At 41.6% G+C, this 144,179-nt stretch overlaps 1 protein-coding gene across 1 annotated transcript in view; it reads right to left on the bottom strand.

The window, feature by feature from the left end:
* Nucleotides 1-144,118: 144,118 nt before the first annotated feature.
* The window catches only part of eIF3f1 (eukaryotic translation initiation factor 3 subunit f1), a 42,759-nt gene continuing 42,698 nt past the window's right edge, over nucleotides 144,119-144,179 (bottom strand). The window contains exon 6 of the mRNA XM_067155825.2: nucleotides 144,119-144,179. This exon is cut by the window's right edge and continues 123 nt beyond it. The gene's annotated coding sequence lies outside the window, so the exon portion shown is untranslated.

Genomic DNA, 144,179 nt, shown 5'->3' with positions numbered 1-144,179 from the left:
ACACAATATGCCCTAGGAAAGACATAGAGGGCTTAGCAAAGGCAACCTTGGACAACTTAACAGTTAACCCAGCCTTACGAAGGCGATCGAGAACTTCTCGCAGATGATCTAGATGCTCTTCAAAAGTCTCTGAAAATACGACGACATCATCCAAGTAGTGATATAAGTACTCAAATTTGATGTCGGAGAAGACCCTATCTAATAGCCTAGTGAGTACAGCTGCTCCCGTGGGGAGCCCGAAAGGCACGCGGTTGTATTCATATAAATTCCAGTCCGTGGCAAACGCTGTAAGGTGTTTAGACTCTTCGGCAAGGGGAATTTGATTATAGGCCTGATTCAAGTCCAAGATGGTGAAGAACTTGGCCTTACGAAACCATGAAAAACAAGAATGAAGGTCAGGAAGGCGCACAGATTGCAACACCACCTTCCGATTGAGAGCCCTGTAATCAATGACAGGCCTGAAGCCTCCTTGGGGTTTCGGGACTAGAAAAATAGGCGATGAATACGCCGACTTAGAGGGCCTAATAATACCATCCTTCAACATCTGATCGATAATTTCTTTCAGAGCCTTCATTTTAGGAGGAGATAGCCTATAAGGTGGAAAACGGACAGGAATCGAATCCGTGACCTCAATTTTGTATTCAATAAGGTCAGTAACACCAAGAGTATCAGAGAATACCTCGGGAAACGACTGACACAGTTTGCGAATACTATCGGCCTGCTCCTCAGGTAGATGTCTAAGGTCTAACAACATCTCATCCTGGGTAGGCGAAATAGAAGAACATGACACAGAATTACACTTTAATAGTGGGATTTTACAACTAGAAGCAAATTTGAATGTGCACGACCTAGACTTGAGATCGAGCACAAGACCAGTGTGAGAAATAAAGTCAGCTCCCAATATAATGGGGCAAGACAATTGCTTGGCCACAAACAATTTAACTTTCCATGTAAACTTAAACACACGAATTTTGACCAGTAAGGAACCTAGAATTTCTAATGGAGATGAATTAGCCGAAACGTATTGAACAGGAGAAGAGACATAGTCAGGAAGTTTACAAACCGATTTCAATTTAGAATACCATTCAGCCGAAATAATCGAACAAACACTTCCTGAATCTAAGAGAGCTGTTATAGGCTCGTTATTTAACTCAATCTTAAGAAAAGGAACAGGTGCGGGGGTATCCGCCGCAATCCTAAGACATTCTTTAGGGCATTCAAAAGATGAATTTGAAGGCTGATCGTTCTCTGCATTTACAACCTGTTTACCAGGGGCTGAGTCTCGGGAAGATGGATTAGTCGACTCAGCCGAAGCCACTAGTCACTTTTTGTTATTGGCATAGGTGGAATTTGCGCCAGAAGTTGAGCAGGAGGGGGTGCTATTCGAGTTTGGGCAATTCTTGGCGATATGTGAGAAGGCCCCACACTTAAAACAGCCTTGTGATGACCCGGCTCCATTCCTCGTCCCACTTGACTTGATCAGTGGACACTTGTTGCGCAGATGATCAGGCGACCCGCAAGCATAACATTTACGGGGATTGACTGGTCGGCGAGGTGGAGGCCGAGTGTTACTAAAGGAAGGCGGGGGTTCTTTCGCGACACGCAAAGAATCGGCGTATCTAACTCCTTCCGCTGAAACGGCCAATGCTTCAAGTTCAGAGAAAGTTTGCGGGCACGCCGCGAAACACAAATATGACCTATAGGGAGGTGAAATTCCCTCTACAATAGCCTGTACAATTTGATCTTCAGGAAAATGAAGGGCAAACACCCTAGTATAAAACTTAATGTCCTGTATGAAATCAGCCAAGTTTTCATCCAACCTCTGTACTCGATAATAGTATTTCTGAATCAGAGATGACCTCGCGCGGGCAGGAATAAAATTTGCAAGTAGATGTGCATGAAAATCTTCGATGGATGACTGTTCAGCTATGGCTCTTACTATTTTGTCGGAGAGAATGCCAATTGCATAGGGATAGATGATTTGCAAAATTTGACATGGAGAAAGAGAAAACACGAGGGCATGATCCTGAAATTCCACTAGAAATCTTAAAAATAAAATTACGTCACTGGTGGTACTAACAGAAAACTTGGATATACCTCTGAGCAACATTGCCAATGGATGAGGCAAGCTGCTGAATCCGGGTGACATAGTGGGTAAAGGTTTAAGTGGCAAGGAAGTTAATTCAGAACGGATGTTACTCAATGATGCACGACGTTCAGATTCGTTGTCCAATGGGGCAGGGATAGTTTGAGCAGCAACGGTTATCCTATTAACTTCTCCCTTGGGAGGCGCTTCCTCACTACCTGCATTCACTATGGTGGGTTGATCAGATTTGGGAGGAACTTCCCCAGTTAACAATAGAGTGACCTTACTAGATAATTCGGAAATATTTTCCAGGAGCGTACTCGCTTCCTTCCTCTGAACGTCATTCAGTTTTAGAGACAACAGATCGTTAACCCTATTCGAAAAATGATATAGCCTGCCTTGCACGCGCTTAATTTGATTAGGAGACGGATCATTTTCATCAAAAAAACTAACTACAGAAGCTAGCCCAGTAATATTCTCGACGATCGTGGAAAGAGAGTCATCAATTTCTTTCTCTCCCAAATTGGGGATGGAAATGGGCAAATCAAGGGACTCTCTAAGCTTGTTAGTGTCTACTGCAACCGTGCCTCCAGATTGCACATTTCTGATAGTTAATTCGTAGATCAACTCCTCTTTGCGCAAATAATTAAGATGGAGAACATCGCGAGGGCCTGGCATGATAACAGAACAATTTTGAACAAGTCAAAAAAAATTCCAGCAACTGAGAAAATGGTTAGAGTTCGGATCAAAACAATGTGTAGCCGTCAAAAGGGGCTAAATTGAGACCCATTCAACCACGCTCTGCTACCACTTGTTACCGTGTTTTGGTGGTAGGTAGAGGTGTAAGAAGGTGCGGGCGTGAATGGGTCTCAAACTACGGAATCAAAGTTAATGTAAAATTTAACAAGGTTATATTTTCTTTTCAATATTAAGTAATAACAAAGAACAGGTACTTAGTAGCCGAAACACAATTTGAAATGTACAATTACAGGGGTTACAGAGTTTGGGCTTCGAGCCCTGAGTTCACAATTCTTGGGCAACTAGCCCAACTTTCCGATATACAAATTTTAACAAAGGGGCAGAAGACCCCAATCAAACCCTGGAGCACTTGCTCCAAATTACACAGTAAAGCCTCCTCGAGGCACACAACACTCCGTTTCCAAAAGAGCCACTCGCTCTTTAATTTAAGCCTCTCCCAGGCCACACCAAACTCCACCTTCAAGTTGTCCTCAACGGACATAAACACAGGGGTAAAATACCCAATCTACTGAGGTCTATTAAATGAAAAGCAGGTTAATTAAATGATCTCTAAAACAATTTGAGAGGAGGCGACCTTGCACTCCTAATACACTTTGATTTTAAGACCTACCTTGGCTCTTAGGCCACTGATGCAAGGGCTAATCCCATACTACAGAGGTGACTTAGAAAAGAACAATTTGTTTTACGTTATCGAAGAATAGGTTGAGAAAAATAAGTTCACCTCAAAACAATATGAGTGGGAGCTCGAGAGGGTTAGCACTCTCTATCCCAGTATGTAGCTTTACAAGAGAAAAGAAGAAAAGAGTAGTTACATTTTAGGAAAAGGTTACATGGTAGAACGCTTCGCACCCGCCCCGAGAGGTAAACTGCTGAGCAAGAAAAGAAAGAATTTATTAATCGGCCATTACCTTATTGTTGACCGCTGCCGAAGAAAGAGGAGCTTCCCGCCTCCTGCTATGTACTTAATACACTGAAAGATGGAACAGAAGTGGCCCGGAGACCCTAAAATCAGCAGTTTATATCCTCTCGCGGAAGGTTCTAGGCGTTAGGGGAATGAAAACACCGTCCCTCAACGTTTTTATTGGATAGGACCCCGCAACAGATTCAAGTTGGGGGAAGATACCCCTGATTGGTCAGAAATTAATTAAAGAAATTCGGGATTGGTTAAATACAAAACAAGGGGAAAAGAGAGGGGTATACAGCCAACTTAAACAATGACAGAAAGAAATTTAACAAAGAACAAACTCTTGAAATTAAATTTTCTCCAAAAAAATAGTTCTTTGACTCCTCACTAGGTTGCACTATTGTTGATCTTCAGTAGTGTCCTCTAGAAGAGAAAGTTCACACTTCTTACTTCAAGTGAAACAAAACCACATCAAAAATGACACAGTTCAAAAACTCAAAATTTTCCACGTGGTGACATCTTCTGAGAAAGTAGAGAATTAATAGCGTGGATAAAGTTCAGAGTTCCTCCAGCAGAGGAGTTTCAACTGGCGCACATTTTAAATTAGCGGAGTGGAGGTGTACCGCCCGGTACAATAATAATAATAATAATAATAATAATAATAATAATAATAATAATAATAATAATAATAACCTTTTTTATTCCCATTTTATATCATAATACTGAATTATTTAGTAGCTGTAAGATGTCTCATTTGTACTCTATTTCTTTTTAATTCAGTAATGCAAATACTGTATTTTCTGGTTAGATGGAAGACAGAATCTAATGGCCTTAATCTTGCAAGAATAATTAAGTCTATTCTACCCTTTTCTATTCTATTCGAACCCATAGAATGTATGTTTCTCTCACTACATTACAGAAGACACTTCCTACTACCCAAATTAGTTTGCATTCTAACCGATTACTGGCTAAACGTTAGGGTTCTAATCATGAAATTTCTATATTAATTATTTCAGATATTGAGATTTTCGCTTGAAATACTACAATTCACTGAATATTTACATTTTTTGCTGAAATGGTTTAAAGACTTACATCAGGAAATGAAAAATGAAAGTCTACAGCCTGTTTCCAGTCATTCGACCGGGTCAGGAATGGAACGAATGAATGAAGCCCCATCTTGCGGCGAGGATAGGAATTGTGCCGGCTGCCGAAGTCTGTAGCACTCCTCTGGGGCAATGATTAATGAATGACATATGAAATTAAATGATATTGGAGAGTGTTGCTGGAATGAAATATGACAGGAAAAACCGGAGTACCCGGAGAAAAACCTGTCCCACCTCCGCTTGTCCAGCACAAATCTCACATGGAGTGACTGGGATTTGAACCGCAGAATCCAGCGGTGAGAGTCCGGCGCGCTGTCGCCTGATGGTAGTGGTGGTGGTGATTATTGTTTTAAGAGGAAGTACAACTAGGCAACCATCCTCTATATAACACTAATCAGAGGGAAAAAATTGAAGGGATCCGACACTTCGAGAAATGAAGATATCGGCCAAAGGAAGACAAGGGCCACGAATGGCGTGAAAATGAAAGACTCCCTAGCCCTCGCAAACCTAATAGCGTCGGGGTCGGAAAAGAACAAGAGTTGACCAAGAGAGGTCGTATAGGATAGATAAAAGTGAGGAGCCTGGCACAAGTAAGTGGAAGCAATGCCAGGACTCAGCTAAGGACCCCGTGGACGCCAACGCACACTCCAAACTTCAGAGTCCCTGGGGCCCCTTTTAGTCGCCTCTTACGACAGGCAGGGAATACCGTGGGTGTTATTCTACCGCCCCCCACCCACAGGGGTGCTGTCGCCTGAGCCACGGAGCCTATACTTTCATCAGGAACATATTCTAAAATCTCTGAGATATTCCTTCGCAAAATATGAGGGTTGATTCAGAAGTCATGGCAACGGTTGGCCGTAACGGCCGGAATATGTGGTGGTATACAACTTATAATCACCGAGCGAGTTTGGGTGACGTAGCTGTGAGCTTGGTTCCTGGAATAGTGGGTTCGAACCCCACTGTCGGCATCCCTGAAGATGGATTTCCGTGGTTCTCCATTTTCACACTAGGCAAATGCTGGAAATTTACTTTGATAGGGCCACGGTAATATCTTCCTATACCCTAGTCTCTATAAGACCTGTCTCTGTCAGAGAAACCTAAAGCAAATAGCAAAACAAAATCGATAAAAGTCCAATAACTAAATTCCCAGCCAACAGCCTGGGTTCAGTTCCAGAACTCTCCGTAGTTTTCATATGAAGTGAGGGCATACGATGCTGTTGAAGATGTTTCATCCGTCGGATTAGCCTTGAGCAAATTCCTATGTGACGATACAATGTTTCAACCTTTCCCTACCTAATTATCGCCATCACATCCGCAGGTCACCCGTGTGCATCAACTAGAAAGATACGCACCAGGCCTCTTCGGAGACCACACGACATTACATCTTCATTTTTAGACCATTAACGAGTGAAATTCTTTACGTCGAACAATACAGACTAGAGCAAGTTGTCTGAGAAAACAAAATATAATACCGTGCAAAATTTAATGTGTATATCTCCAATGGTTGCTTTTTATTATTAAGGGAGTAAAATCGAGGTTAAGTACCCTGATAAACAATATCACTGATTATCATCTCACACTTCCTAAAGGGCTAGAGGGCTGAAATATGGCACAGGTGTGTCTTATAAGGTATTTAATAAATTTAAATATGCTACTAAACTTGACCATAATAGGTGCTATATTTATCCTGTATTCACCTGTCTAAACCTATTAAAAACTATTTGAAATAGTATGATGGTTGAATCCGCCTTGTCAATACACTTTTTTATTAATGAAACTACTTATTCATCGAAAAGTTTTCGAGAACAATTACATTCTCTTCAGCCATTATCAAAGTCGAACTTAATTATAACATCAAAAAATAAAAAACAATATCACGACCCGACACTTCTATCTCATTCAACAGAAACAACAGTGAAACAACTCGGTGTTCTCAGACAACAAGCAGCAAAGGTAGGGCTACACATTTCACTTGAGAAAACACAATACATCACAAACATCAGTGAATCTCCTTATACGCTACATCTGGAGCAAGGAACGATCAAGAAAACCAACAGGTTTAAGTAACTCGAAGAATGGCTGGAACCCAATCTGCGAAGTCAGTTCGAGTTAATAAGCTAGAACTGGCATACCAACTGACCAAGAACACCTACAATAAAAATTGTCTCCCCGGAAAAATGAAGGTAACGACCAAAGAAAGACAAGGGCCACGAAGGGTGTGAAAATGAAAAACTCCGTAGCCCTCGGAAACCTAATAGCGTCGGGGTCGGAAAAGAACAAGAGTTGACTAAGGAAGGTCGGATAGGATAGATGAAAGTGAGGAGCCTGGCACAAGTAAATGGAAGCAATTCGAGGACTCGGCTAAGGGCTCCGTGGTCGCCAGTCCACGCTCCCAAGTTGAGATCCCCTGGGGCTCCTTTTAGTCGCCTCTTACGACAGGCAGGGGATACCGTGTTAAACATAATTACCCAACAACAACAAACAACAGGTTTAAGTTTCTGGGAGAATAGCTGGAACCTATTCAAACTTGTAAATTCATGATATGCCAGACACTGACTCATTGAAAATCCAGTATGCAGACGACCTAGCGTTAGTATTCCAGAGTAAAGATCTTATGCACTGTGAGAATGTACTGACAAGTGACCTGACGAAATTGAGTGACTACTTCCATAAATGGAGGCTTCAACCTAACCCAAATAAAACTGAGATTACTGCATTCCATCTAAATAATAAGGAAGCCCATAGGAAGCTACATGTGACCTTCAACGAAGTACCGCATAACTACAATCCAAAATATCTAAGAATCACTCTGGATCGGTCCTTGACATTCAAACAACAGTGCATCACGTTACCTACGAAACTTGGCTCCAGAGTGAATCTACTCCGCAAGATTGCCGGAAGTAGCTGGGGTGCGGACGCCAATACCCTACGCTCTGCTGCACTTCAACTGGTCTTCCAACTAACAAAAGATACATCCAACAAGAAATCCCTTTTATGGGGGTCCAAAATTAAACATTATAAAATCGTGATTAAACCATAAGCACTATACGCAGCATTTTCGGCAGGCAGTACAGCAGCCCAGGTAATGGCCACCAGTTTTATATCTCTGTAGCTATCTCCGCAGTCTTACCCAAGGGGGAGGTTCTAATTTCTAACTCTGTAATCTTCCATTTCTAAATTTAAACTATTTCTTGCTAATGTAAAACTTCTTAAAATTCTTTACTGTAAATCGGGGATAGAGAGTGTGTTACCCTCTCGAGTTTCCCTTCAATTTATCTTGAGGTGACTGCGATTTTGTAACTGTTTCTCTTTCTGTAAGGCATTAATTAACCGTCTTTCTAGTCACCTCAGTAGCTTGGGATTATCCCCTTTATCACCGGGCCACGAGCCCAAGTAGGGTTTTAAAAACTTGGTTTTCAAGGAGCGCAAGTGTATGCCTCCATACATTTTGAGTGTGGGCTACTAACGTTAACCTGTTCTTCTTTTTCACGAAGGCCCAGTAGTATGGGTACTAAATACCCCTGTAGGGCACCGTGCAAGGGAGTGTTGTTATGAGATCTTCTTGAGCAAGTTTACCTTAGCTGCTTTTCTCCTTAGATCTTGCGGGGCAATATTAGCTAAGACAGGTAACCACTGAATGGGAGTAGATCTGACAGTACCAGTGATAACTCTCATGGCTTCATTAAGTTGGACATCAATCTTTGTTGTGTGAATGCTGTTTTGCCCTACAGGAGTACAGTATTCACCAGCAGAATACACAAGCCTATACTACGGAGGTGACTAGATGAAGAGAAAGTCCACAAAATTAAGAGATAAATTTAAAGGCTACAAAATCATAGTCACCTCAATATCAAGTTGAGAGTGAGTACAAGAGGGTTCCTCACTCTTTATTCCCTAAGTTCGAGGAAATTCTTTAGACTTATGTGAGAATTTATATTAAGATATGAAAGTTACAGGGCGAAAGAAAATTGAAACCTTCCCCTTGAGCTAGCTTTCAATTACTATCACATAGTTCTGCCATTACCTTGAGCTGGTGGACCTCCCGAAGATGGACAAGGGAGCCCTTTACCCCGGCCTCCGCTACGAACACACTCAAAACCTCTAGACTGGAGCGATCTCATGCCCTGAAATGCGCCAGCTTTTATAGCAGAGAGGAAGGTTCCAGATTTCTCTGAACCTAGGCCCTGACACACCCACAGTTCCTATTGGTTAATTTAATACATTTCGAAAATTTCTTATTGGTTACTTAAATAAATGTACAAAATTTCTAATCGGCCAACACATTAAGTTGGCGGGAAAAGATAGAAGGGTTGATAAGTTTTGAACACCAAAAACAAACTATAAATAATTCAGTTTAGGAAACCTTGATACACAAAATTACATCAAAATTTAATGGTTCATTATCGCACCAGAGGGCGCATCTAAGTCGACAGTAGAGACATGCGTCGCAAAATGTCCTAAGTTCTTGTATCCAAGAGTTTGACGACCAAGTTCTAAATGGCCTTGTCAAAGGCGCTTAATTTAAATGCACGGGGCAGGTGTAACTGCAGTACAATTAGAAATAAATACAAAATTATGTATATTATCATGGTCACCGTGTGTAAACGAGGTGACTTCCACAAAAAGGATATTGTCATTAGTTGATAAAAACGTTACCACATACCGTTCTCATTTCGTGGAAATCTAAATTCAGTGATAAAGTTACTTCTCCGTGTACTGAGTTCCAGTCACAAGAGTTTGGACCTGCGGGGAAGTCCTCTCCTACTAATTGAATTTTGTCGAGACTTTTACCATGTGGCGCGCCCCCAAGCCACCAGCGAAACAGCAGAATACACGATTATGAGGCCTATCTACAGCTGCTGCTTTCATTGTGCTGATTCTCTCTTGGACTGGGTTAACTGACGGCAGAACTTGGTGAAACATTGGATAAAGCACAAAGAAATTTTAAATTTACTTTCACCTCACGTCCTTTCCTTTCATTCTATAGAGATGGTAATCAACAAGAAAGTCCACCTCAAATATCTCACACAATCTCTTAAAGATTATTCTGTTTTCATATTCTTAACGAATAAGAATAGGGGGCTACTGACAAGAAGCAGCAATCCAGGAAAGAGTGAGACAAGGCTACAGTTTGTAACCTCACCTTTTCAATTCATAGAAGAGGCGATAAAGGAAACCAAAGAAGAGTTTGGAAAGGGAATCACAATCCAAGAAGAAAAAAATCAAAACTCTGAGATTTTCCGATTTTATTGCCGTTTTATCTGAATCTGCAGAAGATCTGGAGAGTTTGTCCAATGGTATAGACACAATCCTGGAGAAGGAGTAAAAGGAAGAAAGCAAAGTCATCTCCATGAAGGCCCTTGGAGGGGTGGAAGGTAAAGGCTTCGACTATTCGGAGGGTAGAGTAGTTAGCTCTACGCCCGGCCGCATTTGCCCCCAGGATTTAACCTGGTAGATCAGTTTTGGTTTAGGCTGAGTGAACCTCAGGACCATGGAGAAGGAGAATAAGATTAAAATAAATCCAAAACAAAAGTAATGGAGTGCAGTCGAAATGAAGTCAGGTGATATAGGAAATATTAGATTAGGGAATTAAGTTTTAAAGGGGGTAAATGATATTGTTTCTTGGACAGTAAAATAACGAATGATGGTAGAAGTAAGAAGGACAAGCAAGAAAAGTCATTCTTAAGAGAAATTTGCTCATTTAAAACACTGATATAGGAATTCTGGAGCATGGCATTGTACGGAGGTGAAACGTGCTCAATAACTGGTTCAGAAAGGATGAGAATAGACGCTGTTGAAATGTGGTGTTACAGAAGACTGCTGAAGGTGAGATGGGTAGAACAAATCACGAATGAAGGAATGCTGAATCAATTTAGTGAGGTGAGAATGATTTGGAAAATTTTAGCCAGAAGAAGATATAGAACGATAGGACGCATCCTAAGATACACAAGACTTGTTCAGTTTCTTTTTGAAGAAAATGTAGTAGGTAACGACCGGAAGGGTTACCAAAGCTTGAATATGACAAAGATACTAAAGTGGATGAAGGCTGCATCAAACTAGTCTATGGACTGCTGACCCAAACAAAAACAACAACAATAACAACTAGAGGATCGTATACCAACATGCTTCGCTTTTCCGTGTAATTATTAACATTTTAATTACTACGCACCAGGCGCGGCTCCATAATACGATCTGCAGAGCTGCAGAACCACCACAATGAAAGATATACAGCAATGTAATATATAGCGATTAGCGATCCCATCCTTCATATTGAGTGTGTATATCGAGCCAAAGATCGATACCCACACAGCTGCTGGTGGTCTGGCAACAATGTTTAGATCTGTGAACGACAGAATATTAGGAGAGCACACTTAACTACAGCTTTCTTCCGGTAGGTGGCTATGAGTCGCCCATAAGGTTCTGTATGAACTGCACTCCTTGCAGTACGTCTGGCCTATTCCCGTGACCATAGATTTAGTAAATAATACACTTGACAGCGCCACCATCCGTAAGAGAATCGCTGCAGCGAGTGAGCCTGTTGAAATCTCAGCTGTTTGGGAAAAGCTCCCTCCATTGTACTCACCAGTGTAAATAGAGAACTTTTGAACTTTTAAAACTGTGTGGATATTGATATGGTTTAAAATTCTTACATGTCAACATTCTCACATACTACAGTAGAGTTGTGATGCTTCTATTCAGTAGAAAGATAGCCCAAAAAGTTTCGTGATAAAAAAGGATGGTTGTGATTAAGTAATACAAAAATAATTTACTGTCCAGTGTTAAGTCTTCAAACAACGTACCTTATGATTGGGGTATGCATATTTTTCTATCTTTTGTGTATATGACCAGGACTTCAGCAAAATTCTATCCAACGACCGAAAACATTCGCTCTCGTACGAAGCGAATGAGCGAGTTCTTAGGCTTACAAGTAATCATGACTATGTTTCTCCGTAATGGTAGTGAATTCTTCCGTGTTAAGTAGTCATGAAAATGAAAACAGAAACGCTAGTACCATCAGATGATGTTCCCCCTCCATTAAGAAAGCCGGCGGCCGAAGATGTATGCAGGTGTTGGAACCTTTGTAAATATAAGTCAACTTTATTTTTCGATAAGCGGAAGGGGGGCTTTATTTTTTGTACATTTTAATTGTTGTTTTTTTGTACAAGTCAGTTATTTATATTTATATTTATATTTATATTTATATTTATATTTATATTTATATTCGGTACATTTTCGAGAACTTCACACTGATAGGACATGGAGAAAAGCGTTTCTGCGGGGTTGGAGGACGTATTCACACGAGCTCAGCTGACACTTCCTGTCTACAATACGAATTTAGATTTGTCTATTACACTTACTGCAATGGACTGGGAGTCACAGAGCAGAACCACCAACATTATTCAGCATGAGCCGCCACTGCTACGCACGTATCAGTAAGTCCACTACTGCATGTATCATGTGGCCTGTGAAGGCCCTGAGTTAGTATCCACGTGCATTTACGATTCCTTCCACAATAATTTATTTAAACATTGTTGTGAACATTACAGGTTTCCCCACTTATACTGTTCACTACCGTTTAAATATTATCAGCAAGTAATAGAGTAAATTAATGGTTTGAACTAATAATATAACTTAATTACAAAAGAAAGAGGTATAGGAAAAGGAAATAATATTAATATTGGATACATTCAGTTACATCAAGACGGCATTTATCTTACAAAGACTGTAGCACTATCACAGGACGTAGCAAACTGATTTTCCGACATGCTGAAGACGGTGTAGTAGATTATACTGATTCATTATTCTGTATAAAGGGGAGTTCTTGTGTGGGCCTGTGTTAGTTTACGGTATGAAGAATATATTCCGAAATCTATCGGGAGTTACATTTGGAAAATAAATGTCAGTTCTTTCTCTGATTTTACTATAATTGATTTTGTTATTTATTACTTTATGAAGGAAATACATACCCTCACAATTTATTCCGTGAGATGCTTGCCTAGAATCAACCGCTTTGAGAATTACAGCGTACGATTTCTAGTAGGGTTAATAACCAAACCTCTTGTAATAAACTTATCTGAAAAATGTTCTTTAGACTTTCTCAGATCGACATGTCCCATAATATAGGGTAGAGCCTCTCAAACGCCCTAAATCTCACACGTGCAAACAGTGGCGCAGAGGTCCTGAGCACAGTGCATCGGTCCCGTTCGGCTCGGCTCGGCTCGGACCAACGCTTCGTCTCTGGGCTACTCGGCTAAGCTCGGCTCAACTCTGGTCAATTAATCTCGGATTTGGAGCGCTACGGAGCAAGTGAGGAAGAGGGAGACAGGGGGAGGGAGCGAGACAGGCATAGGGAAAGACAGAGAAAGCGCTATTGCTCCAAATCGAGGAGTGGAGGTCTGCACTCTGGTCAGCCAAGCGAAGTCGTCTTTTGCACCGTGCACAGTGCATGCACCAGGCGCATGCACCCTGAGAGGCCCTGGTGTAGGGGTTCCAAATATTCGAGGCATATTCTAGTCTTGATCTTACAAGAGCATTATACAATATTATCAAGGTCATATAAGAAAAGCTTAAGGAATTCCTGATAACAAATCCCATACATTTGTGAGCTTAGGAGGCAATATTTTCGACATGTGCTTTAAAATTTAAGTCGCAGGTAAATGTAACACCTATATCACATACTTCATTAACTATGCATAGTGGTTTACCAGCGATTGCGTATTGATGTTTGATGCTAGATTTTCGCCGAGTGAAACTCATTGTTTTATATTTGTTAATAATCAAAGGTCCAGATTTTTAGATAAGCGTTTCATGTTGTAAAAATTATTTTTGATGACATACGTTCCTTCCATCTTGTGCAACATTTCTTTTACATCAGATTTTTCAAAACCATTTTCTTGAATTATTTCTCTCGGGTATTTGTATTTCTTTACTTTCTTTATTCGACCAATATGCGTTTTTTTCTGTTTGTAATAAATGTGGTAGTCCGCCTCTGTGGTTTCGTGGTTAGTGTGATTAACTGCCATTCCCGGAGGCACGGATTCAATTCCTGGCTCTGTTAAAAAATTTTAAAAGTGCTACGAGGTTTGGAAAACGGTCCATTCAACCTCATGAGGTCAACTGAGTATAGAGGGTTTCGATTCCCATCTCAGCCATCCTCGAAGTGGTTTTCCGAGGTTTACTAATTCTCCTCCAGCCAAACGCCAGGTGGTACCTAACTTAAGGCCAAGGCCTCTTCCTTTCCTCTTCCTTGCCTATCCCTTCCGACCTTCACATCCCCCCACAAGGACCCTGTTCAGCACAGCCGGTGAGGTTTCGATTCCCACCTCAGCCATCCTCGAAGTGGTTTTCCGAAGTTTCCCACTTCTCCTCCAGGCAAATGCCGGGATGGTACCTAACTTAAGGCCACGGCCACTTCCTTCCCTCTTCCTTGTCTATCCCTTCCAATCTTCCCATCCCCCCACTTGGCCCATGTTCAGCATAGCAGGTGAGGCCGCCTGGGCGAGTTACTGGTCATCCTCAACAGTTGTATCCCCCGACCCTGAGTCTGAAGCTCCAGGACACTGCCCTTGTGGCGGTAGAGGTGGGATCCCTCACTGAGTCCGAGGGAGAAACCGTCCCTGGAGGGTAAACAGGTAAAGAAGAAGAAGAAGGAATAAAAAGATGGTTCCTTTTTTCATTCTGGGGTTTATCCCTATCGATAAGCACGAAATTGATCAGCACATCTGGTGGCCATGGTCGTTAACGAACTAGTCTCTACCATCTGACGCCGTGGTACTATGGTTCGAGTCCCGTTCATTGAAAATATTTTTGCCATCAGAATGTTGTCCGGCAGGGTAGGGGAGGTTAGGTGGTGTTATAGAATTTATAATCACAGAATGCGTGTCAAAAGCCTGGGTTAAATTCTAAACCTCTAATCTCACTCTGTTGATGGTGATTCGTTTTGGACAGTTGTATGTAGCTTTCTCAAGAGTACGCAGATCCATAGGCGTCAAGACACAACTTCGAGCTACAACTGCACTAAAAATACTACAATACATGTTGTGATTCTATTCGAATGCCCTATTAAACCTTGAAAGTGTACATTTTATGCATAAGGTATACAGGGTGTCCCAAAAAAAACCAACAAGGCTTAGTGTGTTGTGTGGGATTGCGGACTGATCGGTTTTCAAGCAGGAACCCCTGTCCGGAAATGCACGGTTTGGGCGCTGGAAAGCGTCGATGTCTGAAAACGGTTGTGACAATACGATTTGGTGTCTTAATACGAAAGGTATGCAACCCTTTAGCCATCTGTGTACTGCGGATGGACGACTTCGGCCTAGTAACATTCCTGCGCATGCGCTACATTCCTCCACACAGTCCTTGATGCATATCCTACTGCGTTACTTGTGTGCTGTAGTCTGCCAGTGGAGTAACGTTGTTAACAGCAGTGCAGCATGTACCAGTATACAGCTGCGGAAATGACCGACATGGTGCTTGCATACGGCTAAGCGGACTGTAATGCTAGAGCTGCTGCAAGATTGTATGCGGAACGTTTTCCAAACAGACGCACCCCACATCATGCCACGTTCGAGAGACGACTAAGAGAAGCCGGTCTGTTCCACGTAGGTAGTATGAAAAGTATGGTGTATGACACTTTTCTAACGTCAGCGGAGGACCTTATTGCTCGAGTCCACGGAGCGATTGAAATTCTTCAAAGATAACCGCACGTATTGGGTCATGTGCGTGAGGCTCAGTACCACAGATGTAGGCTCTGCAGTGACATAGGAGGAACACAGTTCGAACCCTGTTTGTAATGAGCCCGATGGGCTACTAATATTGGGTTTATTGACGACATGCGGAACGCGCACCCAACTCACACTTCGATGCGCTGCAGCGTCCAAGCCGTGCGTTTCTTGATATAGGTTACTTCTTGAAAACGGATCTGTTTGCATTCCCGCACAACATACTGAGCGTTGTCGGTGTTTTTCAGGACACCCTGTATTAATAGTCCATTTATAATTTCCAATTACTTCATAGATAGTAATTTCAACTGTCGAAGACAAGCTTAGGTACAAGTCATAAATAAGTCTGTCCATCATGGCCATCCATCAACGGCTGCTAAATTCAGATAACCGCCAGTCATTAGGCATAGCCTGAACGGTTGTTAGGTAACACTGCATGGCCATCCATCTATACCTTATGTTACGGAGTTACCCGTCAAAGAACGTGCGGGCTGGAATGGGTCCAACTACAAAACCGAGAAATGAATTCAAATTTTATTAAAGGTTATATTTTCAAAACAGCCAAACTTAACAGATTTGGTATAGAATTTGAACATACAACAAATAACAACAAGTTAACAAATCAGGTACAAGACCAGGAAATCCAAGATATAGAGATATTTTAATGATCTGGGCTTCGAGCCCCACCTTTTACAATTCCTAAGTTCTCAGCTCACACCCACATATTACCAAAGGGCAGATATACCCTTATTGTATGGAGCACTTGCTCCCACCTTTTACTCTCAAGCCTCCCAGAGGCAGTTTTCAAACACAAGAAAGAGCTGAGCCGCTCTCAATTTTTCAAGCCTATTAAAGGCAATACTATGCTTTACAATCACTTGCCATCGAGGCACAACTTACAAGAATTAAACAGGGGTATAACGTTCCCAGCCTACAGGGCCTTAAAAGAAAAGTAATAGTTTAATTTAAATGGCCCTAAATGCCAAAAGGAAAGGAGGCGTGGATTAGCACTCCAAAATACACTTTTTAAAACCTAAGAGGCACTAGACCGATGACACACGGTCTATTCCCAAGCTAGGGAGATGACTCGTATAAGAAAATTTTAATACATTAAGAGTAGAAAATCGGTTATGAAAACGTAGTCACCTCAAATCAAAAATGAAGGGGAGCTCGAGAGGGTAAAGCACTCTCTATCCCCGATTTACAGTTAAAGTAATAAGAAAATTTTACATAAGCCGGCACTAAGTTACATTTTTAGACAGGTAGGTTACATCGAAAAGGTTTCGGACCTTCCCCGAGGGTTAAACTGCTGAGCTAGCAAGAAATAAAGTTGTTAAAAGGCCATTACCTTTGTTGAAAAGCTGCTGCCCGAAGGAAGAGGCGTTACCCGCCCCCTGCTATACTTCCATACACTAAGCTAGATGTTGTTGAAGTGGCGACGAGCCAGGAAAATCAGCAGTTTTTATAATCTCGGGGAAGATTGGAGACCTTAAGACACACCCATAGTCGTTTATTGGGTAGCTTACAGTTACACATCTAAATAGGAGAAGAAATTTTTGATTGGATAACTTCAAAACTGGCGGAAAGAAAAGATTTATATTGCCAACCCACAAATGAAAGAACGAAATTTAGTAAGGAACAAACTTATGAATACAAAATTTCTTCAAATAAAGTTCTACAAATTCGCACCAGGGTGCATGGTCATAGTTTTTGTAAAGACATCTATCAGAGAATGTCCACATTTCTTGATAATTAGTAAACAAAAGCAGTTCGAAATTAACACAGTGACATCTTCTGAGAAACTGTTGGGATAATTCAGTTTTTAAAAGTTCAGAGTTTCTGCTGTAGGGGAGTACTTTAAGGCGGAAAATTCAAAAGTGCGGCGTCTGTGGATCAGTGGTAGAGTGTCGACCTCCCTATCCCAAGGTAGCGAGTTCAAACCCGACAGAGGTAGACGGATTTTCGAAGCGGGGGAAAAAGTCCATTCGACACTCCATGGAGTTGAAGGGCTAAAGGACCCGGAAAGGTTTCAAAATTTTAGTCTTGGATAGCTCTATCAAACTTTAAAAAGACCAAATTTCGAAAATCTCTTCCGGCCTAAATGCAGTTCCTGAAATACAGCCTAAAATCGCTCGTTTCTTTACTCGTTTTCTGTATTACTCAAATCCTACCTAAATTAACTTATTTACATAATTCTTTCTGTAATGTGTTCCCTGGTTTGGTGGGACAGCACGCCCGGTCAGTAGTTATAGGTGTGGCGTTTCACATGTGGCTCGGTCTGCCGCCCATGTGAGTGCCCACATAATAGATTTAGATTTTTATTTTTATTTTATTATTTGATTTGTATGGGAACGTGTATTTGGGTGGAAGCCTGTAAAGATCAGTAAATAAATCATAGAGATTCGTTGTGATGTCTCCCCTGGTTCACTCTGCATTGACTCACATTAGCGCTCGTAGTGGTGTTTAAGTGAAACTCTGCATTGACTCACATTAGCGCTCGTAGTAGTGCTTAAGTGAAACTCTGCATTGACTCACATTAGCGCTCGTAGTGGTGCTTAAGTGAAACTCTGCATTGACTCACATTAGCTCTCGTAGTAGTGCTTAAGTGAAACTCTGCATTGACTCACATTAGCGCTCGTAGTAGTGCTTAAGTGAAACTCTGCATTGACTCACATTAGCGGTCGGAGTGGTGCTTAAGTGAAACTCTGCATTGACTCGCATTAGCGCTCGTAGTAGTGCTTAAGTGAAACTCTGCATTGACTCACATTAGCGCTCGTAGTAGTGCTTAAGTGAAACTCTGCATTGACTCGCATTAGCGCTCGTAGTGGTGCTTAAGTGAAACTCTGCATTGAATCACATTAGCGCTCGTCGTGGTGCTTAAGTGAAACTCTGCATTGACTCGCATTAGCGCTCGTAGTAGTGCTTAAGTGAAACTCTGCATTGACTCACATTAGCGCTCGTAGTAGTGCTTAAGTGAAACTCTGCATTGACTCACATTAGCGCTCGTAGTGGTTCTTAAGTGAAACAATGCATTGACTCACAATAGTGCTCGTAGTAGTGCTTAAGTGAAACAATGCATTGACTCACATTAGCGCTCGTAATAGTGCTAAAGTGAAACTCTGCATTGACTCGCATTAGCGCTCGTAGTAGTGCTTAAGTGAAACTCTGCATTGACTCACATTAGCGCTCGTAGTGGTTCTTAAGTGAAACAATGCATTGACTCACAATAGTGCTCGTAGTAGTGCTTAAATGAAACAATGCATTGACTCACATTAGCGCTCGTAGTAGTGCTAAAGTGAAACTCTGCATTGACTCGCATTAGCGCTCGTAGTAGTGCTTAAGTGAAACTCTGCATTGACTCGCATTAGCGCTCGTAGTAGTGCTAAAGTGAAACTCTGCATTGACTCGCATTAGCGCTCGTAGTAGTGCTTAAGTGAAACTCTGCATTGACTCACATTAGCGGTCGTAGTGGTGCTTAAGTGAAACTCTGCATTGACTCACATTAGCGCTCATAGTAGTGCTTAAGTGCAACTCTGTATTGACTCACATTAGCGCTCGTAGTGGTGCTTAAGTGAAACTCTGCATTGACTCGCATTAACGCTCGTAGTGGTAGAGAAAGGCTAACTACTAATCTAATCGATCGGATAACGATGATTAAGAAAAGGATTGTAATTTTTAGGAATAAAAAATATATTCTCATAATTTATTGTATTTTATTTACCTAAAATTCGTAGTTCACATCCCTATGATGTTTTCAACTTTGAGTTGCATGCATGAAGGGTTACAACAGTGTATTTTTCTTGTAAAACTTTCGATGTTGTAGGGATCGAAATGAGCTATACATTGATGGGAAAACCTCAAAAGTGCACTTTTTGAGTTGAAACTGTTTTGTTCTTAGCCATCGACATTTATGTCAAAAAGGAAACTGGTATAGGGCCTATTTCGTGCAGAAACATTGTTTCATCTTGAAGATATTCGCATATCTAGTTGAATAAGAATTATTATGAAGAGTACAGAGGAGCTTGCAATTTCAATACACGACACGAATATCATAAATGGAAGGGATATTCTGTCCCATCATTCGATATGTCAATAGTATCTATATATACGGAGATGGATTAAAAATTCAGCTCAGGTACCGCGAGTGTAACCCCCCTCACATGTGTGTCTCTGTGTTGGTGCCTTTGAACAGTTCCTCTGCCCTCCACTTTTCATCCTGGTCGAACGAGAGAGCGTACATACGTGCGTGCGTGTGGGTTTCAGGGGGCTGTGGTAATAACGATCTACCGGGACGTGGTGGGAATGTGTGTACAATCGATCTTTGTCCACTTGAAGAGGGCTCTGGGCTAGCTAAAGTAGCAGCGACAGCCGGAACGTTTACATCGCCCTTGCAAAATTGTCCAAAGAGTACCAATTTGGTATTTAACAATAACAGAGAGAATTCATTCAAAGAATGCTAATGACAGCCATTTAAAACCAGTTGGAAACGAGGTAATTAGTGTAACCGTTCAACAAATCCGGTTGAGACATGTTAGGAAGTGTCGCACTGGATTTTTGTGAGAGATCTAAGATAAAATCGCGTAGTGAAATTAGATCATTCCAAGCGGAAAGCTGATATGTCATCTTCAATGCCACTGGTGGTAATATTATTCATGTTTTCTTTCTTTCTTCTTTCATAATCTGTTTACCCTCCAGGGTTTGTTATCCCACCTCTACCGCCTCAAGGGCAGTGTCCTGGAGCGTGGGACTTTGGGTCGGGAGATACAACTGGGGAGAACGACCAGTACCTCGCCAGGTGGTCTAACATGTTATGCTGAACAGGGGGCCTTGTGGGGGGGGGGAATGAAATGGCGTATGGCTTTTAGTGCCGGGAGTGTCCGAGGACATGGACGGCTTACCAGGTGCAAGTCTTTCGACTTGACGTCCTTAGGTGACCTGCGCCTCGTGATGAGGATGAAATGATGTTGAAGACGGCACATACACCCAGCCCCGTGCCGGAGAAATCAACCAATGATGATTAAAATTCCCGACCGTGCCGGGAATCGAACCCCGGACCCCTGTGAGCAAAGGCCAGCGCGTTATCCATTTAGCTATCGAGCCGGACGGGGGATGGGAAGATTGGAAGGGATAGACTAGGAAGAGAGAAGAAAGCGGCGGTGGCCTTAAGTTAGGTACCATCCCGGCATTTACCTGGAGGAGAAGTGGGGAAACCACGGAAAACCACTTCCAGGATGGCTGAGGTGGGACTTGAACGCACCTCTACTCATTTGACCTCTAGAGGCTGAGTAGACCCCGTTCCAGCCATCGTACGACTTTTCAAATTTCGTGGCAGAGCCGGGAATCGAACCCGGGCCTCCGGGGGTGGCAGCTAATCACACTAACCAATACACCATAGAGGTGGATATCTTTAATACTACTGGTGGTAATTTTATTCGTGTTTTTTCGCCGCAATGAGTGGCTCAGACAGCAGAAGGCTAGTTTTCTCATCCCTAGTTGGCTGGTTTGATTCCAGCTCAAACCAGTAATAATTGAAGGTGCTCAAGAATGCCAGGCTCGTGTAGGTAGATTCACTGAAACGTAAAGGAGCAAAATTCCAGCATCTCAAAAACTCAAAAAAACTGTAGTTAATTGGACGTAAAATCAATGCCATTTTAGTAATAATAAGAAAACTAATATTTAGGAGATGGTAAGAGGGAACCCCAATGTCGGCAACCAACTTATTCGACGCGAAAGGTGTTGTTGATTTTGGCATAAATATGTCCTACGCCTGGGATCATCTGAAAATTAGTGTCACGAAGTTAGCGATACAAAACATGTGACACGATGTTGTCTAGCAACAGTGCAGGCTGTGATGTGAAGTATTGATGGATGCCATGACTGTGAAACATATGCCCAGTTGCATAAAAGTCAATCAAAGTTTGAACGGAGTTTGATTGGCAATCATCCTATGCGAGTTACAGAAACAGGAATCAGTGTTTGATAGACGATCAATCTCCCATCAGATTTGACCAGCAAATTCATGTTGATCAAGCACTGATTCTCCAAGCAGTACTTCCAGTCTTTAAACTCGAGGATGCTTTTCTTTCAAGTTAATGTAGAAAGTGCGATTTAAGTAACGTACTCTTTTGTTCCCCGTACCGTAGTCATTATTCTCGCATACAACCTCAATCTTGAACATGAAACAAGTTAATTTATAACACGATCAGTTGTTGTTCCCTGATTCACTGCCACTTCGATGTCTTTGCTAGACACCATCCACAACGAACCAGCATGGCAGTGGTCACTAATTGCGCTCTTGCCAGAATTATTTCCTTCATGGATCTGCAATCAGTAAATTGGAGGAAGTTGATCGGGGTTTAGGTTTTCTGCAACTCACTCTGAAATTAAAGTTGATTGGCAATCAGCTGATCTGCCATCAAGGACTGATTTGATGGACCTTTCTGTAACCGGGCATTATTATAAAAGAGGGGTGTTGGAATACACATGGTCGATGGGATCTTCCAGGCTGTGATGTGAAATACTGAGGGATGGCCATGACTGAGAGACATACGAGGCTCCATCTCATGGATTAGGTAGACGAAATGTATCCACGAAATGTCACTGTAATATTTGTCCAAAATGGAAGATAATAATTTATTTTACTCAAATAAAGTGTAAAATCTACCTTAAATTAAGAAATAGTACAAAATATTTTACTTACAGGGAATAATATGGATACATACTTTACTACCTTACAATTATTTTTCCTGCTACGTCGCAGCGCTTTCGTACGCGTTTTGTTTGTCTAACACTTTCGTGTGTGATGTCTTTGCTCACTGAAGTTGTTTGAGTTAATTAGGTGTCGTTTTCTTCATGTTGCTCATTCGTTTTTTGCCCTAACTCATTCATTAAATGATATATTTATCGGTCCAGGGATCATGCTATTTTGTTGTTTGAACTGCCCGCGCTAGTCATATGGACAAAGATAATGACAATTCACAGACATAGCACTTCCATTCGTCGGTGCCAGCCCGGGACCTCAAGAAAGAAACAAAAGACGGCACGAACAGCGGAATGCAGCATAAGGGAGTCCTGTCTACAGCTCGTAAGTACGTATACATATTTCTCTAGATATTTCTCTAGTAACGACGGTATTTCTTAATTTACCGCGGATTTTTCACTTTTTGGTATAAAAGCAATCATTATGTTCCATTTCGGAGAAATATTACAGTGACATTTCGTGGATACCTTTGGTCTCCATAACCCATCTCATGATACTCTATAGAACTCATTACTTCATTCGTCGTAGTTTCATAGACTCTGAGACAGTTTTCTCCTTTCGATGCTGAATCCTACACTTGTCCACTCCCTATTATATAGAGACGTGTCTTTTTTAATTATCTTTAAGAGGATATTTGTCTTCATACTTTGCGATTTTTAGGTCTTAAACAACCGAACCCTACATATAAAGGCGTGACTCCCAGGCTGCATTGAATACAATCAATGCCAAGCACAGTGTCAATCTAACAGCTGCTGCTACTATAAGATCTAGAGTACAGCAATACCCGCCCGGTCTGTCTTCCCTGGATCCGAGGACACACCAATTCTCCCGGAAATGAAAAGGCATACATCCTCACAAAAGCAGCCTCCTCATCCAGCATAGATATTATCTACAACAAATCACCCCCCAAGCTATACAAAATCTCACATCAAAAACATATCTAAAAAGACAGTGGAACAATCTCTGGATATAAAGTACAAAAGAATCAGTTACAAGAGAATTATTTTCTCCCGACATATATAACCGACTGAAGCTTCCGTGACTCAAGCGGCAGCGCTGGTTTCCGTGGTTCAAAACCCGGTCACTCCACGGGAGATTTGTGCTGGGCCAAGTGGAGGTGGGACAGGTTTTTCTCCAAGTACTCCGGTTTTCCCAGACATAATGCATTCCAGCTACACTCTCCAATATCGTTTCATCTGTCAATCATTAATCATTGTCCTAGAGAAGTGCGACAGGTTTCGGCAGCCGGCACAGTTCCTATTCTCGCCGCTAGATGGGGCTTCATTCATTCATTCCATTCCTGACCAGGTCGTATGATTGGAAACATCAGTGCCCGAATTTATTCTCACTCACTGTACTTTAAACGTTCAAAATTAACATTACAGGAAAGCACTTGTGCTTTTGTGGATCTTCGCAAACAGTGGGACCATTTACTGTACAACTGTGCCATGTTTGGAAGTACAAGATGCAAACTTAAGTGTCACCTAAACAACTTTACAGCGAGCTCGATAGCTGCAGTCGCTTAAGTGCGGCCAGTATCCAGTATTCGGGAGATAGTGGGTTCGAATCCCACTGTCGGCAGCTCTGAAGATGGTTTTCCGTGGTTTCTCATTTTCACACCAGGCTGTACGTTAATCAAGGCCACGACCGCTTCCTTCCCACTCCTAGCCCTTTCTTGTCCCATCGTCGCCGTAAGACCTATCTGTGTCGATGCGACGTAAAGCAACTAGCAAAAAACTTTACTATAGAACTTTCAAAGCCATTATACGATCTGTTTAGGAAGTCCTGCTGCTACAAATAGTTCCTTGAAGGCAGTGGGAAAGCCCTGTCTTAAAAGTGTTAATTTAAAAATTGCTCTAAATTAGAAACCAATCAAGGGAAATGCTTTTTTCTAGTTCAGTAGCTGCATTAAGGCATAAAACAACTCTCTGAAAAAATTATCTCCTTAGCTTGTATACTGTATGAGATAATGGGCCAGAAACTGAATTCAAAGTAACACACAATATTCACTCATACATTTACCCATGTCAGCACCTAAAAACAGCCTGATTCATAGTCAGGATTATCTGAGTGTTTGTTATGACAGTACCTGCAGCTTCTCATACATAACTCTGAAACATATTAGTGAAAATCGCAGCCTTCTAGATCAAACGGTCACATAAATAGATAACTTCAAAGAGAAGCTTGCCCGAATTTGTAAAATTTACGTCGCACCGACACAGATAGGTCTTATGGCGACGATGGGATAGGGAAGAGCAAGGACTGGGAAGGAAGCGGTCGTGGCCTTGATTAAGGTACAGCCTGGTGTGAAAATGGGAAACCACGGAAAACCATCTTCAGGGCTGCCGACAGTGGACCTCGAACCCACTATCTCCCGAATGCAAGCTGACAGCTGCGTGACCAAAAATATATTTTTTAAATGTTTACGGGTAGCGTATCATAATACATTATAAACCATTTCATTCGGCAGAGTTTTCCCACTCCCCTAATTTTGTGTCAAAGACCAACAATTAAAAACTGATCAAAACACTAACCCCAATATACTCATGTACAATAGGGCTCAGACTGTTAGGATATTCAATAAATAAATACATATAGTTCAAGGCTCATGCACTCAGCGCAGCGTGCCAACAGAATAATAAGTACTAAAGAATTTATTGAAATCTGTAGTTCTCACGTTTCTCAAATTCTGACACGACGTTAGTACGTGTGTTTCAAGTATGCAGTGATTTTTTTTCAAATCATTCAACATGTAAAGGCCTATTTTGTATCCAATGAGATATCAGTAGAATATTATTGCATGTACTTTTGTGAAGCAAGGTAAACAGCATTCAATCTCTGGTCTGGAATGGAAATATTGAACAGAGGGCTCTTTGATACAGGTACAAAACTGAAACTGGCTTTTCACTCGAACAATACAAAGAGCAGACAAACTTAAAAGATGTAACACATCGAGGGGAAACAACACGTTTGTGATGTAGAGATCGGCACGCGGTATGCCAGTGACACGTGTCACAGAAAGGGGAGTGTAATCGTAACAACCAAGAGTATGTTTGTATGTTATGGTTTTAAAAATTCAATCTTTACCTCTATTTGTTTATACTTTAATTAAAATTATTATGCAAATAAACGGCACGAACTGTCCGTTGTGATATAAAAAAGACACAAAAATCGGAGTGAGACTTTGAGTGTTCAACATCACCAGTCCTATTAGCAACTTCAATTATTATTATTATTATTACTATTATTATTATTATTATTATTATTAATTATTAACTATTAATCCGTTTACCCACCAGAGTTGGTTTTTCCCTCTACCGCTTCAAGGGCAGTGTCCTAGAGCGTGAGACTTTGGGTCGGGGATACAACTGGTCAGGAGAACCAATACCTCGACCAGCAACTTCAATTATTATTGTTACGGAGTTATCCGTGGTAGTTAGAGGTGAAAGAAGGTGCGGGCGGGAATAGGTCTCAACTTACAAAATTAAAGTTAATTTAAAACTTTAACAAAGGTCATATTTTTTTTTTTCAAAATCAACAGATAACAAGAACAGAGTAACAGGTACCAAGTAGCAGGAAAACAAGTTAAGAAATTACAATTGTTACAAGATTTGGGCTTCGAGCCCCAAGATTAATTTCTGAGCTCTCAGCTCACCACCACAATAGCTAAAGGGCAGAAAACCCCTAAGTACGAGGAGCACTTGCTCCTAATTACAATGTTAAGAGGAAAAGAGCAGACCCGCTCTCAATTTTACAAGCCTATCAAAGGCTACAACAAACTTCATTCCTAACTGCCCCTAAGGCACACATACAGTGAAACAGGGATATCTTGTACCCAACCTACAGGGCCTTCACATGAAGAAAACAAACTCTGGGTTAATTAAATGGCCCAAAAAACCAAATTGACTGGAGGCGTAGCTTGCACTCTTACATGAAACTTCTTAAAACCTAGGTGGCACTCGGCCAGTTATACAGGGGCTAATCCCATACTAGGGAGGTGACTCGTAGAAGAATAATTTATTACACTAAGAAGAGAAGGAAATCGGGTATGAAAAGGTAGTCACCTCAAAACAACATGAGTGGGAGCTCGGGAGGGTTAAGCACTCTCTATCCCAAATTGCGGTTAATTTACATGAATATAGTAAGGTTTACATTAAAAAGGATTCGAACCTTCCCCCGCGGGTCAAAACTGCTGAGCTAGCAAGAAATGAAGATGTTAACAGGCCATTACCTTGTTGATGAACTGCTGCCCGAAGAAAGAGGCGCTTCCCGCCCCCTGCTACATAATCACACACTAAGAGAGATGTTACTGAAGTGGCCCGGAGACAAGAAAATCAGCAGTTTTTATACCCTCGTGGAAAATTCGAGACCTTTCATGAATGATAACAACCCGCCCACAAACTTTTATTGGTCGGCTAAAGATTACAAGTCAAAACTGAAGAAGAAATCTAGGATTGGTGGAAAATTAATTTAGAAAATTTAGGATTGGCTAAATTTAAAACTGGCGGAAAGAGAAGGGTTATACTGCCAATCCAAAAAATGAATGAAAGAAATTTAACAAAGAACAAACTTATGAATACCAAATTTCTTCAAAAAAACAGTTCCTTCACTTCGCACTAGGGTGCATAATTATAGTTCTTAAGTAATGCCATCTAGAAGAGAATGTCCACACTTCTTGCTACAGAGCAAACAAATACAAATCTAAATAGACATAGTTCAGAACACTTCAAAATTTACCGTAGAGACATCTTCCGAGATACCATTGAGTTAATACAGTTTGTTAAAGTTCAGGCTTCCTCCTGTAGAGGGATTTCAACTGGCGCAATATTTCAATTCGCGGCGTGGAGGTGTACCGCCCGGTACAATTATTATTATTATTATTATTATTATTATTATTATTATTATTATTATTATTATTATTATTATTTATTAATCCGTTTACCCTCCAGGGTTGGTTTTTCCCTCGGACCCAGCGAGGGATCCCACCTCTACCGCTTCAAGGGCTGTGTCCTAGAGCATGAGACTTTGGGTCGGGGATACAACTGGTCAGGAGGACCAATATCTCGACCAGGTGGTCTCACCTGCTATGCTGAACAGGGAACTAGTGAGGGAATGGGAAAATTGAAAGGGATAGGCAAGGAAGAGGGAAGGAAGCGGCCGTGACCTTAAGTTAGGTACCATCCCGGCATTTGCCTGGAGGAGAAGTGGGAAACCAAGGAAAATCACGTCCAGGATGGCTGAAGAGGGAAACGAACCCTCCTCTTCTCAGCTGACCTCCCGAGGCTGAGTGGACCGTGTTTCGGCCTTCAACCACTTTTCAAATTTCGTGACAGAGCCGGGAATCGAACCCGAGCCTCCGGGGATGGAATCTAATCACACTAACCACTACATCACAGAGTCGGAATAATAATAATAATAATAATAATAATAATAATAATAATAATAATAATAATAATAATAATTGTACCGGGCGGTACACCTCTACTCTGTTTATTTAAAAGTTGCGCCAGTTGAAACTCCTCTTCTGGAGGAAGGTTGAACTTTATCTATTCTATTGATTCTCTACTTTCTCAGAAGATGTCACCACGTGGAAAATTTTGAGTTTTTGAACTGTGTCACTTTTGATGTGTTTTTGTTTCGCTTGAAGTAAGAAGTGTGAACTTTCTCTTCTAGAGGACACTACTGAAGATCAACAATAGTGCAACCTAGTGCGAAATCAAAGAACTATTTTGTTGGAGAAATTTTTATTTCAAGAGTTTGTTCTTTGTTAAATTTCCTTCTGTCATTGTTTAAGTTGGCTGTATACCCCTCTTTTTCCCCTTAGTTTGGATCTAGCCAATCCCGAATTTCTTTAATTAATTTTCCACCAATAATGTGTTTCTTTTTCCTCTATGTAGGGGTTTCTTTTCCCGAACCAATAAAGACTTTGTGGGAGGGTGTTTTATTTCCCCTAACGCCTAGAATCTTCCGCGAGGGGATATAAACTGCTGATTTTGGGGTCTCCGGGCCACTTCTGTTCCATCTTTCAGTGTATTAAGTACTTAGCAGGAGGCGGGAAGCGCCTCTTTCCTCGGCAGCGATCTACTACCAGGTAATGGCCTATTAATATCTTCTTTTCTTGCTAGGTCGGCAGTTTAACTCTCGCGGCGGGTTCGAAGCGTTTTCCATCATGTAACCTTTTCTAAAATGTAACTACTCTTTTCTTCTTTTTCTTGTAAAGTTACATATTGGGATAGAGAGTGCTAACCCTCTCGAGCTCCCACTCACATTTGTTTTGAGGTGAACTTATTTTCTCAAACTTTTCTTCGTTTATGTAATGTAAAGTGTTCTTCTCTAAGTCACCTCTGTAGTATGGGATTAGCCCTTGCGTTAGTGGCCCAGAGCCAGATTAGGTTTTAAAAGCAAAGTGTATTAGGAGTGCAAGTTCGCCTCCTCTCAAGTTGTATTTTAGAGGTCATGTATTAATCTTTTCTCACCTAATAGACCTCAGTAGGTTGGGTATTTTACCCCTGTGTATATGTCCTTTGAGGACAACTTGAAAGTTGAGTTTGGTGTGGCCTGGAAGAGGCTTAACTTTAAGAGCGAGTGGCTCTTTTCCAAAACTGAGAGTTGTATGCCTCGAGGAGGCTTTGCTGTGTAATTTGGAGCAAGGGCTCCAGGGTTTGAGTGGGGTCTTCCGCCCCTTTTGTTGAAATTGGTATATCGTAAAGTTGAGCTAGTTGCTCAAGAATTGTGTTTTCAGGGCTCGAAGCCCAAATTCTTTAATCCCTGTAATTGTACATTTCAAATTGTATTTCGGCTACTAAGTACCTGTTCTATTTGTTGTTACCTAATTTTGAAAAGAAAATATAACCTTGTTAAATTTTAAAATTTAATTTCTCTTTAGTAGCTTGAGACCTATTCACCACCCAGCACCTTCTTTCATGCTTAACTACCGCTAAAACACGGTAACAAGTGGTAGCAGAGCGTGGTTGAATGGGTCTCAATTTAGCCCCTTTTGACGGCTAAACATTGCTTTGATTCGAACTCTAACAATTTTCTCAGTTGCTGGAATTTTTTGTGTTTTTCAAAATTGTTCTGTCATCATGCCCGGCCCTCGCGATGTTCTCCTCCTTAACTACTTGCGCAAAGAGGAGTTGATATATGAGTTAACTATCAGAAACGTTCAATCTGGAGGCACGGTTGCAATAGACACTAACAAGCTTAGAGAGTCCCTTGATTTGCCCATTTCCATCCCCAATTTGGGAGAGAAAGAAATTGACGACTCTCTTTCCACGATTGTCGAGAATATTACTGGGCTAGCATCGGTAGTCAGCTTTTTTGATGAAAACGATCCATCTCCTAATCAAATTAAGCGTGTGCAAGGCAGGCTGTATCACTTTGCAAATAGAGTTAATGATCTATTGTCTCTAAAGGTGAATGACGTTCAGAGGAAGCAAGCTAATACGCTCCTTGAAACTATTTCTGAATTGTCTAATAAGGTCACTCAATTGCTAACCGGCGAAGCTCCTCCCAAAACTGATCAACCCGCCACGGTGAATGTAGGTAACGAGGAAGAGCCTCCTCAGGGAGAAGTCAATAGGATAACCGTTGCTGCTCAAACTATCTCTGCCCCATCGAACAACGAATCTGAACGCCGTGCGTCATTGAGTAACATCCGCTCTGAATTAACTTCCTTGCCCTTGAAACCTTTAACGACTATGTCACCTGGGTTCAGCAGCTTGCCTCATCCATTGGCAATGTTGCTTAGAGGTATCTCTAAGTTTTCCGTCAACACCACCAGTGACGTAATTTCATTTTTAAGATTTCTAGTGGAATTTCAGGATCATGCCCTTGTGTTTTCTCTTTCCCCATGTCAAATTTTGCAAATTATCTATCCTTATGCTATTGGTGTTCTATCTGACAAAATAGTTAGAGCCATTGCCGAGCAATCTTCTATTGAGGATTTCCACGCCCATTTGCTAGCTAACTTCATCCCGGCTAGGGCCAGGTCCTCCCTTATTCAGAAATACTATTATCGGGTACAGCGCTTGGATGAAAACCTGGCAGACTTCATCCAAGATATTAAGTTTTATACTAGGGTGTTTGCTCTCCACTTCCCCGAGGATCAGATCGTGCAAGCTATTGTTGAAGGGATTTCACCACCCTACAGGTCATATTTGTGTTTCGCGGCGTGCCCGCAAACCTTCTCTGAACTGGAAGCATTAGCCGTCTCTGCGGAAGGAGTTAGGTATGCCGATTCCTTGCGTGTGGCGAAAGAACCCCCGCCTTCCTTTAGTAACACTCGGCCTCCACCTCGCCGACCAGTCAATCCCCGTAAATGTTATGCTTGTGGGTCGCCTGACCATCTGCGGAATAAGTGTCCTCTGATCAAGTCAAGTGGGACAAGGAATGGAGTAGGGTCATCACAAGGCTGTTTTAAGTGTGGGGCCTTCTCACATATCGCCAAGAATTGCCCAAACTCAAATAGCACCCCCTCCTGCTCAACTTCTGGTGCAAATTCCAGCTATTCCAATAATAAAAAGTGACTAGTGGCGTCGGCTGAGCCGACTAATCCATCTTCCCGAGACTTAGCCCCTAGTAAACAGGTTGTAAATGCAGAGAACGACCAGCCTTCAAATTCATCTTTTGAATGCCCTAAAGAGTGTCTTAGGATTGCGGCGGATACCCCCGCACCTGTTCCTTTTCTTAAGATTGAGTTAAATAACGAGCCTATAACAGCTCTCTTAGATTCAGGCAGTGTTTGTTCCATTATTTCGGCTGAATGGTATTCTAAATTGAAATCTGTTTGTAAGCTCCCTGACTATGTCTCTTCTCCTGTTCAATATGTTTCGGCTAATTCATCTCCATTAGAAATTCTAGGTTCCATACATGTCAAAATTCGGGTTTTTAAGTTTACATGGAAGATCAAATTGTTTGTGGCCAAGCGTTTGTCTTGCCCCATCATATTGGGAGCGGACTTCATTTCTCACACTGGTCTTGTGCTCGATCTCCAGGGTAGGTCGTGCATATTCAAATTTGCGTCCAATTGTAGAATTCCCTTGTTAAAGTGTAATTCCGTATCATGTTCATCTATTTCGCCTACCCAGGATGAGATGTTGTTAGACCTTAGACATCTACCTGAGGAGCAGGCTGATAGTATTCGGAAACTGTGTCAGTCGTTTCCCGAGGTGTTCTCTGATACTCTTGGTGTTACTGACCTTATTGAATACAAAATTGAGGTTACGGATTCGATTCCTGTCCGTTTTCCACCGTATAGGCTATCTCCACCTAAAATGAAGGCTCTGAAAGAAATCATCGATCAGATGTTGAAGGATGGTATTATTAGGCCCTCTAAGTCGGCGTATTCATCGCCTATTTTTCTAGTCCCGAAACCCCAAGGAGGCTTCAGGCCTGTCATTGATTACAGGGCTCTCAATCGGAAGGTGGTGTTGCAATCTGTGCCCCTTCCCGACCTTCACTCTTGCTTTTCATGGTTTTGTAAGGCCAAGTTCTTCACTATCTTGGACTTGAATCAGGCCTATAATCAAATTCCCCTTGCCGAAGAGTCTAAACACCTTACAGCGTTTGCCACGGACTGGAATTTATATGAATACAACCGCGTGCCTTTCGGGCTCCCCACGGGAGCAGCTGTACTCACTAGGCTACTAGATAGGGTCTTCTCCGACATCAAATTTGAGTACTTATATCACTACTTGGATGATGTCGTCGTATTTTCAGAGACTTTGGAGAGCATCTAGATCATTTGCGAGAAGTTCTCAATCGCCTTCGTAAGGCTGGGTTAACTGTTAAGTTGTCCAAGGTTGCCTTTGCTAAGCCCTCTATGTCATTCCTAGGGCATATTGTGTCACCTGATGGTGTAGCAGTCGATCATTCTAGAACACAGGCCATCCGTGATTTTAAACCTCCTAAGGACATCAAAGGTATCGCTAGATTCATTGGTATGGTGAATTTCTTCAGGAAGTTTATTCCTAACTTCGCTAATAGAGCGGCGCCCTTAAACCTTCTTCGTAGGAAAGGCATCAAATTCGAGTGGGGACCTTCTCAACAAGCCGCTTTCGAAGATCTTAAATTAGCTCTCTGTAATGCCCCTGTACTTGCTATGCCTGATTTCTCGAAGAAATTCATCGTCCAAACGGACGCGTCGTCGTCAGCTGTAGCTGCAGTCCTTCTTCAAGAGACTGAACTAGGGAGGCGTCCCATCGCCTATGCATCTAGGACTCTATCGGTTCAAGAAGCCAAGTATTCCATCTATGAGCTCGAAGGGTTGGCAGTCTTATTCGCCTTAGAAAAGTTCCGTCTCTATCTGGAACATGTCAAATTCGACCTGGAGACAGATAATCAAGCCTTAAGCTGGGTCTTAGGTAGGCCGCGTCGTACTGGTCGTATAGCCCGTTGGGCCATCCGTATTTCTGCCTTCCAATTCGATGTCAGGCATATCAGAGGTACTGAAAATGTGGTTGCTGATGGACTCAGCCGTATGTTTTCAAACGACGTTGAGAACCATGAACCGGTCGACCGTTCATCACCTCCCGAGTCCACACTAGTTGATGTTAGTGCCATTTTAACTGATGCCCCCATGCTCTTTAGGGATATCGAGAAATACCAACGTGAAGATCCGACGCTGGCTCCGATAATGGAAACCCTTTCTTCTGGGGAACATGTCGTCCCTTATGTTCTGAGGAATGGTGTTTTATGTTGCCCTTCGAGGCATGACAAGATGATGAAAGTTGTCGTTCCAGCTGTTCTCGTGCCTATGATCTTCAAATACTATCATGAGACCCCATTGGGGGGGCATCTTGGAATCTTTAAAACTCGTGAAAAGATTCGTGAAATGTTCATATGGAAAGGTATGGACGGTGAAATTCGAGAACTTGTAAAAGCTTGTAAATCTTGTTTGATCAGTAAACCCACCATGTCCACTAAAGTAGGCCTTTTGTCTTCTCATCAAGCGTCGCGCCCCATGGAACGCCTGTATATCGATTATGTGGGACCCTTCCCCCAGTCAAAGGGTAATGCCAACAAGTTCATCTTTGTGTGTGTAGATGGTTTTACAAGATTTTCCTGGTTATTTCCGACTAAGCTGGCAACCGCTCAGTCCACCATTACTTGCCTAAATTCTATTTTTGCTTCTTTTGGTCCGTGCCAATACATTGTATCTGATAATGCTAAAGCTTTTACATCAAATCTGTTTCGTAAATTCTGTTTTGACTTGTCCATCTCTCATGTAACTACATCTGCTTATTACCCTCAACCATCTCTGGCTGAACGGGTTAACCGCAATCTCAGGTCCGCACTTATTGCCTATCATCATGAAGATCATTCTAGGTGGGACACGTCCCTGCATTGGTTAGCTTTTGCTTTGAATTCGGCGGTTCATGAATCTCACAAATTTACTCCAGCTTCTTTGATGTTTAAGTTCGTTCCCAACACGCCGCTCTCTAACCTCTGGTCTCTGAATGACATTCTGCCCGAGACAATAGATCCGGACAACATTAAAGATCTTTGGAAGAAGGCTAAAGCTAATCTTAAAGTGTCTCATGAAAAGGTTAGGGAAAGGTATGATCGTGGACGGAGACCCACCACTTTGAAGGTAGGTGACCAGGTTATGGTCAAAAATTTTGTTCCCGCGGGCAAGCTTGCCCCCAGATTTCATGGGCCTTGTATCATTCTCGATTTTCTTACGCCGGTTACCTTATTGCTAAGTAATCCAGCCACCGAGAGGATATTTAGAGTTCACCTGTCCCAGGTGAAACCGGTGTAATTTCTGTGTTAACTTGCTCCATATTATTTTGAAAGGATATGAAGGTTATATTTTTTTTTTTTTGAGTTTCACTTTTAAGGCATTCTGCCCCTTTTGTTTCTTATGTAAGCATGTTTGTGAAACCTGCCCCGACCCGTTAAACTCCCATCCTGTTCTTGCCACGGCCATTACCACGCTCCCGTCTCCTGCTCCTCTCTACACAGTGGCTTAATGAATACCATGAATATCTGCACGCCGCTGGCCCCTCACTCTCTCTACAAGCCTGTACCCTCAAAGAAAATAATTGTCCAACACAATTCTGCCGCCTAGCTTTAATGTTTCAGCGCCCCCGCAGCCGCGCAGCGCCGTGCAGCGACTGGGGAGGGGGATGGGCCCCCTCCTCTCCAGCGAGGACGACATGTGCACGGCGAGCCGGAGCTCACCTCCCGGCCAAGGCTGATGTGCGGCGCACGACCTGCTACATGCCCGCAGCCTGTATCTGTTCACCGCGGGCGCGGCGTACTTCAACACCTCTGCTCCCCTCATAGTGCGGGCGAGCGGTATCTCAGGGTACTTGAGGGGTCCGAGCGGCCTCCGTTGGACGCAAGCTGCAACGGCCGGTCTGGCCATCCGACTCAATCTACATCAACTACATGGACAGTCACCATAAGCAATAATTACATTTGGGAATTTAACAACAATATTTGGTGGACATTGCAAAACTTTTCTTCACTTTTAAGCATTAAAGGTTTATCTTCAGAAATTCAACTACTACAACAGAAAAACTTTACTGCACCGGCAACAACAAAATTTTGAAATTGCAACCAAATTACTAAAATCTTATAAATGCTTCCGCAATTAATCTTAATATCAACATCAAAACTTGGACCTTATTTTGGAAACAAAGTTTATGTTCTTCTGTGTTACCCCTTGGAGGAACTTTTGGGGGGGGGAGGTCTGTACCGGGCGGTACACCTCTACTCTGTTTATTTAAAAGTTGCGCCAGTTGAAACTCCTCTTCTGGAGGAAGGTTGAACTTTATCTATTCTATTGATTCTCTACTTTCTCAGAAGATGTCACCACGTGGAAAATTTTGAGTTTTTGAACTGTGTCACTTTTGATGTGTTTTTGTTTCGCTTGAAGTAAGAAGTGTGAACTTTCTCTTCTAGAGGACACTACTGAAGATCAACAATAGTGCAACCTAGTGCGAAATCAAAGAACTATTTTGTTGGAGAAATTTTTATTTCAAGAGTTTGTTCTTTGTTAAATTTCCTTCTGTCATTGTTTAAGTTGGCTGTATACCCCTCTTTTTCCCCTTAGTTTGGATCTAGCCAATCCCGAATTTCTTTAATTAATTTTCCACCAATAATGTGTTTCTTTTTCCTCTATGTAGGGGTTTCTTTTCCCGAACCAATAAAGACTTTGTGGGAGGGTGTTTTATTTCCCCTAACGCCTAGAATCTTCCGCGAGGGGATATAAACTGCTGATTTTGGGGTCTCCGGGCCACTTCTGTTCCATCTTTCAGTGTATTAAGTACTTAGCAGGAGGCGGGAAGCGCCTCTTTCCTCGGCAGCGATCTACTACCAGGTAATGGCCTATTAATATCTTCTTTTCTTGCTAGGTCGGCAGTTTAACTCTCGCGGCGGGTTCGAAGCGTTTTCCATCATGTAACCTTTTCTAAAATGTAACTACTCTTTTCTTCTTTTTCTTGTAAAGTTACATATTGGGATAGAGAGTGCTAACCCTCTCGAGCTCCCACTCACATTTGTTTTGAGGTGAACTTATTTTCTCAAACTTTTCTTCGTTTATGTAATGTAAAGTGTTCTTCTCTAAGTCACCTCTGTAGTATGGGATTAGCCCTTGCGTTAGTGGCCCAGAGCCAGATTAGGTTTTAAAAGCAAAGTGTATTAGGAGTGCAAGTTCGCCTCCTCTCAAGTTGTATTTTAGAGGTCATGTATTAATCTTTTCTCACCTAATAGACCTCAGTAGGTTGGGTATTTTACCCCTGTGTATATGTCCTTTGAGGACAACTTGAAAGTTGAGTTTGGTGTGGCCTGGAAGAGGCTTAACTTTAAGAGCGAGTGGCTCTTTTCCAAAACTGAGAGTTGTATGCCTCGAGGAGGCTTTGCTGTGTAATTTGGAGCAAGGGCTCCAGGGTTTGAGTGGGGTCTTCTGCCCCTTTTGTTGAAATTGGTATATCGTAAAGTTGAGCTAGTTGCTCAAGAATTGTGTTTTCAGGGCTCGAAGCCCAAATTCTTTAATCCCTGTAATTGTACATTTCAAATTGTATTTCGGCTACTAAGTACCTGTTCTATTTGTTGTTACCTAATTTTGAAAAGAAAATATAACCTTGTTAAATTTTAAAATTTAATTTCTCTTTAGTAGCTTGAGACCTATTCACCACCCAGCACCTTCTTTCATGCTTAACTACCGCTAAAACACGGTAACAATAATAATAATAATAATAATAATAATAATAATAATAATAATAATAATAATAATAATTGAACGACAGGTACTGAGGAAGATATTCGGGCCCAAGTTTCAAGACGGTAAATGGATGCGAAAAAGTTCGGAAGAACTCTACGCATTAACTGAGCGATTCACTTCAGTTGCACGCAAACGGCGTATGAAATTTTATGGACATTTAGCACGAATGGATGACTCACGACTGACTAAGAAAATATTTCTTATTATCAATGGAAACCGACAATCCAAAGCTCGCTGGCTAGTGGATGCACAAAAGGACCTCGCAGAAGTCGACGTTGATCCAATGGCAACCACAAGGAATACATACAGACAAAAGATCAACAGCCATAAATTTGCACCCAAGAATCCATCTGAGAAAAGCTTGAAACTCAAAAACTCATGGACACAAGAAAGACGGCAGGCCCATAGTGAAAGGATGAGGAAGTTTTGGAAAGATAAGAAGAACAAGAAGATGAAGAATACCAGTGCTATTTAATGGTTCCACGTGCTCCCTAAGGGGCTAAACGAATGTGTATATATATATATATAATAATGTTTGCTCTCGAACAGAGGAGAATCAAACTAGACAAGGCATACCAGGCCTGCAGAAAACTGTATGACTCAAAACACTCATCGATGAATGTCAAACTAAGACACCATAATGCAATAGTCACACCGTCAGTCCTCTACGCAGCAAAGTGCCTATCTCTCACTAAGAAGACCAGAATATGAGCCATTGCTGTACAAGAAAGGAAGTTCCTGAGAAGGATGGTCGGAACAAGGGTCTTATCAGATGGAATCCAATGGTACAAACCAAACCGTGAACTCTACGAACACCAAGAAATCCTCACAGATGCTATCAGAAGACAACGGCTGGCTTTCTACGGACACCTGTATAGAATGGATTCCTACAGGTTGTCCTATAAGATCTTCAAAGTAGCCAGCAAGAGTAAAGCCACTGGATCGCTGTGGATCTAGCAGGTAGAAAAGGATCCCGCAGAAGTTAATATTAATAATTTCATCATGATTAACAGGAGAAACTACCGTTCAACTATCAAAACCAGACCATTCCTAACATCTCTTAGAAAAGCTAACCACAATGAGACCAGGAAAAGGTCCGACGAACGCAAAATAGAGTTCAGAAAAAAATGAAGGATTACTGGGTCAACAGAAAAGGTCAAGGTACTAAGAAGAAAGAAGCAGCCAAACGTACCTTTAAGAACAACAGAAGCGGCAACAATCGAAAAAACAACAACAACACAGCACCGTGGTCGTCAGTCAGCCCAAACGAACTCAAAAAAAATCCTTCAACACCAAGTTCAGCCACTACCGCACAGTTATTCGTCCGGAGGTCCTTTATGAAACGGAGTGGCCTGCAGTGAAGAAAAAAAGGCCTTATTGAGAAACTTCAGATCAAAAAAAGAGAGAAAGATGTTGAGCAAAATCATGGCCTCCATCAAAAATAGAAGACGTCACAACCACGAGCTCTATTTCGACGTAGAAAAGGATTGCTTTCTGTGATCACTTGTCAAGAATGAGTCCTGCAAGATCAACCAAGCGGATCTTCTGCTACCTCCAACGGAAGAAGACAAAAGGAGCCTGGTTCAGTGAGGTAGGAAAAGATCTAAAAGAAGTGGGTATCACATATGATCATCTCCTGGAGCGCAACCCACTTAAGAAAAAACTTCAAGATCACAACCGTTTCCAAGAAAATACAAAGCTGAAAACAGAAAAGCATGGACCGAACAAAGAAAGAAAGAAAGAAAGAAAGGAACAACACCAACAACGAATGACGGAGTACTGGGCAGATATTAAAGCCCGAGGAAGGAGACAGTTGAAATGACGTGGTCCTTAGTTGGCCGAAACGACATGAATAATAATAACTGATTTTCACTTGCAGGTTTTCTGTTTTTTTTTTTTTTTTGGTTGGGTTTTTTAAGTTTGTTTTACGTCGCACAGACAAGTCTTACGGCGACGATGGGATAATGAGCCTTGCGGGGGGAATGGAAGGGAAGAAAGAGGGAAGCAAGCGGCCGTGGCCTTAAGTTAGGAACCATCCCGGCATTTGCCTGGAGAAGTGGAAAACCACGGAAAACCACTTCGAGAATGGCTGCTCCTACCACCTTTCAAATTTCGTGGCAGAGCCGAGAATCGAACCCGGTCCTCCGATGGTGGCAGCTAATGACACTAACCACTGCGCCATTATTATTATTGTACCGGGTGGTACACCTCCACGCCGCTAATTTAAAATGTGCGCCAGTTGAAACTCCTCTGCTGGAGGAACTCTGAACTTTATCTACGCTATTAATTCTCTACTTTCTCAGAAGATGTCACCACGTGGAAAATTTTGAGTTTTTGAACTGTGTCATTTTTGATGTGGTTTTGTTTCACTTGAAGTAAGAAGTGTGAACTTTCTCTTCTAGAGGACACTACTGAAGATCAACAATAGTGCAACCTAGTGAGGAGTCAAAGAACTATTTTTTTGGAGAAAATTTAATTTCAAGTGTTTGTTCTTTGTTAAATTTCTTTCTGTCATTGTTTAAGTTGGCAATATTTACCCCTTTCTTCCCCTTGTTATGAATGTAACCAATCCCGAATTTCTTTAATTAATTTCTGACCAATCTGGTGTATCTTCCCCCAACTTGAATCTGTTGCGGGGTCCTATCCAATAAAATAATTGTGGGCGGGTGTTTTCATTCCCCTAACGCCTAGAACCTTCCACGAGAGGATATAAACTGCTGATTTTTGGGTCTCTGCGCCACTTCTGTTCGATCTTTCAGTGTATTAAGTACATAGCAGGAGGCGGGAAGCGCCTCTTTCTTCGGCAGCGGTCAACAATAAGGTAATGGCCGATTAATAAATTCATTCTTTTCTTGCTCAGCAGTTTAACTTTCGGGGCGGGTGCGAAGCGTTCTACCATGTAACCTTTTCCTAAAATGTAACTACTCTTTTCCTCTATTCTCTTGTAAAGCTACATACTGGGATAGAGAGTGCTAACCCTCTCGAGCTCCCACTCATATTGTTTTGAGGTGAACTTATTTTTCTCAACCTATTCTTCGATAACGTAAAACAAATTGTTCTTTTCTAAGTCACCTCTGTAGTATGGGATTAGCCCTTGCATCAGTGGCCTAAGAGCCAAAGTAGGTCTTAAAATCAAAGTGTATTAGGAGTGCAAGTTCGCCTCCTCTCAAATTGTTTTAGAGGTCATTTAATTAAACCGCTTTTCATTTAATAGACCTCAGTAGATTGGGTACTTTACCCCTGTGTTTATGTCCGTTGAGGACAACTTGAAGGTGGAGTTTGGTGTGGCCTGGGAGAGGCTTAAATTAAAGAGCGAGTGGCTCTTTTGGAAACGGAGTGTTGTGTGCCTCGAGGAGGCTTTACTGTGTAATTTGGAGCAAGTGCTCCAGGGTTTGATTGGGGTCTTCTGCCCCTTTGTTAAAATTTGTATATCGGAAAGTTGGGCTAGTTGCTCAAGAATTGTCAACTCAGGGCTCGAAGCCCAAACTCTGTAACCCCTGTAATTGTACATTTCAAATTGTGTTTCGGCTACTAAGTACCTGTTCTTTGTTATTACTTAATCTTGAAAAGAAAATATAACCTTGTTAAGTTTTACATTAACTTTGATTCCGTAGTTTGAGACCCATTCACGCCCGCACCTTCTTACACCTCTACCTACCTCCAAAACACGGTAACAAGTGGTAGCAGAGGGTGGTTGAATGGGTCTCAATTTAGCCCCTTTTGACGGCTACACATTGTTTTGATCCGAACTCTAACCATTTTCTCAGTTGCTGGAATTTTTTTTGACTTGTTCAAAATTGTTCTGTTATCATGCCAGGCCCTCGCGATGTTCTCCATCTTAATTATTTGCGCAAAGAGGAGTTGATCTATGAATTAACTATCAGAAATGTGCAATCTGGAGGCACGGTTGCAGTAGACACTAACAAGCTTAGAGAGTCCCTTGATTTGCCCATTTCCATCCCCAATTTGGGAGAGAAAGAAATTGATGACTCTCTTTCCACGATCGTCGAGAATATTACTGGGCTAGCTTCTGTAGTTAGTTTTTTTGATGAAAATGATCCGTCTCCTAATCAAATTAAGCGTGTGCAAGGCAGGCTATATCATTTTTCGAATAGGGTTAACGATCTGTTGTCTCTAAAACTGAATGACGTTCAGAGGAAGGAAGCAGGTACGCTCCTGGAAAATATTTCCGAATTATCTAACAAGGTCACTCAATTGTTAACGGGGGAGGTTCCTCCCAAAACTGATCAACCCGTCACGGTGAATGTAGGTAGCGAGGAAGAACCTGCTAAGGGAGAAGTAAATAGGAAAACCATCGCTGCTCAAACTATCTCTGCCCCATTGGACAACGAGTCTGAACGCCGTGCATCGTTGAGTAACATCCGTTCTGAGTTAACTTCCTTGCCATTGAAACCTTTACCTACTATGTCACCCGGATTCAGCAGCTTGCCTCATCCATTGGCAATGTTGCTCAGAGGTATATCCAAGTTTTCTGTTAATACCACCAGTGACGTAATTTCATTTTTAAGATTTCTAGTGGAATTTCAGGATCATGCCCTCGTGTTTTCTCTTTCTCCATGTCAAATTTTGCAAATCATCCATCCCTATGCAATTGGCATTCTCTCCGACAAAATAGTAAGAGCCATAGCTGAACAGTCATCCATCGAAGATTTTCATGCACATCTACTTGCAAATTTTATTCCTGCCCGCGCTAGGTCATCCCTGATTCAGAAATACTATTATCGAGTACAGAGGTTGGATGAAAACTTGGCTGATTTCATACAGGACATTAAGTTTTACACTAGGGTGTTTGCCCTTCATTTTCCTGAAGATCAAATTGTACAGGCTATTGTAGAGGGAATTTCACCTCCCTATAGGTCATATTTGTGTTTCGCGGCGTGCCCGCAAACTTTCTCTGAACTTGAAGCATTGGCCGTTTCAGCGGAAGGAGTTAGATACGCCGATTCTTTGCGTGTCGCGAAAGAACCCCCGCCTTCCTTTAGTAACACTCGGCCTCCACCTCGCCGACCAGTCAATCCCCGTAAATGTTATGCTTGCGGGTCGCCTGATCATCTGCGCAACAAGTGTCCACTGATCAAGTCAAGTGGGACGAGGAATGGAGCCGGGTCATCACCAGGCTGTTTTAAGTGTGGGGCCTTCTCGCATATCGCCAAGAATTGCCCAAACTCGAATAGCACCCCCTCCTGCTCAACTTCTGGTGCAAATTCCACCTACGCCAATAACAAAAAGTGACTAGTGGCTTCGGCTGAGTCGACTAATCCATCTTCCCGAGACTCAGCCCCTGGTAAACAGGTTGTAAATTCAGAGGACGATCAGCCTTCAAATTCATCTTTTGAATGCCCTAAAGAATGTCTTAGGATTGCGGCGGATACCCCCGCACCTGTTCCTTTTCTTAAGATTGAGTTAAATAACGAGCCTATAACAGCTCTCTTAGATTCAGGCAGTGTTTGTTCGATTATTTCGGCTGAATGGTATTCTAAATTGAAAACGGTTTGTAAACTTCCTGACTATGTCTCTTCTCCTGTTCAATACGTTTCGGCTAATTCATCTCCATTAGAAATTCTAGGTTCCGTACAGGTCAAAATTCGTATTTTTAAATTTACATGGAAAATCAAACTGGTTGTGGCTAAGCACTTGTCTTGCCCCATCATACTGGGAGCGGACTTCATTTCTCACACTGGTCTGGTGCTCGATCTCCAGTCTAGGTCGTGCACATTCAAATTTGCTTCTACTTGTAAAATCCCACTATTAAAGTGTAATTCTGTGTCATGTTCTTCTATTTCGCCTACCCAGGATGAGATGTTGTTAGACCTTAGACATCTACCTGAGGAGCAGGCTGATAGTATTCGCAAACTGTGTCAGTCGTTTCCCGAGGTGTTCTCTGATACTCTTGGTGTTACTGACCTTATTGAATACAAAATTGAGGTCACGGATTCGATTCCTGTCCGTTTTCCACCTTATAGGCTATCTCCTCCTAAAATGAAGGCTCTGAAAGAAATTATCGATCAGATGTTGAAGGATGGTATTATTAGGCCCTCTAAGTCGGCGTATTCATCGCCTATTTTTCTAGTCCCGAAACCCCAAGGAGGCTTCAGGCCTGTCATTGATTACAGGGCTCTCAATCGGAAGGTGGTGTTGCAATCTGTGCCCCTTCCTGACCTTCATTCTTGTTTTTCATGGTTTCGTAAGGCCAAGTTCTTCACCATCTTGGACTTGAATCAGGCCTATAATCAAATTCCCCTTGCCGAAGAGTCTAAACATCTTACAGCGTTTGCTACGGACTGGAATTTATACGAATACAATCGCGTGCCTTTCGGGCTCCCCACCGGAGCAGCTGTACTCACTAGGCTACTAGATAGGGTCTTCTCCGACATCAAATTTGAGTACTTATATCACTACTTGGATGATGTCGTCGTATTTTCAGAGACTTTTGAAGAACATCTAGATCATCTGCGAGAAGTTCTCGATCGCCTTCGTAAGGCTGGGTTAACGGTTAAGTTGTCCAAGGTTGCCTTTGCTAAGCCCTCTATGTCTTTCCTAGGGCATATTGTGTCACCTGATGGTGTAGCAGTCGATCATTCTAGAACTCAGGCCATCCGTGATTTTAAACCTCCCAAGGACATTAAAGGTATCGCCAGGTTCATTGGTATGGTGAATTTCTTCAGGAAGTTTATTCCTAACTTTGCTAATAGAGCGGCGCCCTTAAACCTCCTTCGTAGGAAAGGCATCAAATTCGAGTGGGGACCTTCTCAACAAGCCGCTTTTGAAGATCTTAAATTAGCGCTTTGTAATGCCCCTGTCCTTGCTATGCCTGATTTCTCGAAGAAATTCATTGTCCAAACCGACGCGTCGTCGTCGGCGGTAGCTGCAGTCCTTCTCCAAGAGACTGAACTAGGGAGGCGCCCCATCGCCTATGCATCTAGGACTCTTTCGGCTCAAGAAGCAAAGTACTCCATATATGAGCTTGAAGGTTTGGCAGTCTTATTCGCCTTAGAAAAGTTCCGTCTCTATCTGGAACACGTCAAATTCGACCTGGAGACAGATAATCAAGCCTTAAGCTGGGTCTTAGGTAGACCGCGTCGTACTGGTCGTATAGCCCGTTGGGCCATCCGTATTTCTGCCTTCCAATTCGATGTCAGGCATATCAGAGGTACCGAAAATGTATTGGCTGATGGACTCAGCCGTATGTTTTCTAACGACGTCGAGACCCAGGAACCGGCCGACAGTTCATCACATCCCGAGTCCATACTACCTGGTGTTAATGCCATCTTAACAGATGCTCCCATGCTTTTTAGAGATATTGAGAAATACCAACGTGAAGATCCGACGCTGGCTCCGATAATGGAAACCCTTTCTTCTGGGGAACATGTTGTCCCTTATGTTCTGAGGAATGGTGTTTTATGTTGCCCTTCGAGGCATGACAAGATGATGAAAGTTGTCGTTCCAGCTGTTCTGGTGCCTATGATCTTCAAATACTATCATGAGACCCCATTAGGGGGGCATCTTGGAATCTTTAAAACCCGTGAAAAGATTCGTGAAAGGTTCATCTGGAAAGGTATGGACGGTGAAATTCGGGAACTTGTAAAAGCTTGTAAATCGTGTTTGCTCAGTAAACCCACCATGTCCACTAAAGTAGGCCTTTTGTCTTCTCATCAAGCGTCGCGCCCCATGGAACGCCTGTATATTGATTATGTAGGACCCTTCCCCCAGTCGAAGGGAAATGCCAACAAATTCATCCTTGTATGTGTAGATGGTTTTACCAGATTTTCTTGGTTATTTCCGACTAAGCTGGCTACCGCTCAGTCCACCATTACCTGTCTAAATTCTATTTTTGCTTCTTTTGGTCCGTGCCAATATATTGTATCTGATAATGCTAAGGCGTTCACATCAAATCTTTTTCGTAAATTCTGTTTTGACTTGTCGATCTCTCATGTAACCACTTCTGCTTATTACCCTCAACCATCTCTGGCTGAACGGGTTAATCGTAATCTCAGGTCCGCACTTATCGCCTATCATCATGAAGATCCTTCCAGGTGGGACACGTCCCTGCATTGGTTAGCTTTTGCTTTGAATTCGGCGGTTCATGAATCTCATAAGTTCACTCCAGCTTCCTTGATGTTCAAATTTGTTCCCAACTCGCCGCTCTCTAACCTCTGGTCTCTGAGTGACATTCTACCCGAGACAATAGATCCGGATAATATTAAAGATCTTTGGAAGAAGGCTAAAGCCAATCTTAACCCTACACTGCGCAGTGGGTCTCACGAGACCCATACTACTTTTTGCATCCCTGAGTAACTGAATAACCGATCTTCCACCTGAGGATGGTGTTCCTTGTGAGGCCTGGACTATTCAGACATTTTAGTTCATAAATCATCCACCATAGACCAACAAAGGGATCACCTACAAAGAAATTTTATAGTGTTTCCATGACAACAGCCATTACTCCAAATACCTGTGTTTCTCTTGTTGATAGGAAGTGCATACATTGACAAATTTCAGTTGTTAAAATATTTTCTGTGTTATTGAGGGCTTTTAGGATAATATACACATGGTTTTTGTGGAATTATGTTTCTTTACAGCAGAAAATTTAGTGAAACCTGTTTGTTCCTTGTGGGACCCACTGCGCAGTCATGAATATTTTTATGGAGACCATGTTAGAGGTTATATTATTTCGTTATTATTGACTTGGTTTTGTTCAGGGACCGAAATGGAGTGTTTTTAAATTGCTTAACAGTGTTTCAAAGTGTGTTTATGCCTTAATAATATTTGTATTGTATTAAAAATATCATATAATGAAAAACTAACTGATAAACAATTATTTGCTGCACTGGAAGAAATTCTTGCAGTAGCTGAAAATAGTGAAGATGGACTGGATGATTCAGATAGTGATGAAGAGTTCAGAATGGGTAATATACCCTTTTCTGAGGACATAACCCCTAAGGCTTTCTCCAGACAACCACCAATTGGCCCTGAGCCTAACCAATCAACATTTGGTACCGAACAACAACCACCTACTGAGCCTTATTCCAATCAGCCACAAACATCTGTCAGTGTAGAGTCTGTCCCAGATGGTGCAAAACAGAGAGGTCCTAAGTGTATTTCTACCTTAGCAAATCAAACAACAGATAAAGTGAAATATAGAAATGTTATATGGAAAAGAGGATGTATGCAATGGGCTTGCGAAGATCTCAAATTTTCTGGCAAAACGGTGCTACCAGATGAAATATGTGAGCTGGATCTGTTAGTCATAAATGCTTGGCTTTTGTCTAAGAGATGCCTTACTGAAAAAGGGATACAACCTACTATGACACTTGCTGAATTCCGTGCTGATCTTGGTGTAATACTCTGCAAGTTTGGAAAACCCATTACTCCCTCACGGGGAAGGCCTAAATTTGAAGTTGAAGAGCAGCTACAGCTAAAGAAGAGGAAAAGCCCTACTACACCAGCACCACCACAAGATGTTCGGAGTGATTATCTTTCTCATTTGCCAGTATTTACCGAGAATCAACAGTGCATTAAATTGCCTGGTTGTAGTGCTAAAACATATTCTAAGTGCGTAAAAAGTGCAGTATATTTGTGCCTACACAATAAGAAAAACTGTTTTTACAGTTATCACACTAATTGAAATTGAGTAGACACGATATTTCCCATTGAAAGGAAAATATAAAATTTATTTTCAAACTGATCCTTGCTGCAGATTTTTTAAATTCTTTTAAAATGCTATTTGTTCGGGGCGTCAGTCCATGTGGATCTTTTGCCCCTACTGGCACCATATTGTCTGAACCTGCATGTAATTGAAATGGCGGTAATGTGGAATGTTGTGTGTGAGTAAAAGAAAATTAAGGACGTCACAAATACCCAGTCCCCAGGCCAGGGATATTAATCATTACAATTAAAAGCCCCTGACCCGGTCGGGAATCGAACCCGCGGCCGCCGGGTGATAGGCGGACGCATTGCCCCCTACACCGCGGGGCCGGACATGTAATAGCCTACTATCTGTGCGATAATTAGACTTATAAAAGGAAATCAAGCATATGTGCTAAATTTACCTGATTGTGCAATGCATTATTCATAATCAGCGTGAATGTTCATTTTTCGTATTAGTTTTTTATTTTTCAAACAATGTGTTTTGTACATGCTGTATATATGTGCCCTTTAGTTTCTTGTGCTTTTTGCTTTGGAAGGTTAATTTTTTAATTACATCTTTAAAAACACCCCTGCAATAAAGTATTTATGTGTTCTAAGAGTTCTCAAACATTATTTTACTCTCAGTGCGCAGTGTTCCTCCTGAGACCCAAACCGCTTTTTAAGCCATAATCTTCACATTTTGTAAATATATTTTTTTTTTTACTATTTTTCCACAAATTAGTACATTATAAGTAATAAAATATATTTTTTCATCAAAATTTGAAAAATTGCGCAGTGAAGGGTTAAAGTGTCTCATGAAAAGGTTAGGGAAAAGTATGATCGTGGACGGAGACCCTCCCCTTTGAAGGTAGGTGACCAGGTGATGGTCAAGAATTTTGTTCCCGCGGGCAAGCTTGCCCCCAGATTTCATGGGCCTTGTATCATTCTCGATTTTCTTACGCCAGTTACGTTGTTAGTAAGCAATCCAGCCACCGAGAGGATATTTAGGGTTCACCTGTCACAGGTGAAACCAGTGTAAATTTTGTGTCAACTTGCTTCATATAATTTGAAAGGAATATGAGGGTTATATTTTTTTTTGAGTTCCACTCTTAAGGCATTCTGCTCCTTCTATTTTATTTTATATGTAAGCATTTCTTGTAAACCTCCCCCGATTGTTAAACTGCCATCCTGTCCTTGTCACGGCCATTACCACGCTCCCGTCTCCTGCTCCACTACACACAGTGGCTGGCTTAGATGAAACGCCATGGATATCTCCACGCCGCTGGCCCCTCAATCTCTCTACATGCCTGTGCCCTCAAAAGATACATGATGGTCCAACACAATTCTGCCGCCTAGTTTTAATGTTTCAGTGCCCCCGCAGCCGCGCGGCGCCGTGCGGCAACTGGGCCCGAGGACGGGCCCCCTCGGCCCCAGCGAGGACGACATGTGCACGGCGAGCCGGAGCTCTCCTCCCGGCCAAGGCTGATGTGCGGCGCACGACCTGCTACTTGCCCGCAGCCTGTATATGTTCACCGCGGGCGCGGCGTGTTTCTACACCTCTGCTCCCCTCATAGTGCGGGCGAGCGGTATCTCAGGGTACTTGAGGGGTCCGAGCGGCTTCCTTTGGACGCAAGCTGTAACGGCCGGTCTGGCCATCCAACTTAGCCTACATCAACTACATAGACATTCCTGTTCAACCTTAATACCGTTTCATGGGAATTCAACAGCAATATTTGGTGGACATTGCAAAATTTTTCATCACTTTTAAGTATTAAAAGTTTATCCTCTGAATTCTACTTCTACAAACTTAAAAACTATTCTTCATCTGCAACAACAAAATTTTGAAGCTAGAACAAACCAAATTAAGTAAATATCATAAATGCTTCTGCAATCTATCTTCATATTCACATCATAACTTGGAACTTGTTTCAAACTGACTTCATGTGTCATCCCTGGTGGAACTTTTGGAGGGGGAGGTCTGTACCGGGTGGTACACCTCCACGCCGCTAATTTAAAATGTGCGCCAGTTGAAACTCCTCTGCTGGAGGAACTCTGAACTTTATCTACGCTATTAATTCTCTACTTTCTCAGAAGATGTCACCACGTGGAAAATTTTGAGTTTTTGAACTGTGTCATTTTTGATGTGGTTTTGTTTCACTTGAAGTAAGAAGTGTGAACTTTCTCTTCTAGAGGACACTACTGAAGATCAACAATAGTGCAACCTAGTGAGGAGTCAAAGAACTATTTTTTTGGAGAAAATTTAATTTCAAGTGTTTGTTCTTTGTTAAATTTCTTTCTGTCATTGTTTAAGTTGGCAATATTTACCCCTTTCTTCCCCTTGTTATGAATGTAACCAATCCCGAATTTCTTTAATTAATTTCTGACCAATCTGGTGTATCTTCCCCCAACTTGAATCTGTTGCGGGGTCCTATCCAATAAAATAATTGTGGGCGGGTGTTTTCATTCCCCTAACGCCTAGAACCTTCCACGAGAGGATATAAACTGCTGATTTTTGGGTCTCTGCGCCACTTCTGTTCGATCTTTCAGTGTATTAAGTACATAGCAGGAGGCGGGAAGCGCCTCTTTCTTCGGCAGCGGTCAACAATAAGGTAATGGCCGATTAATAAATTCATTCTTTTCTTGCTCAGCAGTTTAACTTTCGGGGCGGGTGCGAAGCGTTCTACCATGTAACCTTTTCCTAAAATGTAACTACTCTTTTCCTCTATTCTCTTGTAAAGCTACATACTGGGATAGAGAGTGCTAACCCTCTCGAGCTCCCACTCATATTGTTTTGAGGTGAACTTATTTTTCTCAACCTATTCTTCGATAACGTAAAACAAATTGTTCTTTTCTAAGTCACCTCTGTAGTATGGGATTAGCCCTTGCATCAGTGGCCTAAGAGCCAAAGTAGGTCTTAAAATCAAAGTGTATTAGGAGTGCAAGTTCGCCTCCTCTCAAATTGTTTTAGAGGTCATTTAATTAAACCGCTTTTCATTTAATAGACCTCAGTAGATTGGGTATTTTACCCCTGTGTTTATGTCCGTTGAGGACAACTTGAAGGTGGAGTTTGGTGTGGCCTGGGAGAGGCTTAAATTAAAGAGCGAGTGGCTCTTTTGGAAACGGAGTGTTGTGTGCCTCGAGGAGGCTTTACTGTGTAATTTGGAGCAAGTGCTCCAGGGTTTGATTGGGGTCTTCTGCCCCTTTGTTAAAATTTGTATATCGGAAAGTTGGGCTAGTTGCTCAAGAATTGTCAACTCAGGGCTCGAAGCCCAAACTCTGTAACCCCTGTAATTGTACATTTCAAATTGTGTTTCGGCTACTAAGTACCTGTTCTTTGTTATTACTTAATCTTGAAAAGAAAATATAACCTTGTTAAGTTTTACATTAACTTTGATTCCGTAGTTTGAGACCCATTCACGCCCGCACCTTCTTACACCTCTACCTACCACCAAAACACGGTAACAATTATTATTATTATTATTATTATTATTATTATTATTATTATTATTATTATTATTATTATTATTATTATTATTATTATTATTATTATTATTATTATTATTATTATTATTATTATTATTGTTAGGAAAAGGTTACATGGCTGAACGCTTAGAACCCGCCCCGAAAGTTAAACTGCTGAGCTAGCAAAGAAAGAAGTTATTAATCGGCCATTACCTTGTGTTGAACGGCTGGAGAAGAAAGAGGCGCTTCCCGCCCCCTGCTATGCACTTAACACACTGAAAGATGGAACAGAAGTGGCCCGGAGACCCAAAAATCAGCAGTTTAAATACTCTCGCAGAAAGTTCTAGGCGTTAGGGGAAAGAAAACACCCTCCCACAAAGATTTTATTGGGTAGGACCCCGCAACAGATTCAAGTTGGGGGAAGATACATCTGATTGGATAGAAATTAATTTAAGAAATTCGGGATTGGCTACATGCAAAACAAGGGGAAAGAGAGGGGTATACAGCCAACTTAAACAATAACAGAAAGAAATTTAGCAAAGAACAAACATTTGAAATAAAAATTTCTTCAACAAAATAGTTCTTTGACTCCGCACTAGGTTGCACTATTGTTGATCTTCAGTAGTGTCCTCTAGAAGAGAAAGTTCACACTTCTTACTTCAAGCTAAACAAAAACACATCAAAAATGACACAGTTCAAAAACTCAAAGTTTTCCACGTGGTGACATCTTCTGAGACGGTAGAAAATTAATACTGTCAATAAAGTTCAGACTTCCTCCAGCAGAGGAGTTTCAACAGGCGCACATTTTAAATTAGCGGAGTGGAGGTGTACCGCCCGGTACAGACCTCCCCCCCCAAAAGTTCCTCCAGGGATGACACATGAAATCAGTTTGAAACAAGGTCCAAGTTATGCTGTGGGTATGAAGATTGATTGCCAAAAAAATTTATAAGATTTTCTTAATTTGGGTTGATTTGGTTTCAAAATTTGTTGTTGCAGATGAAGTAAAGTCTTTAAGTTGTAGAAGTTGAATTCTGAAGATAACTTTTAATACTTAAAAGTGATGAAGAATTTTGCAATGTCCACCAAATATTGCTTGTTGGTTTCCAAAGTGTAGTCATTACTTATAGTAACTGTTCATGTAGTTGAGGTTAATGAAGTTGGATGGCCAGACCGGCCGTTGCAGCCTGCGTCCAAATGAGGCCGCTCGGACCCCTCAAGTACCCTGAGATACCGCTCGCCCGCACTATGAGGGGAGCAGAGGTGTTGAAGCACGCCGCGCCCGCGGTGAACATATACAGGCTGCGGGCAAGTAGCAGGTTGTGCGCCGCACATCAGCCTTGGCCGGGAGGAGAGCTCCGGCTCGCCGTGCACATGTCGTCCTCGCTGGGGCCGAGGGGGCCCGTCCTCGGACCCAGCCGCGGCACAGCGCCACGCGGCTGCGGGGGCACTGAAACATAAAGCTAGGCGGCAGAATTGTGTTGGACCATCGACTTTTTTGAGGGTACAGGCTTGTGGAGAGGTTGAGGGGCCAGCGGCGTGCAAATATCCATGGCATAAGTTAAGCCACTGTATAAGGTGAAGCAGGAGACGGGAGCGTGGTAATGGCCGTGGCAAGGACAGGATGGCAGTTTAACAATAGGGGGAGGTTTACAAGAAAAGCTTACATATAAAACAAAATATTATAGAAGGAGCAGAATGCCTTAAGCGTGGAACTCAAAAAAAAATATAACCATCATATTCCTATCAAATTATATGAAGAATTTTGCAATGTCCACCAAATATTGCTTGTTGGTTTCCAAAGTGTAGTCATTACTTATAGTAACTGTTCATGTAGTTGAGGTTAATGAAGTTGGATGGCCAGACCGGCCGTTGCAGCCTGCGTCCAAATGAGGCCGCTCGGACCCCTCAAGTACCCTGAGATACCGCTCGCCCGCACTATGAGGGGAGCAGAGGTGTTGAAGCACGCCGCGCCCGCGGTGAACATATACAGGCTGCGGGCAAGTAGCAGGTTGTGCGCCGCACATCAGCCTTGGCCGGGAGGAGAGCTCCGGCTCGCCGTGCACATGTCGTCCTCGCTGGGGCCGAGGGGGCCCGTCCTCGGACCCAGCCGCGGCACAGCGCCACGCGGCTGCGGGGGCACTGAAACATAAAGCTAGGCGGCAGAATTGTGTTGGACCATCGACTTTTTTGAGGGTACAGGCTTGTGGAGAGGTTGAGGGGCCAGCGGCGTGCAAATATCCATGGCATAAGTTAAGCCACTGTATAAGGTGAAGCAGGAGACGGGAGCGTGGTAATGGCCGTGGCAAGGACAGGATGGCAGTTTAACAATAGGGGGAGGTTTACAAGAAAAGCTTACATATAAAACAAAATATTATAGAAGGAGCAGAATGCCTTAAGCGTGGAACTCAAAAAAAAATATAACCATCATATTCCTATCAAATTATATGAAGCAAGTTGACACAAGATTTACACCGGTTTCACCTGGGACAGGTGAACTCTAAATATTCTCTCGGTGGCTGGATTACTTACTAACAATGTAACCGGTGTGAGAAAATCGAGAATGATGCATGGCCCATGGAATCTGGGGGCAAGCTTGCCTGCGGGAACAAAATTTTTGACCATAACCTGGTCACCTACCTTCAAAGGGGTGGATCTCCGTCCACGATCATACCTTTCCCTAACCTTTTCATGAGACACTTTAAGATTGGCTTTAGCCTTCTTCCAAAGATCTTTAATGTTATCCGGATCTATTGTCTCGGGTAGAATGTCATTCAGAGACCAGAGGTTAGAGAGCGGCGAGTTGGGAACAAACTTGAACATCAAAGAAGCTGGAGTAAACTTGTGAGATTCATGAACCGCCGAATTCAAAGCAAAAGCTATCCAATGCAGGGACGTGTCCCACCTGGAATGATCTTCATGATGATAGGCAATAAGTGCAGACCTGAGATTACGGTTAACCCGTTCAGCCAGAGATGGTTGAGGGTAATAAGCAGAAGTAGTTACATGAGAGATTGATAAGTCAAAACAGAATTTACGAAATAAATTAGATGTAAAAGCCTTAGCATTATCAGATACAATATATTGACACGGACCAAAAGAAGCAAAAATAGAATTTAAGCAGGTAATGGTAGACTGAGCGGTAGCCAGCTTAGTCGGAAATAACCAAGAAAATCTGGTAAAACCATCTACGCACACAAAGATGAACTTGTTAGCATTACCCTTTGACTGGGGGAAGGGTCCTACATAATCGATATACAGACGTTCCATGGGGCGCGACGCTTGATGCGAAGACAAAAGGCCTACCTTGGTGGACATGGTGGGTTTACTGAGCAAACAAGATTTACAAGCTTTTACAAGTTCCCGGATTTCACCGTCCATACCTTTCCAGATGAACATTTCACGAATCTTTTCACGGGTTTTAAAGATTCCAAGATGCCCTCCTAATGGGGTCTCATGATAATACTTGAAGATCATAGGTACCAGAACGGCTGGAACGACAACTTTCATCATCTTGTCATGCCTCGAAGGGCAACATAAAACACCATTCCTCAGAACATAAGGGACAACATGTTCCCCAGAAGAAAGGGTTTCCATTATCGGAGCCAGCGTCGGATCTTCACGTTGGTATTTCTCAATATCTCTAAAAAGCATGGGAGCATCTGTTAAGATGGCATTAACACCAGGTAGTATGGACTCGGGATGTGATGAACTGTCGGCCGGTTCCTGGGTCTCGACGTCGTTAGAAAACATACGGCTGAGTCCATCAGCCAATACATTTTCGGTACCTCTGATATGCCTGACATCGAATTGGAAGGCAGAAATACGGATGGCCCAACGGGCTATACGACCAGTACGACGCGGTCTACCTAAGACCCAGCTTAAGGCTTGATTATCTGTCTCCAGGTCGAATTTGACGTGTTCCAGATAGAGACGGAACTTTTCTAAGGCGAATAAAACTGCCAAACCTTCAAGCTCATATATGGAGTACTTTGCTTCTTGAGCCGAAAGAGTCCTAGATGCATAGGCGATGGGGCGTCTCCCTAGTTCAGTCTCTTGGAGAAGGACTGCAGCTACCGCCGACGACGACGCGTCGGTTTGGACAATGAATTTCTTCGAGAAATCAGGCATAGCAAGGACAGGGGCATTACAAAGCGCTAATTTAAGATCTTCAAAAGCGGCTTGTTGAGAAGGTCCCCACTCAAATTTGATGCCTTTCCTACGAAGGAGGTTTAAGGGCGCCGCTCTATTAGCAAAGTTAGGAATAAACTTCCTGAAGAAATTCACCATACCAATGAACCTGGCGATACCTTTAATGTCCTTGGGAGGTTTAAAATCACGGATGGCCTGAGTTCTAGAATGGTCGACTGCTACCCCATCGGGTGACACAATATGCCCTAGGAATGACATAGAGGGCTTAGCAAAGGCAACCTTGGACAACTTTACAGTTAACCCAGCCTTACGAAGGCGATCGAGAACTTCTCGCAGATGATCTAGATGTTCTTCAAAAGTCTCTGAAAATACGACGACATCATCTAAATAGTGATATAAGTACTCGAATTTGATGTCGGAGAAGACCCTATCTAGTAGCCTAGTGAGCACAGCTGCCCCCGTGGGGAGCCCGAAAGACACGCGGTTGTATTCATATAAATTCCAGTCCGTGGCAAACGCTGTGAGGTGTTTAGACTCTTCAGCAAGGGGAATTTGATTATAGGCCTGATTCAAGTCCAAGATAGTAAAGAACTTGGCCTTACGAAACCATGAAAAGCAAGAATGAAGGTCGGGAAGGGGCACAGATTGTAACACCACCTTCCGATTGAGAGCCCTGTAATCAATTACAGGCCTGAAGCCTCCTTGGGGTTTCGGGACTAGAAAAATAGGCGATGAATACGCCGACTTAGAGGGCCTAATAATACCATCCTTCAACATCTGATCGATAATTTCTTTCAGAGCCTTCATTTTAGGTGGAGATAGCCTATAAGGTGGAAAACGGACAGGAATCGAATCCGTGACCTCAATTTTGTATTCAATAAGGTCAGTAACACCAAGAGTATCAGAGAACACCTCTGGAAATGACTGACATAATTTACGAATACTATCAGCCTGCTCCTCAGGTAGATGTCTAAGGTCTAACAACATCTCATCCTGGGTAGGCGAAATAGATGGACATGACACAGAATTACACTTTAACAAGGGAATTTTACAATTGGACGCAAATTTGAATGTGCACGACTTACTCTGAAGATCGAGCACAAGACCAGTGTGAGAAATGAAGTCCGCTCCCAGTATGATGGGGCAAGACAAGTGCTTAGCCACAAACAGTTTGGTTTTCCATGTAAAATTAAAAATACGAATTTTGACCAGTACGGAACCTAGAATTTCTAATGGAGATGAATTAGCCGAAACGTATTGAACAGAAGAAGAGACATAGTCGGGAAGTTTACAAACCGATTTCAATTTAGAATACCATTCAGCCGAAATAATCGAACAAACACTGCCTGAATCTAAGAGACCTGTTATAGGCTCGTTATTTAACTCAATCTTAAGGAAAGGAACAGGTGCGGGGGTATCCGCCGCAATCCTAAGACATTCTTTAGGGCATTCAAAAGATGAATGTGAAGGCTGATCGTTCTCTGCATTTACAACCTGTTTACTAGGGGCTGAGTCTCGGGAAGATGGATTAGTCGACTCAGCCGAAGCCACTAGTCAATTTTTATTATTGGCATAGGTGGAATTTGCACCAGAAGTTGAGCAGGAGGGGGTGCTATTTGAGTTTGGGCAATTCTTGGCGATATGTGAGAAGACCCCACACTTAAAACAGCCTTGTGATGACCCGGCTCCATTCCTTGTCCCACTTGACTTGATCAGTGGACACTTGTCGCGCAGATGGTCAGGCGACCCGCAAGCATAACATTTACGGGGATTGACTGGTCGGCGAGGTGGAGGCCGAGTGTTACTAAAGGAAGGCGGGGATTCTTTCGCGACACGCAAAGAATCGGCGTATCTAACTCCTTCCGCTGAGACGGCCAATGCTTCAAGTTCCGAGAAAGTTTGCGGACACGCCGCGAAACACAAATATGACCTATAGGATGGTGAAATACCTTCCACAATAGCTTGTACAATTTGATCCTCAGGGAAGTGAAGAGCAAACACCCTAGTATAAAACTTAATGTCCTGTATGAAATCAGCCAAGTTTTCATCCAAGCGCTGTACACGATAATAGTACTTCTGAATAAGGGAGGACCTGGCCCTAGCCGGGATGAAGTTAGCTAGCAAATGGGCATGGAAATCCTCAATAGATGATTGCTCGGCAATGGCTCTTACGATTTTATCAGAGAGAATACCAATAGCATACGGATAGATAATTTGCAAGATCTGACAAGGGGAAAGAGAAAACACAAGGGCATGATCCTGAAATTCCACTGGGAATCTTAAAAATGAAATTACATCACTGGTGGTATTAACGGAAAACTTAGAGATACCTCTGAGCAACATTGCCAATGGATGAGGCAAGCTGCTAAACCCGGGTGACATAGTAGGTAAAGGTTTCAGTGGTAAGGAAGTTAATTCAGAACGGATGTTACTCAATGATGCCCGACGTTCAGATTCGTTGTCCAATGGGGCAGGGATAGTTTGAGCAGCAACGGTTATCCTATTGACTTCTCCCTTGGGAGGCGCTTCCTCACTACCTGCATTCACAATGGTGGGTTGATCAGATTTGGGAGGAACTTCCCCAGTTAACAATTGAGTGACCTTACTAGATAATTCGGAAATATTTTCCAGGAGCGTACTAGCTTCCTTCCTCTGAACGTCATTCAGTTTTAGAGACAACAGATCGTTAACCCTATTCGAAAAATGATATAGCCTGCCTTGCACACGCTTAATTTGATTAGGAGACGGATCATTTTCATCAAAAAAACTAACTACAGAAGCTAGCCCAGTAATATTCTCCGTGATCGTGGAAAGAGAATCGTCAATTTCTTTCTCTCCCAAATTGGGGATGGAAATGGGCAAATCAAGGGACTCTCTAAGCTTGTTAGTATCTATTGCAACCGTGCCTCCAGATTGCACATTTCTGATAGTTAATTCATAGATCAACTCCTCCTTGCGCAAATAGTTAAGAAGGAGAACATCGCGAGGGCCGGGCATGATGACAGACCAATTTTGAAAAACTCAAAAAATTCCAGCAACTGGGAAAATAGTTAGAGTTCGGAACAAACAATATTTAGCCGTCAAAAGGGGCTAAATTGAGACCCATTCAACCACGCTCTGCTACCACTTGTTACCGAGTTTTGGTGGTAGGTAGAGGTGAAAGAAGGTGCGGGCGTGAACGGGTCTCAAACTACGGAATCAAAGTTAATGTAAAATTTAACAAGGTTATATTTTCTTTTCGAAAACAAAGAAATAACAAGCATGGCAGGTACAAAGTAGCAATTCAAAAGGGGTTAGTTACAATATTTACAGAATTTGGGCTTCGCGCCCTGACTTCACAATGCTTGGGCAATCAGCTCAGTTTTACCTCAAACACAAGTTTTAACAGAGGGGGAGAAAACCCCATTCATACCTAGGAGCCCTTGCTCCAAATTACACTGAAAAACCTCCATGAGGCATACAACCCAGAATTTTCAAAAGAGCTACTCGCTCTCAAAATTTAAGCCTCTCCCAGGCCACACCAAACTCCACCTTCAAGTTGTCCTCAACTGACATAAACACAGGGGTAAAATACCCAATCTACTGAGGTCTATTAAAAGAAAAGCAGGTTAATTAAATGACCTCTAAAATAACAATTTGAGAGGAGGCGAACTTGCACTCCTAATACACTTCGATTAAGACCTACTTGGCACTAGGCCGTTAATACAAGGGCTAATCCCATGCTAAAGAGGTGACTTAAGAAAAGAACAATTTGTTTTACATTAACGAAAAATAGGTTGAGAAAATAAGTTCACCTCAAGACAATGTGAGTGGGAGCTCGAGAGGGTTAGCACTCTCTATCCCAATATGTCGTTTTAAAAGCGAATATATGAAAGGAGTAGTTACATTTTAGGAAAAGGTTACATGGCTGAACGCTTAGAACCCGCCCCGAAAGTTAAACTGCTGAGCTAGCAAAGAAAGAAGTTATTAATCGGCCATTACCTTGTGTTGAACGGCTGGAGAAGAAAGAGGCGCTTCCCGCCCCCTGCTATGTACTTAACACACTGAAAGATGGAACAGAAGTGGCCCGGAGACCCAAAAATCAGCAGTTTAAATACTCTCGCAGAAAGTTCTAGGCGTTAGGGGAAAGAAAACACCCTCCCACAAAGATTTTATTGGGTAGGACCCCGCAACAGATTCAAGTTGGGGGAAGATACATCTGATTGGATAGAAATTAATTTAAGAAATTCGGGATTGGCTACATGCAAAACAAGGGGAAAGAGAGGGGTATACAGCCAACTTAAACAATAACAGAAAGAAATTTAGCAAAGAACAAACATTTGAAATAAAAATTTCTTCAACAAAATAGTTCTTTGACTCCGCACTAGGTTGCACTATTGTTGATCTTCAGTAGTGTCCTCTAGAAGAGAAAGTTCACACTTCTTACTTCAAGCTAAACAAAAACACATCAAAAATGACACAGTTCAAAAACTCAAAGTTTTCCACGTGGTGACATCTTCTGAGACGGTAGAAAATTAATACTGTCAATAAAGTTCAGACTTCCTCCAGCAGAGGAGTTTCAACAGGCGCACATTTTAAATTAGCGGAGTGGAGGTGTACCGCCCGGTACAATTATTATTATGATTATTATTATTATTATTATTATTATTATTATTATTATTATTATTATTATTATTATTATTATTGTACCGGGCGGTACACCTCCACGCCGCTTATTTAAAATTTGCGCCAATTGAAACTCCTCTGCTGGAGGAAGTTTGAACTTTACCTACGGTATTAATTTTCAAGTTCCTCAGAAGATGTCACTACTTGGAAATTTTGGAGTTTTTGAACTGGGTCATTTTTTATGTATTTTTGTTTTACCTGTAGTAAGAAGTGTGAACTTTCTCTTCTAGAGGACACTACTGAAAAACTACAATGGTGCACCCTAGTGCGAAGTGAAAGAACTGTGTTTTTGGAGAAATTTTTATTTCAAAAGTTTGTTTCTTGTTAAATTTCTTTCTGTTATTGTTTAAGTTGGCTGTATACCCCTTTCTTTCCAATTGTTTTGAATTTAGCCAATCCTGAATTTCTCGAATTAATTTTCCACCAATAATATGTTTCTTCTTCGTATTGTGTAGGGGTTTTCTTGGTGAACCAATAAAATCCTTGTGGGAGGGTGTTCTCATTCCAAAAACGCCTCGAACTTTCCGCGAGAGTATATAAACTGCTGATTTTCGGGTCTCGGTGCCACTTCAGTACCATCTTTCAGTGTGTAAAGTACATAGCAGGGGGCGGGAAGCGCCTCTTTCTTCGGGCAGCAGTTCAACAACCAGGTAATGGCCATTTAATAACTTCTTTTCTTGCTAGCTCAGCAGTTTAACTCTCGGGGCGGGTCCGAAGCGTTTCCACCATGTAACTTTCCCTAAAATGTAAAGACACTGTATTTATTCTATCTTTTAAGCTACATATTGGGATAGAGAGTGCTTAACCCTCTCGAACTCCCACTCATATTGTTTTGAGGTGAACTTATTTCTCACAACCGATTCTTCCTTAATGTAATGTAAATTGTTCTTTTCTAAAGTCACCTCTGTAGTATGGGATTAGCCCTTGCATTAGTGGCCTAGAGCCAGATTAGGTTTTAAAACAAAATGTATTAGGAGTGCAGATCGCCTCCTCTCAAATTGTTATTTTAGAGGTCATGTAATTAACCTTTTTCTCACTTAATAGGCCTCAGTAGGTTGGGTATTTTACCCCTGTGTCTATGTCCTTAGAGGACAACTTGAAGGTGGAGTTTGGTGTGGCCTTTTGATAGGCTTAAAATTTTGAGAGCGGATCGCTCTTTTGGAATTTGTTTCAGCGTGCCTCTAGGAGGTCTTACTGTGTAATTTGGAGCAAGTGCTCCTGGGCGTGATTGGGGTTTCTGCCCCTTTGTTAAACCTTATGTACATGTAAGCTTGGGCTATCTGCTCAAGAATTGTGAGTCCGGGGCTCGAAGCCCAAAGCCTGTAAATACTGTTGTTGCTCTTTTGTTGCCTTGCTACTCTGTACCTTCCATGCTTGTTATTTCTTGATTTTGAAAAGAGAATATAACCTTGTTAAATTTTACATTAACTTTAATTTCGTAGGTTGAGACCCGTTCACCCCCGCACCTTCTTTCACCTCTACCTACCACAAAAATACGGTAACAATTATTATTTATTTATTTATTTTTTTATTTATTTATTTATTTATTTATTTATTTATTTATTTATTTATTTATTTATTTATTTATTTATTTATTTATTTATTTATTTATTCAATCTGTTTACCCTCCAGGGTTGGTTTCTGCCCCGGACTTTGCGAGGGATCATATTTCTACCGCCTCAAGGCAGTGTCGTGGAGCGTGACACATTTGGTCGGGATAACAACTGCGAAGGAGTACTAGTACCTCGTCCAGGCGACTTCACCTGCTATGCTGAACGGGGATCTTGTTGGGGGTGGGAAGACCGGAAAGGATAGGAGAGGAAGCGTCCATGGCCTTAAGTTAGGTACCATCCCGACATTAGCCTGAATGAGAGGTGGGAAAACCACGGAAGGCCACTTCAGGGATGACTGAGTGAAACCCGTTCCAGCCCTCGTACCACTTTTCACACCACAGACGCGGATTAGCAACAGTCGAACGAAATTAAATTAAATCGAAAATAATAACAGAGTGTTTCCGTGGGCAAAGTCAATTAATATTCACTTTATCAGGAGTTTGAAACTCTTTTTTTTATCGGAGCGTGAAAGTGAAGAACGCTGAATAAAATTCTTTGATCTAATTCAAAGTTACTCTGTTATTTCAAAACGAGTCCCCTTATGGCTACCCCAGGCCTCTACTAGATAGCGAAACCTGTCCACTTTTAATTAAGAATGTCCACAGAGAATTTCCTGTAAATATCAAATGTGTTCTCACAGCGCACACAGATTACTAACATCATATCAGTAAACAAAGTACATGCCGTACAAACAAAAATGTTCTAGATGATGCTTATCACATGAACTCTTAACCTACTGACCCAGTGTTGTGTGCGACTTTTATACATTTTTTTAGCAAAAATTAGAACTCACTTTATAAAATCAATTGGGGCTGTGTCGAGATTACGAAGAACACCTAGATATATACTAAAATATCGATATTTTATTCGATAACGAAACTTAATGAGATTATCGATATGCCAGCATTATCAAAACAAAATACCGGCATTTCATTCGATAACGAAACTTAATGAAAGTATCGATATCCCGATATTATCAAAACAAAATATATTTAATGAGAGTATCGATAACTTGAAATTATGAAACCAAATATCGATATTTAATTCTATATCGATGCTTAGTGAAAGTGTCCATGTGCCGACATTAACAAAACATATTGTAACGTGTAACTTACAATTTGTGGTTGCGTCGAGATTACGAAGAACACCTAGATATATACTAATATATCGATATTTTATTCGATAACGAAACTTAATGACAGTATCGATATGCCAGCATAAACTGCCCTGAGAGGCAATTTGGATGTAACCCAGGAACTAATTCGTAAAGAGAAAAATACTGCTCTGGGAGGCAATTTGGGTGTAACCCAGGAACTAATTCGTAAAGAGAAAAATACTGCTCTGGGAGGCAATTTGGATGTAACCCAGGAACTAATTCGTAAAGAGAAAAATACTGCTCTGGGAGGCAATTCGGAAACACCGCTTAAGATCAAGTTAGTATTTCCAGCAAATATTCTTCAGATCAAAACCTTTCCTGTAAAATTCAGCCCCCCTTGTAACTTCTCCTTAAGATTTTGAGCCATTTTGTACTGTCTACTAAAAGTTTGTAGCAATAACATCTGTGACAATCTAAAAGGTATGGAAGGGTACTATACCTGCCCTCGTCGTAAACCGCACAAACACAGAAGGTGTAGTAAATGAGATGTTTTACTAAAGATTTATAATCCAACGTTATAAACTTGATATTTATGAGAAAAGTTAGACGCTCTCTTCTTTGTCACGACTCTTCTTCTTGTTTTATGTGTCGTCTGCTCTTCTTCTTATTTTGTTGTGTCTCTTATGTTACTAACAGGTGTTTTACTATTTTTACGACACATCTTCCCTGGGAGACAGTTGAAAAAGAACAGCGAGAAGTGGCATTGGTGAAGTATAAAAAGTATCTCAAGTACTGTGCTCTTCGTGCTTTATTGAAACGTATATCATTCGTCTTCTCTGTTTCAGATTTTGGTTTCGAATCCAAGTACAGTTTATTGCTCTTTGAAAGGGTTTTAATGTAAGAGAATACTTGCAGCATGAGGTTTACCAACGTTAAAGAGTCCATAATTGGAGGCAAGATTCCGGAATCTCCTAAGACCAACAGAAGATGAAGTGACGTTAGCTACATTCCACAGAATGACCCAAAAGTCCGTTTCTCGAGGCAATACTTCACAGAATATTGGAAGTAGAGGCGTAATAGCTGACACACATGATTGGCATGGCATGCATTTTAAAGGACACCAAAATAAAGTACACAAAATGAACAACAGATGACGCTTCATACGAGTACAAGCAATAATTAGCACAACAATCGAGGTTTAGCAAAGACGACGTTCTTTATAACACATGCTCACATGTCAGCGGTCATGCGGGGTAATCACATAAATGGGATTGTACATAAAGGGTGCATATCTCTGCCCATGGTTATGAGGGTATTTAGGGAATGTAGTAAGGATGTAAAGGAACGGACATGTAAGTCTCTGGTAAGACCCCAACTAGAGTATGGTTCCGACAAAAGAGTAGCGTTACGAAAATGTTGCAAAGTTTGTGCTAGGAAGACTTGGGAGAAAGGAGACGAGCTGCTCAAATAAGTGGTATATTCCGAGCTGTCAGTGGAGAGGGGGCGTTGAATGACATTAGTAGACGAAAAAGTTTGAGTGGTGTCAATAAAAGTAGGAAAGATCACAATATGAAGATAAAGTTGGAAAACAAGAATACAAGTTGAGCCAAATATTCGTTTATAGATAGAGGAGATAGGGATTGGAATAACGTACCCAAGGTGATGTTCAATAAATTTCCAATTTCTTTGCAATCATTTAAGAAAAGGCTAGGAAAACAAAAGATAGGAATCTGCCACCTGGGCGACTGCCCTAAATGCATGTCAGGATTGATTGATTGATTGATTGATTGATTGATTGATTGATTGATTGATTGATTGATTGATTGATTGATTGATTGATTGATTGATTGATTGATTGATTGATTGATTGATTGATTGATTGATTGATTGATTGATTGATTGATTGATTGATTGATTGATTGATTGATTGATTGATTGATTGATTGATTGATTGATTGATTGATTGATTGATTGATTGATTGATTGATTGATTGATTGATTGATTGATTGATTGATTGATTGATTGATTGATTGATTGATTGATTGATTGATTGATTGATTGATTGATTGAGCCATCCATCAACAATACCTGTAGTCTTTTTTTGCTAGTGGCTTCACGGCGCACCAACACAGATATGTATTATGACGTCGATGGTATAGGAAAGGCCTAGGAGTTGGAAGGAAGCGGCCATGGCCTTAATTATGGTACAGCCCCAGCATTTGCATGGTGTGAAAATGGGAAACCACGGAAAACGATCTTCAGGGCTGCCGACAGTGGGATTCGAACCCACCACCTCCTGGATGCAAGCTCACAGCCGCGCTCACTTTAACCACACGGCCAACTCGCCCAGTATACCTGTTGTCGAGGGACAATGTTGTGAACAGCACTGTACAGCATAACCGTAGGTATGGTGAGAAATTGCCGTCGGATGTTGTCTTTTAGCATCCCTAATGAGGCTGGATGATCGCCGTAGACTTGCAACTTCAGGTAACCCCACAACCAATAATCACACGGATTGACGTCAGGGGACTGGGAAGGCCAAATATGACATGCCGCGATTGCAGGCGCCTCTGACGCCCTCTCTCACGACAGCTCCTTTTTTACCGTACACGGGTCTCATGCGGAATCACTGACGTATTGTCCGGCTCCATGGCTAAATGGTTAGCGTGCTGGCCTTTGGTCACAGGGGTCCCGGATTCGATTACCGGCAGTATCCGGAATTTTAAACATAACTGGTTAATTCCGCTGGCACGGGGACTGGGTGTATGTTTCGTCTGCATCGTCATTTCATCCTCATCACGAGGCGCATTTCGCCTACGGGCCTCAATTCAAAGGACCTGCACCTGGCAAACTGAAATTGTCCTCGGACACTCCCGGCACTAAAAGTCATACGCCATTTCATTTTACTGACGTGTTGCTGTCCAGCGCCATCTTTTGACCTGTTGGTGTCAGTAAAACCGCATATTATATCAAACATGGTGGCCATTTGGTTCTAACGTTTTGCTGTCCAGCGCCATCTGTTGGTCGTATTGTGTACTTTATTTTGGTGTCAATAAAACCCCACGTCATGCAAAACATGTTAGTCAATCTATCTGCCTCCAATATCCCATGAACTATTGCCTAGTCAAATGTTAACAAATTTTTGGGTCATCGTGTATTTTAAACTTGTCTATCCCAAGCACGATTTACCTCGGACTTCAAACGCCACAATCTCTCCCAGTTACCAGTTAAATCTGAAGCAGCAGTTCCGTTGTTCAGCACGATATCCCTCAAGTGTTCCGCCCTCCTCTTGAGTTCAGCATAGCTTCCACACTTAACGTCTCCCACTATCTGCTTAATATACTGCATACGGAGTCTTCTTCGGTACCTCCTCTTTTCAATCACTCCTTCTAATATCAGTTTATGCAGCAGAAACCGGAAAACTGATAAAAATTTGCATTTTTCAAAATATGCCTAAATATATAGAATCTTTCTTCTCCATTAATTTTAATTTTATGTCCATTAATGCCCATAAATTCTTAAGATATATGTGGTTATTCAATATCATCAATCACCACTGATCTGCATTTAGGGCAGTCGCTCAGGTGGCAGATTCCCTATCTGTTTTTTACCTAGTCTTTTCTTAAATAATTGCGGCAAATTTGGAAATATATTGAACATCTCCCTTGGTAAATTATTTCAATCCCTAACTCCCCTACGCCCCGGTTTGTCCTCTTGAATTCCAACTTTATCTTCATATTGCGATCTTTTCTACTTTCAAAAACACCATTCAAACTTATTCGTCGACTAATATCATTCCGCGCCATCTCTCCACTAACAGCAAGGATACCACTTAGTCGAACAGCTCAAACTTTGCAACATTTTCGTAACGCTACTCTTTTGCCGGAAATCGCCGAGAACAAATCGAGCTGCTTTTCTTTGGATTTTTACCAGTTCTCGAATCAATTAATCCTCCTGAGGCTCCCATACACTGGAACCATACTCTAGTTGGGGTCTTACCAGAGACTTATATGCCCTCTCCTTTACATCCTTACTACAACCCCTAACTACCCTCATAACCATGTGCAGAGATCTGTAATCTTTATTTACAGTACCGTTTATGTGATTAGCCCAATGAAGATCCTGGGTACTTACAGTGATCCACATAATGAACTTTCACCCCATCAACACAGTAATTAAACCTTAGAAGACTTTTCCTATTTGTGAAACTCACAACCTGACTTTTAACCCCGTTTATCATCACACCATTGCCTCCTGTCCATCTCACAACATTGTCGAAGTCTTGCTCACAGTCATGTAACTTGTGTATTACTCTATACAATATAACATAATCCGCACATTTCAGTTCTTTACACATATTTATATATAAGGAAATATAAAGGTCCAATAATACTGCCTTGAGGAACACCCCTCTTATGGTTACAGAGTCAGATAAAGCTTCACCTACTCTTATTTTCTAAATTTTCCTACCTAGAAATAAAGCCACCCATGCGGTCACTCTTTTGTCTAGTCCGCCTGCACACATTTTTGCCAGCAGTCTCCCATGATCTACCCTATCAAATGCCTTGGATAGGTTAATCGCGACACAGTCCATTTGACCTCCCGGATACAGGAAATCTGCTATGTCTAGTTGGGATCCTACAAGTTGAGCTTCAGTGGAATAACCTTTACGATCATGGCATCAATGACCACGCCCACTTCTAGCTGCCATCTATGAAATTGCACTTCATAGAAAGTGTCCAACGGGGGAAGGAATTTGGTGTGTATACCAAGTTCCTAGGCAAAAAGTGAAGAGTATTATCACATAGGACTAGGCATGAAATTTGAGCTTGTTAAGCAATTAAATCTATTTATGAAAGACTGGCTGACCTCAAGAAATTGGAAAAACGTTTACATGGTGAAACACAAAACGTGAATGAGGCGTGTACCTGCTGGTACACCTATACGCCGCACATTTGAATTTTCCGCCTCAAAGTACTCCTCTACCAGAGAAACTCTGAACTTTAACAACTGTATCAACTTATAAGTTTTCTCAGAAGAGGGCACTACCATAAATTTTGTGATTACAAAGTTGTCAATACTGTGTGGATTTCAACGTGTTTTGTTTTCTATTGATCAAGAAGTGTTGAAATTCTCTCATAGATGTCTCTATTGTAAAACAGGGATCATGCGCCCTGGTGCGAAGTGAATGAACTTTCTTGAAGAAATTTTGTATTCAGAAGTTTTTGTCTTTACTAAATTTTGTTCTTTCATTTGTGGGTTGGCAATATTAATCTTTCTTTCCGCCAGTTTTGAACTTAGCCAATCAGTAATTTCTGCAATTAATTTCCAACCAATCCTAGGTTTCTTCTTCCATTTGGATGTGTAACTTTTAGCCAGCCAATAAAGTTGAGTGGGCGTGTCTTAATTATTCATGGAAGGTCTCGAATCTTTACTGAGTGTATAAAAACTGCTGATTTTCACGGCTCCTGGCCACTCGAACAACATCTAGCCTAGTTTATGGAAGTGTAGCAGGAGGCGGGAAGCGCCTTTTTCATCCAGCAGCAGCTCTTCTACAAGGTAATGGCCACTTAACATCTTTATTTCTCGCTAGCTCAGCAGTCTAAACAGCGGGGAAGGTCCGAAACCTATAATATGTAACCTATCTCTTGAAACATGTAAACCTTTTTCAGTCTTTGTAAAACTTCATTTATCTTTAATTGTAATTCGGGGATAGAGAGTGCTTTAGCCTCTCGAACTCCCCTTCATTTGATCGGAGGTGACTACGTTTTCGTAACCGATTTTCTACTCTTCCTTAATGTGTTAAAATTTTTCTTATACGAGTCACCTCCCTAGTTTGGGAATAGCCCCTATGTCATCGGCCTAGTGCCTCTTAGGTTTTAAAATGTGTATTTGAGAGTGCTGATACACGCCTCCATTCTTTTTGCGTTTAGCGCCATTTAAGTTAAACTGTTAATTTTCTATTTAGGCCCAGTAGGCTGGGTAATAGATACCCCTGTTTCATTATAAGTTGTGCCTTGATGGCAATCATGTGTAAAAGTCTGGTATTGCCTTTAACCCTCAAGCACACGCGCCAAATTTTAGGACGCAGACACAGGCGTGGGGGTGCTTTCCACCCCACATATAATTGTATTGTAAAATATGAATTACTGTATTATTTGGAGATTTTAAGATAGATTATATAAGAATGACTCTGCGGGGATCCAGCCAGAAAAATATAAGAGCGAGGAGAGCACAGGAGAGTTATTTGTACATTTCACTAGGAAATAAAATGACCTGGGGTGGATTCCACCCCATACGCGTGTGCTTGAAGGTTAATAGGCTTGAAAAATTGAGAGCGGGTCAGCTCTTTCTTGTGTTTGAAAAGTGCCTCTGGGAGGCTTGAGGTTCAAAGTTGGGAGCAAGTGCTCCTTGAATGGAGGGGTTTTCTGCCCTTTGAAAAAATGAGTGTACCTTGGTAAAGTTGGGCTAGTAGCTCAAGGATTGTGTAATTGGGGCTCGAAGCCAGAACTTGTAAAGACCCCGAAACTTGTGCTTTCGTTTGTAAAGTTATCATTGTACCTGTGTTTTTATTGTTTTTTTTTTCACCTAGTGAAAAATTTGTTAAATCTTGTTGTCTATTGAAAATATAACCTTTTTTGAAATTTTAATTCATCCTTTGGCCTTGTAGTTAGACCCATTCCAGCCTGCACCTTCTTTCACCTCTGCCTTCCACGGTTAACTCCGTAACAATGCGTTCAATAGAACCATATCAAATAGGTGTCCCAAGAACGTCTATATAGGACACAGAACAGTGAACGTATGTGTGAATGATGCCGTGTGCCATTTTAATAAGGGACGTGAGGTTAAAATTATGAAGATGATAGCTATCAATCCTGGAACAAATACCATTTCGGGAATCATCGAGACAACAGAAAACAGGGTCATAATTGGCAATAAACATTCTACACCTCAAGTATAGACAAGGAGGAAGTATCTAATGGAAAAAAAAGAAGCTGAAACTTGACAAACCAGAAGACGTGGAAGGGCTGACTTACTCTCTCGGGAGCGGGGTTTCTAAGGAAGTCAACTTTCTACTTCCATTTCCCGTAAGTTGCAATTTTCAAAATGACCTGTACTTCCAAACATCATTTCTGCACCAATGAATATGATATCATAGTCATCTTGGTGTCATTTTGAAGCTTAAATTGTCTCCTAGTGTCTGACAAAAAGAAAAGGTAAATTTGCATTGAGAAAAATAAGTTACATTACGAAGCAATTTAAAACCTTCCTCTCGAGATAGCTTTCAAAGACTATTACATGATTAAACATGATTACCTTGAGCAGGTGGACTTCCCGGCGATGGCATTCCCCTGCCTCCACTACGAACACACTCTAAACCTCTTGACTGGAGCGATCACAAGGACAATATGGCACGAACGGTCCCAACTTTTATAGTGGAGAGGAAGGTTCCAGATTTCTCAGGGCCGAAACCCTAACACACGCCCAATTTTCATTGGACAATCAAATTAATATCAAAAATTCTGATTAGTTACTTAAACAAATGTACAAAATTTCTTATTGGCTGAAATATTAAGTTGGCGGGAAGAGATAGAAGTGTTGATAACTTTAGAACACCAAAAACAAACTAAAAGCAATTCAGTTTAGGAAACCTTAACACACAAAATTGCTTTGAAAATTAATTGTTCATCCTCACCCCCAAAGGGCGCGCATAAGTTGATAGTAGCGACATCTGTCGATAAATGTTCAAACTATTTCCGAAATGAGCTTCAGAGTTTCTGTTATAGATGGCCTTCTACAAGGAGGTTATTTTAAATGCGCGGGCCGGGTGTACCTCCGGTACAGTCATTACACTGAAATTTTACTAACATAACCGCTGTTTGCACGTCCTTTACTCGACTATGGCGCGTATTCACCAACGTCAGTTACTTTCACCGTTATCTTAGATTTCCTAAACTCGGATCATTTGAAGAAAAAAGAAAACGAATAAAGAAACAAGCTATTTTAGCAGGCCTTTTTTCCGGAACTTCTTTTAGGCCGCAGATGATTTTCGAAATTTGCTTTTTAGTTTGAAATATTTCCTGGCCCTTCAACTTTCGGCACAAGTGAGGAAATTACTTAATTTTACGTTTTTCGTTGTATGGGGATCACTACTTTGTCTGTTAATAAATGTTTTGAGCATTAAAAAATTAAAGTAAATATTAAATAAGAGGAGCCTCCGTGGCTCAGACGGCAGCGCGTCGGCCTCTCACCGCTGAATACCGTGGTTCAAATCCCGGTCCCTCCATATGAGATTAGTGCTGGACAAAGCGGAGGCGGGACAGGATTTTCTCCGGGTATTCCGGTTTTCCCTGTCATCATTCATTCCAGCAACACTCTCCATTCTCATTTCATAACATTTACCAGTCATTAATAATCACCTTGGGAGTGGCGACTCCATTGTAACAACAGCCTATATAAGGTTCATTCATTACATCCTTGACCCGGTCAAAGACTGAACAACCAGGTTGTAGGTTTTCATTTTCATTAAATAAGAGAAAATTATGGAAAAGAAGAAGAAAGGAAGGAAAATAGAGAAATTGTTTTCAACGGTTTGGGTATGAAAAATAATTTTCGGTACTAGAAAACAATTTAGTTCTGACTATGAAGTGTATGCATGTATGTTGGGTATTCAGCCCGAAGGCTGGTCTGATCCTCCACAGCTTCACCAAAGGCTATCGTAGACAGCCTAGGCGTCACTGAAGAGGCATACTAGGGAAATGAGGAGTGAAGTAGTTTCCCGTTGCTTTCCTCGCTGAGCCAGAAGTTGCTATTGCATATCAGTCTGCCAAGCCCACTGAAATGCATGCACCAACCGACCCTATGGGCGATATTTTCACACCAGTCATAACAGGGACTGGCTGCATAAGGAATGGTATTACTACCATCGCTCATACGTCAGTCACTTTCATATTGTCAAAGCCAAGGATGAGACTGAGACAGGTCAATGAATGTAACAAATTGCTCTAGCCCATACCAGAAGACATGGTGCACTGCAAACACTACATCTTGCCAGCAAGGGCTTGACTATGAAGTAAATATGATATTTATGAATGGAGTGTAGACGGACACATTCCTAAGTCAGTGTAGGTTTCACTCAATATCCTAGGTTTGCTTTCGCTCTCGGCGCGCGCGCGTGTGTATGTGTGTTTTTTTCACCCGGAAACAGATAATAACGATGAGATCCTTTGTTGGAAGCTCTTCCCTTATTGGCTGTTAAGGAAATTGAGCCGATCCGGCGACACATTATGACATGGTGGTGGTTCTGGAGGAAATGATGATGCGGCCATTCCCAGCGGCAATGCTGAACCGTGCTAGCTCCACACACACACCGACTAGCTCGAACAGAAGACAGATGAAGGCCGTGAAGGGAGATCCTTTATTCTCCACGAGTGGTGCGTCCAAGTTTAAGGAGAACCAGCGTAAATCATTGGATGCCTTTAAAGTAAATGAGTCTCTTCGGTATGGAGTGATATGAGGACGTGAAATCAGTTCCCTCACTTTGGGTAGAAGTTCGTTCTATTGCTTGCTATGTTATGAAAAAAAAGGAAGGAGCTTAATAGGTTAGAAAGCAAACGTGTTTAACCAAGGCGCAAGAGTATTCCACCCGCACAACGGTTCTGCAGTGATAGTTGCATAAATATCAGCGAACTGAACTAGCAGAAACCCTAAAATGTACGCAACTCACCTACATACAGTGGCTAGTGATACTTGCGCCTTGTTCAAGTCGTTTGCATTCTAACATCATGTTGTTGTTGTTGTTGTTGTATGAGTCATCAGTCCATAGATTGGTTTGATGCACCTGTATATGGCACCCTACCCTGTGTCAACCTTTTCATTTCTACATAACTGCTGCATCCTACATCTGCTCTAATCTGCTTGCCATACCAGGTGTATGCATAAGTCTTTTCCACTTCCACTAAGAGATGGCGCCACCGAACAGTACGAAGAGTATGAATTTGACACGTAGGTCAGTTTGTTCATCTGACATTAGCCTACCAACACACACAAGTTGAGTCCGCCAAACACTAGCGTCTGCGTTGTATCGTTCAGTGATCATGTCAACGTTTATGCCTGAAAAAGAACATTCGCGGCACGCATTGATTTTCTTATTTAATCAAAAGGAAAAGGAAAAGGCTATAGAAAGTCATCGTTTGCTGGCAGAAACATATGGTGAACACCCAGTGCGAAGACTCTTGAAGCCCGGCGAAACTGTTAATGTACAACGCTATCGCCAACAAATCATTAATTTAAATCACGCATTGATCGAAAGACGACCGGAATGGGGCAGAAGACATAGAAAAGTGATTTTGTTAAACGACAATGCGCCGTCTCACACAGCATAACTAGTGAAAGACACGTTGAAATCGCTTGGATGGGACATCATTCCGCACCCGCCGTACTCTCCCGACCTGGCGCCATCTCACTATCACCTCTTTGCATCAATGGCCCTCGCAGAGCAGCACTTCACCAATTTCGAGGAAGTTGGAAAATGGCTCGACGAATGGTTTTCCGCAAAAGACAAAGTTTTTCTGGTATGGTATTCATAACTTACCTGAAAGTTGGGCGAAGTGTGTAGAAGCCGATGGCCAATATTTTGAATAAACAAAAAATGAATTTTCCTTGAAAATTACGTGTTTTCTTTACCACAAAAACCGGCAAAAATGTATGCATACAACTGGTATTCATGCCTTGGTCTGCCCTTACCGTTCTTAACACCTACACTTCCCTCAAAAACCAACTGAACAAGTCCTGGGTGTCTTAAAATGTGACCTGTAATTCCATCCCGTCTACTCCTCTCATCAATTCGATTCAATATCTCATCATTCGTGATTCGATCTGCCCATTCTTCTGTAAAAGAGCGAGTTGGCCGAGCGGTTAGGGGCGCGCAGCTGTGAGCTTGCATTCGAGAGGTAGTGCGTTCGAACCCCACTGCCGGCAGACTTGAAGATGCTTTTCCGTGGTTTCCCATTTTCATATCAGTCAAATGCTGGGGCTGTACTTTAATTAAGTCCACGGTTGCTTCTTTCCCACTCCTATCCCATCGTCGTCTTAAGCCCCATGTCGGTGTGACGAAAAGTCAACAGTAGAGCCAACTGCATTCTTCTGTATCACCACATTTCAAAAGCCTCTGTGTTATTCCTGAGCTAGTTATCGTTCGTGTTTCACTTCCATACAATGCCACGCTTCAGACGAAAGTCTTCAAAAACAAATTTCTAGGCGGAATGGATATGACACAAACACGTTAGAGTAGATTAAGGATGTAGTACTTATGTAAAAATGAAAAAGTTAGCACAGGATAGGGTGGCATGGAGGGGTGCATCAAACCAGTCTATGGACTGATGACACAAACAATATTATTATTATTATTATTATGATTATTATTATTATTATTATTATTATTATTATTATTATTATTATTATTATTGTCCACCTCCGTGGCGTAGTGGTTAGCTGTCACCCCCAGAGGCCCGGGTTCGATTCCCACCTCAGCCATCCTCGAAGTGGTTTTCCGTGGTTTCTCACTTCTCCTCCAGGCAAATGCCAGGATGGTACCTAACTTAAGGCCACGGCCGCTTCCTTCCCTCTTCTTTGCCTATCCCTTCCAGTCATCCTATCCCTCCACAACGCCCCTGTTCAGCATAGCAGGTGAGGTCGCCTGGGCGAGGTACTGGTCATTCTCCCCAGTTGTATCCCCAGACCCATGATCTCACGCTCTAGGACACTGTTCTTGAGGCGGTAGAGGTGGGATCCCTCGCTAAGTCCGAGGGAGAAACCAACCCTGAAGGGTAAACAGATTGAGAAAGAAGAAAAATGAAAGATTATTATTATTATTATTATTATTATTATTATTATTATTATTATTATTATTATTATTATTATTATTATTATTATTGTACCGGGCGGTACACCTCCACTCCGCTAATTTAAAATGTGCGCCAGTTGAAACTCCTCTGCTGGAGGAAGTCTGAACTTTATCTACGCTATTAATTCTCTACTTTCTCAGAAGATGTCACCACGTGGAAAATTTTGAGTTTTTGAACTGTGTCATTTTTGATGTGTTTTTGTTTCGCTTGAAGTAAGAAGTGTGAACTTTCTCTTCTAGAGGACACTACTGAAGATCAACAATAGTGCACCCTAGTGCGAAGTCAAAGAACTATTTTGTTGGAGAAATTTTTATTTCAAATGTTTGTCTTTGCTAAAAAAAAATTCAGTTATTGTTTAAGTTGGCTGTATACCCCTCTTTTCCCCCTTGTTTTAGATTTATCCAATCCCGAATTTCTTTTAGTAATTTCCGACCAATCCGATGTATCTTCCCCCATCTTGGATATGTTTCTGTACCCTAGCCAATAAAGTAATTGTGGGCGGGTGTTTTCATTCCCCTAACGCCTAGAAACTTCCGCGAGAGGATTTAAACTGCTGATTTTAGGGTCTCCGGGCCACTTCTGTTCCATCTTTCAGTGTATAAAGTACATAGCAGGAGGCGGGAAGCGCCTCTTTCCTCGCCAGCGGTCATCAATAAGGTAATGGCCGATTAATAAATTCTTTCTTTGCTAGCTCAGCAGTTTAACTCTCGGGGCGGGTGCGAAGCGTTTCTCCATGTAACCTTTTCCTAAAATGTAACGATCTTTTCTTCTATTCTCTTTTAAGCTGCATATTGGGATAGAGAGTGCTAACCCTCTCGAGCTCCCACTCACATTGTCTTGAGGTGAACTTATTTTCTCAACCTATTCTTCGTTAATGTAAAACAAATTGCTCTTTTCTAAAGTCACCTCGGTAGTATGGGATTAGCCCTTGCATTAGTGGCCTAGAGCCAGATTAGGTTTTTAAAAAACAAGTGTATTAGGAGTGCAAGATCGCCTCCTCTCAAATTGTTATTTTAGAGGTCATGTAATTGCCCCTTTTCATTTAATAGACCTCAGTAGGTTGGGTATTGTACCCCTGTGTCTATGTCCAGTGAGGACAACTTGAAGGTGGAGTTTGGTGTGGCCTGGGAGAGGCTTAAATTTTGAGAGCGAGTGGCTCTTTTGAAAATTAAGTGTCGTATGCCTCGTGGAGGCTTTTCTGTGTAATTTGGAGCTAGGGCTCCTAGGTATGAATGGGGTTTTCTGCCCCTCTGTTAAAACTCGTGTTTGGGGTAAAACTGAGCTGATTGCCCAAGCTGTGTAAAATCAGGGCGCGAAGCCCAATTCCTGTAAATATTGTAACTACCCTTTTTTGACTTGCTACTTTGTACCTGCCATGCTTGTTATTTCTTGTTTTTGAAAAGAAAATATAACCTTGTTAAATTTTAAATTAATTTTGCTTTCGTAGCTGGAGACCTATTCACACCCGCACCTTCTTTCACCTCTACCTACCACGGAAAAACTCCGTAACAATTATTATTATTATTATTATTATTATTATTATTATTGTCCACCTCCGTGGTGTAGTGGTTAGCGTGATTAGCTGTCACCCCCAGAGGCCCGGGTTCGATTCCCACCTCAGCCATCCTCGAAGTGGTTTTCCGTGGTTTCTCATTTCTCCTCCAGGCAAATGCCAGTATGGTACCTAACTTAAGGCCACGGCCGCTTCCTTCCCTCTTCCTTGCCTATCCCTTCCAGTCATCCTATCCCTCCACAAAGCCCCTGTTCAGCATAGCAGGTGAGGCCGCCTGGGCGAGGTACTGGTCATTCTCCCCAGTTGTATCCCCAGACCCATGATCTCACGCTCTAGGACACTGTTCTTGAGGCGGAAGAGGTGAGATCTCTCGCTAAGTCCGAGGGAGAAACCAACCCTGGAGGGTAAACAGATTGAGAAAGAAGAAAAAAGAAAGATTATTATTATTATTTTAATCTACCCAGGCAAACAATGTTGGAAAAGCGCCCAATGAAATGTGTAGGCTTGTTACAGCTTGCCTCGGGCCTACACTTCTTGCAAAACTCTACCAGCTTGCAAGGATAGCGCCATCAGATATTCTTCGTGAGGTAACTGCCAATGCAGAGAGAACTAAACAGGTCCATCAGCAATGCCACCTGTTATATGATTATGTATCAGCTACCGCTAGATTGAGATCCAGGAGAAGCTTCCTGAAAACCACTGCAGTCTTACAAACTACATCAGCTACAGCAAGGAAACAAATGTGGTTTTCTCGACTCGAGAACAACTCTGCCTGGCCTCGTCCTAAGCAAAGCCTTCAAACCGGGAATGAAGAAACTTGGGTTGTATGGAGATCACTCAATCGTCTTGGAAGATCCAAAAACAATCCCCAGAAATGGCACTTGCCTGTCGACAATGTTAACTGCGACAAACCATGGAACATCTACTGGATTGCACGCTGTGCCCTGCATCTTGTACAGCAGATCTTCTCCTTGCCACAGTCCGGCTCCGTGGCTAAATGGTTAGCGGTGCCGGCCTTTGGTTACAGGAGTTCCGGGTTCAATTCCATCACTGGCTCACTGGGGCTGAGTGTATGTGTCGTCTTCATCATCATTTCATCCTCATCACGACGCGCAGGTCGCCTACGGGAGTCAAATCAAAAGACTTGGACCTGGCGAGCCGAACATGTTCTCGGACACTCCCGGCATTTTATTTTCCTTGCCACACCAAACACTACTGAGGTTGCACGTCACTGGTCTACCGTGGTGTGAATTTAAGATTGCCAAGCTTAAGTGCGGCCAGTATCCAGTATTCGGGAGATAGTAGGTTCGAACCCCACTGTCGGCAGCCCTGAAATGGTTTTCCGTGGTTTCCCATTTTCGCACCAGGCAAATGCTGGGGCTGTACCTTAATTAAGGCCACGGCCGCTTCCTTCCCACTCCTAGCCCTTTCCTGTCCCATCGTCGCCATAAGACCTATCTGTGTCGGTGCGACGTAAAGCAACTAGCAAAAAAAAAAAAGATATCCATTTGTGCGTGTATACTCCCTGCTAACGTAAGCCTGTACACCAAGGGTACAACCTTACTCTTTATTCCCTGTTAATACTGAAGGTAGTGACTTTTAGTTATTTTCTAACTGTTAGGTTCGAGACAGTGTTGCTAACCATACAGTTTAGGGACCCTACTTCCCGATACGACGTCTTACAGTTACTCTTAATCCGGCACGTTGGCACTACACAGTCAGGGTTTATTTCGTGATTTGCGAGAATTACGAATTGCCACTGCCGTATTTTTTAAAACCACTAGTGCGTGATTCATTAAAGAATATTTTATTTTCCTGTGGAATTGTAAATCTGTTTGCATAATACCAGATAAGTAGTATTGTGGCAAGTTCGAATAATGCATTTAATAATGGAGTTGCTATGAAATGACGAACGCAACATTTTATGAATTACGGTATTATTTCGTCCAGTACTTACGTATAGAATTCGATTAGAATGTCTAAAAAGCAAGAAAAAATCTGCAAGAACTCCTCCGAAAAAGAAATCAACATTACCTCCTTTATAAAGATCAGTTCAGTTGAAATGGAAGGAAATTTCGTTACAAACCTAACCTAACTAACCTTGTCGTGTCACGACTTTGTTACGGTTTGCAGACTTAGCCTTTGTGTATTCTTATTAACTTACGGAATATGAACATGGAATATATTTGCTTTTGTGTATTATTACAGCGTTTCTTTTCTTCAGTCCGACAAACAACAGGAAATTTCAATAAGGGAACTGAATTATTTACACAAGGTTATATTAATGCATATATGAAAATAAAGGTATAATCGTATATAACATTAAATAGAGTGAGGGTGAGAGTTTGTATTTCCTTAATTCCTCATCGAACTTTAAGGGAGGAGGCACACCTTTACTGGTCAAAAAAATATCATTTTTCAATTTATTGTTTTCTTCATAGAATAAACTTTTCTCGTTAATATGTTGAAAGAATTTTGTAAATATCTCTAACGGTATTCAAGATATGTCCCATAATCTGTATACATGTTACGCAGCCTTTTCCTCCCATTAGTAAGTTTAAATATCATTCTCCGAAACTTTAATTTTTACCTTTGTTTTCCTTCGTAACTCAAACATTTTTTGAGTTATTTTGATGAAATTTTTAATGCATATGTAGTTTTTGCTTCTTAACAACGTGAACTAGAACCATTGCTGTAACTTTTGCTTTTGGTAATTTTTGGGGAGAAAATACTTCAAGAAAATGCTGAAAATTTAACTACTCCTATAAAAAGGGGGGGGGAAATATTGTTTCAAAGGATTGCCAAAAGATCTTAGTTCACATTGTTAACACAAGCATTGTAAACATTCTAAAAATTCCAGGAATATGAAAATTTGTAGAAATTATCAAGAAAAAGCATAATAAATGTATAAATTAGTCCAAAATTTTGAAAATTAATTTTTATTAACATGGGGCAGTTAATTACAAATGTTCAAAAGGAATACTAAAGGAGAAGAACAGTAGTCTACTATGAGTGTGTGAAATTTCATTTCAACAGAACATAGTGTTACTGAGAAATAAAAGGTTAAATAGTGTAGATTTTTATACTTGTAAAGGTGTACCTTCCCCCTTACCCGACTTACTTATGAATATCTTGATTGATCATTTGTCATTATTTACTTGGGTAAGGGAACCTCCATTATTGATACTTACATTGAGGTTAGTTTATTGATGGTTATGTCTCGTGATTTCAATATGTAACTAGTTAAGAACGGAGCTCGATAGCTGCAGTCGCTTAAATGCGGCCAGTATCCAGTATTCGGGAGATAGTAGGTTCGAACCCCACTGTCGGCAGCCCTGAAAATGGTTTTCCGTGGTTTCCCATTTTCACACCAGGCAAATGCTGGGGCTGTGCCTTAATTAAGGCCACGGCCGCTTCCTTCCAACTCCTAGCCCTTTCCTGTCCCATCGTCGCCATAAGACCTATCTGTATCGGTGCGACGTAAAGCAACTAGCAAAAAAAACTAGTTAAGTTGGCAGCAGTGATGAGCCATTAAAAGAAAGAGTCTAGGGCGGGGGCGACATTTCCTTTTTAGTGCATAACCTTACGTACCGAGAACAACACACAGCCATAATGAATATAACAGTACTATATTTGGATAAAAACAACAATTTGCATAATTATGCATAGCCTTACGTCAGCGGTACCATACATATTTTGTTTATTTCTGACTCAAAAAAATAAAATTATTTTAAATTTTGTTCAGTCAATTTTCCTCTAAAACAGCTGCCCCTGTGGATCAGTGGTAGAGTGTCGGCCTCCGGATCCCGAGATAGCGTGTTCAAACCCGGCAGAGGCAGTCGGAATTTTGAAGGGCGGAAAAATGTCGATTCGACACTCCATGTTGTACGATGTTGGCATTTAAAAGATATCTGGTGGCACATTTGGTGTTTACCCGAAAAAATTCATTAAATCTCAGCCACAGACGCGGAAGAGAGTGTCGATTTACTCGGTCTGCCATCTAGTAGGCCTAGAGTAAAACAGAACGTTGAAATTGACGAGCAGACAGCCAGATGGCGTCAAATTGAAATATCTGCACACGGTAGCTGGGGACATACGATTATTATTGTTACCGTGTTTTTGTGGTAGTTATGCATGAAAGAAGGTGCGGGGTGGTGAATAGGTCTCAAGCTACTAAAGTGAAATTAATTTTAAAATTTAACAAGGTTATATTTTCTTTTCAAAATTAGGTAACAACAAATAGAACAGGTACTTAGTAGCCGAAACACGATTGAAAAATACATTTACATAGGTATCCCATTTGGGGCTTCAAAAGTCAGAAACATAATTCTTGAGCAATGAGCCCAACCTTACAATGAACACCATACAACAAAGGGGCCGAAAACCCCCAAACAAGCCAGAAACATTTGCTTCCAATTACACCCAAAAGCCTCCTTGAGGCAGAAACACAATTTTCAAGAAAGGGCAACTTCCCCCTAAAATACAAGCCTATCATAGGCCACTCCGAACTCCACCTTTAAGCTGTCCTCAAAGGACATATACACAGGGGTAAAATACCCAACCTACTGAGGTCTGTTAAATGACAAGAAGGTTAATACATGACCTCTAAAATACAATTTGAGAGGAGGCGAACTTGCACTCCCAATACACTTTGCTTAAGACCTACTTGGCACTAGGCCGTTAATACAAGGGCTAATCCCATACTACAGAGGTGACTTAATAGCAATTTACATTACATTACGGAAGAATTGGTTGGGAAAAATAAGTTCACCTCAAGACGATGTGAGTGGGAGCTCGAGAGGGTTAAGCACTCTCTATCCCGATATGTCGTTTTAAAAGAGAATATATGAAAAGAGTAGTTACATTTTAGGAAAAGGTTACATGGTTGAACGCTTAGAACCCGCCCCGAAAGTTAAACTGCTGAGCTAGCAAAGAAAGAAGTTATTAATCGGCCATTACCTTGTTGTTGACCGCTGCCGAAGAAAGAGGCGCTTCCCGCCCCCTGCTATGTACTTAACACACTGAAAGATGGAACAGAAGTGGCGCAGAGACCCAAAAATCAGCAGTTTATATCCTCTCGTGGAAGGTTCTAGGCGTTAGGGGAATGAAAACACCCGCCCACAATTATTTTATTGGCTAGGTTACAGAAACATATCCAAGTTGGGGGGAAATACATCGGATTGGTCGGAAATTACTAAAAGAAATTCGGGATTGGATAAATCTAAAACAAGGGGAAAAAGAGGGGTATACAGCCAACTTAAACAATAACAGAAAGAAATTTAACAAGAAACAAACATTTGAAATAAAAATTTCTCCAACAAAATAGTTCTTTGACTCCGCACTAGGGTGCACTATTGTTGATCTTCAGTAGTGTCCTCTAGGAGAGAAAGTTTACACTTCTTACTTCAGGCGAAACAAAAACACATCAAAAATGACACAGTTCAAAAACTCAAAATTTTCCACGTGGTGACATCTTCTGAGAAGGTAAAGAATTAACAGCGTAGATAAAGTTCAGCCCTCCTCCAGCAGAGGAGTTTCAACAGGCGCACATTTTAAATTAGCGGCGTGGAGGTGTACCGCCCGGTACAGACCTCCCCCCCCCCCCAAAAGTTCCTCCAGGGGTGACACATGAAATTGTTTGAAACAAGGTCCAAGTTATGCTGTGGATATGAAGATTGATTGCAGAAGCATTTATAAGATTTCTTAATTTGGTTTGATTCAGTTTCAACATTTGTTGTTGCAGGTGAAGTACAGTCTTTATGTTTGTAGAAGTTGAGTTCTGAAGATAAACTTTTAATACTTAAAAGTGATGAAAAATTTTGCATAGTCCACCAAATATTGCAGTTAAATTCCCAAGTGTAGTCATTACTTATAGTAACCGTTCATGTAGTTGATGGTGATGAAGTGGGATGGCCAGACCGGCCGTTGCGGCTTGCGTCCAAAGGAGGCCGCTCGGACCCCTCAAGTACCCTGAGATACCGCTCGCCCGCACTATGAGGGGAGCAGAGGTGTTGAAGCACGCCGCGCCCGCGGTGAACATATACAGGCTGCGGGCAAGTAGCAGGTCGTGCGCCGCACATCAGCCTTGGCCGGGAGGAGAGCTCCGGCTCGCCGTGCACACGTCGTCCTCGCTGGGGCCGAGGGGGCCCGTCCTCGGACCCAGTAGCTGCACGGCGCCGCGCGGCTGCGGGGGCACTGAAACATTAAAGCTAGGCGGCAGAATATTGTTGGACCATCATCATTTTTTTGAGGGCACAGGCTTGGTGAGGAGGTTGAGGGGTCAGCGGCGTGCAGATATCCATGGCATTTACTCAAATCAAGCCACAGTGTGTATTGAAGCAGGAGACGGGAGCGTGGTAATGGCCGAGACAAGGACAGAATGGCAGTTTAACGGATCGGGGAAGGTTTTACACGAGGCTTACATATAAGACCAAAATATTATAGAAGGGGCAGAAAGCCTTAAAAGTTGAACTCAAAAAAAAAATATAACCTTCATATTCCTTTCAAATTATATGAAGCAAGTTGACACAAAATTTACACTGGTTTCACCTGTGACAGGTGAACCCTAAATATCCTCTCGGTGGCTGGATTGCTTACTAACAACGTAACTGGCGTAAGAAAATCGAGAATGATACAAGGCCCATGAAATCTGGGGGCAAGCTTGCCCGCGGGAACAAAATTCTTGACCATCACCTGGTCACCTACCTTCAAAGTGGTGGGTCTCCGTCCACGATCATACTTTTCTCTAACCTTTTCATGAGATACCTTAAGATTGGCTTTAGCCTTCTTCCAAAGATCTTTAATGTTGTCCGGATCTATTGCCTCGGGTAGAATGTCACTCAGAGACCAGAGGTTAGAGAGCGGCGTGTTGGGAACAAACTTGAACATCAAAGAAGCTGGAGTGAACTTATGAGATTCATGAACCGCCGAATTCAAGGCAAAAGCTAACCAATGCAGGGACGTGTCCCACCTGGAATGATCTTCATGATGATAGGCAATAAGTGCGGACCTGAGATTACGATTAACCCGTTCAGCCAGAGATGGTTGAGGGTAATAAGCAGAAGTAGTTACATGAGAGATGGATAAGTCAAAACAGAATTTACGAAATAAGTTAGATGTAAAAGCCTTAGCATTATCAGATACAATATATTGGCACGGACCAAAAGAAGCAAAAATAGAATTTAAGCAAGTAATGGTAGACTGAGCGGTAGCCAGCTTAGTCGGAAATAACCAAGAAAATCTGGTAAAACCATCTACACACACAAGGATGAACTTGTTGGCATTACCCTTTGACTGGGGGAATGGTCCTACGTAATCAATATACAGGCGTTCCATGGGGCGCGACGCTTGCTGAGAAGACAAGAGGCCTACCTTGGTGGACATGGTTGGTTTACTAATCAAACAGGACTTACAAGCCTTTACTAGTTCACGGATTTCACCGTCCATACCTTTCCAGATGAACATTTCACGAATCTTTTCACGAGTTTTAAAGATTCCCAGATGCCCCCCTAATGGGGTCTCATGATAGTACTTGAAGATCATAGGCACAAGAACAGCTGGAACGACAACCTTCATCATCTTGTCATGCCTCGAAGGGCAACATAAAACACCATTCCTCAGAACATAAGGGACAACATGTTCCCCAGAAGAAAGGGTTTCCATTATCGGAGCCAGCGTCGGATCTTCATGTTGGTATTTCTCGATATCCCTAAAGAGCATGGGGGCATCAGTTAAAATGGCATTAACATCAAATAGTGTGGACTCGGGAGGTGATGAACGGTCGACCGGTTCACGGTTCTCAACGTCGTTTGAAAACATACGGCTGAGTCCATCAGCAACAACATTTTCAGTACCTCTGATATGCCTGACATCGAATTGGAAGGCAGAAATACGGATGGCCCAACGGGCTATACGACCAGTACGACGCGGCCTACCTAAGACCCAGCTTAAGGCTTGATTATCTGTCTCCAGGTCGAATTTAACATGTTCCAGATAGAGACGGAACTTCTCTAAGGCGAATAAGACTGCCAAACCTTCGAGCTCATAGATGGAATACTTGGCTTCTTGAGCCGACAAAGTCCTAGATGCATAGGCGATGGGTCGCCTCCCTAGTTCAGTCTCTTGAAGAAGGACTGCAGCTACTGCTGACGACGATGCGTCGGTTTGGACAATGAATTTCTTCGAGAAATCAGGCATAGCAAGTACAGGGGCATTACAGAGAGCTAATTTAAGGTCTTCTAAAGCGGCTTGTTGAGAAGGTCCCCACTCGAATTTGATGCCTTTCCTACGAAGAAGGTTTAAGGGCGCCGCTCTATTAGCGAAGTTAGGAATAAACTTCCTGAAGAAATTCACCATACCAATGAACCTGGCGATACCTTTAATGTCCTTGGGAGGTTTAAAATCACGGATGGCCTGTGTTCTAGAATGATCGACAGCTACACCATCAGGTGACACAATATGCCCTAGGAATGACATAGAGGGCTTAGCAAAGGCAACCTTGGACAACTTAACCGTTAACCCAGCCTTACGAAGGCGATCGAGAACTTCTCGCAGATGATCTAGATGTTCCTCAAAGGTCTCTGAAAATACGACGACATCATCCAAGTAGTGATATAAGTACTCAAATTTGTTGTCGGAGAAGACCCTATCTAGTAGCCAAGTGAGTACAGCTGCTCCCGTGGGGAGCCCGAAAGGTACGCGGTTGTATTCATATAAATTCCAGTCCGTGGCAAACGCTGTAAGGTGTTTAGACTCTTCGGCAAGGGGAATTTGATTATAGTCCTGATTCAAGTCTAAGATGGTGAAGAACTTGGCCTTACGAAACCATGAAAAACAAGAATGAAGGTCAGGAAGGGGCACAGATTGCAACACCACCTTCCGATTGAGAGCCCTGTAATCAATGACAGGCCTGAAGCCTCCTTGGGGTTTCGGGACCAAAAAAAATAGGCGAAGAATACGCTGACTTAGAGGGCCTAATAATACCGTCCTTCAACATCTGATCGATGATTTCTTTCAGAGCCTTCATTTTAGGTGGAGATAGCCTATAAGGTGGAAAACGGACAGGAATCGAATCCGTGACCTCAATTTTGTATTCAATAAGGTCAGTAACACCAAGAGTATCAGAGAACACCTCGGGAAAAGACTGACACAGTTTGCGAATACTATCAGCCTGCTCCTCAGTTAGATGTCTAAGGTCTAACAACATCTCATCCTGGGTAGGCGAAATAGACGAACATGACACAGAATTACACTTTAATAGTGGGATTTTACAATTCGAAGCAAATTTGAATGTGCACGACCTAGACTGGAGATCGAGCACAAGACCAGTGTGAGAAATAAAGTCAGCTCCCAATATAATGGGGCAAGACAATTGCTTGGCCACAAACAATTTAACTTTCCATGTAAACTTAAAAATACGAATTTTGACATATAAGGAACCTAGAATTTCTAACGGGGATGAATTAGCCGATACGTATTGAACAGGAGAAGAGACATAGTCAGGAAATTTACAAACCGTTTTCAATTTAGAATACCATTCAGCCGAAATAATCGAACAAACACTTCCTGAATCTAAGAGAGCTGTTATAGGCTCGTTATTTAACTCAATCTTAAGAAAAGGAACAGGTGCGGGGGTATCCGCCGCAATCCTAAGACATTCTTTAGGGCATTCAAAAGATGAATTTGAAGGCTGATCGTCCTCTGAATTTACAACCTGTTTACCAGGGGCTAAGTCTCGGGAAGATGGATTAGTCGACTCAGCCGAAGCCACTAGTCACTTTTTATTATTGGCATAGGTAGAATTTGCACCAGAAGTTGAGCAGGAGGGGGTGCTATTCGAGTTTGGGCAATTTTTGGCGATATGTGACAAGGCCCCACATTTAAAACAGCCTTGTGCTGAACCAGCTCCATTATTTGCCCTACTACTTTTGACCAATGGACATTTATTGCGAAGATGATCAGGCGACCCGCAAGCATAACATTTACGGGGTGTGACTGGTCGGCGAGGTGGAGGCCGAGTATTACTAAACGAAGGAGGGGGTTCTTTTGCCACACGCAAGGAATCGGCGTACCTAACTCCTACCGCTGAGACGGCCAACGCTTCAAGTTCAGAGAAAGTTTGCGGGCACGCCGCGAAACACAAGTATGACCTATAAGATGGTGAAATGCCTTCTACAATAGCCTGTACAATCTGATCTTCAGGAAAATGAAGGGCAAACACCCTAGTGTAAAACTTAATGTCCTGTATGAAATCAGCCAAGTTTTCATCCAAGCGCTGTACACGATAATAGTACTTCTGAATAAGGGAGGACCTGGCCCTAGCCGGGATGAAATTAGCTAGCAAATAGGCATGGAAATCCTCAATAGATGATTGCTCGGCAATGGCTCTTACGATTTTATCTGAGAGAATACCAATAGCATACGGATAAATAATTTGCAAAATTTGACATGGAGAAAGAGAAAACACAAGGGCATGATCCTGAAATTCAACTAGAAATCTTAAAAATGAAATTACATCACTGGTGGTATTAACAGAAAACTTAGAAATACCTCTGAGCAACATTGCCAATGGATGAGGCAAGCTGCTAAACCCAGGTGACATAGTAGGTAAAGGTTTCAATGGCAAGGAAGTTAATTCAGAACGGACGTTACTCAATGATGCACGACGTTCAGATTCGTTGTCCAATGGGGCAGGGATAGTTTGAGCAGCAACGGTTATCCTACTAACTTCTCCCTTGGGAGGCGCTTCCTCACTACCTGCATTCACTATGGTGGGTTGATCAGATTTGGGAGGAACTTCCCCAGTCAACAATAGAGTGACCTTACTAGATAATTCGGAAATATTTTCCAGGAGCGTACTAGCTTCCTTCCTCTGAACGTCATTCAGTTTTAGAGACAACAGATCGTTAACCCTATTCGAAAAATGATATAGCCTGCCTTGCACATGCTTAATTTGATTAGGAGACGGATCATTTTCATCAAAAAAACTAACTACAGAAGCTAGCCCAGTAATATTCTCGACGATCGTGGAAAGAGAGTCATCAATTTCTTTCTCTCCCAAATTGGGGATGGAAATGGGCAAATCTAGGGACTCTCTAAGCTTGTTAGTGTCTACTGCAACCGTGCCTCCAGATTGCACATTTCTGATAGTTAATTCATAGATCAACTCCTCTTTGCGCAAATAATTAAGATGGAGAACATCGCGAGGGCCGGGCATGGTGACAGAACAATTTTGAAAAACTCAAAAAATTCCAGCAACTGGGAAAATAGTTAGAGTTCGGAACAAACAATATTTAGCCGTCAAAAGGGGCTAAATTGAGACCCATTCAACCACGCTCTGCTACCACTTGTTACCGTGTTTTTGTGGTAGTTATGCATGAAAGAAGGTGCTGGGTGGTGAATAGGTCTCAAGCTACTAAAGTGAAATTAATTTTAAAATTTAACAAGGTTATATTTTCTTTTCAAAATTAGGTAACAACAAATAGAACAGGTACTTAGTAGCCGAAACACGATTGAAAAATACATTTACATAGGTATCCCATTTGGGGCTTCAAAAGTCAGAAACATAATTCTTGAGCAATGAGCCCAACCTTACAATGAACACCATACAACAAAGGGGCCGAAAACCCCCAAACATGCCAGAAACATTTGCTTCCAATTACACCCAAAAGCCTCCTTGAGGCAGAAACACAATTTTCAAGAAAGGGCAACTTCCCCCTAAAATACAAGCCTATCATAGGCCACTCCGAACTCCACCTTTAAGCTGTCCTCAAAGGACATATACACAGGGGTAAAATACCCAACCTACTGAGGTCTGTTAAATGACAAGAAGGTTAATACATGACCTCTAAAATACAATTTGAGAGGAGGCGAACTTGCACTCCTAATACACTTTGCTTAAGACCTACTTGGCACTAGGCCGTTAATACAAGGGCTAATCCCATACTACAGAGGTGACTTAATAGCAATTTACATTACATTACGGAAGAATTGGTTGGGAAAAATAAGTTCACCTCAAGACGATGTGAGTGGGAGCTCGAGAGGGTTAAGCACTCTCTATCCCGATATGTCGTTTTAAAAGAGAATATATGAAAAGAGTAGTTACATTTTAGGAAAAGGTTACATGGTTGAACGCTTAGAACCCGCCCCGAAAGTTAAACTGCTGAGCTAGCAAAGAAAGAAGTTATTAATCGGCCATTACCTTGTTGTTGACCGCTGCCGAAGAAAGAGGCGCTTCCCGCCCCCTGCTATGTACTTAACACACTGAAAGATGGAACAGAAGTGGCGCAGAGACCCAAAAATCAGCAGTTTATATCCTCTCGTGGAAGGTTCTAGGCGTTAGGGGAATGAAAACACCCGCCCACAATTATTTTATTGGCTAGGTTACAGAAACATATCCAAGTTGGGGGGAAATACATCGGATTGGTCGGAAATTACTAAAAGAAATTCGGGATTGGATAAATCTAAAACAAGGGGAAAAAGAGGGGTATACAGCCAACTTAAACAATAACAGAAAGAAATTTAACAAGAAACAAACATTTGAAAAAATTTCTCCAACAAAATAGTTCTTTGACTCCGCGCTAGGGTGCACTATTGTTGATCTTCAGTAGTGTCCTCTAGGAGAGAAAGTTTACACTTCTTACTTCAGGCGAAACAAAAACACATCAAAAATGACACAGTTCAAAAACTCAAAATTTTCCACGTGGTGACATCTTCTGAGAAGGTAAAGAATTAACAGCGTAGATAAAGTTCAGCCCTCCTCCAGCAGAGGAGTTTCAACAGGCGCACATTTTAAATTAGCGGCGTGGAGGTGTACCGCCCGGTACAATTATTATTATTATTATTATTATTATTATTATTATTATTATTATTATTATTATTATTATTATTATTATTCCTCTAAAGCATTTTATGTGTTTTTTAAAGAATCATGAATGTTACCCTATAGTACTAGTGGAGAGAGTGGGTGGGTGATGGTGGGGGAGGGGTAAAATGAGTGGACTGTCAGTCAGGAGCGCATCAAATGACAGTCGAAATATTGATGCCTATGAAAATAAACATTTCCCATCAGTTGTATAACGACTAATTGAATAGCCTGTTAGCCGGCCTAATGTATTGGATAATTGATACTTATTATTGGATATTATTCGTGGAGAACAAATATGAATATATATATGATGAACTGTGTTATTGATACGAATCCATAGAAGAGAAAGAGCCTATTACATGCCCAGACTACTAATTCAAGCCGAACCAATTAACGCTTTCAACTACTGTGTTTTTGAACTCTGCTTTGTTGTTGTCAACGTTCTCTGAATATCGCGTTGAACACTCTGGATGGTTATTACGTTATAATGCATGAAAATGATACATCAGCCAATGTTCATACAACACTTTGTTATTCTCGTAGCGAATTCTTAGGACAGCATTTATGTAGGTCAGTAATAATAATACTAATATCTAGACAAAGTTATTAGAGAATGGAAAAAGGGCGTCAAAGGTGTGAGCATCCGAAACTTGGTAAACAAAGTCAAGGTGAAAAGTTTATCCTTTATTGATGACCTAACAATCATTACTAAGACCTGAGATGAAACCAAATACACCTTACAGAGATTACATAACAGAGCATCAAAGGCAGGCCTCCACATATCGTACGAGAAAACCCAGTTCATGGAAAAATCGACATCAACATAGCAAAAGAACTCCGCTAGAGATGGAAAACGGCACAATTTAAAAGGTCCGCTTCTTCAGATACCTTGTAGAAATCATACTACGATGGGGAGGTTTAAGCACGATAGTACCCAAGCACAAATACGTGGAGAAGTCTGAAAAGAAAACTGGTAGGAAGTGGTCCACGGAACCCAAGATGCAACACATTGCATTCATCAAGAGATTTTGGGAAGATAAGAAGACGAAAACCATCAAGCCAATGAACAAGTACAAATGCGCTCTTTGAACTGACATAACGAAGAAAGAAGTAAAAGAAGAAGAATCCTGTACAACAAAGACAAGCATTATATAGCGATTAGACATTCTTCTTCATTTTCTACCGCATCTCCCACTATATCAAGAAAGGCAAAATTGCAATATTATAATAGTAATTAAAATAGAAGGACTTTATGCATATGAAATTACTATAATTGGTGGCAAATCTCGAATGGAGATGATCGAAAAACAAGAAAGGAAAATCTTAGGACCAAAATGAGAAAATAGAATTTGTGTGAAAAAGAAATCACATGAAATCTATCAAGTTACAGAAAAAAATCACAGATACGATCAGGAAAAGGCAACTAGAATTGTATGGTCACGTATACAGAATGGAGAATAATAGGCTCACAAAGAAAATTTTAACTTAGCTTTGTCAATTAAAAATCACAGTAATTGGTTAAAAGAAATCAGTGAAGACCTGAATGAAATTTGAATTCATGACGAAACCATTCAAGATAGAATAAAATTCGGAACCTCAATTCACAAACACGAATTTTCTGTAAAGCCCACCCAACTAAATACAGAATGGACTGAACAACGTAAAAAGGTACACAGCGAGAGGATGAAGAGGTATAGCATAGAAGAAAAAAATTCTAATAGGTTCAAACGTGCTCCTTAGTTCGGCATAACGAATTAATTTTTTTTTCTACATACACACGACTTGTCCTTTCTTACCTGTTCAGGTCCAGGGCTGCCGCGGTACATGCAGTTATGAGTAGGTTTATAAGCATCCTAAGGGACGCCTTTCCGGTCTGCATGGGACAGGCTAAATAGCAACACGGTTAAATGACACAGAGGTGATCAAGTGTCTTATGTGTATCTCAATGCCAGTACTATTTGTCTTCTCGTATGTCGTATTGCGGAGCCAAAGGATGTAGCAGAGAAATGGTTGGAAAAGTAAAGACAAGCACTGAAAATTCGAGGAACAAGGATAAGCAAACCCAAGTCCTAGATCATAGGAAGAAGGAATCAGGTGTGAAAATGAATGGAATTGAGTTCACAACAATAAATTCAGGTTCCTCGGTTCATTTTAAAAACGAGATGGTGGGCGGGAGGAAGAAATTAAAAGCAGGATACAGGATGGAACTAGAGGAAGATATCCAGCGTGTTAAGTGACCGAAAGGTGTCAGGAAAATTGAAATGGAAGGTCCACAAGACAGCAGTCAGGACAGATATGAGTATGAATTACAGAGCAGAAAACCGAGCAAGTTTGCTGTACGGTTAGGGGCGCGCAGCTGTGACCTTGCATTCGGGAGATAGTGAGTTCGAACCCCACTGTTGGATGCCCTGAAGGATGGTTTTCCGCAGTTTCCCACTTTTACATCAGACAAATGCTGGGGACTGTACCGCAGCCGCTTCTTTCCCACTCCTAGTCGTTTCTTATCCCATCGTCGCCATAAGACCTATCTGTGTCGGTGCGACGTAAAGCTAATTGTAATAAAAGAAAGGAGCAGAAACCTAGCCAGAGACAAGAAAATTGGCTGATAAACTGGATATAGCGGAGATAAGATTACTGAAGTTTTCTGCTGGATATATAAAACTAGATAAAGTAAGGAACGACGCACCGAGAGAATGGATGAAAAAATGAAAATGTCTGGAAAAGTCAGGAAAACTGGCCTCAGATTGTACGAGCACGTCATAAGAAAATACCAGGACTACGCAGAAGAAGGATGCTTAAAATGCTGCCAACAGGAAAAGGACGCCGAAGAACGGGTAGCATTAAGACAGTTTGAACTTGCGCAGACATGTGGAGGGGATGGTACATGACAGAAAAGAATTAAATCTACATCAGTGAACTCACCGAGTGGGACTAATTATGATGAAAAGGAAAGGGAAGATGAATGTGTTCCTGGGACACGACAGTGTGCCACACGCTCCGCACTAGGTTACATAATAAGGCTGTTCGTGAGCCAGCAAGAGAAAATAACACCCTTCTCGCTAGTAGAGCAACAGAAGATGCGATCAAGATTAGCAGGCGCGAAGACCGCAGCCCGCTTAACGAAAGTGGAAGGCGGGCATCGTGATAGAGGAATGCACGGCGTTGTGAAGGAGTACAGAAAAACACTTGAACTGGACTGATAAAGTAAGCTTGTCGTTTTTACGGGACTGTAGATATTGTAATCGTTGCTGCGGAAACTCAAGTTGTTACGTAAACGCCCAAACCACAGAGTCGTGATTTTCCATTTTCAAGATTACCACACGCATTCGCCGGGACACGAACCATGGTGAGAAGGCGGCAACGATGCAATTCGTTTACCGTGTTGGAGTTATATGGGTTATTAGTAATATCCATGGCTAAATGGTTAGCGTGCTGGCCTTTGGCCACAGGGATCCCGGGTTCGATTCCCGGCAGGGTCGGGAATTTTAACCATCATTGGCTAATTTCCCTGGCACGGGGTCTGGGTGTATGTGTTGTCTTCATCATCATTTCATCCTCATCACGACGCGCAGATCGCCTACGGGCGTCAAATCAAAAGACCTGCACATGGCGAGCCGAACCCGTCCCGGGATCTCCCGGCACTAAAAGCCATACGCCATTTCATTTCATAGTAGTAGTAGTAGTAGTAGTAGTAGTAGTAGTAGTAGACATGATAATAATAATAATCATCATCATAATCCAAAGCACACTCACTGATACGTCTTCCAAAGTGAAATTCAAATCTGAGCTCATCCCAGCTATTTCTGGGTTCGCTGGAGCCAAGAACGTTCATTTTGGTTTTGGCCGCGGTTTTAAAGCCCGATGCCCTTCCTGACACCACGTGATTCTTCAGACGAAAATCTCAACAGTGAATCGACCAAGCTTCGAACCTCAGCCTTCAGGGTGGGAAGGCAACAGCTAAGGCACTGAGCTAAACACGCTCGCAATAATAATAATAATAATAATAATAATAATAATAATAATAATAATAATAATAACTATTTTTCAACTGTGCCCTCAAGAGGATCATCCGGGAATGGAGACATGTTCTCCATTCTAAAGGAATTCTTAATGGACTTCAAATAGGACGAACTCGTAGTGGTATCAATATTGATTGCCTTGCTTTTGCAGATGACCTCGTTTTCCTTACTTCCTCTCCTGAACTAGACTCTCTACAAATCAATTACCTTCATGAATGCGCAGTTGAGATTGGACTCAAAATCTCCTATACCAAAACCTACTTCATTTCTAACATCATACACGCTCCACGACATCTTCTGACTTGAAAGTGGAAAGATTCAAATACCTTGGTGAATGGGTTCAATCCAACAATTCTGAGAAGTTCGCCGCCTTAACACGTGTCAACAAGTTTGAAACAGTCTTCCGACTCACTCAAAACATACAAAACAACAAGTCTGTCTCTCGAAATGCAAAAAGTAGACATTATCAAACTGTAATTAGACCTGAATCATTATATGCAGCAGAAAGTTTAGCACTTCAAACACACAGCCTGCTTGAAAATTGGCAATTAAGGAAAGGAGGATTATCCGAAAACTTCTTGGTCCCAACCTCAAAGATGGTGTCTACAGACTTCGGAGCAACTTAGAAATACTGTATACACCCACATCGAAAATATATCAAGCGTAATTCGGAGAAGAATAACTTTTACGCTCACCTCTTAAGATTACCAGCTGAAAGAAAATGTAAACGTGTGCTATCCTACTTCAGAAGTCTCAAAACGATTCCTCCTTGGTCGGTGAAGATCGATAAGGATCATTTAAAAGTATGGAATCACAGACACAGTCATTCGACTCCGAGCACCACTCAAAGACAAACTCCGACAGGTTCATCAAGAAGAAGTCTCAACTCGACCAAAACACGTCCATTCTGATGCATGGAAGAAAGCACACTCCGAAAAGATAAAAACATGGTGGACCCGCAAGAAAACAAACAGTAGAGATTTCGCGGTCTTTATTGGCCATAAGGATGAATAATAATAATAATAATTGTACCGGCTGGTACACCTATACGCCGCACATTTGAATTTTCCGCCGTTAAGTACTCCTCTACTGGAAAACCTCTGAACTTTAACAACTGTATCAACTTATAAGTTTTCTCAGAAGAGGGCACTACCATAAATTTTGTGATTACAAAGTTGTCAGTACTGTGTGGAGTTCAACTTGTTTTGTTTTCCATTAATCAAGAAGTGTGGACGTTCTCTTATAGATGTCTCTACAAAAAAACTATGATCATGCACCCTGGTGCGAAGTGAAGGAACTTTTCTTGAAGATATTTTGTACTCATAAGTTTTCTTATAACTAAATTTCGTTCTTTCATTTGTGGGTTGGCAATATAAATCTTTTCTTTCCGCCAGTTAGCCAATCAAAATTTTCTGTAATTAATTTTTGACCAATCGTGTCCTTCTTCAATTTTGATGTGTAACTTTTAGCCAGTCAATGAAGTTGGGTGGGTGTGTCTTAATTATTCATGAAAGGTCTCGAATCTTCCCTGAGTGTATAAAAACTGCTGATTTTCACGGCTCCTGGCCACTCGAACAACATCTAGCCTAGTGTATGGAAGTGTAGCAGGAGGCGGGAAGCGCCTCTTTCATCCGGCAGCAGCTCTTCTACAAGGTAATGGCTACTTAACATCTTAATTTTTCGCTAGCTCAGCAGTCTAAACCGCGGGGAAGGTCCGAAACCTTTTCAATGTAACCTATCTGTCTAAAAATGTAACTTAGTGGCGGCTTATGTAAAATTTTCTTATTACTTTAACTGTAAATCGGGGATAGAGAGCGCTTTACCCTCTCGAGCTCCCCTTCATTTTTGATTTGAGATTACTACGTTTTCATAACCGATTTTCTACTTTTAATGTATTAAAATTTTCTTATACGAGTCACCTCCCTAGTGTGGGAATAGCCCCTGTTTAATCGGGCTAGTGCCCCTTAGGTTTTAACAAGTATTCTTGTAGGAGTGCAAGTACACGCCTCCATTCTGCTTTGCATTTTGGGCCATTTACTTAACCTATTCTTTTTCAACGAAGGCCCAGTAGGTTGTGTACAAGATACCCCTGTTTCTTTGTAGATTTGCCTTGAGGGCAGTTGATTGTAATGTTGGTTGTTGGCGTTGATAGGCTCAGAAAATTGAGAGCAGGTTAGCTCTTTTATTTGTGGTAAAAGTGCCTTAGAGGCTTGAGATGTGAAGGTGGGAGCAAGTGCTCCATGTTATTAGGGGTTTTCTGCCCTTTGGTAAATATGTGTTTGGGAGCTGAGAGCTCAGAAAATGTAAAGTGAAGGCTTGAAGCCTAAGTTCTGTTATACCACCAAATCTTGTCGTTCCTAGATTTAAATTTTGTTACTGGTACCTTTTTACTTGTTGTTATTGGTTAAAGTTAGAAATTCTATATCAAATCTGTTAAGTTTGGCTGTTTTGAAAATATAACCTTTAATAAAATCTTAATTCATTTCTCGGCTTTGTAGTTAGACCCATTCCAGCCCGCACCTCATTTCACCTCTGCCTTCCACGGGTAACCCCGTAACAATAATAATAATAATAATAATAATAATAATAATAATAATAATAATAATAATAATAATAATAATAATTGTTACCGTGTTTTAGCGGTAGGTAGAGGTGTAAGAAGGTGCGGGCGTGAATGGGTTTCAAACTACGGAATCAAAGTTAATGTAAAATTTAACGAGGTTATATTTTCTTTTCAATATTAAGTAATAACAAAGAACAGGTACTTAGTAGCCAAAACACAATTTGAAATGTACAATTACAGGGGTTACAGAGTTTGGGCTTCAAGCCCTGAGTTCACAATTCTTGAGCAACTAGCCCAACTTTCCGATATACAAATTTTAACAAAGGGGCAGAAGACCCCAATCAAACCCTGGAGCACTTGCTCCAAATTACACAGTAAAGCCTCCTCGAGGCATACAAAAATTGAATTCCAAAAGCGCAATCTGCTCTCAAAGTGTAAGCCAATCACAGGCCACACCAAACTTCACCTTCAAGCTGTCCTCTAAGGACATATACACAGGGGTAAAATACCCAACCTACTGAGGTCTATTAAATGAAAAAGAAGGTTAATTAAATGACCTCTAAAATAACAATTTGGGAGGAGGCAAACTTGCACTCCTAGTACCCTTTGATTAAGACCTACTTGGCACTAGGCCGTTAAAACAAGGGCTAATCCCATACTAAAGAGGTGACTTAAGAAGAGAACACTTTGTTTTACATTAACGAAGAATAGGTTGAGAAAATAAGTTCACCTCAAGACAATGTGAGTGGGAGCTCGAGAGGGTTAGCACTCTCTATCCCAATATGTCGTTTTACAAGAGAATAGATGAAAAAAGAAGTTACATTTTAGGAAAAGGTTACATGGTTGAACGCTTAGAACCCGCCCCGAAAGTTAAACTGCTGAGCTAGCAAAGAAAGAAGTTATTAATCGGCCATTACCTTGTGTTGAACGGCTGGAGAAGAAAGAGGCGCTTCCCGCCCCCTGCTATGTACTTAACACACTGAAAGATGGAACAGAAGTGGCCCGGAGACCCAAAAATCAGCAGTTTAAATACTCTCGCGGAAGTTTCTAGGCGTTAGGGGAAAGAAAACACCCGCCCACAATTATTTATTGGCTAGGACCCCGCAATCGATTCAAGTTGGGGGAAGGTACATCTGATTGGATAGAAATTAATTTAAGAAATTCGGGATTGGCTACATGCAAAACAAGGGGAAAGAGAGGGGTATACAGCCAACTTAAACAATAACAGAAAGAAATTTAGCAAAGAACAAACATTTGAAATAAAAATTTCTTCAACAAAATAGTTCTTTGACTCCGCACTAGGTTGCACTATTGTTGATCTTCAGTAGTGTCCTCTAGAAGAGAAAGTTCACACTTCTTACTTCAAGCTAAACAAAAACACATCAAAAGTGACACAGTTCGAAAACTCAAAATTTTCCACGTGGTGACATCTTCTGAGAAAGTAGAGAATTAATAGAGTAGATAAAGTTCAACCTTCCTCCAGAAGAGGAGTTTCAACTGGCGCAACTTTTAAATAAACGGTGTAGAGGTGTACCGCCCGGTACAGACCTCCCCCCCCCCAAAAGTTCCTCCAGGGGTGACGCATGAGATCAGTTTGAAACAAAGTCCAAGTAATGATGTTGATATGAAGATAGATAGCAGGAGCATTTACAAGATTTCTTAATTCAGTTTCAAAATGTTGTTGTTGCAGGTGAATGAAAGTCTTTATGTTTGTAGAATTTGAATTTCTGAAGATAAACTTTTACTACTTAAAAGTGAAGAAAATTTTGCAATGTCCCCCAAATATTGTTGTTGAATTCCCAAGTGTAGTTATCTCTTATAGTAACTGTCCATGTAGTTGATGTTGATGAAGTTGGATGGCCGGACCGGCCGTTGCAGCTTGCGTCCAAAAGGAGGCCGCTCGGACCCCTTAAGTACCCTGAGATACCGCTCGCCCGCACTATGAGGGGAGCAGAGGTGTTGAAACACGCCGCGCCCGCGGTGAACATAAACAGGCTGCGGGCAAGTAGCAGGTCGTGCGCCGCACATCAGCCTTGGCCGGGAGGAGAGCTCCGGCTCGCCGTGCACATGTCGTCCTCGCTGGAGAGGAGGGGGCCCATCCCCCTCCCCAGTTACTGCACGGCGCCGCGCGGCTGCGGGGGCACTGAAACATTAAAGCTAGGCGGCAGAATTGTGTTGGACCATCATGTTTCTTTTAAGGGCACAGGCATGTAAAGAGATTGAGGGGCCAGCGGCGTGCAGATATCCATGGCATTTCATCTAAGCCAGCCACTGAGTGTAGTGGAGCAGGAGACGGGAGCGTGGTAATGGCCGTGGAAAGGACAGAATGGCAGTTTAACGGGTCGGGACAGGTTTTACAAAAATGCTTACATCTGAAACAAAATATTATAGGTAGTGCAGAATGCCTCAAAAATGAAACTCAAAAAAAAAAATATAACCTTCATATCCTTTCAAAATAATATAAAGCAAGTTAACACAGAAATTACACCGGCTTCACCTGGGACAGGTGAACTCTAAATATCCTCTCGGTGGCTGGATTACTTAACAATAAGGTAACCGGCGTAAGAAAATCGAGAATGATACAAGGCCCCTGAAATCTGGGGGCAAGCTTGCCCGCGGGAACAAAATTTTTGACCATTACTTGGTCACCTACCTTTAAAGGGGTGGGTCTCCGTCCACGATCATACCTTTCCCTAACCTTTTCATGAGATACCTTAAGATTGGCTTTAGCCTTCTTCCAAAGATCTTTAATATTATCCGGATCTATTGTCTCGGGCAGAATGTCACTCAGAGACCAGAGGTTAGAGAGTGGCGTGTTGGGAACAAACTTAAACATCAAGGAAGCTGGAGTAAACTTGTGTGATTCATGAACCGCCGAATTCAAAGCAAAAGCTAACCAATGCAAGGACGTGTCCCACCTAGAATGATCTTCATGATGATAGGCAATAAGTGCGGACCTGAGATTACGGTTAACCCGTTCAGCCAGAGATGGTTGAGGGTAATAAGCAGAAGTGGTTACATGAGAGATGGACAAGTCAAAACAGAATTTACGAAAAAGATTTGATGTGAATGCCTTAGCATTATCAGATACAATATATTGGCACGGACCAAAAGAAGCAAAAATAGAATTTAGACAGGTAATGGTGGACTGAGCGGTAGCCAGCTTAGTCGGAAATAACCAAGAAAATCTGGTAAAACCATCTACACATACAAAGATGAATTTGTTGGCATTTCCCTTTGACTGGGGGAAGGGTCCTACATAATCAATATACAGGCGTTCCATGGGGCGCGACGCTTGATGCGAAGACAAAAGGCCTACCTTGGTGGACATGGTGGGTTTACTCAGCAAACATGATTTACAAGCTTTTACAAGTTCACGGATTTCACCGTCCATACCTTTCCAGATGAACATTTCACGAATCTTTTCACGGGTTTTAAAGATTCCAAGATGCCCTCCTAATGGGGTCTCATGATAATACTTGAAGATCATAGGTACCAGAACGGCTGGAACGACCACTTTCATCATCTTATCATGCCTCGATGGGCAACATAGAACACCATTCCTCAGAACATAAGGGACAACCTGTTCCCCAGAAGAAAGGGTTTCCATTATCGGAGCCAGCGTCGGATCTTCACGTTGGTATTTCTCAATATCTCTAAAAAGCATGGGAGCATCTGTTAGGATGGCATTAACCTCGGATAGTATGGACTCGGAAGGTGATGAACTGTCGACCGGTTCGTGGGTCTCGACCTCGTTTGAAAACATACGGCTGAGTCCATCAGCAACAACATTTTCAGTACCTCTGATATGCCTGACATCGAATTGGAAGGCAGAAATCCGAATGGCCCAACGGGCTATACGACCAGTACGACGCGGCCTACCTAAGACCCAGCTTAAGGCTTGATTATCTGTTTCCAGGTCGAATTTGACATGTTCCAGATAGAGACGGAACTTCTCTAAGGCGAATAAGACTGCCAAACCTTCGAGCTCATAGATGGAATACTTGGCTTCTTGAGCCGACAAAGTCCTAGATGCATAGGCGATGGGTCGCCTCCCTAGTTCAGTCTCTTGAAGAAGGACTGCAGCTACAGCTGACGACGATGCGTCGGTTTGGACAATGAATTTCTTCGAGAAATCAGGCATAGCAAGGACAGGGGCATTACAGAGAGCTAATTTCAGATCTTCAAAAGCGGCTTGTTGAGAAGGTCCCCACTCGAATTTGATGCCTTTCCTACGAAGAAGGTTTAAGGGCGCCGCTCTATTAGCAAAGTTAGGAATGAACTTTCTGAAGAAATTCACCATACCAATGAACCTGGCGATACCTTTAATGTCCTTGGGAGGTTTAAAATCACGGATGGCCTGTGTTCTAGAATGATCGACTGCTACACCATCGGGTGACACAATATGCCCTAGGAATGACATAGAGGGCTTAGCAAAGGCAACCTTGGACAACTTAACAGTTAACCCAGCCTTACGAAGGCGATCAAGAACTTCTCGCAGATGATCTAGATGTTCTTCAAAAGTCTCTGAAAATACTACGACATCATCTAAGTAGTGATATAAGTACTCGAATTTGATGTCGGAGAAGACCCTATCTAGCAGCCTAGTGAGCACAGCTGCTCCCGTGGGGAGCCCGAAAGGCACGCGGTTGTATTCATATAAATTCCAGTCCGTGGCGAACGCTGTAAGGTGTTTAGACTCTTCGGCAAGGGGAATTTGATTATAGGCCTGATTTAAGTCCAAGATGGTGAAGAACTTGGCTTTACGAAACCATGAAAAACAAGAATGAAGGTCGGGAAGGGGCACAGATTGTAACACCACCTTCCGATTGAGAGCCCTGTAATCAATGACAGGCCTGAAGCCTCCTTGGGGTTTCGGTACTAGAAAAATAGGCGAAGAATACGCTGACTTAGAGGGCCTAATAATACCGTCCTTCAACATCTGATCGATGATTTCCTTCAGAGCCTTCATTTTAGGTGGAGATAGCCTATACGGTGGAAAACGGACAGGAATCGAATCCGTAACCTCAATTTTGTATTCAATAAGGTCAGTAACACCAAGAGTATCAGAGAACACCTCGGGAAACGACTGACACAGTTTGCGAATACTATCAGCCTGCTCCTCAGGTAGATGTCTAAGGTCTAACAACATCTCATCCTGGGTAGGCGAAATAGAAGAACATGACACAGAATTACACTTTAATAGTGGTATTTTACAATTAGAAGCAAATTTGAATGTGCACGACCTAGACTTGAGATCGAGCACAAGACCAGTGTGAGAGATAAAGTCAGCTCCCAATATAATGGGGCAAGACAATTGCTTGGCCACAAACAATTTAATTTTCCATGTAAACTTAAAAACACGAATTTTGACCAGTAAGGAACCTAGAATTTCTAATGGAGATGAATTAGCCGAAACGTATTGAACAGGAGAAGAGACATAGTCAGGAAGTTTACAAACCGATTTCAATTTAGAATACCATTCAGCCGCAATAATCGAACAAACACTACCTGAATCTAAGAGAGCTGTTATAGGCTCGTTATTTAACTCAATCTTAAGAAAAGGAACAGGTGCGGGGGTATCCGCCGCAATCCTAAGACATTCTTTAGGGCATTCAAAAGATGAATTTGAAGGCTGATCGTTCTCTGCATTTACAATCTGTTTACTAGGGGCTGAGTCTCGGGAAGATGGATTAGTCGACTCAACCGAAGCCACTAGTCACTTTTTATTATTGGCATAGGTGGAATTTGCACCAGAAGTTGAGCAGGAGGGGGTGCTATTTGAGTTCGGACAATTCTTGGCGATATGTGAGAAGGCCCCACATTTAAAACAGCCTTGTGCTGAACCAGCTCCATTATTTGCCCTACTACTTTTGACCAATGGGCATTTATTGCGAAGATGGTCAGGCGACCCGCAAGCATAACATTTACGGGGTGTGACTGGTCGGCGAGGTGGAGGCCGAGTGTTACTAAAGGAAGGCGGGGGTTCTTTCGCTACACGCAAAGAATCGGCGTATCTAACTCCTTCCGCTGAGACGGCCAACGCTTCAAGTTCAGAAAAAGTTTGCGGGCACGCCGCAAAACACAAGTATGACCTATAAGATGGTGAAATGCCTTCCACAATAGCTTGTACAATTTGGTCCTCAGGGAAGTGAAGAGCAAACACCCTGGTATAAAACTTAATGTCTTGTATGAAATCAGCCAAGTTTTCATCCAACCTCTGTACTCGATAATAGTATTTCTGAATCAGAGATGACCTTGCGCGGGCAGGAATAAAATTAGCAAGTAGATGTGCATGAAAATCTTCGATGGATGACTGTTCAGCTATGGCTCTTACTATTTTGTCGGAGAGAATACCAATAGCATACGGATAGATAATTTGCAAGATTTGACATGGAGACAGAGAAAAAACAAGGGCATGATCCTGAAATTCCACTAGAAATCTTAAAAATGAAATTACGTCACTGGTGGTATTAACAGAAAACTTGGATATACCTCTGAGCAACATTGCCAATGGATGAGGCAAGCTACTAAATCCGGGTGACATAGTAGGTAAAGGTTTCAATGGCAAGGAAGTCAATTCAGAACGGATGTTACTCAATGATGCACGACGTTCAGATTCGTTGTCCAATGGGGCAGGGATAGTTTGAGCAGCAACGGTTATCCTATTAACTTCTCCCTTGGGAGGCGCTTCCTCACTACCTGCATTCACTATGGTGGGTTGATCAGATTTGGGAGGAACTTCCCCAGTTAACAATTGAGTGACTTTACTAGATAATTCAGAAATATTTTCCAGGAGCGTACTAGCTTCCTTCCTCTGAACGTCATTCAGTTTTAGAGACAACAGATCGTTAACCCTATTCGAAAAATGATATAGCCTGCCTTGCACACGCTTAATTTGATTAGGAGACGGATCATTTTCATCAAAAAAAACTAACTACAGAAGCTAGCCCAGTAATATTCTCCGTGATCGTGGAAAGAGAGTCGTCAATTTCTTTCTCTCCCAAATTGGGGATGGAAATGGGCAAATCAAGAGACTCTCTAAGCTTGTTAGTGTCTATTGCAACCGTGCCTCCAGATTGCACATTTCTGATAGTTAATTCATAGATCAACTCCTCCTTGCGCAAATAGTTAAGAAGGAGAACATCGCGAGGGCCGGGCATGGTGACAGAACAATTTTGAAAAACTCAAAAAATTCCAGCAACTGGGAAAATAGTTAGAGTTCGGAACAAACAATGTTTAGCCGTCAAAAGGGGCTAAATTGAGACCCATTCAACCACGCTCTGCTACCACTTGTTACCGTGTTTTAGCGGTAGGTAGAGGTGTAAGAAGGTGCGGGCGTGAATGGGTTTCAAACTACGGAATCAAAGTTAATGTAAAATTTAACGAGGTTATATTTTCTTTTCAATATTAAGTAATAACAAAGAACAGGTACTTAGTAGCCAAAACACAATTTGAAATGTACAATTACAGGGGTTACAGAGTTTGGGCTTCAAGCCCTGAGTTCACAATTCTTGAGCAACTAGCCCAACTTTCCGATATACAAATTTTAACAAAGGGGCAGAAGACCCCAATCAAACCCTGGAGCACTTGCTCCAAATTACACAGTAAAGCCTCCTCGAGGCATACAAAAATTGAATTCCAAAAGCGCAATCTGCTCTCAAAGTGTAAGCCAATCACAGGCCACACCAAACTTCACCTTCAAGCTGTCCTCTAAGGACATATACACAGGGGTAAAATACCCAACCTACTGAGGTCTATTAAATGAAAAAGAAGGTTAATTAAATGACCTCTAAAATAACAATTTGGGAGGAGGCAAACTTGCACTCCTAGTACCCTTTGATTAAGACCTACTTGGCACTAGGCCGTTAAAACAAGGGCTAATCCCATACTAAAGAGGTGACTTAAGAAGAGAACACTTTGTTTTACATTAACGAAGAATAGGTTGAGAAAATAAGTTCACCTCAAGACAATGTGAGTGGGAGCTCGAGAGGGTTAGCACTCTCTATCCCAATATGTCGTTTTACAAGAGAATAGATGAAAAAAGAAGTTACATTTTAGGAAAAGGTTACATGGTTGAACGCTTAGAACCCGCCCCGAAAGTTAAACTGCTGAGCTAGCAAAGAAAGAAGTTATTAATCGGCCATTACCTTGTGTTGAACGGCTGGAGAAGAAAGAGGCGCTTCCCGCCCCCTGCTATGTACTTAACACACTGAAAGATGGAACAGAAGTGGCCCGGAGACCCAAAAATCAGCAGTTTAAATACTCTCGCGGAAGTTTCTAGGCGTTAGGGGAAAGAAAACACCCGCCCACAATTATTTATTGGCTAGGACCCCGCAATCGATTCAAGTTGGGGGAAGGTACATCTGATTGGATAGAAATTAATTTAAGAAATTCGGGATTGGCTACATGCAAAACAAGGGGAAAGAGAGGGGTATACAGCCAACTTAAACAATAACAGAAAGAAATTTAGCAAAGAACAAACATTTGAAATAAAAATTTCTTCAACAAAATAGTTCTTTGACTCCGCACTAGGTTGCACTATTGTTGATCTTCAGTAGTGTCCTCTAGAAGAGAAAGTTCACACTTCTTACTTCAAGCTAAACAAAAACACATCAAAAGTGACACAGTTCGAAAACTCAAAATTTTCCACGTGGTGACATCTTCTGAGAAAGTAGAGAATTAATAGAGTAGATAAAGTTCAACCTTCCTCCAGAAGAGGAGTTTCAACTGGCGCAACTTTTAAATAAACGGTGTAGAGGTGTACCGCCCGGTACAATAATAATTGTACCGGGAGGTACACCTCAACTCCGCACATTCAAAAGAAGCGCCTTAAAAAAACGTGAAACTGCTACTGCATGAAGTTGGGACATTAATCAGAAGATGTCACTTCGAATAATTGAGAAGTTTGGCATTTCTAAGTTTCCTAAACTGATTGTTTTTTTTTTGTTTGTTTGTTTGTTTTGGTGTACATCAAGAAGTTTGAACATTTCTCCATAGATGTCTCTACAAAACTGAGGTCACGCACTCTGGTGCAAAGTGGAATAATTTGTTATTGAAAGAAACTTTGTGTTTATGTTTCCTCTAGAAAATTAACTTTCATTTATTTTTTTAATATATATTTCAAGGTTTGCAACACTTCCTTCTCTTCCCGCCAGGTTTGGTGTCTGGCCAATCAATTTTTTCGGTAATTATTTTTCAGCCTATCACAGGTTTCTTGTTGGTTTTTGGGTGTAACTTTTGATTCTGCCAATAAAAATGAGAGGGTGGGTCCGGATTTAGTCCAGAATCCTCTCAAACAATTCCCTCGAGTATATAAGCTGAGGCTTTTCTGGCTACCTTGTCTCATTCATCGTCGAAGTTCTGAGTATGTGTGTTAAGACAGTGATAACAGGAGGCGGGGTGCCTTATTCTTCGGCAGGCAGAACACCAGCCCAGGTAATGGCCACCAATTGTCTATCTTTGTAGCTGTCGTAATTCCCCTTACCGCTGGGTATACAACACTTCAGTGCCATTGTGTATTAACAATTGGCACCATTAAAAGTGCATCTTTACATGAGCAAACTCAGTGCTTTCTTATTACTAAGAAACTTCAAGCTTGCCTCCCGGTACTGACGTTATGGTACATTTCCGAAACGGTTGCTGTATATAGAAGGCAGGGTTTAACAGAGGAAGAAGATGATGATGATTTAGTATAGACAGATAACGAACACGTTAGCCTGGTTACCGTGGAGTCGGATTTCTGTCCATATAAAATTGTCTGCAATATTGTAACTATAAATTATTCGAAAATCAAGAAATCTCCCGGGCCAGATGGTATTCATACTGAAGAAACTCAAGAAATGTTACTGCCTTTCTGGACGAACTTATTCAGTGCCTGCCTAAGATCTGGAACTATACACGAGGGACGGAGGAGATCTTCAGTGAGAATCCTATACAAGGGTAAAGGACAGACAAATGATCCCAATTCTTATAGAGGCATTGCATTGGAAAATAACTTCCACAAAATATTCATGAAGATCCTTGCAAAGAAATTACAAGATTCTGTAAGAATGCCAATTTGGATTTATGCCCGGGAGGAGCACAATTCACGCTGTAAAACATCTGTTACAGGATGTAGAAGAAGCATTAAGATTACCCAAAGGAAAGTATTATGCAGTTTTCGTGGATTTCACGAAGGCTTTCGACTCAGTAAATTGAGAAATTCTCCGAACGAAGATCAAAAACATGATCAGCGAAGCTCATCGTCCATCGAGGACACATCATACATAACACGTCTCTCCATTCATGGTTTTCACCACAAGATATGCACTGTGAAATCTTTTCATAATCCAGATGACAACTGTATATGCGTTTTATGTGGCTAACAATGTAACAGGTATCACATCACGACTTGCAAGAAGAGAATCATGTCAATGTAAATCCTAATGCCCATTCGGGCGCCCCTTTCTAATAATAATAATAATAATAATTGTTACCGTGATTTTGTGGTAGTTAGAGGTGAAAGAAGGTGCTGGGTGGTGAATAGGTCTCAAACTACGAAAGTAAAATTAATTTAAAATTTAACAAGGTTATATTTTCTTTTCAAAATAAAGAAATAACAAGCATGGCAGGTACAGAGTAGCAAGTCAAAAAAGGTAGTTACAATATTTACTGGATTTGGGCTTCGCGCCCCGACTTCACAATGCTTGGGCAATCAGCCCAACCATACTTCAAAATAAGTATTAACAGAGGGGCAGAAAACCCCATTCATGCTCAGGAGCACTTGCTCCAAATTACACCGAAAAGCCTCCTCGAGGCATACAACACTCAATTTTCAAGGAAGAGCCGCTCGCTCTCAAACTTTAAGCCTCTCAAAGGCCACACCAAACTCCACCTTCAAGTTGTCCTCTCTGGACATAGACACAGGGGTAAAATACCCAACCTACTGAGGTCTATTAAGTGAGAAAAGATTAATTACATGACCTCTAAAATAACAATTTGAGAGGAGGCGAACTTGCGCTCCTACTACGCTTTGTTTAACACCTACTTGGCACTAGGCCGTTAATACAAGGGCTAATCCCATACTAAAGAGGTGACTTTAGAAAAGAACAAATTGCTTTACGTTAACGAAGAATAGGTTGAGAAAAATAAGTTCACCTCAAAACATTATGATTGGGAGCTCGAGAGGGTTAAGCACTCTCTATCCCGATATGCAGTTTAAAGATAGAATAGATACATTTTAAGGAAGGTTACATTATGGAAAAACTTCGGACCCGCCCCGAGAGTTAAACTGCTGAGCTAGCAAAGAAAGAAGTTATTAATCGGCCATTACCTGGTTGTTGACCGCTGCCGGAGAAAGAGGCGCTTCCCACCCCCTGCTATGTACTTTACACACAGAAGGATGAAACAGAAGTGGCACAGAGACCCAAAAATCAGCAGTTTATATACTCTCGCGGAAAGTTCGAGGCGTTTTAGGGAAGAAAACACCCGCCCACAATCACTTTATTGGGTAGGGTACAGCAAAATATCCCAGTTGGGGGAAGATACATCAGATTGGTCAGAAATTAATTAAGGAAATTCGGGATTGGCTAAATAAAAAACAAGGGGAAAGAGAGGGGTATACTGCCAACTTAAACAATAACAGAAAGAAATTTAACAAGAAATCAACTTTTGAAATAAAAATTTCTCCAAAGAAACGGTTCTTTCACTTCGCACTAGGGTGCACTATTGTTGATCTTCAGTAGTGTCCTCTAAAAGAGAAAGTTCACACTTCTTACTACAAGCAAAACAAAAATACGTCGAAAATGACACAGTTCAAAAACTCCAAAATTTCCAGGTAGTGACATCTTCTGAGAAAGTAGAAAATTAATACCGTAGATAAAGTTCAGACTTCCTCCAGCAGAGGAGTTTCAATTGGCGCACATTTTAAATTAGCGGCGTGGAGGTGTACCGCCCGGTACAGACCTCCCCCCTCAAAAGTTCCTCCAGAGGTGACACATGCAATTTGTTTGGAAAGGTCCAAGTTTTGAGGTTGATATGAAGATTAATTGCAGAAGTATTAATAAGATTTTCCTAATTTGGTCTGATTCAGTTTCAAAAATTCTTGTAGTAACAGCGGAAGTACTGTCTTAATGTTTGTAGAAGGTTGAATTGAGAAGGAAAACTTTAGTTTTAAAGTTGAGGAAAAATTTTCTAAGTCCACCAGATATTGTTGTTGAATTCTCAGGTGTAGTACTTGCTGATAGTAATAGTCCATGTAGTTAATGTTGATTAAATTGGATGGCCAGACCGGCCGTTGCAGCTTGCGTCCAGAGGAGGCCGCTCGGACCCCTCAAGTACCCTGAGATACCGCTCGCCCGCACTATGAGGGGAGCAGTGGTGTTGAAGCACGCCGCGCCCGCGGTGAACATATACAGGCTGCGGGCAAGTAGCAGGTTGTGCGCCGCACATCAGCCTTGGCCGGGAGGAGGGCTCCGGCTCGCCATGCACATGTCGTCCTCGCTGGGGTCGAGGGGGCCCTTCCTCTATCCCAGTCGCGGCACGGCGCCGCGCGGCTGCGGGGGCACTGAAACATTAAAACTAGGCGGCAGAATTTGTTGGACCATCATCTTTTTGAGGGCACAGGCTTGTGGAGAGGTTGAGGGGCCAGCGGCGTGCAGATATCCATGGCATTAATTAAGCCACTGTGTAGAGTGGAGCAGGAGACGGGAGCGTGGTAATGGCCGTGGCAAGGACAGGATGGCAGTTTAACGGTTCGGGGCAGGTTTCAAAAAATGCTTACATATAAAACAAAATACTATAGAAGGGGCAGAAAGCCATAAAAATGAAACTCAAAAAAATATATAACCTTCATATTCCTTTCAAGACAATATGAGGCAAGTTAGCACAGAAATTATACAGGTTTCACCTGCGACAAGTGAACCCTAAATATCCTCTCGGTGGCTGGATTGCTTAATAACAACGTAACCGGCGTAAGGAAATCGAGAATGACACACGGCCCATGGAATCTGGGGGCAAGCTTGCCCGCGGGAACAAAATTCTTGACCATTACTTGGTCACCTACCTTCAAAGGGGTGGGTCTCCGTCCACGATCATACCTTTCCCTAACCTTTTCATGAGACACTTTAAGATTGGCTTTAGCCTTCTTCCAAAGATCTTTAATGTTGTCCGGATCTATTGTCTCAGGTAGAATGTCACTCAGGGACCAGAGGTTAGAGAGCGGCGTGTTGGGAACAAACTTGAACATCAAAGAGGCTGGAGTAAATTTATGTGATTCATGAACCGCCGAATTCAAAGCAAAAGCTAACCAATGCAGGGACGTGCCCCACCTGGAATGATCTTCATGATGATAGGCAATAAGCGCGGACCTGAGATTACGGTTAACCCGTTCAGCCAGAGATGGTTGAGGGTAATAAGCAGAAGTAGTTACATGAGAGATGGACAAGTCAAAACAGAATTTACGAAAAAGATTTGATGTGAACGCCTTAGCATTATCAGACACAATATATTGGCACGGACCAAAAGAGGCAAAAATAGAATTTAAGCAAGTAATGGTGGACTGAGCGGTAGCCATTTTAGTCGGAAATAACCAGGAAAATCTTGCAAAACCATCTACGCATACAAAGATGAACTTGTTGGCATTTCCCTCTGACTGGGGGAAGGGTCCTACATAATCAATATACAGGCGTTCCATGGGGCGCGACGCTTGATGAGAAGACAAAAGGCCTACCTTGGTGGACATGGTGGGTTTACTGAGCAAACAAGATTTACAAGCTTTTACTAGTTCACGGATTTCACCGTCCATACCCTTCCAGATGAACCTTTCACGAATATTTTCACGAGTTTTAAAGATACCAAGAGGCCCTCCTAATGGGATCTCATGATAATACTTGAAGATCATAGGTACAAGAACAGCTAGAACGACAACTTCCATCATCTTATCATGCCTCGATGTGCAACATAAAACACCATTCCTCAGAACATAAGGGACAACATGTTCCCCAGAAGTAAGGGTTTCCATTATCGGAGCCAGCGTCGGATCTTCACGTTGGTATTTCTCGATATCCCTAAAGAGCATGGGAGCATCTGTTAAGATGGCATTAACATCAGATAGCATGGACTCGGGAGGAGATGAACTATCGACCGGTTCATGGTTCTCAACGTCGTTGGAAAACATACGGCTGAGTCCATCAGCAACAACATTTTCGGTACCTCTGATATGCCGGACATCGAATTGGAAGGCAGAAATACGGATGGCCCAACGGGCTATACGACCAGTACGACGCGGCCTACCTAAGACCCAGCTTAAGGCTTGATTATCTGTCTCCAGGTCGAATTTGACATGTTCCAGATAGAGACGGAACTTCTCTAAGGCAAACAAGACTGCCAACCCTTCGAGCTCATAGATAGAATACTTGGCTTCTTGAGCCGATAGAGTCCTAGATGCATAGGCGATGGGTCGCCTCCCTAGTTCAGTCTCTTGAAGAAGGACTGCAGCTACTGCTGACGACGACGCGTCGGTTTGGACGATGAATTTCTTCGAGAAATCAGGCATAGCAAGTACAGGGGCATTACAGAGAGCTAATTTAAGATCTTCAAAAGCGGCTTGTTGAGAAGGTCCCCACTCGAATTTGATGCCTTTCCTACGAAGAAGGTTTAAGGGCGCCGCTCTATTAGCGAAGTTAGGAATAAACTTCCTGAAGAAATTTACCATACCAATGAACCTGGCGATACCTTTGATATCCTTAGGGGGTTTAAAATCACGGATGGCCTGTGTTCTAGAATGATCGACTGCAACACCATCAGGTGACACAATATGCCCTAGGAATGACATAGAGGGCTTAGCAAAGGCAACCTTGGACAACTTGACAGTTAACCCAGCCTTACGAAGGCGATTGAGAACTTCTCGCAGATGATCTAGATGTTCTTCAAAAGTCTCCGAAAATACTACGACATCATCCAAGTAGTGATACAAGTACTCAAATTTGATGTCGGAGAAGACCCTATCTAGCAGCCTAGGTGGAGATAGCCTATATGGTGGAAAACGGACAGGAATCGAATCCGTGACCTCAATTTTGTATTCAATAAGGTCAGTAACACCAAGAGTATCAGAGAACACCTCTGGAAATGACTGACATAATTTACGAATACTATCAGCCTGCTCCTCAGGTAGATGTCTCAGGTCTAACAACATCTCATCCTGGGTAGGCGAAATAGATGAACATGATACAGAATTACACTTTAACAAGGGAATTTTACAATTGGACGCAAATTTGAATGTGCACGACCTACTCTGGAGATCGAGCACAAGACCAGTGTAAGAAATGAAGTCAGCTCCCAATATAATGGGGCAAGACAAGTGCTTAGCCACAAACAATTTGATTTTCCATGTAAATTTAAAAATACGAATTTTGACATTTACAGAACCTAGGATTTCCAATGGAGATGAATTAGCCGAAACATATTTAACAGGAGATGAGACATAGTCAGGTAGTTTACAAACAGATATCAATTTTGAATACCATTGGTCCGAAATAATTGAACAAACACTGCCTGAATCTAATAGAGCTGTTATAGGCTCGTTATTTAACTCAATCTTAAGAAAAGGAACAGGTGCGGGGGTATCCGCCGCAATCCTAAGACATTCTTTGGGGCATTCAAAAGAAGGATTTGCAAATTGAACGTTCCCTGAATTCACGACCTTTTTGCCAGGGGCTGAGCCTTGGGAAGCAGAATTAGTCGACTCAGCCGGAACCACTATGTATTTTTGATTCTTGTTGGAAGTTGCACCAGAAGTTGAGCAGGAGGATGTGCTATTTGAATTTGGGCAATTTTTGGCGATATGTGAGAAAGCCCCACATTTAAAACAGCCTTGTGATGAACCAGCTCCATTCCTTGTCCCACTCGACTTGATCAGTGGACACTTATTGCGAAGATGGTCAGGCGACCCGCAAGCATAACATTTACGGGGTGTGACTGATCGGCGAGGTGGAGGCCGAGTATTACTAAAAGAAGGCGGGGGTTCTTTCGCGACACGCAAGGAATCGGCGTATCTCACTCCTTCCGCTGAGACGGCCAACGCTTCAAGTTCGGAGAAGGTTTGCGGGCACGCCGCGAAACACAAATATGACCTATAGGGTGGTGAAATGCCTTCTACCATGGCTTGTACAATCTGATCCTCAGGGAAGTGAAGAGCAAACACCCTAGTATAAAACTTAATGTCCTGTATGAAATCAGCCAAGTTTTCATCCAAGCGCTGTACACGATAATAGTACTTCTGAATCAGAGATGTCCTCGCGCGGGCAGGAATACAATTTGCAAGCAAGTGTGCATGAAAATCTTCAATAGATGACTGTTCAGCTATGGCTCTTAATATTTTGTCAGAGAGAATACCAATTGCATAGGGATAGATGATTTGCAAAATCTGACATGGGGAAAGAGAAAACACAAGGGCATGATCCTGAAATTCAACTAAGAATCTTAAAAATGAAATTACGTCACTGGTGGTATTAACGGAAAACTTAGAGATACCTCTGAGCAACATTGCCAATGGATGAGGCAAGCTGCTAAACCCGGGTGACATAGTAGGTAAAGGTTTCAATGGCAAGGAAGTTAATTCCGAACGTATATTATTCAACGATGCACGGCGTCCAGACTCGTTGTCCAATGGGGCAGAGATAGTTTGAGCAGCAACGGTTATCCTATTAACTTCTCCCTTAGGAGGCTCTTCCTCGGAACCTGCATTCATCGTGGTGGGTTGATCAATTTTGGGAGGAACTTCCCCAGTTAACAATTGAGTGACCTTGCTAGATAATTCAGAAATACTTTCAAGCAATGTACTAGCTTCCTTCCTCTGAACGTCATTCAACTTCAGAGACAACAGATCGTTAACTCTATTTGAAAAATGATATAGCCTGGCTTGCACACGCTTAATTTGATTAGGAGAAGGATCATTTTCATCAAAAAAACTAACTACCGATGCTAGCCCAGTAGTATTCTCGGTGATCGTGGAAAGAGAGTCGTCAATTTCTTTCTCTCCCAAATTGGGGATGGAAATGGGCAAATCAAGGGACTCTCTAAGCATGTTGGTGTCTATCGCAACCGTGCCTCCAGATTGCACATTTCTGATAGTTAACTCATAGATCAACTCCTCCTTGCGCAAATAGTTAAGATGGAGAACATCGCGAGGGCCGGGCATGATGACAGAACAATTTTGAAACAGGAAAGATCAAAAATTCCAGCAACTGAGAAAATTGTTAGAGTTTGAATCAAAGCAATGTTTAGCCGTCAAAAGGGGCTAAATTGAGACCCATTCAACCACGCTCTGCTACCACTTGTTACCGTGTTTTTGTGGTAGTTAGAGGTGAAAGAAGGTGCGGGGTGGTGAATAGGTCTCAAGCTACGAAAGTAAAATTAATTTAAAATTTAACAAGGTTATATTTTCTTTTCAAAATAAAAAAATAACAAGCATGGCAGGTACAGAGTAGCAAGTCAAAAAAGGTAGTTACAATATTTACTGGATTTGGGCTTCGCGCCCCGACTTCACAATGCTTGGGCAATCAGCCCAACCTTACTTCAAAATAAGTATTAACAGAGGGGCAGAAAACCCCATTCATGCTCAGGAGCACTTGCTCCAAATTACACCGAAAAGCCTCCTCGAGGCATACAACACTCAATTTTCAAGAAAGAGCCGCTCGCTCTCAAACTTTAAGCCTCTCAAAGGCCACACCAAACTCCACCTTCAAGTTGTCCTCTCTGGACATAGACACAGGGGTAAAATACCCAACCTACTGAGGTCTATTAAGTGAGAAAAGATTAATTACATGACCTCTAAAATAACAATTTGAGAGGAGGCGAACTTGCGCTCCTACTACGCTTTGTTTAACACCTACTTGGCACTAGGCCGTTAATACAAGGGCTAATCCCATACTAAAGAGGTGACTTTAGAAAAGAACAAATTGCTTTACGTTAACGAAGAATAGGTTGAGAAAAATAAGTTCACCTCAAAACATTATGATTGGGAGATCGAGAGGGTTAAGCACTCTCTATCCCGATATGCAGTTTAAAGATAGAATAGATACATTTTAAGGAAGGTTACATTATGGAAAAACTTCGGACCCGCCCCGAGAGTTAAACTGCTGAGCTAGCAAAGAAAGAAGTTATTAATCGGCCATTACCTGGTTGTTGACCGCTGCCGGAGAAAGAGGCGCTTCCCGCCCCCTGCTATGTACTTTACACACAGAAAGATGGAACAGAAGTGGCACAGAGACCCAAAAATCAGCAGTTTATATACTCTCGCGGAAAGTTCGAGGCGTTTTAGGGAAGAAAACACCCGCCCACAATCACTTTATTGGGTAGGGTACAGCAACATATCCCAGTTGGGGGAAGATACATCAGATTGGTCAGAAATTAATTAAGGAAATTCGGGATTGGCTAAATACAAAACAAGGGGAAAGAGAGGGGTATACTGCCAACTTAAACAATAACAGAAAGAAATTTAACAAGAAACAAACTTTTGAAATAAAAATTTCTCCAAAAAACGGTTCTTTCACTCCGCACTAGGGTGCACTATTGTTGATCTTCAGTAGTGTCCTCTAGAAGAGAAAGTTCACACTTCTTACTACAAGCAAAACAAAAATACGTCGAAAATGACACCGTTCAAAAACTCCAAAATTTCCAGGTAGTGACATCTTCTGAGAAAGTAGAAAATTAATACCGTAGATAAAGTTCAGACTTCCTCCAGCAGAGGAGTTTCAATTGGTGCACATTTTAAATTAGCGGCGTGGAGGTGTACCGCCCGGTACAATAATAATAATAATAATAATAATAATAATAATAATAATAATAATAATAATAATAATAATAAATTGTCTACGCTAAAATGATGACGCTAATTAAGCATAACCCCTGTTAAAACATGTGAATAGCCTAAGCTTTACACGTTTATGTAATTGTTCAAAATGTGATCAATGCCACTCTCCAGTTGTATGAACATTAAAAAAAAACACAACAAGGAAATACTTTCCACTTTAAAACCCCACGGCCGCTTTGATATGGAGTCAGTGACCATGCTACTAGTCTATCACGCCCTAAAGTTGTGAATCCCTGGACAAAGAGGATATAGCCCTTGGAGTAGAACAAGGTAGGTAGCCGTTATGTTAACCTCTTGACCATGGTGGCGGACCCCATTTAACCTCCCCCACAACGAACGCTGCAGCTAACATTACCAAAGACCATCAGAAAGTAAAGGCGTGCCTTGATCGGAATTCCACCAAAGGCTTTGCTGGTATGTGGGTGTGCAGAGGCAGGTGGTTTGAACCCACGTTGTTCAATAATTCACTCGGTAGCCAAGAGTACGATATCGGGCCTCAGTAACATAACTTGGACACAGTAAAATAAAATGCAATACAGTATCGAAAACCTTTTGTCAATTCGCTGCATTTTAGTGTAGTGATTGGGAATACACCATCGTGGAATTTTTATACAACACTAGCAAGAACGTTCTCCGCACGAAATTTACCTGTGCGCTTAAGGAAATCAGCGAGCAACATTAAGTGTAACCACAAGAAACTGAAAGTAAAAGTTATATACAGTAGATACATTATTTATTTAGGCATTTATTTATTCCGTTGCCAACTCCTTGTCTGCAGGGTCAGCTTTGAGGCCTACGGTTCAGAAGGTCCCGGGTTCGATTCCCAGTTCCCCCTGTAGGTGGGGGTGGTAAAATAACACCCACGTATCCCCTGCCTGTCGTAAGAGGCAACTAAAATGGGCCCCAGAGGCTCTGAACTTTGGAGCGTGGGTTGGCGACCACGGGACCTGAGCTGAGTCCTGACACTGCTTCCACTTACTTGTGACAGGCTCCTCACTTTCATCTATCGTATCCGACCTCCCTTGGTCAACTCTTGTTCTTTTGCGACCCCGACGCTATTAGGTTCCCGAGCCCTAGGGATTCTTTCATTTTCACGCCCTTCGTGGTCCTTGTTTTCCTTTGGCCGATATCTTCATTTTTCGAAGTGTCGGATCCCTTCCATTTTTTCCTTCTGATTAATGTTACATAGAGGATGGTTGCCTAGTTATACTTCCTCTTAAAACAAGAATCACCACCACCACCAGACGATTCGCAGCCGGGTCGGAGATTTTAAAAACGTATACGTTTAATTCTTCTGGCTCGGGAACTACCTGTTGTTGTTTGTCCCGACACTTTCCTCTTCATATCCAGACAATAGCCCATTGCACTATCAATCACCACAGATATACACATTAGTGATCACATCCTACCACATAGGGTTGGCGTCAGGAAGGGTATCCGGCCGTAAAACAGGGCCAAATACCCATGTTCTCACCCGCGACCCCACAGTTGTGGAAAAAGTGCTAGAAGAAGAAGACCGGGCGAGTTGGCCGTGCGTTTAGAGGGGCGCGGCTGTGAGCTTGCATCCGGGAGATTGTGGGTTCGAATCCCACTGTCGGCAGCCCTGAAGATGGTTTTCCGTGGTTTCCCATTTTCACACCAGGCAAATGCTGGGGCTGTACCTTAATTAAGGCCACAGCCGCTTCCTTCCAGCTCCTAGGCCTTTCCTATCCCATCCTCGCCGTAAGACCCATCTGTGTCGGTGCGACGTAAAAATACTAGCAAAAAAGAAGTATTTCTATCTATTTATTTTATTCATTTAGCGTATGAATTTTAGTGCCGGCAATATCCGAGGACACGTTCGGCCCACCTGGTGCAGGTCTTTCTGATTGACATACATGGGTGACATGCGCGTATGAGATGATGATGGCGAATATGATGTAGAGGGTGAAACTCAACACGTTTTTGGCACATAGCCTACTCCTCTCGAATAACAACAAGGGAGCTGTTCAAGGTTTAACGTCTCCATCCGACGGACGAATCCCCATCAACAGCTCCATATGCCCGCACTCCACATCAACACTGCAGAGAGCTTTGGAATTGTATACCACCACATCTTCTACCCTGCCGGCCAATAATGTGATGCCAATTTTTTTCGACTACTTTGTTTTTGCTAGTTGCACCGACACATATAGGTCTTATGGCGACGATGGGACAGGAAAGGCCTAGGAATGGGAAGGAAGTGGCCGTGGCCTTAAATAAAGTACAGCCCCAGCATTTGCCTGTTGCGAAAATAGGAAACTACGGAAAACCATTTTCAGGGCTACCGACAATGGGGTTCGAACCCACTATCTCCTGGATGCGAGCTCACAGCTGCGCGCTCCTAACCGCACGGCCAACTCGCCCGGTTTTTCCACAACTAGGCCTCGAACCACATAGACTTGACGCCTGAACTATCATGGCCACGAGGGTAGGCAATCGAGTAATCTTAGAACAATAAGTCAAATAAACCGCGTTCCTCGTACCCGAGGAGGTGCAGCTTTGTTTTTTAGGGCACACCCCCAATGGAGGTGAGCTGCATGTATCGTTTTAACCATATATCACTCCTCCTACATCCTGTTTTCAGTCATTTGACCAGGTCAGGAATGTCATTAGAAGCCCCATCTAGCGGCGAGGATAGGAATTGTGCCAGCTGCCAAAACCTGTCGCACTCCTCTTCACCAGTCCTCCTGCCCTCCTTAAATTTCGAGTAACCGGGGATGACAGCTAATAGTTCTAACCGGATATTTGTTTGTTTTATGTCGCACCGACACAGATAGGTCTTATGGCATAGATGGGATAGGAAAGGTCTAGGAATGGGAAGGAAGCGGCCGTGGCCTTAATTAAGGTAGAGCCCCAGCATTTCCCTGGTGTGAAAATGGGAAACCACGGAAAACCATCTTCAGGGCTACCGACAGTGGGGCTCGAACCCACTATATCCCGGATGCAAGCTCACAGCTGCGCGCCCCTAACCGCACGGGCAACTCGCCCGGTGGGAAGTGGTCGTGGCCTTAATTAAATACAGACCCAGCATTTTCCTGGTAGATAATAATAATATTTAAGGGAAGTACAATTAAATAACCAACAGAAAGCGAAGTCAATTTCTTATAACATAGTAGGATTAGATCATAGCTAAGTTATTAGATTAATTAAAACATTTAATTGGTACCTTAAGATAAACTGTAGATAATTTAGTGTATATTTAACTCTTCACGTAGGTGTATGTATGGTCGGACAGAGCAGCAGGCTTCATAGCCTGAGTCCCGCCATATAAAACAAGACATTAAATAAATAAATAAATAAATAAATAAATAAATAAATAAATAAATAAATAAATAAATAAATAAATACAGGTCCTTGAAGGCCCTTGGAGGAGTGGAAGTAAAAGGCAGAGGCAGAATGGTTAGCTCTAAGCCCAGCTACCTTTCTTTCTTTCTTTCTTTCTTTCTTTCTTAATCCCTTTAATGTCCAGGTTTGGCTTTTCCCTCAACTCAGCGAGGGATTCTACCTCCACCACCTCAAGGCTGGAAAGGAGGACCATTATGATACCTCTCCCAAGTGGCCTCACCTGCTATGCTGAGCAGGGGCCTTGGGGAGGGTGGGAAGATTGGAAGGGATAAACAAGGAAGAGGGAAGGAAGCAGCCGTGGCCTTGAGTTAAGTACCATTCGAGCATTTCTCTAGTGAAGAAGAGGGAAACCACGGAAAACCACTTCAAGGATGGCTGAGGTGCAAATCTAAACCCCTCTACTCAGATCTGGAGAAATAGTTGAATGGCAGGGACAAAGTCTTGGAGAACGAGTACAGTACAAGATGGAAATAAATAAAACCGAAAGAAAAGTAATAGAGTGCTGTCGAACTAATTCAGGTGATGCAGGAAACATCAAATTACGAAATGAAGTAGATGAATATTGTTATTTGGGTATTCAATTAACTAATGATGGCAGAAGTAATGAGAACATAAAATGCAGTCTGGCATAAGCAAGGAAAACCTTTCTTAAGAAAAGAAATTTGCTCACTTCGAACATCAATATAGGAATCAGGAAAAGATTTTGAAGACTTTTGTCTGGAGTGTGGCATTGTATGAATTTGGAAAGTGGACGATAACTTGCTCAGAAAGAAAGAGAACCTAAGCTTTTGAAATGTGGTGTTACAGGAGAATGCTGAAGGTGAGATGGGTAGATGAAATCATGAATGAAAAGATACTGATCAAATTGGCAAAATTTGATCAGAAGAAGAGGTAGAATGATAGGACACATCTTACAGACACCCAGGACTTATTCAGCTGGTTTTTGAATGAAAGTGTAGGTGGTAAAAAGGGCAGGGGTACACCAAGGTATGAATATGACAAACAGATTAGAATAGATGTAGGATGTAGTAAAAGTTCAATAGAAATTAAAATTTAGCACAGGATATGGTGGCATGGATAGCTGCATCAAAACAGTCTACGGACTGATGACCCAAACAATAGCATACCTATCACTCTAAGTTAATTTGTGAATTTGAACATTCAATAAAATATTAGATTATGATTGAACTAGGTAAATATATGTTGTTTAAACTAATAATAATAATCATCATCATCTTGTGCAGCTATTTCTAGCCTGGTGCAGCCCTTGTAAGGCAGACCCTTCAACGAGGGTGGGCGGTATCTGCTGGGTATGGGAAACTGTAGTAGATGTGTGAGTTGCAGGCATACTGGGGACATTGCAAACACAAAGTTGTGAGCCAGGGGAATTAACCATTTAAGGTTAAAATCTTCAACCCAGCTGGAAATTGAACCCATGGCTCTCTGAACCGAAGGCGACGACGCTGACCATTCAGCCAAAGAGCCAGACATTAAATAGTAATGATTGGCTGTAATTATCATCATCTTGCATAGCTTGCAGCCACTCGTCAGGTCTGTTTAGAACATAAGCATTGCCATTTATTTTCCCACCATCTCTATCATCACTTCGGTCCAGTCCTCCCCTGTTTTCTTCACCCGCTCCTCCATTCCTTTTAGTTATCAGTCCTTTGGTCTTCTGCCTTCCACTCCTGTCTAATACATCTTCTTGGATATCCTCTTCTTCTCCATTCTATTCATGTGTTAGTAACATCTAAACCTTGATCTTTCTATCTTACCCTGCAATGGGTTTGCTTGCTCTGGTTCTCTAACATTCTCATTTCTTATCCTATCCAATTTTGTTATGCCTATTCTACTTCTTAAAAATTTCATCTCACTGGCCTACATCCTGTTCTTTTCTCCTCCCCTCATTGCCCAAGTTTCTGAAGCAAGTGTCAGTACATCTGATATATCACTCTTTTGTTGTTTTGGGGACATCTTTACTCCAAACTGAACTTCTAACATTTTTGAGGAATGTTCATGTTTTGCTCCCCCACTCATTTCTTCCATTCTGCTGTATTACACTGCTTAAGCACTTGATGTTTCCTCAGTTGTTCCTCACCAACTGTTACTACAGTTGTTGGTCTATCCTCCCTACATACTGTAGGCACCATCTCAATTTTCTTTATATTAAATTTCAAACCATATCATTTCAATTAGCTCTAGTGTAATACCAATATTGTTGAGACCGACATATTTCATTGCAGCTATAATATGAATACTGTATTAAAAATTTACCATTAGTTTCAAAGCCATCACTGTAAAGGGCAGTACCTCCCTTGAACTAATAGCTCATTTGGATAATAGTCAGAAAAAATAAATAAACTTGGCCTTGATGAGAAGACCTTAAAATTAGTCCAGGCCACCTTGAAGGACACCACTTCTAAGGTCCAGTTCAGAGGTGAACTATCTGAGAGCTTCTCCATCAGGACAGGAGTCAGGCAGAGGGATGGACTCTCTTGCATTCTCTTCAACTGCATCCTGGAGAAGATCATAAGGTAATGGACGGCAACATTACCAGCAGGAGCAAGACTGAAGCTAGGGTACATGAAAGACAACCTTAACGTCTCATGCCTAGCCTTTGCCAACGAGCTCACCATACTAACTTACAGTATAGAGGAGACTACCCACCACCTGCAGAGCCTTCATACTGTAGCGGCTAGGGCTGGCTTGAAGATAAACATCAGGAAGACTGAACTCATGACCAATATCAAGGAAGCCCCTTCCACAATACCACTAGAAGACACCACCATCAGAAAGGTGCCAGCAGTCAAGTACCTAGGAGAGTGGATCTCTGCAAACCAGAGTGAGAACCTAGCCATAGACACCAGGTGCACCAAGTTTGAGAAGGCCTATCACTCCTGCAGAAGCATCTATGCACCAAAGTACCTCTCCAAGAACCTCAAACTCATGCACTATAATGCAGTAGTAAAACCATCTGTTCTCTACGCGTCTGAGTGTCTCATGTAGACCAGGAAAGGCCCTCTCAAGGCCAGTCTCCACTGATTAACATTTAACAACAACATGTTAAACATTAAAAGGGTTAAATGTTAACTGGTGACACCATCAACATGTTAAATGTTAAATGTTGAATACTGTTTCATTTAACATTGTGTCCACACTTAATAAACATGTTAAACTTGACTTTCTTTGTTTATATATTGGTAGTTCATCATATCAATTTGCGGTAATACATTTAGGTGTTGTCTAGTATTTTCAAACAAGGAAAATGGACTCAGATGAAGAGGATTTGGCCTTTGTTATTGCTACTGTTGCTTCTTGTTATGATTTAGAAATGCAGTTACTAGACACATTTCCTCCCCTCATCCTGCTCATTGCTTCAAAAGCAAACCCCTTTGAAGTATAAACTTTGTCCGCACCCACCCCCCGACTTCCCGATTTTTTTTTTCAATACTCGACTGTACTGGGAGCGGAGGGACGCTAGTTTTTTTTCGATGCACTCACAGAGTTCCTGGAAACTGTCGGCTTTGTTTGCTTTATCTCTGTACTCCTTTGATGAGACATCCCACACACAAGGCCTTTCTATTATGTCATTAATTAAGTCCACAATAATCTTGCTCCACTCCATTCCTGAATATAAATTTCAGTATAGTGCAGAGAGAACGACACGCGTGCACGTACTGGTACCGGTACTGTATTTGTAGCTTATAACAAAGAGAATGAGTGTTGCGGAGTGTTGTAACTATAATCCTACTTCACGAGAAGCACGTCGTTTGCCTATATGTTGACATGGAAACGGCAAGGAAGTTGCTGAAGCTGTACCAACATCTCACGAACAACAAATTGACTTGACATGTTTTCCACTTGGAGCGGAAAACACGCCAACATGTTAAAAGTGTTAACCTCAACATTCTGAGTTAACATGCAAAGTCAATTGGAAGACACAATCACAATATACATGTCAATTGTAACATGTTAAATTTAACATGTTGGTGTTAAATCTTAATCAGTGGAGACCGGCCTTCAGGAAACTAGAACTCAAAGAAAGGAAGATCCTAAGGAGAATATTGGGACCTGTAAGAGAAGAGGGAGTCACTTACAGAATTCGGCACAAAGACGAGACATTGATACGTATATAAGAAAAAGACGCTTGGTCTTCTATGGGCACCCAACCCGCATGAACCCCTGCAGACTTGCCAACAGGATCTTCGCTGTGGCAGGTAGAGAGAGGATCACTTCGGTCAAGTCAGATCTGGAACAACTGGGGATCCCGCATGAGTCCATACATGACTGCCCACAATCCAGCAGGAAAATTTTCCATCACTTATGAGTAGGAAGAACACAGGAACAAGCAGACCTATGTGGACGTAGGAAAGAAAGCTGGCTCACATCCAGAAAATGAAGGAATACTGAAAGAGGAGAAAACATAAAGCCCAAGTGACAAGAAGATGTGAGCCCCCTGGTCGTCAGTAGGCCCATAAAACAAAGAAGAAATAAATAAATGAACACAAACTTGAAACAACTAACAAATCCCACGTTAATGCTGTTCGGAACTTTTTGCAGTTAAATTGCATTGCTTTACATAATTGCAAGAGCCTGCTGAAGTTTCATCTAGACCCATCAGGCAACTGCAAAAGCTACTAAGCACATGCGAATTTCAAGCTTCGTGCCCACATCCTCAAAGCGGAAGGGGTGTGAAGTTGTTTGCCCAGGTTCCATCTATTAATCCATGGACTGTAACACGGAATGGATTAACGAGTTCCGAATGGAGATAAATGATACAAATGACAGCAATGGTAAACGCATGCATAACGTACCACAACGCTCAAAAATCATTGGTCACTGCAGACACTGTAATGAGTTTGAAACTTTACTACGTGTGCTAGGAAATTATCCTAGCTTATGTGCCACTATAACATCACAACCATGAACCATGATACTGGTATCGAAACTAGTCCCAGTTATATAGGACACTATATAAGCTAATGGTATTGAATAGGTGGACCTTGCTCTACCCTTTGATAGTGATCATGTCAATACGGACATAATGAAATTTATAAGTTATGATTTGAAAGCTAATCAGGTAAGAAAAAAGGTTTATTTATACTTAGGCCTAAAAATTAAGATAATCAATATTATTTCAATCAACAGAATGATGAGTGAAGCTGAGATTACCAATCCTACTATATGGTTCGAATTAACTGTCCCTCAGCCTACTGATGCTGATAACTAAAAGAAGGCCATATATGAACTGTCATTCCCCTTTCTCCTTCAGTTATTTAATCTAAGGCGGACTGTTGTGAGAGGGTTTGTTTTTTTTTTTGTTTTTTTTTTTTGGCACTTTGGTACACTTTCAACAACATTGGTAAAGTGGTGGAAGAAATATAAATATAAATGCCTTAAACAAGAGGTCAATGCCTTTACTTTTCGATGTGGTGAAGCTATACCAATCCAGAAGTCCATAAAAAATCTTCGGATTAACATAACTGACACACTAGACTGGAGTAAGCACATAACAAGCATATGTAGGAAAATTCACTCATCACTTCACCCTCTCAAAATTCGCCAATTACTTCTTCCACACAGCGTGAAAATTAAACTTACCCAGACTCTCATATTCCCCTACTTAATTACTGTGATGTTGTAATGATTGATGACACCATGGAACAATCTTTGAAATTTCAGAAGGCAATAAATTCGTGTATCAGATTTATATTTTCAATTACATTTTCAACTCACATCTCACAGAATTACAAAAATTGATAAACTATGATATCTTCACATTGCAACTCTCGTATTTCATCTGTTCAATAAATCGAAACACCTGTATCTATTCTCAAAGATTAATTTTCTCTCCTCCTCTCCTGCATCGTTCATCAACATATAACCGTTCCATTCAAGTGTCTCGCGTAAGACTATGGAACTGCACCTCTTTAGCCTCTTTTAATCGGTCTTGCCGAGATAACCTATTAAATGTAACCAGTATAAATGGAAGAATGAATGTGGTTAGAATTTTGATTATTTAATTATCATGTTTTCTGAAGTTTATATTCATTATTATGTGGTTAGGTGTAAGAGATGGATGAAAGCCCTAACTTCACCGCAAATTAAGCCATGAGATTAATAAATATAGATTGAACGAAAAACTACACGATGAGATTGTGACGTGCATCGTTAAATATTCTGTCTCCATAATACATCAACATCTGTATGGTGCACATAATATGTCATTTCAAGCGAGTTGCTTCTGCAGCCTGCATGAGTTTGTATATTGATCTCTTTAATATCTCGGGTCAGTTACATGAATCAAAAATTAAATTTTTTTATTTCATCCCATACATCCAACTGGTCTCCAACTTCCTCCTCCCTATTTCCCCACACCATCACTCACCTCCTAACACCACTGCTTTCATCTTTTCTTCTCCAGTTTCCTTTGTCACTTTCGTTATTACTACAGTGAAAAACAATGGTGAAAGTGCACTTGCTAGTTTCACACCATGCTTCTGTTTATAACCAACCTGTCCTCTCCCCTCCTATTTTCACACAGCTCACACTCCTTTGACCTCCATATAATCTGTTTCAATTGGACTATGACAGGTGAGTGTGCTGTCACCTCTTTTGTTTCAAACGGTTATGGATGAAATTATAAAAATTATATATTACTATTTACAGATAACTCTGTAGTCTGGGGAACAAACAGGAAAGAAGTACATCAACTTGATGCACTGAACAAGAAAAATGAAAAGTATGGTATGAAAATCAGCACAGAGAAAAGCAAGACTATGTTGACATCAAAAGGAGAAAGACAAGCGAAAGGCCTTGTGAAAATTGGTGGTCAAAGCCTTGAAACTGTTGAAAGTTCTCTCTTGAAACATAACGTGTGCTGTGCTGTGCTGTGCTGTGCTGTGCTGTGCTGTGCTGTGCTGTGCTGTGCTGTGCTGTGCTGTGCTGTGCTGTGCTGTGCTGTGCTGTGCTGTGCTGTGCTGTGCTGTGCTGTGCTGTGCTGTGCTGTGCTGTGCTGTGCTGTGCTGTGCTGTGCTGTGCTGTGCTGTGCTGTGCTGTGCTGTGCTGTGCTGTGCTGTGCTGTGCTGTGCTGTGCTGTGCTGTGCTGTGCTGTGCTGTGCTGTGCTGTGCTGTGCTGTGCTGTGCTGTGCTGTGCTGTGCTGTGCTGTGCTGTGCTGTGCTGTGCTGTGCTGTGCTGTGCTGTGCTGTGCTGTGCTGTGCTGTGCTGTGCTGTGCTGTGCTGTGCTGTGCTGTGCTGTGCTGTGCTGTGCTGTGCTGTGCTGTGCTGTGCTGTGCTGTGCTGTGCTGTGCTGTGCTGTGCTGTGCTGTGCTGTGCTGTGCTGTGCTGTGCTGTGCTGTGCTGTGCTGTGCTGTGCTGTGCTGTGCTGTGCTGTGCTGTGCTGTGCTGTGCTGTGCTGTGCTGTGCTGTGCTGTGCTGTGCTGTGCTGTGCTGTGCTGTGCTGTGCTGTGCTGTGCTGTGCTGTGCTGTGCTGTGCTGTGCTGTGCTGTGCTGTGCTGTGCTGTGCTGTGCTGTGCTGTGCTGTGCTGTGCTGTGCTGTGCTGTGCTGTGCTGTGCTGTGCTGTGCTGTGCTGTGCTGTGCTGTGCTGTGCTGTGCTGTGCTGTGCTGTGCTGTGCTGTGCTGTGCTGTGCTGTGCTGTGCTGTGCTGTGCTGTGCTGTGCTGTGCTGTGCTGTGCTGTGCTGTGCTGTGCTGTGCTGTGCTGTGCTGTGCTGTGCTGTGCTGTGCTGTGCTGTGCTGTGCTGTGCTGTGCTGTGCTGTGCTGTGCTGTGCTGTGCTGTGCTGTGCTGTGCTGTGCTGTGCTGTGCTGTGCTGTGCTGTGCTGTGCTGTGCTGTGCTGTGCTGTGCTGTGCTGTGCTGTGCTGTGCTGTGCTGTGCTGTGCTGTGCTGTGCTGTGCTGTGCTGTGCTGTGCTGTGCTGTGCTGTGCTGTGCTGTGCTGTGCTGTGCTGTGCTGTGCTGTGCTGTGCTGTGCTGTGCTGTGCTGTGCTGTGCTGTGCTGTGCTGTGCTGTGCTGTGCTGTGCTGTGCTGTGCTGTGCTGTGCTGTGCTGTGCTGTGCTGTGCTGTGCTGTGCTGTGCTGTGCTGTGCTGTGCTGTGCTGTGCTGTGCTGTGCTGTGCTGTGCTGTGCTGTGCTGTGCTGTGCTGTGCTGTGCTGTGCTGTGCTGTGCTGTGCTGTGCTGTGCTGTGCTGTGCTGTGCTGTGCTGTGCTGTGCTGTGCTGTGCTGTGCTGTGCTGTGCTGTGCTGTGCTGTGCTGTGCTGTGCTGTGCTGTGCTGTGCTGTGCTGTGCTGTGCTGTGCTGTGCTGTGCTGTGCTGTGCTGTGCTGTGCTGTGCTGTGCTGTGCTGTGCTGTGCTGTGCTGTGCTGTGCTGTGCTGTGCTGTGCTGTGCTGTGCTGTGCTGTGCTGTGCTGTGCTGTGCTGTGCTGTGCTGTGCTGTGCTGTGCTGTGCTGTGCTGTGCTGTGCTGTGCTGTGCTGTGCTGTGCTGTGCTGTGCTGTGCTGTGCTGTGCTGTGCTGTGCTGTGCTGTGCTGTGCTGTGCTGTGCTGTGCTGTGCTGTGCTGTGCTGTGCTGTGCTGTGCTGTGCTGTGCTGTGCTGTGCTGTGCTGTGCTGTGCTGTGCTGTGCTGTGCTGTGCTGTGCTGTGCTGTGCTGTGCTGTGCTGTGCTGTGCTGTGCTGTGCTGTGCTGTGCTGTGCTGTGCTGTGCTGTGCTGTGCTGTGCTGTGCTGTGCTGTGCTGTGCTGTGCTGTGCTGTGCTGTGCTGTGCTGTGCTGTGCTGTGCTGTGCTGTGCTGTGCTGTGCTGTGCTGTGCTGTGCTGTGCTGTGCTGTGCTGTGCTGTGCTGTGCTGTGCTGTGCTGTGCTGTGCTGTGCTGTGCTGTGCTGTGCTGTGCTGTGCTGTGCTGTGCTGTGCTGTGCTGTGCTGTGCTGTGCTGTGCTGTGCTGTGCTGTGCTGTGCTGTGCTGTGCTGTGCTGTGCTGTGCTGTGCTGTGCTGTGCTGTGCTGTGCTGTGCTGTGCTGTGCTGTGCTGTGCTGTGCTGTGCTGTGCTGTGCTGTGCTGTGCTGTGCTGTGCTGTGCTGTGCTGTGCTGTGCTGTGCTGTGCTGTGCTGTGCTGTGCTGTGCTGTGCTGTGCTGTGCTGTGCTGTGCTGTGCTGTGCTGTGCTGTGCTGTGCTGTGCTGTGCTGTGCTGTGCTGTGCTGTGCTGTGCTGTGCTGTGCTGTGCTGTGCTGTGCTGTGCTGTGCTGTGCTGTGCTGTGCTGTGCTGTGCTGTGCTGTGCTGTGCTGTGCTGTGCTGTGCTGTGCTGTGCTGTGCTGTGCTGTGCTGTGCTGTGCTGTGCTGTGCTGTGCTGTGCTGTGCTGTGCTGTGCTGTGCTGTGCTGTGCTGTGCTGTGCTGTGCTGTGCTGTGCTGTGCTGTGCTGTGCTGTGCTGTGCTGTGCTGTGCTGTGCTGTGCTGTGCTGTGCTGTGCTGTGCTGTGCAATAATGGACCATTTATATTGGAACGCTACTCTTTTGTCGGAAATCACCTGGACAAACTGAGCTGCTTTTCTTTGGATTTTTTCCAGTTCTCTAATCAAGTGATCTAGGTAGGGTGCCATACACTGGAACCATACTCTAGTTAGGCCATGCCTTTAACTTCATAACCATGTCCAGAGATCTGTACCCTTTATTTACAATCCCATTTATGTAAAAAACCCAATGAAGATCTTTCCTTATATTAACACATGCGAACCGGGTGCCTTTCACCCCACGCACAGCCCTGCTCCCGGCCACTTTCTAACTACCGTACCTCTAAGCTGGAGTGCATGCATTCAAATAAACTGTCGGAACTTCACTATCTTTCGAAGGACTACTGTGTATTTTTCTAGTGGCCTTCCTGAATAGTTGTTGAAATGCAGGATATTTCTTGAAATTTATTTCGGCTCATATTTTCGGAAATATGGGTTTTTTATTAGGGATCGGTTGGCCAGTAATCTTTCAGACATGATTTCTTCACCTGTCCCATCAATATACACAGTGCAATATTTTTTTAATTTCCCTGCTAGTGACATTAGTCCACTTCAGTGTTTTAGGGGATACGTTATGAGAATGTGAATTCTGCTCATAGTATAAGTTTGTCCGTTCAGCTACATACTGAAAAAATTCCTCACCAAACATAAGTCCTGCTACTTGTCCTATGTTTCCAGATTCATTAGGCCATACCTTTATACCAGGAGCACCTTCAAAATCCTCTGGCCTAGGTTCACTGTTATCCATAACCAAGTTGTCAGAAAACACTACATTACTTATAATATTTAATATATTTACACCCGTAACACAATTATCAGACTCGTTCTGCTCTACGTGAGTGCCACACCTTGAAGATACGACTATATCCTTGTCATCACATTTCCGTTAGAAGACATTTCATCATCGAACTCTAAATATTTAGCATCACTTAGATATTCGGAGCCTGTATCAGCACATAATTCGCGAATAATTTCATCTTTGTCTAAACACGTGCGATCCCTGGGCGCTGCCATCTTGCATGGCCCTTCGAATTTTGTAAACATGTTGTCAAGAAATGCAAAGAAAATCTATGATATGAAGAATACTCGAAAAGAAATGCGACTATCGATTGTGTAGAACCATACAAGACCGACTCCAATCCTCAGACCGTAATATAAAAATAACATGGTGGCCGAAATAGCCGGATTGCTGGTATTGGCTAACACGAAAATATCACGTACATTTTATATAAACGGCGGTAAATTAACATGATAAATGTAACATCATACGAAAAATCACTTTTACACGTATGAAAACGCTTCGCCAACAAGAATCACATATATTTTCTTAGAAAAGAGACAATAAGCTGATTATTTAGAAATTTCAATTCGTCAAATTACGCTTTTTCTTAGATTTCACTTCGCTGGATAGATGAAAATACATGATAAAACTGTTAAAATGATGTTTTAGTGTAACTATGGCAGTGCCTCTCATACAACTATTCTTAAGTTTCCTTCGGAATAAAACATAAGGAGGAAAATTGATTAGGAATATACGTCGTGATTATTTTGAAGTCGATGACAAAACTGTAGTGTGCATACACTCTTCTCTAATTCCACACGGTGAACTTATTCGTGTTCCTTGAAAAGTATTAATTTAGATAGAATATACGTAATTGATATTGTGATATTCCGACAGTGTCTATGTGCTTCAAAGTGAGTGCTTTAGATGCAAGTGTATTTTACAATAATATGTGCTTTGCCTGCGGAAATATTTGGCTGAATCTTGGAGTATAACAAAACTTATAAGTGTGACAGATGGAGCAATCTGTATACAGTTATACAAAAGAAACAGTGACTTGGAGGGATTAACTGGGTTTGTAAAGCAGGGTTTTACACTACCAACACCTTCCGATTCATGCTGTGGTTATCTGTTATCAAGAAGACTACACCGAACTGAAGCTCGTCCATGTGGTTATATACCGATGTTATAGAGTCAATAGAGCTTTGCACTCATATTCTTCAATGGGTTAAAACCTATAGTGTCTGAAAGTTTCATTACTAATGTTACCATCACTGTGTGAAGTGCTGCTCTGCCATATGTCAACATTGGGTTAACATAATCATTTCGGGTGTACTTGGGCTGAGTGGCTCAGATGGTTAAGGCGCTGGCCTTCTGACCTCAAGTTAGCAGTTCCATCCTGGGTCAGGCCGGTGGTATTTGAAGGTGCTTAAAAACGTCAGCCTCGTGTCGTTAGATTTACTGGAACATTAAAAGAACTACTGCAGGACTAAATTCCGGCACTTCGACGTCTCTCGACGTCTCCGAAAACCGTAAAAAATATAGTTAGCGGGACGTTAAGCCAGTAACATTATCAATTCAGGTGTATTTTCCTTTCACTGGGTGTTGAATATTTTAAAAAATGTCCATCACTTCAAAACTAAGGCAACAAATTATGTTTCATAGGTCACATGAGAGTGAATAAATTGAGGAATTTTTCACCTTAATTTATTTTGAAACATTCAGAGTGATGTTGTAAATATAACTTTAACAGTTTTATCATGTATTTTCATCTATCGAGCGAAGTGAAATCTAAGAGAGAAAACAATACATTACTAATTGAAATTTCTAAATAATCAGCTTGTTTTTCTCTTTCCCAGTAGAATATATGTTATTCTAGATGATCATATGTGGTGCGTACTTGTTGGCAAAGCGTTTTCATACGTGAAAACGTTATTTTACTTATGATGTATATTTATCATGTTAAATTACCGCCGTTTATGTAATGTGTACGTGATATTTTCGTGTTAGCCAATACCAGCAATCCGGCTACTTCGGCCGCCATGTTTTTTATATAACGGTCTGAGGATTGGAGTCGGTCTTGACATAAACATCGCCCTCTACTATGACTGCGCTAATACGCCTTCCCAATTCAGCAATGTGAGCGATATGGCCCTAGTTCCAATTTCTACCACCGAGCGCTGCTTCGCTGACATTGAAACACGATTGTTCATTACATCACACGTTAAGTGTTTTGTATATTTCTGTTCAAATATAAAGCCAATCACTCAATAAATATATTTGAATCGCACCTTGCACCTTAATAAAGACATTCAGTGAAGAACGTACACCCCCCACCCCCACCCCACAGCGGAAAAGCAGTACAAAATAATGTTAATGGTAGGTAGAAATGCTGTAGAAAATACGTAATTCCCCACACTTTTCTCTTTTTTTAAGTGTTTCGCGTTCTCGCGTTCAGATCTTTCAAAGATCTCTGTTATTTATGTGGCTATGTTGTTTAAGATTACAGGAATAGCACACTCGCAAGTAACTTCACTCAATAACTATGAATGTTCGATTTCAGGACAACTGAAGTGAGGAAAATCACGCAACACAGGGACTAAATAGTCACTCATAGACGCAACAGAATGTTTATGCACAAATGGTTGTGCTTTCAATACAAAATCATGCATAACTTTCAAAATCCACAGTGGCAAATCAGATGGGTACTGCAGCCTGCTGTTTTAATCTCTTTTATAAATCAAGTCCATTAGCACTGTTGAACACCTTGGTCTTGTCAAAACAATCAAGCATCTTGTCCGGCTGCAATGTTGCTACATTTGTGCTACTGACAAGAATGTCGAATAAATTTGTTATCGACAACTTGTATTTGACAGTGGTACCAACATTAAAAATCGTGCATATCTGTATACAAATGGTATTTTAAATATTATAGGCCTGTTATTACTTCAGTCGCGAAAATATCATTCGCGCGCAACACATTTAATTATTTAAACCGAGACGGCTGGATGTTTTTGCATGTAAGAAAAATGAACCGGTTTCACAGTTTCATTTGATTGTATCTCATACAGTTTCTTGATCAAATCACCATTTATATCCTGGCAATCATCAAACATAGATTTTCTTTTTAGAAAAGAATTTCTTGCTTTTCAGAATGTGCCATTTGTCGAATACGAGAAGAGGCATTTCACTATCAACAGGATGACAGATCTTCGGTTTATGTGTTTTGAAGAAGACATTCTTCTTACCCTGCTAACATTAGTCTTATGATTGTCACTCACAACGCGCAACACGAAAAAAGCGCAAGCTTCGACTTCCTCTATTGTTTTGAGTGTTAAAGTATGTAGCTCTGTACCTAAAAGCCTCTTAAAGAAGAAAAATGCTGTTGTAACTTTAGCCTATTTTGTAGTCACAGCACAAATTATAAAACAGAAAAGGTTACTGACTACGGTAATTCGATTTCTACTTTCGCTTGGATGATGGTCATCTTGAGTAGGTTGTATTCGCTCAACATGGAATGAAGCGTCTTTCTGTTGAAAGAAGGTGCCGAGTTTCTTGTCATATAACATCTGTTGTTCGATGGACTACCAACAATCACAATCTCTCTGCTTCATTTAGGAACTGACTTTCTGCTAAGGGGCGCTCCTTTATGGATTTATTCGGCGTGGCAAACATATCATTTCGATGATCTTGAATTGAAATTCGACGAGAAATCCTTTCTTGAAGTAACATTTAGCCATTTATGACGTTGTTGCTCGTTGAGAGAAAATTCATGAAACGAAATCCCCCTTCCCGATCTGCTTTCATCTTACATTGAGGCACACAGCAGTAAACAATATTATGCACAAAATGTAATACGGTTCACGACCAAAGAAATAACCAAATAAGGTAAATACAGGTTCAAATTACACCAGCACTCTTAGAAATGATCACTGAGCGTGTCTCGTCAAGCAGAGTAATGCCCACAGAACACCAATATATGCCAGCTTCTCAGCGCTCCAAGGGCCTAAACTGGTAACTACGCCGTGTTCGCTCGTTTACATGTGAGACTGGGCGAATGAGAAAGCGTATTAGCGCAGTCATAGTAGAGGGCGATGACATAACAGAGTTCTATCACGCTTGACCTCCAAATAGTTTCCGTATATCTCAACAGATAGCACTAAAGTTCAGTCGGCTGGGTCTGCTGCTAACACGAGACAAATACAGTAGAGATAATACGCGACACTTACGAATTTCGCCTTGCTAAAATGGGAGAAAATTCGAAGGTGGCGCTCCTAGTGACTTGACCTGAACAAATCGCACTAAATTCAAATATCAATGGAAATGTATATACGGAAATGGATAAATAAACTACGTCTAGAAAGAAAGTGTTATTGAGATATTAACTTCGAAGTTGCTAAAGCAATTCTGGATAAATGAATGAAGAATTATTTAAAAGGTTATTATTCAAAGACTGTAGTTAGACATATAAACAAGAAGTGAACTGGACTGCTGTGAAATGGCTTTATCTTCCATTTATGCATTACTTTTTTAGCTTTAGCATTCCTGCCTAAACTCTTACGTTGGATTTGTCTTTTTTCACATTTAAAAACGTTGTATCATCACATTAAGACACTTGTCAATAAAAATATTGGCACATTCCTTACACATATGATGCAATGAATTAACATTTAATAGCTGGACAATTTTCCTCTTAACATGAAGTCCACTAACAGAAAGATAATCTATAAAATCCTAGCTTTAATCTGAGAAGAGGGATAAAAGAAAGAAAAGTGTGAAAATGTTGTCGATAGTGATGCTTTGAGGAATATTTACGTACAATTAGAGTAAAAATGTAACATACCCTTGGATTTTTAAAGTCGCTGGCCTGGAAATGATCTGAACAGATCTTATAATCCTTACATAAGCGTAACACCCCTTCTTGTACACCTTATCCAAATCACTTCTGAGACATTTCAAAACCCACAGATCACACCTACAACAACACATCAGTATTGAAGGTTAACTGCTGCACTATACAATAAAATATGCGTATTACATTTTAAGCCAGTTAAAATATGGGTCGAGCAGGTCAGAAGATTATGAAGTACCGGTACTATAAAAATCTCTGTCACTGGAAGAATATATATGCAAACACAATATTACTTACATGTTCTTGTCACGAGGGAACCTGAAGAACGACCGCGCATTTTTCCCTACTTCGTAATTACTGCAGCCAAACACAGCACATATCTTTCCCCTCATGTTGAGAGGAGATATCAAGGAATGACACACACTACTATTTATTTATGTCAACTCACTGAAAACGCATAAATAACACCAAAAACTTCACACAAAAATACATGTGTTCTTATGAGAGAATCAGTACTGTTCAGGTCTACCCGCTAGAGTGAGCTCCAGTAGCTGTCCCTCGATATCTCGCTCAGTGTCGCGTATTATCTCTACTGTATTTGCACGAGATAACTCGGGACCGGTCTGCAACGCTCGGCTAGGCAAACACGAGTTTTCTCGGGACCGGTCCGCATTCCACGTAGGTACTGTACTTACCATGATCCCAATAAGAAACTTTCACCCCAACGCAGTAATTAAAAGTGAGAGGACTTTTCCTATAAGTGAAACTCACAAGCTGACTTTTAACATGAAAAATGCAATGGGTAGATGTTGGGTCTCTCCTGTCAATATTTCTTACAAAATTCATTAAATTTACATAATTATTAATCGTACATGATTCTCTTTGTTTATATATGACCCAGCACCATCATAGGACGAGTCTATACAACTAAGTTACAGTTCAAGGAGCAACTTACTCTAAACAGACCTTATGAGGTACCAGTGTATGGGACCCTCACCAGGATTACTTGATTCAAGAACTTGAAAAATCCAAAGAAAAGCAGCTCGATTTGTTCTGGGTGATTTCCGAGAAAAGAGTAGCATTACAAAAATGTTGCAAAGTTCAGGCTGGGAAGAACTGGGGGAAAGGAGACGAGCTGCTAGACTGAGTGGTATGTTCCGAGCTGTCAGCGGAGAAATGGTGTGGAATGACATTAGTAGACGAATACATTTTAGTAGCATCTTTAAAAATAGGAAAGATCACAATATGAAGATAAAGTTGGAATACAAGAGGACAAATTGGGGCAAATATTCATTTATAGGAAGGAGAGTTAGGGATTGGAATAACTTACCAAGGGAGATGTTCAATAAATTTCCAATGTTACTGAAATCATTTAAGAAAAGGCTAGGAAAACAACAGATAGGGAATCTGCCACCTAGGCAACTGCCCTAAATGCAGATCAGTATTGATTGATTGAAGAAATTTGGTGGAGGATAGGATTATATTAGATGGATTTTTAACAGCAAGCAAGACCAAGAAGTTAATTGTTTTATTTTGAGTTAATCCAAGAGATCAATGATAGGTTTGTAATACAAATTGTTTTAGTATGTTTCCTCAACAATAAGGACAAGTACAACATTTATTAATGCTATTTAGATAAGTATTATTAAGGAAACATTTCAGTGTGTTGATAAAATAATATTTTATGACTTTAACTAATTGTGTTTTTAGTGTACGTCAAGATTAATAGATCTTAGAATATGAGGAAATTTGTTTTGAGATGTCATGTTCACTGGTGAAGAGAGTAGGCCATCACTGGAAACATGTATGAGTGATAATAATGTAAACTTACGATTTTATAATAAACATTGAAATACTGACAAGGCCAACCCAACAACAACCCATGGCATTTTTCACGAGCTTTGTCGATATGGACCAATCAAAGACCAAAAATTGTCAAATTTATTGATTCTGACTTTTAACCTCGTTTATCATCATACCATTGACTGATGTCCATCTCACAACATTGTCGAGGTCTTTTTGCAGTTGCTCACAAACTTGTAAGTTATTTATTACTCTATATAGTATAACATCATCTGCAAAAAGGTTTACTCATATCTTAATGATTACAGGATCAGACAAAGCTTCACCTAGTCTAATTCTCTAAGTTCTCATTTCTAGAAGTATAGCCACTCGTTTGGTCACTCTTTTGTCTAGTCCAATTGCACTCAATTTCGCCAGTAGTCTCCCATGATCTACCCTATCAAGTGCCTTAGATAGAACTGTTCATTTGATCTCCTGAATCTACGATATCTGCTATATCTTGCTGGAATCCTACAAGTTGAGCTTCAGTGGAATAACCTTTTCCTAAACCCGAACTGCCTTCTATCGAACCAGTTATTAATTTTGCAAACATGTCTAATATAATCAAAAAGAATGCTTTCCCAAAGCTTACATGTAACACATGTCAAATTGACTAGTCAGTAATTTTCAGTTTGATGTCTATCACCCTTTCCTTTACATAAAGGGGCTACTATAACAACTCACCATTCATTTGGTATAGCTCCTTCCTGCAAACAGTAATCAGAAAAGTACTCAAGATATGTTATTACATCCCAACTACATTCTAGTTTTCAGCTGCCATCATCTGTCATTAAGACCAGATCCTCGGTATTGACCAAACAGCTCACTACATTTCTACCTAAGTGAATTCCTCCCTGCCACTGTATACGTTTGAGTAGATGATCCATGTAAACTATGAAGAACAACGTTGTCTAACCTTTGTAACTATCTTGAACATAAAACTCATTTTACTATTAATCTGCACTATAGTCCAATTTTCAACATAAATACCTTCGATCGTTTTTAATAATCTACCCTAGTTGCATAGTTTCTGAGTATGGCTAACATCTTTTTCCTTGGTACTCTGTGATGTGCCTTCTCTAGATCTACAAAACATAAGCATAAATGTCTATTCCTCTCGTACCATTTTTAATTATTTGGCACATACTTAAAATCTGATCCTAACAGCTCCTCTCTTGTCTGAAACCACAATGGTTTTCATCCAACTTCCTCTCAACCATCGATCATACCTTCCCTTCCAAAATGCCAGTTAACACCTTGCTTCATACACTGATCGATGAAATACCTCAATATTTGTTGCAGTCCTTCCTGTTCCCTTGGTTATAGACAGGTGCAAATACTGCTTTTGTCCAATCAGAAGGTACCTTACTAACATTCCATGCTAATCTTAAGCTTATTACTCTGTGGTAATTTCTCCCCTACTTTCCCACTATATTGCACTATTTCAGGTCTGATTTCATCAATTTCTGTCAAAATAAACTGGATTCGTCCCTTCACCCTCCACTCAGAACTGCAAGTGAGCTCGTTCAACATGGATTTGAAACAAATGACCAAAGCAAGGAAATATGGTTAACCAAAGCTTCTCCTGAACAGCTTAAAATGCCCTGCATCATAACCAAACCACCAGGATTTGATTAAAATCACAGAACCAGGTCTACTCTCAATTGGATATGGGCCAACTCTGGTAATTGTGCTGACTCACTGCATAAATGAAGCAGAAGATTCTCTCCATGCTCGACTGTGAAACAGAAAGACAGTCTGGGTTATACTTGAAGAATGCACGCTGAACCTCTTGTTTTCCATATAATGCTATCGGTGAAACAAAGCATAAATCTATAACAAACACTTTTTAAAATATCAAGTATTTGAGATGCAATAGACTCCCTTAAATATCCTTGTTTCAATTTACTAGTAGTTTACTTAGTTTGAAAGGTGGCTGCTGAACGTTGTCAAAGGTGGAGTGTCATCAAATGCATATCCTATTTCATATCAAACCTACTTCTGAAACTAATGATGAAATGTGGTTCATTTTCCAATTTCAATCTGGTGCATTTGATGCATGGTAAAAATAATTTTCTTCACGACATTCCACCTTTGACAATATTCAGCAGCCACCTTTCAAACTAAGGGCACTAAATTGAAACAAGGATGTTTAGGGAGTCTATTACCTCTCAAATACTTAGTATTTTAGAACCAGAGAAACAAGGAAATGCCATTTGGTCCTTGTTTCAATGACGGTGAAATCCTGACATTCACCTCCCTGCGGTAGAGAGGGGGCAACGACTGCATATAAAAATAATGTTTTATATGCAGGCGACTAACGAATGAAGGGACCGATTATCTCCCGGTATAAGGAGATCCCCTATACCAAGTGCCAACAGTCTCTTTCAGAGTGGATGAGCGGATATGGGTAAGGGCACTCTATTGTCCTGGGGAAAAAGAAATTGTTCCCAAAGGCGTAGGAACCAGTTTGGTCAACGGCATTAGGATGCAGAAGGCAACGGGAAACCACTGCATTAAAGATCCTGAGAGATATTCCAATAATCCACATGGCATGGCTGCAACGTCAAGATCAGAGCTGGCCGTGTGGGTCGTCTACCTCCGTTTGGAGACGACGGCTTAAGAAGAAGAAGATGACCATTCCCTTCCTTTCAAATTCTCGGAACTTGAAGACATATAAATTTCCTAAAAAAAAGACCTAAAAACTGGCAAAAAGAATGTAAAAGTGTAATGCAAATTCATCCATAATTTTAGTTTTAATTACATATTTAATGAAGAAGCCGGCCCCATGGTGTAGGGGTAGCGTGCCTGCCTTTTACCCGGAGGCCCCGGGTTCGACTCACGGCCAGGTCAGGGATATTTCCCTAGGCCTGAGGGCTGGTTCGAGGTCCACTCAGCCTACGTGATTAAAATTGAGGAGCTATCTAACGGTGAGATAGCGGCCCCGGTCTAGAAAGCCAAGAATAACGGCCGAGAGGATTCGTTGTGGTGACCACACAACACCTTGTAATCTGCAGGCCTTCAGGCTGAGCAGTGGTCGCTTGGCAGGCCAAGGCCCTTCGACGGCTGTAGTGCCATTGGGTTTTATTTAATGAAGGAATATAATGTTTAAAAATTAATCATTCTGGTGGTATGCAATGTACTATGCAAAAATATATGAGTGAAATACTACTTCTTTCGAACAGAATATATTCTTAGATTAACATAATTTAGAAAAGGCATTCCGTATTTGTTTAAAGAAAAGTACTTGCAAAATTTAGAATGAAATATTTTCTCCACCTAGAATGAATTCAGTGAACCCATAAGACTTCCTGGAGAAAGAAATTGAAACTAATATAGTTGGAGTCATATTTGGCTTTACCACACTAGGGTTACAGGAACTGGAATTCGGAAACCTTAGCTTAGTTGGCCTTATCGTAGTCGTCCCTGGGTTCTTAGGTGTAAAGGATCATCGATTTTCAGACAACATGTTGCAAAACATCGAAAAACTTCCCTCCAAATCACCGGATATTAAGGGTCCATACTTAAAGCAATTGAAATCTTTCTCTTCAAAAATCACTCACATCAAAATTTTCTCCTTTCAATATTTCACTTATCTTGCGCATAATTTGATACTTCTGGTTTATTTCAAACACTAGTTTTTTTGTTTTTTCATTTTCATTTCATTTTCTCTCTTTTCAGATGCGGTTCACATTATATATATTTACTAGAGAAAAATGTTTAAGAAGTGATGGATGAACTAATGATGATTCGAATTGAGAACGGACAGTAAAAATGTAGTCCAAAGAATCTGAAGTTGCAAAAAAAGCTTTGACCAAAAGAAAGGCTAAAAAGGACCATTAAGGTAAAAAGAGGACCATCAAGCTAAAAAAAATAAAAAGAGGACCATTAAGCTAAAAAAAGGACTGTTAAGCTAAAACAAGGGACCATTAAGCTAAAAAAAGAATCATTAAGCTAAAAAGGACCACTAAGCTTAAAAAAAGTACCATTAAGCTACAAAAGGGCCAATAAGGTAAGAAAAGGACTATTAAGCTTAAAAAAGGACCAATAAGCTTAAAAAGGCAAAAGAGGACACATAAAACTCACCATTTTTGGCCTACAATGACCCTGAATGAACGTATATTATATCAGGCCTCGTCTTCGGACACTCCAGAAAAGAAAAGAAAAGAAAAGAATTTTCCTCATCTTCTGAGCCCTAGTGATAAGTTTTTAATAGTTACTATTAAAGTTGGTGTAAGTTGAGTGAAAAGTAACTCTCAAAACTGCATTTTAATGTTTTTTACAGTGTAAAAAATGGACATTTTAATGGTCTTCCTAATTCAGGATGATGGGACCTAAACAGTTAGGACTGTAAATTTACAATACAGAGCTTTTATCATTTGTAGTGATGCATTGTTTTTAAGGTAATTCATTGTAGCGGAGGATGGTCTTAGTAAGAGACCAAAACTGGTATGACTGTAAAAATGAGATAGAATAAAATTCTACATAAATTTTAGAACTGTTGATTAGGTGGAAGTGTCCTAATTTAAAATTAAAGCTACTAAAACTGGTAAATTAACATGGGAATTATGAAAATCCTGAATTATCCAATGTCATAGTTGTATTTCATCTGTACCAAAGTTTATATATTCCTCCCTGTTAATTATGATGTCATCTGACTGACTGAAGAGAATTACACAGCAGTTTATCATGTGGACAAAATGCTGGCAGATCAGCAAATGCATCAATCTCTCTTTAACAGTGTTGACAGAGGCTGAGATAATGTGGCTGGTACATTGTTATAGTCACCTTTATAATTTAGGTCCATTCAGTCCACGAAAGACCTTTGTGATCCTCTTAGATGAAGTCTACCATATAAAGAAGATTTTCCTCTCCCCTTCATGATGTCAACACTCGAATTTTCAAATGCCTTCAACCATAACTATAGCCTTACTTTTCTGATATCAATCCATCTCCCTAGTATCCATTTGTCCACATTCCATCACAACCTGCAATATATCTTCTTTAATATCAATCCAGTAATTGAAGCTCTTTTATGATGCTCTTGTACAAAACACAGCCATAAATCATTGCTGATTCAATTGTTGAACATAGAAAAATGGGGTGTACTAAAAAAAAAAATGTGTGCAGCAATGAAAATTAATACTAAAAGGAAACTTAGTATGACAAACGCATTATCCCTTAATAATATGGCTACATGTTTAGAAATCATATAAATCCATGCCATTATATATAATTAATTATTCAAAATGGTGGTGTATAATGGACACTATATTGCCGTTTCCCTGATAATTTGCAAACACACGGATTTTTTTTCCACGATTCTTTTTTATTAAGATTAGTGATGTTAGAGCTACAACATGTACCAGAGTCAGTGTAGTCCATTATTTTTTCATGACGTTTTCAAGTAGTCAATTTTTCAATAATTTTCATTTGAAACTTCTTTTTAAACTTAACCAATGAAGCCAGCTCAATAATTCTTTGTCTCTATGAAATATACACATATGCAACATTTTATCTTACTATCTCAAAACCTTTCAGAGTTATCAGGGAAATGATTCTGACAAACAAAAGTTATGGGGAACGAGCAACAAACTTACTGATAAAGGTCTTGCTTGCATTACGGGGCTTCATGTTTTTGGTCATAACTCCAAAAGTATTGGAGATATTAACAAAATTTTTGTGCTGTTATAAAGAGAAAAGCTCAATTTTAAATGAAAAAATAAATTGAAAAATCACTTTTTTGGTCGGTCAAAGGTGTTGGCCCCCCTTAAAGGGCATCTAGCAGAAAGTATGTTCTGAAATTTTGCTTCTATAGCAAAACGTAATGTTTTAATAAACAAAAGAATAAAACCTATGATAAAAGCATCATTTCTTCAAAGAACTGTGTTGATACAAAGGCATACAAAAACAACACGCACACACACACACACACACACACACACACACACACACACACACACACACACACTAACAAATTACCTCGTGATTAAGGGATATTACACTGCACTGTATTTTGTAATGTATTATGAAAGACAGATAGAAAGGATGAGGCATTTTGGCCTCCAAGTTATTAAACTAACTACATAACCTTTTCCTTTTCATTAATATATTCATAGGGAGGAAGCACAGTGGCAGGAACAGCCATCGCTTCATTTTCCTTCTTCTGTGTTGCTCTGGTACACAAGCCTCGTGTAGTCCCTCACTCTGTGAACTGCCAGCAGCTCACTTCTGTAGTGAAGTTATCTACAGTATTTATTTGTTGTGTGTGTTTTCAGGCTTTAAATCAGTGCGTACCTGTTTTGTGTCGAGTGTGAGAGTTGGCTGTATATTGCATAGTATTCATGTGTGTTTTATTTACATACTGTACAGAAGTTGTTACTGACAATTTTGTGGTGTGCAGCAATATATCGTGGCATAACTTGTGCTTGGTTTTGTTATTTAGCTGTTCTTTCTTAAGCGCATTTTAATTTTACGACCACATTTAATTTTTACTAGTTTTTGTGAGCGATACGACAGCACAGTAATACCCCGCGTTGCTTGGGGAAATTTATTAAATGCAATTAAGTACATCCCTAACCCCTCGATTCCATAAATAAATAAAAATTCTATTTTCTCCCCCAATTTGCCTTACACTTCATTGCCGACTTTTTTTATGTGGCGCAGTTCACCTCTGTACAAAACAAAAATAGCCCCTCTAAACACCCCGTCCTCTTTAGTTCATAAAAATAATTTACAGCTTAGTTTCTCCAACTTTTTATCTTGAACTTACATAATGAATTTCACAAATTTATGTGGCGCCGTTTTTCTGCAACGGTGATGAGCAGAGCCGTTCGATATGGCAATCCTGTTGCCATAAGAGCAATACTGTTTTCTTAACATGGAATGAACTTTAGATGGGCATAGCCCTGACTCAGCATCGTGCGGAATTAAAAGCCGATTGAGGGGAAGAGCCTTATGCCCAAATGTGCAGGTATTTGTAACACAGACGCTGCACTTACGGCAGGGGAAGGTTTGACATGTGGATTAAACCCACAACAATTTGCCATTGATTAAATCTTGGCAGTAACAAGAGGGTATTTTCCTTTTTTTTTTCTTTCTTTTTTAAATATGATACAAGCATTTAAAACATCCATATTCAGTACCCAAATAATTGGAATCCATGTATAGTTCAAGTGTTGAAAGTCCTGCAGTAAATGCTAATACAAGGTGAGAGTAAAAAAAGAAACTTTCTTCAGATTATCCAAGTTACAGTATTTCTTGGGTTATGTTTAGTCACTACACATCAGATAATGGTCTATCATCAAAACGTTCGTGGAATCCTTAATTCAATATTGGTTATGATATACAGTATTCTATTATGGATCTGGTATCCCTTATTTTGGTATCCTTCAGTTCACTTTCGAACTCTCGCATAGAAATCGCCAATTACAGCAATTAGTACTATTCTGTTGACCGCGACTATGTTGTCACTCGAGTACTTTGTAAGACTTGTCAACTTCATTCCACCGAGACATTTCTCGTCCTGATTCCTCCAACTGCCAAATCTACCCACATCATTCACTCATTTACATTCCTAACAGAAACTATGTTGCGTGCAATAGTTTTCCTGATGAACAGTTCTACCCCAAACTCTGTTCTTCCCTCTTTTTTTTTTTTTTTCCCCGCCCCACCGACACAGATAGGTCTTGCGGCGCCAATGGGATAGGAAAGGCCTTGGCCTTAAGGTACAGCCCCAGCATTTGCCTGGTGTGAAAATGGGAAACCACGGAAAACCATCTTTGTAAGGGCTCGAACCCACTATCTCCCGCATGCAAGCCCACAGCTGTGCATCCCTAACTGCACGGCCAACTCACCCAGTCTCTTACCTGTTTTAACATCTGTTATAAATACTTTATAATCTCTTATGACCAACACCATACGTAGCTTGGCAAGTGGTCCTATAACTGCAGAGTTAACGCTTGCACTTCTCAGTCGCTACCTACAAACTGATGGCCAGTTGTCAAAACAATAGATGTTTTCATAACCGCACATACTGCAAGGAAAAAAAAAAGTAGAAAACATACTGATGACAGAAAACTACTTCATGATCATGGCAGGAATATTATGCAAATTATTTTTTTTCTCCAAATTTCCATTTTAAAATTAGTGGGAAAATTAGGCTGGTATCATTAATTATTAATACAACTTCCTCCATGAGGAGGCGCTACAAGGACAAAGTAAGTCAACTACACAGTATTTTGTCTTCTAAGTTATTGGCGAGTTTGCTAAAATACCAGATAGAAATAACCATTCCAAGGCTCAGGAATAAATATGGAATGTATCATGATGTATGGTTCTTCAAATGTTATATAGATGATTGTGGAGTATGGTTACTGAACCTCATATTGCGGCAATAGCGATGTTGTGAAGTCGTGTCCAGTTGAGACCGAGAGAATCCCATACCTGAACAAGAAATTTAGGGATTGTCCCTCAAGCTCCGATCACTAGTCCATGGATGGAAATATTATCTATGTGATATCTGTCTTTATAGCAGTTCACTGTTATATTTATTATGGCTATATATTGTACTCAGCACATAAGGTTATGCACTAAAAAGCAAATATTGCCGCCCTAGTATCTTTCTTTTAATGGCTCATCACTGCTGCCCAACTTGACTAGTTACATATTGAAATCACCACGAGACATAACCGTCCACAAACTAACCTCAATGTAAATATCAATAACGGAGATTCCCCAACCCAAGTAAATGATCAATCAAGATATTGTTAATTAAGTCAAATGAGGAATTAAGGAAATAAAAACTCTCTTCCACCCTCACTCAATTTCATGTTATATATCGTCATTCCTATCCATTATTTCCCTTAAGACTTGTAGCACCTTCCAGCCACATGTTGATATGCAGTCTATCAGAACAAATTTTGTTGAGTTCATTTTCCTATGCTAATGTGCAAAGGAAAATGAACCTTACTGTACAGTATTGCAGGAATGTATGTTTGCATGACATACTTACCCGCTCCTAGAGTATGATATATTTAAGGTTCATTTTCTGCCTTTATTTTGATATACGCATTACTACAACCCATAATGTTCGGTGTTTACCTGGTGTTATTACTTATCGGACTGAAGAGAAATCACGCCTAAATTATACACACAAGGAAAAATATTACATATACATATGCCATTAGTCAATAAGAATACACAAAGGCTTGCACTTCATTGGCACATCTTTGTTCCGTACAATGTCTCTCACACACACGTAGAAACTTGCAGACTGCTATATTCTTAAATCAATTTCTCCATCCAAATATCCATCTTGTGATATCACGTTACGCATATATTTAAAAATTTTCACTACTTCAAGAGGTTCATTTCCTATCTTTATCACACCCCTGGATTTTCTGTTACCTCTTCTCATGATCAGTCTTACTTTTCACACTACTAATCTTCATTCCAAACTTTCTTATCTCCTCATTCCATAAATCAACTTGTCTCTGTACTTCCTCTTCATTATCTCCCCAAACTACAATGTCATCAGCAAAGAGCATAGACTTCACTTGCTCACCCATCATCTTCTCCTTGATATTATGTAGAATTCTATCCATGATGATAATGAAGAGTAAGAGAGACAACACAATTCCCTGTATTAAGCCTGTCTCCAGTCTAAACCATTCAGTTTGACCCACTTTGGTTCTAACACAGCCTTCGCCATTTTGATACATGCTATTACCATCTGCATTGTTTCATTCCCAATCTGTGCCTCTGTCAATATTTTCCATACCAAATTCCTTGGGGCACTGTCATATGCCTTTTCAACATCTAGAAACGTTACTACCATGTCCTTTCCATATTCCCAACACCTACCCATTTGTCGAGTCCAGCTCTGTGGCTAAATGGTTAGCGTGCTGGCCTTTGGTCACAGGGGTCCCGGGTTCGATTCCCGGCAGGGAATCTCCCGACACAAAGCCATACGCCATTTCATTTGACGCAATGTAAATATTGGGTCAAATGTGGACCTGCCTCTTCTGAATCCATACTGGTGTTCTGCCAATTTTCCCTCTACTCTGTCTCTCATACGTCTACCCAACTTCCCTGAAATGAAATGGCGTATGGCTTTTAGTGCCGGGAGTGTCCGAGGACAAATTCGGCTCGCCAGATGCAGGTATTTCGATTTGACACCCGTAGGCAACCTGCGCATCATGATGAGGATGAAATGATGATGAAGACGACATATTCACCCAGCCCCCGTGCCGGATAAATTAACCAATTAAGGTTAAAATTCCCAACCATGCCGGGAATCAAACCTGGAACCCCTGTGGCCAAAGGCCAGCGCGCTAACCATTTAGCCATGGAGCTGGACACCCATACCATGTTGAATACCCAACTTCCCTACAAACCTCAAAAGGAAGGTATGCAATATTTTGTGCATCCTATTAGCTGCAACCTAAGGGCTTGAAACTGCGATTTTAAGGCTCGAAAGTTTAAACTGACTGGGAATTTACCCGAGTGATGGAGCAGGCAATGTTCGGGGTCAACTTGAGGGACAAAATACCAAACCAGTCGGAGAACATAAGTCACAGATGTTATGGAATGAGTGGCACGACTAAAGTGGCAATGGGCTGGCCATGTTGCAAGAGGTAACAACAAATGGATCAAGACAGCACCATGTGCGGGAAAACTGGATTGAAACTGGCCAACACAGAACAGCATCAAAACAATTTTAAGAGGCCTATGTTCAGTAGTTGACAGAGGAGGAGATCCTGAAGTAGACAATGCAAACACCTAACAAATACATGGAAAAAGAAAAGCCATATCCAAGATGAGCACACTTCCTCAGTAATGTAGGCAAACACTGGATTCTTTTATTTAATTTACATTAATTTTAACACCAAAATGAA

The sequence above is a fragment of the Anabrus simplex genome, chromosome 11, assembly GCF_040414725.1.
Source record: "Anabrus simplex isolate iqAnaSimp1 chromosome 11, ASM4041472v1, whole genome shotgun sequence".
Classification (NCBI taxonomy): Eukaryota; Metazoa; Arthropoda; class Insecta; order Orthoptera; family Tettigoniidae; genus Anabrus; species Anabrus simplex.
The sequence above is the reverse complement of the archived record's forward strand: the minus strand, read 5'-3'. Positions and strand labels throughout refer to the sequence as shown.